We start from the raw sequence: 144,179 nt of genomic DNA on the forward strand, positions 1-144,179 counted from the left end.
AATGGAAGATTAATGGATAAGAGAGCAAGGAATTATCATGGCAATAAAAATGGATTGTTATTCTTCTTTTTCCAATAATCTGATTGTTTTATGACGCTACACTATTACTATGGTAACAGTGATGGATCTCATTGGCCTCGGATGTCAGGTCCAGTGGTGTACTCACATCATTGAAAAATTGGCCCCGAGATGTTTTGAATGAGTGTCTAGCTATTACTCAGGGTGCTGGTCAGTTAGATCTAAGACATCTTAAAGTGTTTCAGGGCTTGCAGGAACCTGGAACAGGTGAGGGGAAAGAAATATAAGTGGGCAAAAAATTATTTTTATTTGTGGGGAGTCCAGAGCCAGGGGCTATAAATATAAGATCCAAAAGTAAATCCAACTAATAAAGCCAATGAAATAAATCAGGAAAAACTTCTTTACCCAGAGAATGGCTAGAATGTGGAACTTGCTACCATGCGATTGTTGAGGTGAATAGTATATTATGCCTTTAAGGGGAAAGAAAGAAAAAGAAAGACTTGCAATTATATACCGCCTTTCTTGACCACCGGATGACCCAAAGTGCTTTACAGTCAATCATGTACTTTTTGTTTTGAAGTGTAGTCACTGCTGTAATGTTATGGGGAAGCTAGATAAGTATATAAGGGAGAAATAGAAACATATGCTGACAGGGTGGGAGGAGAGTCATGTGAAGCATAAACACTGGCTTAGACCAGTTGAGCCAAATAGCCTGTTTCTGTGCTGTAAATGCTATGTAAATAAATATAGTACATTGCAAGTCTAGTCTTCACACAGATGATTATAAACATTCCAGGCACCGCCGCAAAAAAGGAACCGAGGATCGCGAGGCCAAGCTTAGCGACCGGGTTTTCGCTGCGGAGGGTCAAAGCGCGGCGAAAAACCGGTCGCAAACCACCGATAGATGTTTGTCTGTTGAACTCTTCCAACAATTTCTTACTTGCAAGTTTTTCAAAAATGACAGAAAGAATGTATGCTGCTGAGGATCACAGGGAATTGTGTCCAAATACTGTTGGATTCCTGGGACTGACAATAAATGTGGGCATCAGGAGAGCCTCTTCTATATTTTGGCATGTACAGAATCTGCAAAGCTGGCAGAATAATGTTCAAGCGGCTTGGTTCAAGTGGCTAGTTTTTCTAAACTTGCTCCGCCTTTAAAATGGACAGGGGAAACCAGAAATAACTAGAAGCAAAAATAGTTAAAGGTTTAAAATTAATTATTTAGGATAAAAGTAAAGATGTTGGACACTCCGGGAATCAAGGGATAGTGCAGGAAGGTGGAGTAGAGGTCGATGATCAGCCGTGATCTTATTGAAAGGCAGAGCAGGCGCGAGGGGCCATATGGCCTACACCTGTTCCTAATTCTTAAGTTCTTATAGGATAGATTGCATTAGTTGAAAAAAAGTTAAATTAAAGTTATGAAAAGAACTGACAGTGAGGGAATACAAAAGAGAGAATGGGGGCAAAGAGAGGGATGGCAGAGTGAACAGAATTAAGATTATACTCAAAGTATTTTTGTTAATTCACAAGGTTAATATTACATCAAGCAAATTATTCCTGACATCTAAGTACTTTCATGATTCTAATACTGGTGTATGTTTCAGCATCACAGTGAATGAGCTGAAACATTGCAAACTATCTGGTCCAGAGAGACAGGGGTTTCCTGGAGTCTAAAGATTAAGATGCTTTATAACACAGATCTCATTCCTACGAATTATAACTCCTTTAAAAAGCCGGAGCAGAGTCAGTGGCTGCTTGTATTCCCATTTATCATAGAGGGTACATCCCTAATAGTAAAAGGGCAAAGTGTTTGGATGACATCTTCCAAAATCCCTGAAAACCAGACCAATATTTAAAGTTGTGTTATGCAACAATAGCATTTGTTGAACACGAGTCAATCTCCTGTAGCATTGCATTAGACCAAGTGTAGTCTTAAGGTGAAGCAGCGTTCGAGGATGGGAGTTTAATTAGACCTGGGCATATAGTAATAGATAGATATCACATATAATATAAAATACAGACATAGGATCATAGGAACAGGAGTAAGTATTTCAACCCCTCGAGCCTGCTCTGCCATTCAATGAGATCATGGCTGAACTGTGACCCAACTCCAGATACCCACCGTTGGCCCATATCCCTTAATACCTTGGGTTAACAGAAAGCTGTCAATCTCCGATTAAAAATTAACAATTCATGTTGCATTAATTGCCATTTAGGGAAGGGAGTTCCAAACTTCTGCCACCCTTTGTGTGTGTAGAAGTGTTTCCTAATTTCACTCCTGAAAGGTCTGGCTCTAATTTTTAGCCCCCTAGTGCTAGAATCCTCAACCAGCGGAAATACTTTCTCCCCATGTTCAATCCCCATTTTAAAGTCCTTATTTTTACATACAATACTTTGACTTATCTTACTTTGTATAGTTCCATAAGCAAAACCTTGAGCAATTTGGGAAGCAGAGAAGTAGTTTAGACTAGAGGTACTCTGCAGTACAGGCTGAGGAGATGGAAAACGAAGGAACTGCAGCACCACCACTGGCAGGTTCGTGCAATTACATGGCCAAGTTACACCATCAATTTCTATGATAAATTTAAACATTTATAACGGGAAAAATTGACACAAAGCTGTGGCAACAGGTTTTTTAAACATAAAGTGGATGGTACTGCAAGATGTTTAATAATATTTAGATTTTCACAAGAATTCTTAAGCCATTTTAAAGAAAAAAAAAGACGTACATTAATATATCGCCTTTCACGGCCAGCCGACGTCCCAAAGCTGTTGTAATATAGAAAATGCGGCAGCCAATTTGTGCACAGCAAGCTCCCACAAACAGCAATGTGATAATGAACAGATTATCTGTTTTAGTGATGCTGATTGAGGGATAAATATTGGCCAAGGCACCAGGGATAACTCCACTGCTCCTCTTTGAAATGGCACCATGGGATCTTTTACACCCACCTGAGAAAGTAGCCGGGGCCTTGGTTTAACGTCTCATCTGAAAGACAGCACCTCCGACAGTGCATCACTCCCTCACTGGAGGGTCAGCCTCGATTTTTGTCTCTAGAGTGGGAAGTGTGCACCAATTTAAAATGTACAGTTTGACACCTACATTAAAATAGTGGGCAAAAATCATTTCACATGAACGTGTTAAGCATTTCATATACAAAGACAAACAGCTTAATTTCAAAGCTTGTATTCCTGCCGTGTACTCAGCTTGAAGTACAGCACAGGCAGGAGCCGCTGTGTTATCGCTTTTCCCTAGTTTAGTGCCTCAATGCAAATAAAACAAAAAATTGGCAGAGCTTTCCAAATAGCTGCAAGGTGATGGGAGGCTGAGAGACCACTTCACACGTCTCCCAGAGCCAGGGAGGCTATCTCATGTGAAAAGAGTCAGCATACTCATTAATGTGATTTTTCCGCAATGTCTAAGGTATTTTTTCTCTCGTCTGGTCACATGCAATCACCTCCCAACTAAACTACTGGCCAAGTGACCTGAACCCAAACCTCCGCTGGGAGTGCTGGGAGAGGGGCAGCACTTTGATTTTTTCCCCCCTCTCACTACCTGAGAAAGAGGCCTCGTCTCTATCCAACGCAACACCGAGCAGCCCTGCTGAGGTTGGGAGCTCACTAATCGAACAGGGGGTTCTACGATTTTGTGACATTATGGGGTAGATTCTGGTCTTTACTGCCTGGGCATTAAACATCACCCTGGCAGAGCACAGGTAGGGAAATCTAGCAGTGAAGATTGCAGAATCCAATGGATTTTCCTTTCAGTCATTCCAATGAAAGGAAGATCAGGCAAGTTTTGCTACTGGCATGCAAGCTTCTCTGCCAGAGTTCTCTCTCTGTACTCCATCAGGCGATGCTTAATGCCAAGTGGTAAAAGCAAATATGTACTCCATGATGAAAGTACAGTACTTGCATTTATATAGCACCTTTTATGACCACAGGAAGTCCCAAAGTGCTTTCCAGCCAATGAAGTACTTTTTTGAAGTATCATCATCATAGGCAGTCCCTCGAAATGAGGATGACTTGCTTCCACGCTGAAAAGGGATTTCACAGGTGTTTCAATGAAGGACCTAATATTCTGGATCCCGAACTACATCCTGAAGGGTGGAAGATGCCTGTTGTGGATTTTTTTAAGGTGTGGTGGCCGTTGCACACCAGCCACCACACGGGCTTGACAGAGCTAGGTCTTGGTCCAGTGGCAAGGATTCACCAAAATGACTGGAGACCAGCTCTGCTGCACGGACCTAATGTGCACACATATCGCAGGTGGGCTGGCCCATGCTGCCCCTGGGCCCTTGCCTCTTCTGGGCCCCGAACTCTCGCCTCTCCTGGGCCCCGATCACATCCCTCTATGAACTCTTGCCGCTCCTTCGCCCTGACCTCGCCGCTCATTCTGTATCTGCCGGAAATCGGTGCGATCCCAGACTGCAAGACCACCAGCAGGCCGGGGCCATTAGAGGGAGCAGCGTGCGGCGGCATGCCACTGCAGGGAGCAGCGCGTGCTGCTGCAGGAAGGCGACGGATGATTGAAGTATAGTCACTGTTACAATGTAGGAAACGGGCAGCTAATTTGCGCATGGCGAGCTCCAACCACAAGTAATGTGATAAATGATGGATAATCTGTTTTGGTGATGTTGATTGAGGGATAAATAATGGCCAGGACACCGGGGAGAACTCCCTTGCTCTTCTTCGAAACAGTGACATGAGATCTTTTATATCCACCTGAGAGGGCAGACGGGGCCTCAGTTTAACATCTCATCTGAAAGATGGCATCTCCGACAGCGCAGTGCTCCCTCAGCACTGCACTGGAGGCTCAGCCTAGATTTTGTGCTCAAGTCTCTGGCTCAGTCCACCAATGCACAGTGCCATCAGGCTGCCCTGATAGCTTATTTTAATTAGAGTGACCCTATTGAAGGACAATTCCTGCTTTGCCATTTATGGAAATTACTAGTATAGTGACGACTACTATCATCATCGAACAACAAAATGAGCCAGCACCTCAGACCATCAATGGGCTATGCTGGCAAAATGACTTTAGAGACTATTTTCAAATCTTCCTCAATAAGTTTTCCATATAGCTATAGAGTTACCTCATAGACTACCAGCAGATCCAGGAAAATGAGTAACGCCTTGGATTTCTCAATTCCGTAAGTTTTCAGAAACAGCCATTCAAATGTCAGGAGCATCTTATTGCTTCAGCCCTCACAACACCTAAACTCTGCAGTTCTCCAGATATCGTCCCATAGCAGACCAATTTCTTCTATGAATCCCAATATGTTTCAGTAACCGCCTTCCAACCCAAGCCTGACTACTCAATTATCCTTTTGCAGACTTATACTCATGAATATTGTCAACCTCTGTCATTCCCTCCCTAAACATCTCATCTTCAGCCCTTGTATTTTTGCAAACTATTGCCCTATCTTTAAACTGTCCTTTCTCTCCAAACCCCTTCAACCCAATGATGTGTCTACCTCTCTCACCAGAACCTCCTAACCAATCCCCTCCCCCTCCCTCAATTCAAAGAGATGTCCTGGCGTTTCTGTTGAAGGTACAGGCAACTCTCGATTATCCGCACACGGATCCAACGGGAAACTGTTATAACGGATTTAAAATTTTGGCCCGGGAAGGCAACGGGCCACTGACATCAGAGTCCTTTCAGCCCAGGAAGGCTCCAGAACCCCAGAGCTCGACAATCTCCTCCTCCAGGCCACCTCCAGCATACATGCTGGTAATGTCCATACTTAACTGCCTTGTTACTGTTTGTAGCAGGTTATAAAGTTAAAACTTTAATGAATAAATACTGTACAATGTGGAGTGGAGGGATTGGTGGCCTCGTGAAGGGTTTCCGATCGCGGGGGTGGGTTAGGCAGAGAACTTGGATTCAGGAGATAGATGGACACCTGGATGCAGCAGATCTCGACTTGCTGTAACTGCCAAGTTTTATGAAGTGTGCAAAACCCAAACAGCTACAGTTAAACACAAAATAAAGGTTAAAGAAGAGGCTTCCAGCCTTATTATAATATTTAAATAGACCGCCAGCCTCCAGGATTGGCTGTCCGACCCATCCCTCTTCCCATACCGCCTGTGTTAAAACCAGAAGTGGGCGGGTTGGAGGCGGGTTCAGGTCGGGATTACAATTTTTAACACTTAACTATCCCCATGCCCCAACCCACCCATTGTTTTAGGTTAAAATTCCCCCCCTACAGATTCAGTTTCCAAATGTATGCCAATCACACACAATATCATTCTATCATTACTGTTGACTTTAGAAATGTTGCTATATTATCCCACTTACTAAGTTTGGATGAGGTGTAATGCCAATAGCTGAATATTAGTGAAACTGAAACAATCAGAATTGACATATGAAGAAAGTCTGGATCGACTAGGCTTATATTCACTGGAATTTAGAAGAATGAGAGGGGATCTCATCGAACCATATAAAATTCTGACGGGATTGGACAGGTTAGATGCAAGACGAATGTTCCCGATGTTGGGGAAGTCCGGAACCAGAGGTCACAGTCTAAGGATAAGGGGTAAACCATATAGGACAAAGATGAGGAGAAACATTTTCACCCAGAGAATTGTGAATCTGTGGAATTCTCTACCACAGAAAGTTGTTGAGTCCAGTTCGTTGGATATATTCAAAAGGGAGTTAGATGTGGCCCTTACAGCTAAAGGGATCAAGGGGTATGGAGAGAAGGCAGGAGTGGGGTACTGAAGTTTCATGATCAGCTATGATCTTATTGAATGGTGGTGCAGACTCGAAGGGCCAAATGGCCTGCTCCTGCACCTATTTTCTATATTTCTATGTTTCTAATCTTTTTCATCATTCCGTTAGCTCCAGTTGTGTTTATATTTCAATTTTACATAATCACTTTTAGTCCACTGATATATTGCTGAATGTCAATATTAATGCATCAGAAACTTTAACATGTTTAACATTTGCCAATTTACTTGTTGAAATTTATCAATATTTGGTAGCTTTAAACTAAATATTCAATGTCAGGTATGGTTATCTTGTAGCTCAGTTCAAACTATTCCTCATATCATTGCACTTGTTGAAGTATCAGTGGAGTATCACTAATACTGCAACAAACTGGCCTCTTGCACATTCCTGATTTTAATCGTTCCACCATTGACGGCCGTGCATTCAGCTGCCAAGGCCCTAAACTCTGGTTCCCTCCCTAATCCTCTCCACCTCTCTACCTCTTTTTCCTCCTTTAAGATGCTCCTTAAACTCTCTCTCTTTGACTGAGCTTTTGCTCATCTACCCTAATATCTCATGTGGCTTGGTGTCAATCTTTGTCTGATAACACTCCTGCGAAGTGCCTTGGGACGTTTTACTTCATTAAAGGCACTATATAAATGCAAGTTGTTGTTGTTGTTGGAGAAGACGGTGATAACACAGACCCAGGGCTTCTTTTGCTTGACTTTCAAAAAGCCTTTGACAAAACTCCACCCAAAAGGCTCTTACATAAACTTAAAATGGTGGGAATGGAAACTAAAACCTGCAGATAGATAGAACGCTAGGAAGCAGGGGGCATTTGTTAGGGGAGCAATGTCTGGGTGGAGGAAAGAATAATAATAATGAGTAGATGAGTTTTGGGAAGTGTTTCTATTATGTGTCCATTCACTGTGGAACGGTAACCAACAGAGCAAATAGAATTAGAATTGAGTGGTGAGGAAAGAATGGTCAAACGTGTACTTTTCAGCCTTGAAAACAATTAAATGAGAGGAGATCTCACAGAGGTTTATAAGATGGTAAAATAGTACAGGAAAAGTATATTAGGAGCAGGGGGATGTTAAAGATCCCATTGCGCTACTTGGAAGAGAGTCCGGGAGTTCTCCTTGCCAATATTTATTCCTCAACCAAAGCCTAAAACAGGTTATCTGATCATTTATTTTATTGCTGCCTGTGGGACTTTGCTGTGCACAATTGGTCAGCAAGTTTTTTTTTATTCATTCACGGATGTGAGCATTGCTGGCAAGGCCAGCATTTATTGCCCATCCCTAATTGCCCTTGAGAAGGTGGTGGTGAGCCGCCTTCTTGAACCGCTGCAGTCCATGCGGTGAAGGTACTCCCACAGTGCTGGTAGTTTCCTACATTACAACATGAGTTTGGTGGTAGATTTGAGGGCTTGGTCTTCGAACACTCTTTTCCTCAGGCGGCCGAAGGCTGCACTGGCGCACTGGAGGCAGTGTTGAATCTCCTCATCAGTGTCTGCTTTTGTTGATAAGAGGCTCCCGAGGTATGGGGAATGGTTCACGTTGTCGAGAGCCACGCCGTGGATCTTGATGACTGGGGGGGGGGCAGTGCTGTGCAGCGAGGACAGGCTGGTGGAGGTCCTTTGTCTTACGGATGTTTAGCGTAAGACCCATGCTTTCATATGCCTCAGTAAATACGTTGACTATATCCTGGAGTTCAACCTCAGAATGTGTGTAGACACAGGCGTCATCCGCGTACTGTAGCTCAACGACAGAGGTTGGGGTGATCTTGGACCTGGCCTAGAGGCAGCGAAGGTTAAACAGCTTCCCACTGGTTCTGTAGTTTAGTTCCACTCCAGCGGGGAGCTTGTTGACTGTGAGGTCATGGTCTACAGGGCTGTAGTAATACCCGCCCTCCTATATGGCTCAGAGGCATGGACCATGTACAGTAAACACCTCAAGTCACTGGAGATATATCACCAACGATGTCTCCGCAAGATCCTACAAATCCCCTGGGAGGACAGGCACACCAACATCAGCGGCCTCGTCCAGGCTAACATCCCCAGCATTGAAGCACTGACCACACTTGATCAGCTCCGCTGGGCAGGTCACATAGTTCACATGCCAGACAGGAGACTCCCAAAGCAAGTGCTCTATGCGGAGTTCCTTCATGGCAAACGATCCAAAGGTGGGCAGTGGAAACATTATAAGGACACCCTCAAAGCCTCCCTGATAAAGTGCAACATCCCTACTGAAACCTGGGAGTTTCTGGCCAAAAACCGCCGTAAGTGGAGAAAGTGCATCTGGGAGGGCGCTGAGCACCTCGAGTCTCAACGGCGAGAGCATTCAGAAATCAAGCGCAGGCAGCGGAAAGAGCGTGCGGCAAACCAATCCCACCCACCCCTTCCCCCGACGAATGTCTGTCCCACCAGTGACCGAGTCTGTGGCTCTCGTATTGGACTGTTCAGCCACCAAAGAACTCACTTCAGGAGTGGAAGCAAGTCTTCCACAATTCCGAGGGACTGCCTATGATGATGATTACAACAGTGACTGCACTTCAATACTTCATTGGCTGTAAAGCACTTTGGGACTTCCTGAGAGTCATGAAAGGTGCTGTCGAAATGCAAATTCTTCCTTTCTTTCTTTTATTACTTCAAGGTAGATTATGACAATGGACACTGATTCATACTTGGACGTTCTTTGTGCAAAGAGTGACAACATTTCAAAATAATAAACATGCGGCGAGAACAATGGCACATTAAATTTGATGCTGACAAGTGTCAAGTGCTGCATAATGGAAAGACAAATGGGTGACATACAATGTTTCCTCTAATTTCTTTTGTGCGTGGTCCCTTTAAATTTGCTGTGGTATCTTCCAGCGGCAACAGCTTGAGAGCGGCCTGTGTGTATCCTCCGGATTGAAACGGAGCCACGCCCCCGCACACCTGAGGGGGAACATTGGTGACACACATAGTCCATGAATGGCCTTGAGGTAGCTAAGGAGAAAGTTGAAAGAGACCTAGGAGTTTGAGAAAACACAATGCTCAACATGTCTACCCAATGCAGAGCAGCAATCAACAAGACCTGTAGAATGTTGAACTGTGTAACCAAAGCAGTAGAACACAGGCCAGGGGAAGCCGTGGTCAAACTCCACAATGTTCTGGGGAGACCACAGCTTGAGTACTGCATCCAGTTCTGGAAGCCAAGAGAAAAGCAGACATTAAGGCACATGGAGGCGGTGCAGAGAATCATCATCATCATCATAGGCAGTCCCGCGAAATCGAGGAAGACTTGCTTCCACTCTAAAAATCCACTCAGGTGGCTGTATAGTCCAATGCGGGAATTACAATCTCTGTCGCAGGTGGGACAGACAGTGGTTGAAGGAAAGGGTGGGTGGGGAAGCCTGGTTTGCCGCGTGCTCCTTCCGCTGCCTGCACTTGTTTTCTGCATGCTCTCGCCGACGAGATTCGAGGTGCTCAGCGCCCTCCCGGATGCTCTTCCTCCACTTTGGGCGGTCTATGGCCAGGGACTCCCAGGTGCCGGTGGGGATGTTGTACTTTATCAAGGAGGCTTTGAGGGTGTCCTTGAAACGTTTCCTCTGCCCACCTGGGGCTCGCTTGCCGTGTAGGAGTTCCGAGTAGAGCGCTTGCTTAGGGAGTCTCGTGGGCCACCCAATGGAGCTGGTGGAGTGTGGTCAGTGCTTCGATGCTGGGGAAGAGAGTGTTTGCAGAGAATAGCCACAAGGCTGATCACTAGTGTTGTACTACTTTAAGAGAACAGACGGCAGGAACTTGGACTTTTCCGCCAGGAAAGGGGGTGTCTGAGAGATGACCTTATGAACTCGTATCAGATAATTAAGGGAATGGAAAGGGTAAATCCAGAGTATTACTTTAAATTGAATTCGAGAGTAAGGTAGGGGGACAGATGTTTAAACTAGTAAAAGGCAAATTTGAGACGAATATCCGGAAGTTATTCTTCACACAAAAAGTGATCAACTCATGGAATGGACTTCCAGATAGAGAAGTGGGGGCAAAAACCTTGGAATCGTTCAAAGAATAGTTGGATCCTGTAATAGGGAGACTGTGGGCTCTTTCTGTGTGCATAAGCTAAGATGATCCAAATAGCTATCCTGATCGATATGATCCTGTGAAACAAATCAACATCAAATGAATGGGTGTCTGGGGCGTTGTGTAAAATGATTGGCATTTAACAGTATTTCTTTTTCTTATGGTGGACATCAAATAACTTTTGTTAAAATCTGTCTTTTTCTTACTAGACTGATTACCAATTTTCATGGAGCAGGACGTCGAGAGCCCTGTGGCCACTCGGCAGCCAAAGCTACCGAAACAAGTGCGAGAGGATGTCCCGAAACAGTTCGCCACAGGCAACCATCAAGTCAAGAAGAATGTCCAGAGGTACGTGCGAAAGGACGGCAAGTGTAACGTCCACCATGGCAATGTGAGGGAGCGGTACCGTTATCTGACTGATATTTTCACTACGTTAGTGGACTTAAAATGGAGACTTAACCTACTCATTTTTGTCATGGTCTACACCACCACTTGGCTTTTCTTCGGGATGATCTGGTGGCTTATTGCCTACATCCGAGGGGACCTGAACCACATAAGTGACTCTTCGTGGGTGCCCTGTGTTAAAAACCTCAATGGCTTCGTCTCGGCCTTTCTCTTCTCCATCGAGACGGAAACCACCATTGGATACGGGTACAGGTTCATCACAGACAAGTGTCCGGAAGGCATCATCTTACTCCTCTTCCAGTCCGTCCTGGGTTCAATCGTCAATGCTTTCATGGTGGGCTGCATGTTTGTCAAGATATCGCAGCCCAACAAGCGGGCGGAGACGCTAGTCTTCTCCACCCACGCGGTGATCTCCGTGCGCGACAGCAAGCTGTGCCTGATGTTCCGGGTAGGGGACCTGAGGAGCTCGCACATTGTCGAGGCTTCGATTCGCGCTAAACTCATCAAGTCGCAGCAGACCAAGGAAGGCGAATTCATCCCGCTCAACCAGACCGACATCAGCGTTGGCTATGACACGGGGGACGACCGCCTCTTCTTAGTGTCGCCGCTCATCATCTCACACGAGATCAACCAGCAGAGTCCCTTCTGGGGAATGCCCAAAGCCCAGCTGGCCAAGGAAGAAATGGAAATTGTCGTGATCCTGGAAGGGATGGTGGAGGCCACAGGTAAGAAGTTTACCTCCAGTAACATCATTCTGCCCTCTTTGACAGGAACCACCAGGGGGTTGTGCCAGTAATCTCACTCTCAAAATGGCAACAGCCAGGGAAAGATGGTGGCTATGTCACTGGACGAGTAATCCAGAGGCCTGGACTAATGATCCAAAGACATGGTGCGGCCACACCTGGAGTACTACGAACAGTTTTGGTCTCCGTATTTAAGGAAGGATATATTTGCATTGGAGGCAGCTCAGACAAGGTTCACTAGGTTGATTCTGGAGATGAGGGGATTGACTTATGAGGAAGGTTGAGTCGGTTGGGTCTCTACTCATTGGAATTCAGAAGAATGAGAGGTAATCTTATCGAAACTTATAAGATAATGAGGGGGCTCGACAAGCTGGATGCAGAGAAGATGTTTCCACTGATAGGGAAAACTAAAACTAGGGGGCATAGTCTTGGAATAAGGGGCCGCCCATTTAAAACTGAGTTGAGGAGAAATTTCTTCTTTGAGGGTTGTAAATTTACGGAATTCTCTGCCCCAGGGAGCTATAGAAGCTGGGTCATTGAATATATTTAAGGCTGAGATAGATTTTTGAGCGATAAGGGAGTAAAGGGTTATGGGGAGCGGGCAGGGAAGTGGAGCTGAGTCCATGATAAGATCAGCCATGATCTTATTGAATGGCGGAGCAGGCTCGAGGGGCCAAATGGCCTACTCCTGCTCCTATTTCTTATATTCTTATAACATGAGTTCAAATCCCACCAAGCTAACTGGGGAATTTAAATTTAGTTAATTAAATAAAATCTGGAATAAAAAGCTAGCATCAGTAATGGTGACCATGAAACCATCGGCTTGTCGTAAAACCCCATCTGGTTCACTAATGTCCTTTCGGGAAGGAAATCTGCCGTCCTTACCCGGTCTGGCCTATATGTGACTCCAGTCCCACAGCAATGTGGTTGATTCTTAACTGCCCTCTGAAATGGCCTGGTACAGGTTGGCTCATCACTTCTCAAGGGCAATTAGAGATACCCACATCCCGTGAGTGAATACATAAAAAAAAAGATGGCCCATGGGAGGGAGATAGGGCTTATGATGACACATGCGCATTTAAAGGCTTTGGATATCTCCAATTACCAGCTCAATTGGTACTTGAAATAAAATGCCATTGGTGCAGGAATTAACACCTTCAGCTACAACAACAACTTGCATTTATACAGTACCTTTAATGTAGAAAAATGTCCCAAGATCACAGAATGCAATTGGTCGTCAGAGATTGACCTTCGACATATAATCAAACGGAGTAACTATTTGTACTAAGTCTCCTGACATATGCGCAGAAGCGAGAGTTAGGACAAATATCACCGACTCCGCCCCTTCAACACAATTCCTACTAACCCAATTCTGTGAATGCACCCTCCTCTTCCCCCATCCCCCTCCCCCTCACCACTGCTCCTCACCCCCGCCCATCACGCCACGCCATATCTGAAAGCAGCCCCGTGCGTTGCCTCCACTGCCTCCGATCCAACAGCAGCCCCGAGGTTCTGATCAGGCAGCCGGCGACCAGGACCAGTTCAAGCGGCAGTTTGAGTGAAGAGTGCAGGTGGCGGGGAAAGCGAGAGGATGGGGAGAGCGGGGCGGGGAGAGCGAGAGGGCGGGGAGAGCGAGAGGGCGGGGAGAGCGAGAGGGCGGGGAAAGCGAGAGGCGGGGAGAGCGAGAGGGCGGGGAGAGCGAGAGGGCGGGGAGAGCGAGAGGGCGGGGAAAGCGAGAGGCGGGGAGAGCGAGAGGGCGGGGAGAGCGAGAGGGTGGGGAGAGCAAGAAGCGGGGAGAGCGAGAGGTGGGGAGAGCAAGAGGCGGGGAGAGCGAGAGGCGGGGAGAGCGAGAGGAGGGAAGAGCAAGAGGTGGGGAGAGCGGGGAGAGCGAGAGGCGGGGAGAGCGAGAGGGTGGGGAGAGCGGGAGGCGGGGAGAGCGAGAGGTGGGGAGAGCGGGGAGAGCGAGAGGCGGGGAGAGCGAGAGGGCGGGGAGAGCGAGAGGTGGGGAGAGCGAGAGGCGGGGAGAGCGGGGAGAGCGAGAGGCGGGGAGAGCGAGAGGGCAGGGAGAGCGGGAGGCGGGGAGAGCGGGGAGAGCGAGAGGCGGGGAGAGCGAGAGGCGGGGAGAGCGAGAGGCGGGGAGAGGGCGGGGAGAGCGAGAGGCGGGGAGAGCGAGAGGCGGGGAGAGCGAGAGGCGGGGAGAGCGAGAGGCGGGGAGAGGGCGGGGAGAGCGAGAGGCGGGGAGAGCGAGAGGCGGGGAGAGCGGGGAGAGCGAGAGGCGGGGAGAGCGAGAGGCGGGGAGAGGGCGGGGAGAGCGAGAGGCGGGGAGAGCGAGAGGCGGGGAGAGGGCGGGGAGAGCGAGAGGCGGGGAGAGCGGGGAGAGCGAGAGGCGGGGAGAGCGAGAGGGCAGGGAGAGCGGGAGGCGGGGAGAGCGAGAGGCGGGGAGAGCGGAGGGCGGGGAGAGCGAGAGGGCAGGGAGAGCGGGAGGCGGGGAGAGCGAGAGGCGGGGAGAGCGAGAGGGCAGGGAGAGCGAGAGGCGGGGAGAGCGAGAGGCGGGGAGAGCGAGAGGGCAGGGAGAGCGAGAGGCGGGGAGAGCGAGAGGCGGGGAGAGCGAGAGGGCAGGGAGAGCGAGAGGGCAGGGAGAGCGGGAGGTGGGGAGAGCGAGAGGCGGGGAGAGCGAGAGGCGGGGAGAGCGAGAGGCGGGGAGAGCGAGAGGGCGGGGAGAGCGGGAGGGCGGGGAGAGCGAGAGGCGGGGAGAGCGAGAGGGCGGGGAGAGCGAGAGGCGGGGAGAGCGGGGCGGGGAGAGCGAGAGGGCGGGGAGAGCGAGAGGGCGGGGGGAGCGAGAGACGGGGGGAGCGAGGAGCGGAGGGAGCGAGGGGCGGAGAGAGCGGGGAGAGCGAGAGAGCGGGGAGAGCGAGAGGGCGGGGAGAGCGAGAGGCGGGGAGAGCGAGAGGTGGGGAGAGCGGGGAGAGCGAGAGGCGGGGAGAGCGAGGATAGCGGGGGGAGCGAGAGGCGGGGAGAGCGAGGGGGCGGGGGGAGCGAGAGGGCAGGGAGAGCGAGAGGGCAGGGAGAGCGAGAGGCGGGGAGAGCGAGAGGCGGGGAGAGCGAGAGGCGAGGAGAGCGAGAGGGTGAGGGAGGCGGGGAGAGCGAGGGGGCGGGGAGAGCGAGAGGCGGGGAGAGCGAGAGGCGGGGAGAGCGAGAGGCGGGGAGAGCGAGAGGCGAGGAGAGCGAGAGGCGGGGGGAGCGAGAGGCGGGGAGAGCGAGAGGGCGGGGGCAGCGAGAGGGCGGGAAGAGCGAGAGGTGGGGAGAGCGAGAGGCCGGGGAGAGCGAGAGGGCGGGGGGAGCGAGAGGCGGGGGGAGCGAGAGGGTGGGGAGAGCGAGAGGGTGGGGAGAGCAAGAGGGTGGGGAGAGCGAGAGGCGGCGAGAGCGGGGAGAGCGAGAGGCGAGGGGAGCGAGAGGCGGGGAGAGCGGGGAGAGCGAGAGGCGAGGGGAGCGAGAGGCGGGGAGAGCGAGGGGAGCGAGAGGCGGGGGGAGCGAGAGGCGGGGAGAGCGAGGGGAGCGAGAGGCGGGGGGAGCGAGAGGCGGGGAGAGCGGGGAGAGCGAGAGGCGAGGGGAGCGAGAGGCGGGGAGAGCGAGAGGCGGGGAGAGCGAGGAGCGGGGAGAGCAAGGAGCGGGGGAGCGAGAGGCGGGGAGAGCGGGGAGAGCGAGAGGGCGGGGAGAGCGAGAGGGCGGGGAGAGCGTGAGGTGGGGAGAGCGAGAGGTGGGGAGAGCGAGAGGGTGGGGAGAGCGAGAGGGCGGGGGCAGCGAGAGGGTGGGGAGAGCGAGAGGGCAGGGGGAGCGAGAGGGCGGGGGGAGCGAGAGGGCGGGGGGAGCGAGAGGGCGGGGGGAGCAGGGGGAGCGAGAGGCGGGGAGAGCGAGAGGCGGGGAGAGCGAGAGGCGGGGAGAGCGAGAGGCGGGGGGAGCGAGAGGCGGGGAGAGCGAGAGGGCGGGGGCAGCGAGAGGGCGGGAAGAGCGAGAGGTGGGGAGAGCGAGAGGCCGGGGAGAGCGAGAGGCGGGGGCAGCGAGAGGGCGGGAAGAGCGAGAGGTGGGGAGAGCGAGAGGCGGGGGGAGCGAGAGGGTGGGGAGAGCGAGAGTGTGGGGAGAGCGAGAGGCGGCGAGAGCGGGGAGAGCGAGAGGTGGGGAGAGCGAGAGGCGGGGAGAGCGAGAGGTGGGGAGAGCGAGAGGCGGGGAGAGCGAGAGGCGGCGAGAGCGAGAGGCGAGGGGAGCGAGAGGCGAGGGGAGCGAGAGGCGGGGGGAGCGAGAGGCGGGGAGAGCGAGGGGAGCGAGAGGCGGGGGGAGCGAGAGGCGGGGAGAGCGGGGAGAGCGAGAGGCGAGGGGAGCGAGAGGCGGGGAGAGCGGGGAGAGCAGGGAGAGCGAGAGGCGGGGAGAGCGAGGAGCGGGGAGAGCAAGGAGTGGGGGAGCGAGAGGCGGGGAGAGCGGGGAGAGCGAGAGGGCGGGGAGAGCGAGAGGTGGGGAGAGCGAGAGGTGGGGAGAGCGAGAGGGCAGGGGGAGCGAGAGGGCGGGGGGAGCGGGGGGAGCGAGAGGCGGGGAGAGCGAGAGGGTGGGGAGAGCGAGAGGCGGGGAGAGCGAGAGGGCGGGGGGAGTGAGAGGGTGGGGAGAGCGAGAGGCGGGGAGAGCGAGAGGCGAGGAGAGCAAGAGGCGGGGAGAGCGGGGAGAGCGAGAGGCGGGGGGAGCGAGAGACGGGGAGAGCGAGAGACGGGGAGAGCGAGAGGGCGGGGAGAGGGGGAGGCGGGGAGAGCGAGAGGTGGGGAGAGCGGGGAGAGCGAGAGGTGGGGAGAGCGAGAGGATGGGGAGAGCGGGAGGCGGGGAGAGCGAGAGGCGGGGGGAGCGAGAGGCGGGGAGAGCGGGGAGAGCGAGAGGGCGGGGGCAGCGAGAGGGTAGGGAGAGCGAGAGGTGGAGAGAGCAAGAGGATGGGGAGAGCGGGAGGCGGGGAGAGCGAGAGGCGGGGGGAGCGAGAGGGCGGGGAGAGCGAGAGGCGGGGAGAATGGGGAGAGCGAGAGGCGGGGAGAGCGAGAGGTGGGGAGAATGGGGAGAGCGAGAGGCGGGGAGAGCGAGAGGTGGGGATAACGGGGAGAGCGAGAGGCGGGGGGAGCGAGAGGTGGGGAGAACGGGGAGAGCGAGAGGTGGGGAGAGCGAGAGGTGGGGAGAATGGGGAGAGCGAGAGGCGGGGAGAGCGAGAGGTGGGGAGAACGGGGAGAGCGAGAGGCGGGGAGAGCGAGAGGTGGGGAGAGCGAGAGGCGGGGAGAGCGAGAGGCGGGGAGAGCGAGAGGCGAGGAGAGCGAGAGGCGGGGGGAGCGAGAGGGCGGGGGCAGCGAGAGGGCGGGAAGAGCGAGAGGTGGGGAGAGCGAGAGGCCGGGGAGAGCGAGAGGGCGGGGGGAGCGAGAGGCGGGGGGAGCGAGAGGCGGGGGGAGCGAGAGGGTGGGGAGAGCGAGAGGGTGGGGAGAGCAAGAGGGTGGGGAGAGCGAGAGGCGGCGAGAGCGGGGAGAGCGAGAGGCGAGGGGAGCGAGAGGCGGGGAGAGCGGGGAGAGCGAGAGGCGAGGGGAGCGAGAGGCGGGGAGAGCGAGGGGAGCGAGAGGCGGGGGGAGCGAGGGGAGCGAGAGGCGGGGGGAGCGAGAGGCGGGGAGAGCGGGGAGAGCGAGAGGCGAGGGGAGCGAGAGGCGGGGAGAGCGAGAGGCGGGGGGAGCGAGGAGCGGGGAGAGCAAGGAGCGGGGGAGCGAGAGGCGGGGAGAGCGAGAGGTGGGGAGAGCGAAAGGTGGGGAGAGCGAGAGGGTGGGGAGAGCGAGAGGGCGGGGGCAGCGAGAGGGTGGGGAGAGCGAGAGGTGGGGAGAGCGAGAGGGCGGGGGGAGCGAGAGGGCGGGGGGAGCGAGAGGGCGGGGGGAGCGGGGGGAGCGAGAGGCGGGGAGAGCGAGAGGCGAGGAGAGCGAGAGGCGGGGAGAGCGAGAGGGCGGGGGCAGCGAGAGGGCGGGAAGAGCGAGAGGGCGGGGGCAGCGAGAGGGCGGGAAGAGCGAGAGGTGGGGAGAGCGAGAGGGCGGGGGGAGCGAGAGGCGGGGGGAGCGAGAGGGTGGGGAGAGCGAGAGGGTGGGGAGAGCGAGAGGCGGCGAGAGCGGGGAGAGCGAGAGGCGGGGAGAGCGAGAGGTGGGGAGAGCGAGAGGCGGGGAGAGCGAGAGGCGGCGAGAGCGGGGAGAGCGAGAGGCGAGGGGAGCGAGAGGCGAGGGGAGCGAGAGGCGGGGGGAGCGAGAGGCGGGGAGAGCGAGGGGAGCGAGAGGCGGGGGGAGCGAGAGGCGGGGAGAGCGGGGAGAGCGAGAGGCGAGGGGAGCGAGAGGCGGGGAGAGCGGGGAGAGCAGGGAGAGCGAGAGGCGGGGGGAGCGAGGAGCGGGGAGAGCAAGGAGCGGGGAGAGCGAGAGGGCGGGGGCAGCGAGAGGGTGGGGAGAGCGAGAGGTGGGGAGAGCGAGAGGTGGGGAGAGCGAGAGGGCAGGGGGAGCGAGAGGGCGGGGGGAGCGAGAGGGCGGGGGGAGCGGGGGGAGCAAGAGGGTGGGGAGAGTGAGAGGCGGGGAGAGCGAGAGGGCGGGGGGAGCGAGAGGGCGGGGGGAGCGAGAGGGTGGGGAGAGCGAGAGGCGGGGAGAGCGAGAGGCGAGGAGAGCAAGAGGCGGGGAGAGCGGGGAGAGCGAGAGGCGGGGGGAGCGAGAGGCGGGGAGAGCGAGAGACGGGGGGAGCGAGAGGCGGGGGGAGCGAGAGGCGGGGAGAGCGGGGAGAGCGAGAGGGCGGGGGCAGCGAGAGGGTAGGGAGAGCGAGAGGTGGGGAGAGCGAGAGGGCGGGGGGAGTGAGAGGCGGGGGGAGCGAGAGGGCGGGGAGAGCGAGAGGCGGGGAGAATGGGGAGAGCGAGAGGCGGGGAGAGCGAGAGGCGGGGAGAACGGGGAGAGCGAGAGGCGGGGGGAGCGAGAGGTGGGGAGAACGGGGAGAGCGAGAGGTGGGGAGAGCGAGAGGTGGGGAGAACGGGGAGAGCGAGAGGCGGGGAGAGCGAGAGGGCGGGGGGAGTGGGGAGAGCGAGAGGCGGGGAGAGCGAGAGGCGGGGAGAGCGAGAGGCGGGGAGAGCGGGGAGAGCGAGAGGTGGGGAGAACGGGGAGAGCGAGAGGTGGGGAGAGCGAGAGGTGGGGAGAGCGAGAGGTGGGGAGAGCGAGAGGTGGGGAGAGCGAGAGGTGGGGAGAACGGGGAGAGCGAGAGGCGGGGAGAGCGGGAGGTGGGGAGAGCGAGAGGCGGGGAGAGCGAGAGGCGAGGAGAGCGGGGGAGAGCGAGAGGGCGGGGAGAGCGAGAGGTGGGGAGAACGGGGAGAGCGAGAGGCGGGGAGAGCGAGAGGCGGGGAGAACGGGGAGAGCGAGAGGCGGGGAGAGCGAGAGGTGGGGAGAACGGGGAAAGCGAGAGGCGGGGAGAGCGAGAGGCGGGGAGAGCGAGAGGTGGGGAGAACGGGGAGAGCGAGAGGCGGGGAGAGCGAGAGGCGGGGAGAACGGGGAGAGCGAGAGGCGGGGAGAGCGAGAGGTGGGGAGAACGGGGAAAGCGAGAGGCGGGGAGAGCGAGAGGCGGGGAGAACGAGAGGTGGGGAGAACGGGGAGAACGAGAGGTGGGGAGAGCGAGAGGCGGGGAGAGCGGGGAGAGCGAGAGGCGGGGAGAGCGGGGGAGAGCGAGAGGCGGGGAGAGCGAGAGGCGGGGAGAGCGGGGAGAGCGAGAGGCGGGGAGAGCAGGGGAGAGCGAGAGGGCGGGGGGAGCGGGGAGAGCGAGAGGCGGGGAGAGCAGGGGAGAGCGAGAGGCGCGGGGAGCGGGGAGAGCGAGAGGCGGGGAGAGCAGGGGAGAGCGAGAGGCGGGGAGAGTGAGAGGGCGGGGGGAGCGGGGAGAGCGAGAGGTGGGGAGAGCGGGGAGAGCGAGAGGTGGGGAGAGCGGGGGAGAGCGAGAGGCGGGGAGAGCGGGGGAGAGCGAGAGGCGGGGAGAGCGGGGAGAGCGAGAGGTGGGGAGAGCGGGGAGAGTGAGAGGCGGGGAGAGCGAGAGGTGGGGAGAGCGGGGAGAGTGAGAGGCGGGGAGAGCGAGAGGTGGGGAGAGCGGTGAGAGCAAGAGGGCCGGGGGGGCGGGGAGAGCGGTGAGAGCGAGAGGCGGGGGGAGCGAGAAGGCGGGGCGAGCAGGGAGAGCGAGAGGTGGGGAGAGCGGGGGAGAGCGAGAGGCGGGGAGAGCGGGGGAGAGTGAGAGGCGGGGAGAGCGAGAGGGCCGGGGGGGCGGGGAGAGCGGTGAGAGCGAGAGGCGGGGGGAGCGAGAGGGCGGGGGGAGCGGGAGGCGGGGATAGAGAGGTGGGTTGAAAGGAGCAGTTCGTTTCTCATTCAGCGCCAGTTTGATTGAAGAGTCAAGCGGCATCGTAAAGTGCTCCATGAGGAGAGAGACATGGGGTGGGGGCGTGGGGGGGGGGCGGTGGTGGCAGAAGAGAGAGCTGGGGGTGGAGAGAGAGCTTGGGGGTGGGGGAGAGTGCTTGGGGGTGGGGGAGAGAGCTAGGTGGGGGAGAGAGCTTGTTGGGGTGGGAGAGAGAGAGAGAGAGAGAGACCCTGGGTGGGGGGGGTTGGGGGGGAAGAGAGAGACACAGGTGGCGGGGTGGGGGGGGGGGCTCGGAGGGGAGAGAGGGAACTCAGAGAAGACAGATCACGTTCTTCCAACTCCCTGATGCATGTAAGCTTGGTGCGTGTGTTACAAGAGACATCATTGGGGTTGATGATATCCAGAAGTCACGACACTGTCACTATTCACTTCATACCCAATAAACATGTTAACAATCCGCACACAATGCCCCATCTATGGGGGGGCATAAGGTCTTGTGCTTTGATGAGGGACTGCGGCTGGCAGAGGGATGCACTTGCGCTGGGATAAGGGACTTCGGCCTGGAACTTGGTGGCTTTTGGGCAGATCTATCCTCTGTGGCTTCTGAAGTCAAAATGGATCGAATTACAAATTGGAAAGTCAGTCAGAACTTGGGCTGGGCGGTTCCAGTTACACATTCCAGAGGATGTGGCTGATCCTCCAAGGGGACCAATCAGCAATAGGTCATGTGAAAATGGAGAGCCAATCAGAGAAACGGCTGCCTTTCAGTTAATACAAATAAACGCAGCCATAGTTAAACCCATTCACAGATCCGTACTCCTGCAATTAACAATTATATGCCTGAGGTCAAAGGGCTAAAGGTCTCTGATGCGTAAATGCCAGCATCCGCTGTTAGCAATGTTTCCCGATGGATACGGAGTTTAACAGCTGAAGAAATGTATCGTTTGAAATCCACAGAAAGAGGACGATTTTCAATGCTTTGTATCACAATCCTGTTTACAGCTAACAAATATGTCAGAAATCAACTGGGAACACGTTATCCCCTCAGACTTGTTTTCAGCAGTGATGGATCGTGTTATATGGCGACTTGGGCACTTTAGGGGTAAAGAAAGAAAGACTTGCATTTATATAGCACCTTTCACAACCTCAGGACATCCCAAAACATTTTACAGCCACAAATAAGTACATTTCAAAGTGTCGTCGCTGTTGTAATGTAGAAAATGCAGCAGTCAATTTGCACACAGCAAACTCCCACAAACAACGATAACGACCAGATAATCTGTTTTTTTAGTGATGTTGATTGAGGGATAAATATTGGCCAGGACACCAGAGGATAACTTCCCTGCTCTTCTTCAGAATAGGGCCATGGGATCTTTTACATCCACCTGGGAGGGCAGACGGTTTAACGTCTCGTCCGAAAGATGGCACCTCTGACAGTGCAGCACTCCATTGGAGTGTTAGCTTAGACTTTTGTGCTCGAGTGGGACTTGAACCCACAACCTACTGACTCCGAGGCGAAGGTGCTACCCACTGAACCATAACTGACAAGTGGTAAAGATGGCTTTGTTTCAATGATTTTTGAACCTCCTTAATTCCTGGACAATTCTTTATAACAGGCTAACCTATCATAAGAGATTGTTGCACATGAATAAATCTGATCATTGGTGAAATACTACCCTTCTTCTTGCCCAAGTAAACCAATCAACTTCAAGAAATCACTGGCATCTTGGAACATTCCTTTCTATTGCAATATATTTGTGGTCAGTCAGTTCAGTTGCAAATTCTGTAACTTGCATTTGTTATTTCAAACCGCCCCCCCCACCCACTCCCGCCAGCCCCCCGCCTTGTGTCTTTCGTTTCTGACTTCAATGGCACAATGCCAGATGGGTTGCAGGCAAAGGAAGAATATATCGTGCAGCGTGATGAGGGGATGCCGCAGAAAAGAAAAAGAAACAAGCCACAGGCAGCAGCAGGGAGAACCAACACGGTTAGGGAGTTTCATAAAGACGGGGTCAATGGTTGTCCATGGACAGAAGCAAGGTGGGACAGGATAGACAAGCTACACGGTCCAACTGAGAAGCCTCTCGGCCTACAGAGAAAATGAATACTGTTGTTTCAATTCAGTAGCCATCACATGAATCTGATGGTTTGGAAATTATTGCAATGCATTTTCTTATTGAGAAACTTGGTGAAAGGCCAATTGGTGTTCAGGATACCCTCTGTATAATACTCAGTTGTCTTCAATAGCAAGAACACCATTAGTAGCAAATCTGAGGTAGAAGTGGCCTTAAGATTGGATGCATTCTAAAAAGTGTTTCTACCTTTTACCACATGCATTACCTTTATTCCAGTCTTAAGATGTCTCTCTGAACTCCCTGAACATTTCCCCTCTACCTCATCTCCACTGTTCGGTGTCCTGTAATACACATCGAGAATTGTACTATTTCTGTTCCTATTTTATTAACTATCTTCAGATGGATTCTTTCTTAAAACAATCTGCTAGGACATCCTTACATTCTAGTGCTGTGATAGGATCTTGTACTAATGCTGCCTTTCCCTCCACCCTTCTGAAAATATTATAACCAGGAATTGTAATGTCCCAAACATAAGCCATGTCTTTGTTGTAGCCAACAAAACATATCCCACCATTGTTATTAATGCATTTAATATGTCCTTACTATACAGTATAAATGCACACGAGACCCATACTTGAGAAAAGATCACTCTGTGACCAGTTACCTTTATTACCAAGACCACACAAGGCAGACCGGAAAGTCCAGGTTAGGCGTGTCTCCCACAAGTTCACCCCTTGTGGTCAGTGTTCTCAAGGTATACAACTTAGGTCAGCTTATACATGGGTTACAATGACAGTTGCATACATGACATCACCTTCCCCCCCGCCTCAAAGTCTTATTGGGATCACAGGTTAAGTCTCTCTGGTGGTTTACGCTCGCTTGTAGAGTGCCTGAGTTGGGGCTCCGGTTGTTGGGTGCTGGCCTGAGTGTCTGCTGTTTGCGGTGCCTCAGGCCTCTCCAGACTGACCACAGTGACTGGGCTCTCCTCCACTTGGTTCCGGTGTTCGGTCACCTGTGGTGGAGTAAACTCTATGTCGTGTTCTTCCTCTGCTTCTTCTATGGGGTTGCTGAACCTCCTTTTAGTTTGATCCACATATTTGCGGCAGATTTGTCCATTGGTAAGTTTAACTACCAAAAACCTATTCCCCTCTTTGGCAATCACAGTGCCTGCAAGCTATTTGGGCCCTGCAGCGTAATTAAAGACAAAAACAGAGTCATTGACATCAATACATCGCACACTCGCATTCCTGTCATGGTAGTCACATTGTGACTGATGCCTGCTCTCAACAATTTCTTTCATAGTAGGGTGTATAAGGGATAACCTGGTTTTGAGCGTCCTTTTCATTAGCAGCTCTGCTGCTGTAACCCCTGTGAGCGAGTGTGGTCGTGATCTATTGGTCAACAGGAGGCGTGATAAGCGGCTTTGTAGGGAACCCCCTTGGATTCTGAGCATTCCCTGTTTGATTATCTGCACTGCTCGTTCCACCTGGCCGTTTGAGGCCGGCTTGAATGGTGCCGTTCTGACATGGTTGATTCCATTGCCTGCTATGAAGTCCTGGAATTCAGTGCTTGTGAAGCACAGGCCACTGTCACTGACCAAGACGTCCGGTAGACCATGGGTGGCGAACATTGCCCGTAGACTTTCTACCGTGGCAGAGGATGTGCTTGAATTTAAAATGGCAGACTCAATCCATTTGGAGTAGGCATCTACTACAACCAAAAACATTTTTCCCATGGAAGGACCTGTGTAGTCCACATGGATGTGTGACCATGGCTTGGCGGGCCAGGACCAGGGGCTAAGGGGGGCTTCCCTGGGTGCGTTTCCCAGCTGAGCACACGTGTTGCACCTGCGAACACAAAGTTCCAGGTCTGCATCTATCCCTGGCCACCAAACATGTGACCTGGCAATTGCCTTCATCATGACAATGTCCGCGCGCTCATTGTGAAGTTCTCTGATAAACACCTCTCTGCCCTTCTGGGGCATGACTACTTGGTTTCCCCACAGTAGGCAATCGGCCTAATTCAAGAGTTCATCCTTGCGCCTATGAAACGGTTTCAACTCCTCAGGGCATGCCGCATACATGGCTGCCCAGTCCCCATTCAGGACACATTTCTTAACTAAAGACAGTAGTGGATCTTTATTTGTCCAGACTTTAATCTGATGGGCTGTCACAGGTGAGCCTTCGCTTTCGAAAGCTTCAATAGCTATGGCCATCTCAGCATCATGCTCAGCTGCCCCCTCAGTGGTGGCTAGTGGTAGCCTGCTGAGTGCATCAGTGCAGTTTTCAGTGCCCAGTCTGTGCCGAATTGTGTAATCATAGGCGGCTAACGTAAGTGCCCACCTCTGTATGCGGGCCGATGCATTCATATTTATGGCCTTGTTGTCGGCGAAAAGGGACGGTAGGGGTTTGTGATCTGTCTCCAGTTCAAATTTCCTGCCAATCAGGTGCTAGTACATTTTTTTTTGTTGCATATACACATGCTAGCGCTTCCTTTTTTACCATCCCGTAGCCCCTTTCTGCCCGGGACAGACTTCTGGAGGCATAAGCTACCGGCTGTAACTGACCATTGGCATTCACATGCTGCAACACACACCCGACCCCATAGGACGAAGGATCACATGTTAAAACTAGTTTCTTACACGGGTCATATAACGTTAACAGTTTGTTGGAGCATAACAAATTGCGTGCTCTATCAAAAGCCCTTTCCTAGCTGTCCCCCCCAGACCCAATCACGACCTTTGCGTCAGAGCACGTGTAGCGGCTCTAACAGCGTGCTCAATTTGGGAAGAAAGTTGCCAAAATAGTTCAGGAGCCCCAGGAACGAACGCTGCTCCATCGTGTTATGGGGTCTGGGTACTCTCTGGATCGCTTCCCTTTTGGACACAGTAGGTCTGATCCCGTCTGCTGCTACTCTCATCCCCAGGAATTCTACCTCTGGAGCTAAGAAGACGCATTTCGCCTTTTTCAGTCGCAGCCCGGTCCAGTCTGTATAGCACCTCCTCCAGGTTGTGGAAGTGTTCTTCAGTATCATGACCCATGATGAGGATGTCGTCCTGAAAAACCACCGTCCTTGAAATCGACTTGAGGAGGCTTTCCATATTTCGCTGAAAGATCGCGGGGGCCGAACGAATCACGAACGGACATCTGTTATACTCAAACAACTCCTTGTGTGTCGTGATGGTGGTCAGCTTCTTCGACTCACTCGCCAGCTCCTGGGTCATGTAAGCTGAGGTCAGGTCCAATTTTGAAAAAAGTTTGCCACCGGATAGCGTCGCAAAGAGGTCCTCCACTCTCGGTAGCGGGTACTGGTCTTGGAGTGACACCCGATTGATGGTGGCCTTGTAATCACCACATATCCTGACCGACCCATCCGCCTTGAGCACCGGCACAATCGGGCTCGCCCAGTTACTGAATTCAACTGGCGAGATGATGCCTACCCTCAGCAGGCGGTCCAATTCGCCTTCTATCTTTTCCCGCATCACGTACGGCACCGCTCTGGCCTTGTGGTGTACTGGCCTGGCGTCCGGGTTTATGTAAATCACTACCTTGGTCTCCATGAAAGTGCCAATGCCGAGTTAAAATAGTGAGTCAAATTTGTCCAGGACCTGTGAGCATGATATTCACTCCACAGAAGAAATTGCATTGACATCGCCCCACTTCCAGTTCATGACAGCAAGCCAACTCTTCCCCAGCAGTGCGGGATCGTCCCCCGGGACAATCCAGAGTGGCATCCTGTTCTCAGAATCTTTGTGGGTCACAACTACCGTGGCGCTGCCGAGCACCGGAACAATCTCCTTTGTATATGTCCATAGCTGTGCGTCAATCCGCAATAATTTTGGCCTCCTGGTCTTGGATGCCCACAACTTACAGCATATACACATGCAAGCGCTTCCTTTTCTACGATCCCGTAGCTCCTTTCTGCCTAGGACAGACTTCTGGAGGCATAAGCTACCAACTGTAACTGACCCTTGGCATTAACATGCTGCAACACACACCCGACCACATAGGACGACGCATCGCACGCTAAAACAAGTTTCTTACATGGGTTATATAGCACTAACAGATTGTTGGAGCATAACAAATTGCGTGCTCTATCAAAAGCCCTTCCCTGGCTGTCCCCCCAGACCCATTTGCGGCCTTTGCGTAGGAGCACGTGTTGCAGCTTTAACAGCGTGCTCAATTTGGGAAGAAAGTTACCAAAATAGTTCAGGATCCCCAGGAACGAACACAGCTCCGTTGTGTTACAGGGCCTGGGTGCTCTCTGGATCGCTTCCGTTTTGGACGCAGTAGGTCTGATCCCATCTGCTGCTACCCTCATCCCCAGGAATTCTACCTCTGAAGCTAAGAAGACGCACTTTGCCTTTTTCAGTCGCAGACCTACCTGGTCCAGTCTGCGAAGCACCTCCTCCAGGTTGTGGAGGTGTTCTTCAGTATCGCAACCCGTGATGAGGATGTCGTCTTGAAAAACCACCTCCTTGGAATCGACTTGAGGAGACTTTCCATGTTTCGTTGAAAGATTGCGGCGGCCAAGCGAATCACGAACGGACATCTGTTGTACTCAAACAACAAATTGTGTGTCGTGATGGTGGTCAGCTTCTTCGACTCACTCGCCAGCTCCTGGGTCATGTAAGCTGAGGTCAGGTCCAATTTTGAAAAAAGTTTGCCACCAGATAGCGTCGCAAAGAGGTCCTCCACTCTCGGTAGCGGGTGCTGGTCTTGGAGTGACATCCGATTGATGGTGGCCTTGTAATCACCACATATCCTGACCGACCCATCCGCCTTGAGCACCGGCACAATCGGGCTCGCCCAGTCACTGAATTCGACTGGTGAGATGATGCCTTCCCTCAGCAGGCGATCCAATTCGCATTCTATCTTTTCCGGCATCACGTACGGCACCGCTCTGGCCTTGTGGTGTACTGGCCTGCGTCCGGGTTTTTGTGAATCACTACCTTGTTCCCCATGAAAGTGCCGATGCCGGGTTGAAATAGTGACTCAAATTTGTCCAGGACCTGTGAGCATGATATTCGCTCCACAGAAGAAATTGCATTGACATCGCCCCATTTCCAGTTCATGACAGCAAGCCAACTCCTCCCCAGTCGTGCAGGACCATCCCCTGGGCCAATCCAGAGTGGCAACCTGTTCTCCGAATCTTTGTGGGTCATGACTACCGTGGTGCTGCCTAGCACCGGAATGATTTCCTTTGTATATGTTGTAGCTGTGCGTCAATCCGCAATAATTTTGGCCTCCTGGCCTTGGACACCCACAACCTTTCGAACTGTTTGATACTCATCAGGGACTGGCTGTCCCCCATGTCTAGCTCCATTAATACTGGGATGCCATTGAGGAGCACTTTCATCATTATCGGTGGCGTCCTGGTGTATGAACTGTATATGTGCTCCACATGAACTCGCTGAACTTCAGCTTCCAGCGATTTCCCCCTGCATTGATTTCTGCAATTTCTGCAAGTATTTTGCTCATCTTTGCAAACTCCGGCTGAGTGTGTGCCTCCACGCCTCCAACATGAGCTGTTGTTGGAAACAAAAGGTCCCTTGCCAGTTGATCATCCCTGACTGCCCCTGTGACTGTCCTTGAGTGCGCCATTAACAGGTGTTGATGGCCCCATTACTGGCCGCATTGTCCCTTGCAATGGTGTGAATCACCGTTCAGCTTGCCATTGCCTCTGTCGAACTCCCCCTCTGGATTCGACTACATGATGGGGCATGCCCGATTGCCCTTGGCTGCCTGGAGAACTGTGTGCTGCTTTAACAATGTTGAATCTCTGTCCCAACCATTCCTTAACACAGTACCTCTCATCTGTTCTGCTAGTGGCCATGCTCGCGTGGTTTAAATTCCAGTTTCCTGTCGCCATTGATACGTCCTTACTACACAGTATAAATGCACACGAGGCCCATGCTTGAGAGAAGGTCAGTCTGTGACCTGTCCTTTATTCCTTAGCATTCAAGTGATGGAAGTGGGTGGAGCTTCCCCTTTTATACCTGAAGGTCCAGGTTAGGAGTGTCTCCCACAAGTTCACCACCTAGTGGTCATTGTTCTCACAGTGTACAACTTAGGCAAGATCATACATGGGTTACAATGCTGGTTGACTACATGACACCGCCCATTTAAAATAGAGATGAGGAGAAATTTATTCTCGCAGAGGGTTGTAAATCTGTGGAATTCACTGCCTCAGAGAGCTGTGGAAGCTGGGACATTGAATAAATTTAAGACAGAAATAGACAGTTTCTCAAACAATAAGGGGATAAGGGGTTATGGGGAGCGGATGGGGAAGTGGAGCTGAGTCCATGATCAGATCAGCCATGGTCTTATTGAATGGCGGAGCAGGCTCAATGGGCCAAATGGCCTACTCCTGCTCCTATTTCTTATGTTTTTTCTTATATTCTTATGGTACAACATTTGCAATCCTCCAGTCTTCTGGCACCATACCTATAGCCAGAGAGGATTGGAAAATGATGGTCAGAGCCTCTGCTATTTCCACTCTTGCTTCTCTTAACAGCCTTAACAGTAAATGAAGCAGTGGTGCATTGTGATCTTCATGCTGTATGTCTGTGACTTGCATTTATACAGTGCCTTTAACGTAGTAAAATGTCCCAAGGTGCTTCATAGCAGTGTTATTAGATAGAATTTGACACCAAGCCACAATTCGAGATATTAGAACAAATGACCAAGAGTTTGGTCAAAGAAGTAGGTTTTAAGGAACATCTTAAAGGAAGAGACAGAGGTTTGGGGAGACAATTCCGGAGCTTAGGGCTTAGATGTCTGAAGACATGGCCACCAATGTTGGAGTGAAAGAAATGGGAGATGCACAAGAGGCCAGAGTTGGAGGAATGCAGAGCTCCCAGAAAGTTGTAGGGCTGGAGGGAGTTACAGAGATCGAGAGGGGCGAGACCAACATTCTCACAGCCTGGGACTTAGACTTGAATGTAGGAGGTATTATTAAGAAGTTTGTATTTGGGGAGGTCTAGTAAGGCAAGGGAATACACATTAAATGGTACAACAAAGCAAATGGCATGTTGGCCTTCATAGCGAGGGGATTTGAGTACAGGGGCAGGGAGGTGTTGCTACAATTGTACAGGGCCTTGGTGAGGCCACACCTGGAATATTGTGTACAGTTTTGGTCTCCTAACCTGAGGAAGGACATTCTTGCTATTGAAGGAGTGCAGCGAAGGTTCACCAGACTGATTCCCGGGATGGCGGGACTGACCTATCAAGAAAGACTGGATCAACTGAGCTTGTATTCACTGGAGTTCAGAAGAATGAGAGGGGACCTCATAGAAACGTTTAAAATTCTGACGGGGTTAGACAGGTTAGATGCAGGAAGAATGTTCCCAATGTTGGGGAAGTCCAGAACCAGGGGACACAGTCTAAGGATAAGGGGGAAGCCATTTAGGACCGAGATGAGGAGGAATTTCTTCACCCAGAGAGTGGTGAACCTGTGGAATTCTCTACCACAGAAAGTTGTTGAGGCCAATTCACTAAATATATTCAAAAAGGAGTTAGATGAAGTCCTTACTACTAGGGGAATCAAGGGGTATGGTGAGAAAGCAGGAATGGGGTACTGAAGTTGCATGTTCAGCCATGAACTCATTGAATGGCGGTGCAGGCTAGAAGGGCCGAATGGCCTACTCCTGCACCTATTTTCTATGTTTCTATGTTTCTATGTAACACTGAAAAGTGCAGAGGAACAAAGGGATCTTGGAGTGCAGGTCCACAGATCCCTGAAGGTAGCGGGCCAGGTACATAAGGTGGTTAAGAAGGCATACGGAACACTTGCCTTTATTAGTCAAGACATGGAATACAAGAGCAAGGAGGTTATACATGAACTGTATAAAACACTGGTTAGGCCGCAGCTGGAGTACTGTGTGCAGTTCTGGTCACCACATTACAGGAAAGATGTGATTGCACTGGAAAAGGTGCAGAGGAGATTTACAAGAATGTTGCCTGGAATGGAGAATTTTGGCTGGAAGAAAAATTGGAGATGCTGGGTCTCTTTTCTTTGGAATAGAGGATGTTGAGGGGAGACCTGATTGAGTTGTATTAAATTATGAGGGGCCTGCATAGAGTGCATCGGAAGGACCTGTTTCCCTTGGCAGAGGGGTCAATAACAAATAGTTAGATGAAGAGGGGTGAGAGGAGGCTCGTGCAGAGCATAAACACCAGCATAGAACAGTTGGATGAATGGCCTATTTCTGTGCAGCAGACTCGATGTAACGTGAGATGGGTATTAATGTCTAGGTAACACTGTGTTCCTGCAAACATCTTACTTTAATGGTTCAGTGACCAGAGTCATTGAAGTTATCTATTCCATTGCCTGTTAATATGCATACATCAACATCTCAAAAATGATCAGGAGCTAAGAGTCACAAGCACAGGAGCTGATTCAAAACTAATGAAGGTGGCCAACTATAAAGCTTAGTAGTGTAAGACACAGCAGGGGTTGAATATACTTGGGAATTGGTCAGACAGGTGTCAGAGGTAATTCAAAGTAAAGATATGTCATGTGCTTCACATGAGGACAAATAAATCCAGGAAGGGACTAGTACTTAAATGGAAAGAATATAATGTGTATAGAAAATGAAAATCTGGGGGTCCTGAGTGACTATAAATTGAAGCTATCACAACAATGCACAGTAACAGTGAGTAAAGCAAGTCATATGTTGGGATGTATTAATAGGTGAATATTAATCCAAAATAGTGAGGTAATCCTTCTACTTTACAAATCATTGGTGCAACCACACTTTGAATACAGTGTATAGTTCTGGTCACCATGGTACAAAAGGAATATTGCAGCTATTGAAAGAATACAGAAGAGGACAACCAGAATGATTGAGGGGATGGAGGGATTGGATTATGATGAGCGATTATTTAAAAGTGGGAAAAGGGAAGGTTTGAGAGGTAATATCATTGCTGTCTTTAGGATTCTAAAGGGATTAGATACTGTAGACCATGACAAGCTGTTCAACCTTGTCCAGGACAGTAGAACGAGAGCAGATGGCCCGAGGGGCAGAAATCATTGAGCAAATGGTAAATCTATGGCACATTCTCTCTAGGGAGATGTTAGCATTGATTCACTCAAGTGCAAATTAGATAGATTTATTTGAGAAAATCCCATTTTGAATACAGTATGTGAGTAATTTGAGACATGACACGTGGTAAGCAATGTTCCCTCTAAATAATTTCTGGGTGTGTGGCCCATTCAAATGCTCGCGCTTGTGTGGCTACTCCAACTAAAAAGCCAGCGCGCGGCTTGCGTGGGAGCTCCAGACCTTTGCACGGCCACGCAGCATAAAGGGAACACTGGTGGGAAGTGTTATATATGTCAACCTGTAAATACCTTGTTTAACCACCAGAGGGCACATACCCTGGAGTCCCAAGGGATCCAACAATCCCTTGGGAGCATCTGTACTTAAGGAGGCCTCACAGGCTGGAGAGGCACTCTGGAAACTTGCAATAAAAGACTGTCACACTTTACTTTGAGCTCACAGTATCTGGTCAGACTCTTCATTCATACACTACAACTGGTGACGAGATACAGATGACCAACCCCACCGCAACGATGCAGAGAACAGTGGGCATCCTGGAGAAATTTTCAGAGGGAGATGATTGGGAAACCTTCTTGGAGCAACTCGACCAAAACTTTGTGACTAACGAGTTGGAAGGAGAAGCGAACGCTGCCAAATGAAGGGCGATTCTCCTCACCATTTGCAAGGCACCAACGTATGGCCTCACGAAAAATCTGCTTGCTCCAGCGAAACCCACAGAGAAATCGTATGATGATTTCGGCACACTGATCCAGGAGAATTTTAACCCGAAGGAAAGCGTTCTCATGACGAGGTGTCGGTTCTACACGTGCAAGAGGTCTGAAGGCCAGCAAGTGGCGAGCTATGTCGCCAAGCTAAGACACCTTGCAGGACATTGCGAATTTGAAGGACATTTGCAGCATATGCTCAGGGAGTTCTTTGTACTTGGCATTGGCCATGAAGTAATATTTCACAAACATTTGACTGTAGAGGCCCCAACTTTGAGTAAAGTCATAGCGATAGCCCAGGCATTCATCGCCACGAGTGACACTACCAAGCAAATCTCTCAGCACAGGAGTGCTGCTACAAGTACTGTGAACAAAGTAATGTTGTTTTTGAATCATAACGTACAGGGCAGGTCACACATGCCTGCAGCTGCACATCCGCAGATGTCTCAGAGTCCACCATCAAGGCCATTAACACCTTGTTGGCGCTGCGGGAGTAATCATCGTTTCCATTCATGCCGCTTCAAAGGATACATTTGCAAGGACTGTGGATCAATGGGACATCGCCAATGTATGTGCAGGCGAGCTGCAAACCCTGCTAATCCTGCAAACAACCAGGTTGCAGAGGAGGACAAATCCACAGTGGATCACGGCGAACCAGAGCCTCAGACCGAGGAGGCAGAGATATATGGGGTACACACATTTACCACAAAGTGTCACCCAATAATGCTGAAGGTTGAATTAAATGATCTCCCGGTGTCAATGGAGGTGGACACGGGCGCAAGCCAGTCCATTATCAGCAAAAAGGCTTTCGATAAATTGTGGTGCAGCAAGGCCTCAAGGCCAGTCCTGACTATCATTCGCACTAAACTGAGAACATACACAAAGGAACTGATTTCTGTAATCAGCAGTGCTACCGTAAAGGACTCCTACGATGGAGTTACCACTCTGGGTGGTACTAGGAGATGGTCCCACGCTGCTCGGCAGGATTTGGCTGGGGAAGATACGCTGGAACTGGGATGACGTCCGAGCGCTCGCGCCCGTCGACGACACTTCATGTGCCCAGGTCTTAAACAAGTTCCCCTCGCTGTTCGACCCAGGCATCGGGAAGTTCCAAGGAGCAAAAGTGCAGATCCGCCTGATTCCAGGGGCGCGACCCATCCATCACAAGGTGAGAGCGGTACCATACATGATGAGAGAGAGGGTGGAGATCGAGCTGGACCGGCTGCAACGAGAGGGCATCATGTCGCCGATCGAATTCAACGATTGGCCAGTCCAGTTGTTCCAGTCCTCGAGGAAGACAGCACCGTCAGAATCTGTGGTGATTACAAAGTAACTATCAATCGTTTCTCCCTGCAGGATCAATACCCACTACCAAACACAGACGCCTTTTTTGCGATGCTGACAGGAGGAAAGACGTTCACGAAGCTGGACTTGACCTCGGCCTACATGATGCAGGAGCTGGAGGAATCATCGAAGAGCCTCACCTGCATCACCACGCACAAAGGTCTCTTCATTTACAACAGATGCCCGTTTGGGATTCGATCAGCCGTGACGACATTCCAGATAACTATGGAAAGCTTAATGAAGTTGGTCCCTCGCACCGTGGTCTTCCAAGACAACATCTTGGTTGCAGGTCGGGACACAGTCGAACATCTGCAGAATCTAGAGGAGGTTCTTAGTCGTCTCAATCGCGTGGGGCTCAAGTTAAAACACTCGAAGTGCGTTTTCATGGTGCCTGAAGTGGAGTTCCTGGGGAGAAGAATCATGGCGGACGGCATCAGGCCCACCGATTCAAAGACGGAGGCAATCGAGAACGCACCGAGGCCACAGAACGTGACGGAGCTGCGGTTGTTTCTAGGACTCCTGAACTACTTTGGTAACTTATTACCGGGTTTTAGCACACTGTTAAAACCACTGCACGCTATACTGCATAAAGGAGATGAATGAGTATGGGGTAAAAGCCAAGAAAATGCCTTTGTAAAAGCTAGAAAACTGTTATGTTCAAACAAATTGCTTGCTCCTCCTGTACTATGTGGGAAGTCAGGGGCGCTTCCGATGTCCCTGACGACTACATATGCGGGAAGTGCATCCGCCTGCAGCTCCTGACGGACCACATTGCGGCACTGGAGCTGCGGGTGGATTCACTCTGTAGCATCCACGATGCTGAGAATGACGTGAATAGCACGTTAGCGAGTTGGTCACACCACAGGTAAAGGGTACTCAGCCAGATAGTAAATGGGTGACCAGCAGGAAGAGAAGTGTAAGGAAGGTAGTGCAGGGGTCCTCTGCGGTCATCCCCCTGCAAAACCGCTTTGGATACTGTTGAGGGGGCTGACACATCAGTGGAGGGCAGCAGCAGCCAAGTTCATGGCACCATGGGTGGTTCTGCTGCACAGGAGGGCAGGAAAAAGAGTGGGAGAGCTATAGTGATAGGGGAATCGATTGTAAGGGGAATAGATAGGCATTTCTGCGGCCGCAACCGAGACTCCAGGATGGTATGTTGCCTCCCTGGTGCAAGGGTCAAGGATGTCTCGGAGCGGGTGCAGGACATTCTGAAAAGGGAGGGTGAACAGCCAGTTGTCGTTGTACACATAGGTACCAACGATAGAGGTAAAAAACGGGATGAGGTCAAACAAGGTGAATTTAGGGAGCTAGGAGCTAAATTAAAAAGTAGGACCTCAAAAGTAGTAATCTCACGATTGCTACCAGTGCCACGTGCTAGTCAGAGTAGGAATCACAGGAAAGCTCAGATGAATACGTGGCTTGAGGAGTGGTGCAGAAGGGAGCGATTCAAATTCCTGGGGCATTGGAACTGGTTCTGGGGTAGGTGGGACCAGTACAAACCGGACGGTCTACACCTGGGCAGGACCGAAACCAATGTCCTAGGGGGAGTGTTTGCAAGTGCTGTTGGGGAGGAGTTAAACGAATATGGCAGGGGGATGGAAACCTATGCAGGGAGGCAGAGGGAAATAAATGGGAGACAGAGGCAAAAGATAGAAAGGAGAATAGTAAAAGTGGAGGGCAGAGAATCTCAAGGCAAAAAACAAAAAGGGCCACATTACAGCAAAATTCTAAAGGGACAAGGTGTGTTAAAAAGACAAGCCTGAAGGCTCTGTGTCTTAATGCAAGGAGTATCCGTAATAAGGTGGATGAATTAACTGTGCAAATAGATGTTAACACATACGATGTGATTGGGATTACAGACATGTGGCTCCAGGATGATCAGGGCTGGGAACTCAACATTCAAGGGTATTCAACATTCAGGAAGGATAGAATAAAATGAAAAGGAGGTGGAGTAGCATTGCTGGTTAAAGAGGAGATTAATGCAATAGTTAGGAAGGACATTAGCTTGGATGATGTGGAATCTATATGGGTAGAGCTGCAGAACACCAAAGGGCAAAAAACATTAGTGGGAGTTGTGTACAGACCTCCAAACAGTAGTAGTGATGTTAGGGAGGGCGTCAAACAGGAAATTAGGGGTGCATGCAATAAAGGTGCAGCAGTTAACATGGGTGACTTTAATATGCATATAGATTGGGCTAACCAAACTGGAAGCAATACGGTGGAGGAGGATTTCCTGGAGTGCATAAGGGATGGTTTTCTCGACCAATATGTCGAGGAACCAACTAGGGGGGAGGCCATCTTAGACTGGGTGTTGTGTAATGAGAGAGGATTAATTAGCAATCTCGTTGTGCGAGGCCCCTTTGGAAGAGCGACCATAATATGTTGGAATTCTACATTAGGATGGAGAATGAAACAGTTAATTCAGAGACCATGGTCCAGAACTTAAAGAAGGGTAACTTTGAAGGTATGAGGCATGAATTGGCTAGGATAGATTGGCGAATGATACTTAAGGGGTTAACTGTGGATGGGCAATGGCAGACATTTAGAGACCGCATGGATGAACTACAACAATTGTACATCCCTGTCTGGCATAAAAATAAAAAAGGGAAGGTGGCTCAACCGTGGCTATCAAGGGAAATCAGGGATAGTATTAAAGCCAAGGAAGTGGCATACAAATTGGCCAGAAATAGCAACGAACCCGGGGACTGGGAGAAATTTAGAACCCAGCAGAGGAGGAAAAAGGGTTTGATTAGGGCAGGGAAAATAGCGTACGAGAGGAAGCTTGCATGGAACATTAAAACGGACTGCAAAAGCTGCTATAGATATGTAAAGAGAAAAAGGTTGGTAAAGACAAACGTAGGTCCCCTGCAGTCAGAATCAGGGGAAGTCATAATGGGGAATAAAGAAATGGCAGTCCAATTGAACAAGTACTTTGGTTCGGTATTCACTAAGGAGGACACAAACAACCTTCCGGATATAAAAGGGGTCAGAGGGTCTAGTAAGAAGGAGGAACTGAGGGAAATCCTTATTAGTCGGGAAATTGTGTTGGGGAAATTGATGGGATTGAAGGCCGATAAATCCCCAGGGCCTAATGGTCTGCATCGTAGAGTACTTAAGGAGGTGGCCTTGGAAATAGCGGATGCATTGACAGTCATTTTCCAACATTCCATAGACTCTGGATCAGTTCCTATGGAGTGGAGGGTAGCCAATGTAACCCCACTTTTTAAAAAAGGAGGGAGAGAGAAAACAGGGAATTATAGACCGGTCAGCCTGACATCGGTAGTGGGTAAAATGATGGAATCAATTATCAAGGATGTCACAGCAGCGCATTTGGAAAGAGGTGACATGATAGGTCCAAGTCAGCATGGATTTGTGAAAGGGAAATCATGCTTGACAAATCTTCTGGAATTTTGTGAGGATGTTTCCAGTGGAGTGGACAAGGGAGAACCAGTTGATGTGGTGTATTTGGACTTTCAGAAGGCTTTCGACAAGGTCCCACACAAGAGATTAATGTGCAAAGTTAAAGCACGTGGGATTGGGGGTAGTGTGCTGACGTGGATTGACAACTGGTTGGCAGACAGGAAGCAAAGAGTAGGAGTAAATGGTTACTTTTCAGAATGGCAGGCAGTGACTAGTGGGGTACCACAAGGTTCTGTGCTGGGGCCCCAGCTGTTTACTTTGTACATTAATGATTTAGACGAGGGGATTAAATGTAGTATCTCCAAATTTGCGGATGACACTAAGTTGGGTGGCAGTGTGAGCTGCGAGGAGGATGCTATGTGGCTGCAGAGTGACTTGGATAGGTTAGGTGAGTGGGCAAATGCATGGCAGATGAAGTATAATGTGGATAAATGTGAGGTTATCCACTTTGGTGGTAAAAACAGTGAGACAGACTATTATCTGAATGGTGACAGATTAAGAAAAGGGGAGGTGCAACGAGACCTGGGTGTCATGGTACATCAGTCATTGAAGGTTGGCATGCAGGTACAGCAGGCGGTTAAGAAAGCAAATGGCATGTTGACCTTCATAGCGAGGGGATTTGAGTACAGGGGCAGGGAAGTGTTACTACAGTTGTACAGGGCCTTGGTGAGGCCACACCTGGAGTATTGTGTACAGTTTTGGTCTCCTAACTTGAGGAAGGACAGTCTTGCTATTGAGGGAGTGCAGCGAAGGTTCACCAGACTGATTCCTGGGATGGCGGGACTGGCATATCAAGAAAGACTGGATCAACTGGGCTTGTATTCACTGGAGTTCAGAAGAATGAGAGGGGATCTCATAGAAACGTTAAAAATTCTGACGGGTTTCGACAGGTTGGATGCAAGAAGAATGTTCCCAATGTTGGGGAAGTCCAGAACCAGGGGTCACTGTCTAAGGATAAGGGGTAAGCCATTTAGGACCGAGATGAGGAGAAACTTCTTCACCCAGAGAGTGGTGCACCTGTGGAATTCTCTACCACAGAAAGTTGTTGAGGCCAATTCACTAAATATATTCAAAAAGGAGTTAGATGTTGTCCTTACGACTCGGGTTCTTCAAAGGGTATGGCGAGAAAGCAGGAATGGGGTACTGAAGTTGCATGTTCAGCCATGAACTCATTGAATGGCGGTGCAGGCTCAAAGGGTCGAATGGCCGACTCCTGCACCTATTTTTTTGTTTCTATGTTGTGTTGTATGATCCATATAAGCGTTTGGTACTAGCATGTGATGCGTCGTCATACAGTGTCGGGTGTGTATTGCAACAAGCTAATGAATCTGGGAAATTGCAACCGGTTGCTTATGCATCCAGAAGTTTGTCTTAGGCTGAGAGGGCGTACAGCATGATTGAAAAATAAGCGTTAGCGTGTGTTTATGGGGTAAAGAAAATGCATCAATATCTGTTTGGGCTCAAATTTCAATTGGAAACTGACCATAAGCCATTAATATCCCTCTTTTCTGAAACTAAGGGGATAACTACAAATGCATCGGCCCGCAACCAGAGATGGGGCCGCTCACTTTGTCCGCATACAACCACGCCATCCGCCACAGGCCAGGCACAGAAAACTGTGCCGATGCTCTCAGTAGGCATGCATTGCCCACCAGGGGGGTGGAAATGGCACAGCCCGCAGATTTAGTCATGGGTAATGGAAGTATTCGAGAGTGAGCAATCACCCGTTACCGCCCGACAGATTAGAACCTGGACGAGCCAGGACCCCTTACTGTCCTTAGTTAAAAAAAACTGTGTGTTTCACGGGAGCTGGTCCAGTGTACCATTAGAAATGCAGGAAGAAATAAAGCCGTACCAGCGGCGCAAAGATGAAATATCTACACAGGCAGACTGCCTTCTGTGAGGTAATTGGGTAGTGGTGCCTAAAAAGGATAGGGACACTTTCATTAGTGACCTCCACAGTACCCACACAGGCATTGTAATGATGAAAGCGATAGCCAGATCCCATGTGTGGTGGCCCGGTATCGATGCGGAATTAGGGACCTGCATGTACAAATATAACACATGTTCACAGTTAAGCAATGCACCCAGGAAGGTGCCGCTAAGTTTATGATCTTGGCCCTCCAAACCATGGTCCAGGGTCCATGTCAACTATTCAGGCCAATTCTTGGGAAAAATGTTCCTAGTGGTTGTAGATGCGTGCTCCAAATGGATTGAATGTGAGATAATGTCAGCAAGCACGTCCGCTGCCACCACTGAAAGCCTGCGGGCCATGTTTGCCATGCACAGCCTGCCTGATGTCCTTGTGAGTGACAATGGGCTGTGCTTCACCAGTGCCGCGTTCAAAGAATTCATGACCCGCAATGGAATCAAAAATGTCACATCTGCACCGTTCAAATCAGCATCCAATGGTCAGGCAGAGAGAGTAGTGCAAACAATCAAGCAGAGCTTGACGAGGGTAACTGAAGGCTCACTGCAGACTCGCCTATACCAAGTCCTGCTTAGTTACCGCACGAGACCCCTCTCGCTCACTGGGATTCCACCCGCTGAAATGCTCATGAAAAGGGCACTTAAGACAAGGCTCTCATTAGTCCACCCTGATCTACACGAACAGGGGTAGAGAGCAGGCGGCTTCAACAAAGTACATATCATGATAGCGCAAATATGTCACGCGAAATTGAGATTAATGATCCTGTATTTGTGTTGAACTAAGGACAAGGTCCAAAGTGGCTTCCCGGCACTGTCATGGCCAAAGAGAGTAGGGTGTTTCAGGTCAAACTTTCAAATGGACTCATCTACAGGAAACACTTGGACCAAACCAAACTCAGATTCACGGACTATCCAGAGCAACCCACATTAGACCCGACCTTTTTTGACCCCCCAACAGACACACCAGTGGCAACCGACACAGCGGTTGACCACAAAGTTGAACCCATCACCCGCAGCAGCCCAGCAGGACTCACTACACCAGGCAGCCCAGCAAGGCCAGCTGCACAGCAGCCCAGCAAGGGCCCAACAAATGAATCACCAAAACCAGCATTTGCACCGAGACGATCAACCAGGGAAAGAAGGGCCCCAGATCGAGTCATCTTGTAAATAGTTAAACTATTGACTTTGGGGGTGGGGGGGGGGTGGGGGTGGGGCTGGGGGAGTGTTGTTTTATATGTAAACCTGTAAATACCTTGTTTAACCACCAGAGGGCTCATCCCCAAGAGTCCCAAGCGATCCCACAATTCCTTGGGAGCACCTATACTTAAGGAGGCCTCACAGGCTGGAGAGGCACTCTGGAGACCTGCAATAAAAGACTACGGTCATACTTTACTTTGAGCTCACAGTATCTGGTCAGACACTTTATTCATACACGACAGTAAGTGTAGGGTGCTTGGGAGGAATACGGGACTTTTGGTCCTGCGGTTCCCAAAGCTCTCCACCACCAGGGTTTTCCTCACGTCGTGTCTTGGCCTGCTGCAGACTAATTGATAAGAGATTGATGTTGGGCCTCTACTCATTGGAATTCAGAAGAATGAGAGGTGATCTTATCGAAACATTTAAGATTATGAGGGGACTTGACAAGGTGGATGCAGAGAGGATGATTCTACTGATGGGGGAGACGAGAACTAGAGGGCAAGATCTTAGAATAAGGGGCCGCCCATTTAAAATAGAGATGAGGAGAAATTTATTCTCGCAGAGGGTTGTAAATCTGTGGAATTCACTGCCTCAGAGAGCTGTGGAAGCTGGGACATTGAATAAATTTAAGACAGAAAAAGACAGTTTCTCAAACAATAAAGGGATAACGGGTTATGGGGAGCGGATGTGGAAGTGGAGCTGAGTCCATGATCAGATCAGCCATGGTCTTATTGAATGGCGGAGCAGGCTTGATGGGCCAAATGGCCTGCTCCTGCTCCTATTTCTTATGTTTTTTCTTATATTCTTATGGTACAACATTTGCAATCCTCCAATCTTCTGGCACCACACCTGTAGCCAGAGAGGATTTGAAAATGATGGTCAGAGCCTCTGCTATTTCCACTCTTGCTTCTCTTAACAGCCTTAACAGCAAATGAAGCAGTGGTATATTATGATCTTCATGCTGTATGTCTGTGACTTGTATTTATACAGTGCCTTTAACGTAGTAAAATGTCCTAAGGTGCATCATAGCAGTGTTATCAGATAAAATTTGATACCAAGCCACAATTTGAGATATTAGAACAAATGACCAAGAGTTTGGTCAAAGAAGTAGGTTTTAAGGAGCACCTTAAAGGAAGAGACAGAGGTTTGGGGAGAGAATCCCAGAGCTTAGGGCTTAGATGTCTGAAGACATGGCCACCAATGGTGGAGTGAAAGAAATGGGAGATGCACAAGAGGCCAGAGTTGGAAGAATGCAGAGCTCTCAAAAGGTTGTAGGGCTGGAGGGAGTTACAGAGATAGGGAGGGGCGAGGCCAACATTCTCACAGCCGGGACTTAGACTTGAATGTAGGGGGTATTATTAAGAAGTTTGCATTTGGGGAGGTCTAGTAAGGCAAGGGAATACACACTAAATGGTACAACACTGAAAAGTGTAGAGGAACAAAGGGATCTTGGCGTGCAGGTCCACAGATCCCTGAAGGTAGCAGGCCAGGTACATAAGGTGGGTTAAGAAGGCATACGGAACACTTGCCTTTATTAGTCGAGACATGGAATACAAGAGCAAGGTGGTTATGCTTGAACTGTATAAAACACTGGTTAGGCCGCAGCTGGAGTACTGTGTGCAGTTCTGGTCACCACATTACAGGAAAGGTGTGATTGCACTGGAAAAGGTGCAGAGGAGATTTACAAGAATGTTGCCTGGAATGGAGAATTTTGGCTAGAGGAAAAATTGGAGATGCTGGGTCTCTTTTCTTTGGTATAGAGGAGGCTGAGGGGAGACCTGATTGAGTTGTATTAAATTATGAGGGGCCTGCATAGAGTGGATACGAAGGACCTGTTTCCCTTGGCAGAGGAGCCAATAACAAATAGTTAGATGAAGAGGGGTGAGAGGAGGCTCGTGCAGAGCATAAACACCAGCATAGAACAGTTGGATGAATGGCCTATTTCTGTGCAGCAGACTCGATGTAACGTGAGATGGGTATTAATGTCTAGGTAATACTGTGTTCCTGCAAACATCTTACTTTAATGGTTCAGTGACCAGAGTCATTGAAGTTATCTATTCCATTGCCTGTTAATATGCATACATCAACATCTCAAAAATGATCAGGAGCTAAGAGTCACAAGCACAGGAGCTGATTCAAAACTAATGAAGGTGGCCAACTATAAAGCTTAGTAGTGTAAGACACAGCAGGGGTTGAATATACTTGGGAATTGGTCAGACAGGTGTCAGAGGTAATTCAAAGTAAAGATATGTCATGTGCTTCACATGAGGACAAATAAATCCAGGAAGGGACTAGTACTTAAATGGAAAGAAAATAATGTGTATAGAAAATGAAAATCTGGGGGTCCTGAGTGACTATAAATTGAAGCTATCACAACAATGCACAGTAACAGTGAGTAAAGCAAGTCATATGTTGGGATGTATTAATAGGTGAATATTAATCCAAAATAGTGAGGTAATCCTTCTACTTTACAAATCATTGGTGCAACCACACTTTGAATACAGTGTATAGTTCTGGTCACCATGGTACAAAAGGAATATTGCAGCTATTGAAAGAATACAGAAGAGGACAACCAGAATGATTGAGGGGATGGAGGGATTGGATTATGATGAGCGATTATTTAAAAGTGGGAAAAGGGAAGGTTTGAGAGGTAATATCATTGCTGTCTTTAGGATTCTAAAGGGATTAGATACTGTAGACCATGACAAGCTGTTCAACCTTGTCCAGGACAGTAGAACGAGAGCAGATGGCCCGAGGGGCAGAAATCATTGAGCAAATGGTAAATCTATGGCACATTCTCTCTAGGGAGATGTTAGCATTGATTCACTCAAGTGCAAATTAGATAGATTTATTTGAGAAAATCCCATTTTGAATACAGTATGTGAGTAATTTGAGACATGACACGTGGTAAGCAATGTTCCCTCTAAATAATTTCTGGGTGTGTGGCCCATTCAAATGCTCGCGCTTGTGTGGCTACTCCAACTAAAAAGCCAGCGCGCGGCTTGCGTGGGAGCTCCAGACCTTTGCACGGCCACGCAGCATAAAGGGAACACTGGTGGGAAGTGTTATATATGTCAACCTGTAAATACCTTGTTTAACCACCAGAGGGCACATACCCTGGAGTCCCAAGGGATCCAACAATCCCTTGGGAGCATCTGTACTTAAGGAGGCCTCACAGGCTGGAGAGGCACTCTGGAAACTTGCAATAAAAGACTGTCACACTTTACTTTGAGCTCACAGTATCTGGTCAGACTCTTCATTCATACACTACAACTGGTGACGAGATACAGATGACCAACCCCACCGCAACGATGCAGAGAACAGTGGGCATCCTGGAGAAATTTTCAGAGGGAGATGATTGGGAAACCTTCTTGGAGCAACTCGACCAAAACTTTGTGACTAACGAGTTGGAAGGAGAAGCGAACGCTGCCAAATGAAGGGCGATTCTCCTCACCATTTGCAAGGCACCAACGTATGGCCTCACGAAAAATCTGCTTGCTCCAGCGAAACCCACAGAGAAATCGTATGATGATTTCGGCACACTGATCCAGGAGAATTTTAACCCGAAGGAAAGCGTTCTCATGACGAGGTGTCGGTTCTACACGTGCAAGAGGTCTGAAGGCCAGCAAGTGGCGAGCTATGTCGCCAAGCTAAGACACCTTGCAGGACATTGCGAATTTGAAGGACATTTGCAGCATATGCTCAGGGAGTTCTTTGTACTTGGCATTGGCCATGAAGTAATATTTCACAAACATTTGACTGTAGAGGCCCCAACTTTGAGTAAAGTCATAGCGATAGCCCAGGCATTCATCGCCACGAGTGACACTACCAAGCAAATCTCTCAGCACAGGAGTGCTGCTACAAGTACTGTGAACAAAGTAATGTTGTTTTTGAATCATAACGTACAGGGCAGGTCACACATGCCTGCAGCTGCACATCCGCAGATGTCTCAGAGTCCACCATCAAGGCCATTAACACCTTGTTGGCGCTGCGGGAGTAATCATCGTTTCCATTCATGCCGCTTCAAAGGATACATTTGCAAGGACTGTGGATCAATGGGACATCGCCAATGTATGTGCAGGCGAGCTGCAAACCCTGCTAATCCTGCAAACAACCAGGTTGCAGAGGAGGACAAATCCACAGTGGATCACGGCGAACCAGAGCCTCAGACCGAGGAGGCAGAGATATATGGGGTACACACATTTACCACAAAGTGTCACCCAATAATGCTGAAGGTTGAATTAAATGATCTCCCGGTGTCAATGGAGGTGGACACGGGCGCAAGCCAGTCCATTATCAGCAAAAAGGCTTTCGATAAATTGTGGTGCAGCAAGGCCTCAAGGCCAGTCCTGACTATCATTCGCACTAAACTGAGAACATACACAAAGGAACTGATTTCTGTAATCAGCAGTGCTACCGTAAAGGACTCCTACGATGGAGTTACCACTCTGGGTGGTACTAGGAGATGGTCCCACGCTGCTCGGCAGGATTTGGCTGGGGAAGATACGCTGGAACTGGGATGACGTCCGAGCGCTCGCGCCCGTCGACGACACTTCATGTGCCCAGGTCTTAAACAAGTTCCCCTCGCTGTTCGACCCAGGCATCGGGAAGTTCCAAGGAGCAAAAGTGCAGATCCGCCTGATTCCAGGGGCGCGACCCATCCATCACAAGGTGAGAGCGGTACCATACATGATGAGAGAGAGGGTGGAGATCGAGCTGGACCGGCTGCAACGAGAGGGCATCATGTCGCCGATCGAATTCAACGATTGGCCAGTCCAGTTGTTCCAGTCCTCGAGGAAGACAGCACCGTCAGAATCTGTGGTGATTACAAAGTAACTATCAATCGTTTCTCCCTGCAGGATCAATACCCACTACCAAACACAGACGCCTTTTTTGCGATGCTGACAGGAGGAAAGACGTTCACGAAGCTGGACTTGACCTCGGCCTACATGATGCAGGAGCTGGAGGAATCATCGAAGAGCCTCACCTGCATCACCACGCACAAAGGTCTCTTCATTTACAACAGATGCCCGTTTGGGATTCGATCAGCCGTGACGACATTCCAGATAACTATGGAAAGCTTAATGAAGTTGGTCCCTCGCACCGTGGTCTTCCAAGACAACATCTTGGTTGCAGGTCGGGACACAGTCGAACATCTGCAGAATCTAGAGGAGGTTCTTAGTCGTCTCAATCGCGTGGGGCTCAAGTTAAAACACTCGAAGTGCGTTTTCATGGTGCCTGAAGTGGAGTTCCTGGGGAGAAGAATCATGGCGGACGGCATCAGGCCCACCGATTCAAAGACGGAGGCAATCGAGAACGCACCGAGGCCACAGAACGTGACGGAGCTGCGGTTGTTTCTAGGACTCCTGAACTACTTTGGTAACTTATTACCGGGTTTTAGCACACTGTTAAAACCACTGCACGCTATACTGCATAAAGGAGATGAATGAGTATGGGGTAAAAGCCAAGAAAATGCCTTTGTAAAAGCTAGAAAACTGTTATGTTCAAACAAATTGCTTGCTCCTCCTGTACTATGTGGGAAGTCAGGGGCGCTTCCGATGTCCCTGACGACTACATATGCGGGAAGTGCATCCGCCTGCAGCTCCTGACGGACCACATTGCGGCACTGGAGCTGCGGGTGGATTCACTCTGTAGCATCCACGATGCTGAGAATGACGTGAATAGCACGTTAGCGAGTTGGTCACACCACAGGTAAAGGGTACTCAGCCAGATAGTAAATGGGTGACCAGCAGGAAGAGAAGTGTAAGGAAGGTAGTGCAGGGGTCCTCTGCGGTCATCCCCCTGCAAAACCGCTTTGGATACTGTTGAGGGGGCTGACACATCAGTGGAGGGCAGCAGCAGCCAAGTTCATGGCACCATGGGTGGTTCTGCTGCACAGGAGGGCAGGAAAAAGAGTGGGAGAGCTATAGTGATAGGGGAATCGATTGTAAGGGGAATAGATAGGCATTTCTGCGGCCGCAACCGAGACTCCAGGATGGTATGTTGCCTCCCTGGTGCAAGGGTCAAGGATGTCTCGGAGCGGGTGCAGGACATTCTGAAAAGGGAGGGTGAACAGCCAGTTGTCGTTGTACACATAGGTACCAACGATAGAGGTAAAAAACGGGATGAGGTCAAACAAGGTGAATTTAGGGAGCTAGGAGCTAAATTAAAAAGTAGGACCTCAAAAGTAGTAATCTCACGATTGCTACCAGTGCCACGTGCTAGTCAGAGTAGGAATCACAGGAAAGCTCAGATGAATACGTGGCTTGAGGAGTGGTGCAGAAGGGAGCGATTCAAATTCCTGGGGCATTGGAACTGGTTCTGGGGTAGGTGGGACCAGTACAAACCGGACGGTCTACACCTGGGCAGGACCGAAACCAATGTCCTAGGGGGAGTGTTTGCAAGTGCTGTTGGGGAGGAGTTAAACGAATATGGCAGGGGGATGGAAACCTATGCAGGGAGGCAGAGGGAAATAAATGGGAGACAGAGGCAAAAGATAGAAAGGAGAATAGTAAAAGTGGAGGGCAGAGAATCTCAAGGCAAAAAACAAAAAGGGCCACATTACAGCAAAATTCTAAAGGGACAAGGTGTGTTAAAAAGACAAGCCTGAAGGCTCTGTGTCTTAATGCAAGGAGTATCCGTAATAAGGTGGATGAATTAACTGTGCAAATAGATGTTAACACATACGATGTGATTGGGATTACAGACATGTGGCTCCAGGATGATCAGGGCTGGGAACTCAACATTCAAGGGTATTCAACATTCAGGAAGGATAGAATAAAATGAAAAGGAGGTGGAGTAGCATTGCTGGTTAAAGAGGAGATTAATGCAATAGTTAGGAAGGACATTAGCTTGGATGATGTGGAATCTATATGGGTAGAGCTGCAGAACACCAAAGGGCAAAAAACATTAGTGGGAGTTGTGTACAGACCTCCAAACAGTAGTAGTGATGTTAGGGAGGGCGTCAAACAGGAAATTAGGGGTGCATGCAATAAAGGTGCAGCAGTTAACATGGGTGACTTTAATATGCATATAGATTGGGCTAACCAAACTGGAAGCAATACGGTGGAGGAGGATTTCCTGGAGTGCATAAGGGATGGTTTTCTCGACCAATATGTCGAGGAACCAACTAGGGGGGAGGCCATCTTAGACTGGGTGTTGTGTAATGAGAGAGGATTAATTAGCAATCTCGTTGTGCGAGGCCCCTTTGGAAGAGCGACCATAATATGTTGGAATTCTACATTAGGATGGAGAATGAAACAGTTAATTCAGAGACCATGGTCCAGAACTTAAAGAAGGGTAACTTTGAAGGTATGAGGCATGAATTGGCTAGGATAGATTGGCGAATGATACTTAAGGGGTTAACTGTGGATGGGCAATGGCAGACATTTAGAGACCGCATGGATGAACTACAACAATTGTACATCCCTGTCTGGCATAAAAATAAAAAAGGGAAGGTGGCTCAACCGTGGCTATCAAGGGAAATCAGGGATAGTATTAAAGCCAAGGAAGTGGCATACAAATTGGCCAGAAATAGCAACGAACCCGGGGACTGGGAGAAATTTAGAACCCAGCAGAGGAGGAAAAAGGGTTTGATTAGGGCAGGGAAAATAGCGTACGAGAGGAAGCTTGCATGGAACATTAAAACGGACTGCAAAAGCTGCTATAGATATGTAAAGAGAAAAAGGTTGGTAAAGACAAACGTAGGTCCCCTGCAGTCAGAATCAGGGGAAGTCATAATGGGGAATAAAGAAATGGCAGTCCAATTGAACAAGTACTTTGGTTCGGTATTCACTAAGGAGGACACAAACAACCTTCCGGATATAAAAGGGGTCAGAGGGTCTAGTAAGAAGGAGGAACTGAGGGAAATCCTTATTAGTCGGGAAATTGTGTTGGGGAAATTGATGGGATTGAAGGCCGATAAATCCCCAGGGCCTAATGGTCTGCATCGTAGAGTACTTAAGGAGGTGGCCTTGGAAATAGCGGATGCATTGACAGTCATTTTCCAACATTCCATAGACTCTGGATCAGTTCCTATGGAGTGGAGGGTAGCCAATGTAACCCCACTTTTTAAAAAAGGAGGGAGAGAGAAAACAGGGAATTATAGACCGGTCAGCCTGACATCGGTAGTGGGTAAAATGATGGAATCAATTATCAAGGATGTCACAGCAGCGCATTTGGAAAGAGGTGACATGATAGGTCCAAGTCAGCATGGATTTGTGAAAGGGAAATCATGCTTGACAAATCTTCTGGAATTTTGTGAGGATGTTTCCAGTGGAGTGGACAAGGGAGAACCAGTTGATGTGGTGTATTTGGACTTTCAGAAGGCTTTCGACAAGGTCCCACACAAGAGATTAATGTGCAAAGTTAAAGCACGTGGGATTGGGGGTAGTGTGCTGACGTGGATTGACAACTGGTTGGCAGACAGGAAGCAAAGAGTAGGAGTAAATGGTTACTTTTCAGAATGGCAGGCAGTGACTAGTGGGGTACCACAAGGTTCTGTGCTGGGGCCCCAGCTGTTTACTTTGTACATTAATGATTTAGACGAGGGGATTAAATGTAGTATCTCCAAATTTGCGGATGACACTAAGTTGGGTGGCAGTGTGAGCTGCGAGGAGGATGCTATGTGGCTGCAGAGTGACTTGGATAGGTTAGGTGAGTGGGCAAATGCATGGCAGATGAAGTATAATGTGGATAAATGTGAGGTTATCCACTTTGGTGGTAAAAACAGTGAGACAGACTATTATCTGAATGGTGACAGATTAAGAAAAGGGGAGGTGCAACGAGACCTGGGTGTCATGGTACATCAGTCATTGAAGGTTGGCATGCAGGTACAGCAGGCGGTTAAGAAAGCAAATGGCATGTTGACCTTCATAGCGAGGGGATTTGAGTACAGGGGCAGGGAAGTGTTACTACAGTTGTACAGGGCCTTGGTGAGGCCACACCTGGAGTATTGTGTACAGTTTTGGTCTCCTAACTTGAGGAAGGACAGTCTTGCTATTGAGGGAGTGCAGCGAAGGTTCACCAGACTGATTCCTGGGATGGCGGGACTGGCATATCAAGAAAGACTGGATCAACTGGGCTTGTATTCACTGGAGTTCAGAAGAATGAGAGGGGATCTCATAGAAACGTTAAAAATTCTGACGGGTTTCGACAGGTTGGATGCAAGAAGAATGTTCCCAATGTTGGGGAAGTCCAGAACCAGGGGTCACTGTCTAAGGATAAGGGGTAAGCCATTTAGGACCGAGATGAGGAGAAACTTCTTCACCCAGAGAGTGGTGCACCTGTGGAATTCTCTACCACAGAAAGTTGTTGAGGCCAATTCACTAAATATATTCAAAAAGGAGTTAGATGTTGTCCTTACGACTCGGGTTCTTCAAAGGGTATGGCGAGAAAGCAGGAATGGGGTACTGAAGTTGCATGTTCAGCCATGAACTCATTGAATGGCGGTGCAGGCTCAAAGGGTCGAATGGCCGACTCCTGCACCTATTTTTTTGTTTCTATGTTGTGTTGTATGATCCATATAAGCGTTTGGTACTAGCATGTGATGCGTCGTCATACAGTGTCGGGTGTGTATTGCAACAAGCTAATGAATCTGGGAAATTGCAACCGGTTGCTTATGCATCCAGAAGTTTGTCTTAGGCTGAGAGGGCCTACAGCATGATTGAAAAATAAGCGTTAGCGTGTGTTTATGGGGTAAAGAAAATGCATCAATATCTGTTTGGGCTCAAATTTCAATTGGAAACTGACCATAAGCCATTAATATCCCTCTTTTCTGAAACTAAGGGGATAACTACAAATGCATCGGCCCGCAACCAGAGATGGGGCCGCTCACTTTGTCCGCATACAACCACGCCATCCGCCACAGGCCAGGCACAGAAAACTGTGCCGATGCTCTCAGTAGGCATGCATTGCCCACCAGGGGGGTGGAAATGGCACAGCCCGCAGATTTAGTCATGGGTAATGGAAGTATTCGAGAGTGAGCAATCACCCGTTACCGCCCGACAGATTAGAACCTGGACGAGCCAGGACCCCTTACTGTCCTTAGTTAAAAAAAACTGTGTGTTTCACGGGAGCTGGTCCAGTGTACCATTAGAAATGCAGGAAGAAATAAAGCCGTACCAGCGGCGCAAAGATGAAATATCTACACAGGCAGACTGCCTTCTGTGAGGTAATTGGGTAGTGGTGCCTAAAAAGGATAGGGACACTTTCATTAGTGACCTCCACAGTACCCACACAGGCATTGTAATGATGAAAGCGATAGCCAGATCCCATGTGTGGTGGCCCGGTATCGATGCGGAATTAGGGACCTGCATGTACAAATATAACACATGTTCACAGTTAAGCAATGCACCCAGGAAGGTGCCGCTAAGTTTATGATCTTGGCCCTCCAAACCATGGTCCAGGGTCCATGTCAACTATTCAGGCCAATTCTTGGGAAAAATGTTCCTAGTGGTTGTAGATGCGTGCTCCAAATGGATTGAATGTGAGATAATGTCAGCAAGCACGTCCGCTGCCACCACTGAAAGCCTGCGGGCCATGTTTGCCATGCACAGCCTGCCTGATGTCCTTGTGAGTGACAATGGGCTGTGCTTCACCAGTGCCGCGTTCAAAGAATTCATGACCCGCAATGGAATCAAAAATGTCACATCTGCACCGTTCAAATCAGCATCCAATGGTCAGGCAGAGAGAGTAGTGCAAACAATCAAGCAGAGCTTGACGAGGGTAACTGAAGGCTCACTGCAGACTCGCCTATACCAAGTCCTGCTTAGTTACCGCACGAGACCCCTCTCGCTCACTGGGATTCCACCCGCTGAAATGCTCATGAAAAGGGCACTTAAGACAAGGCTCTCATTAGTCCACCCTGATCTACACGAACAGGGGTAGAGAGCAGGCGGCTTCAACAAAGTACATATCATGATAGCGCAAATATGTCACGCGAAATTGAGATTAATGATCCTGTATTTGTGTTGAACTAAGGACAAGGTCCAAAGTGGCTTCCCGGCACTGTCATGGCCAAAGAGAGTAGGGTGTTTCAGGTCAAACTTTCAAATGGACTCATCTACAGGAAACACTTGGACCAAACCAAACTCAGATTCACGGACTATCCAGAGCAACCCACATTAGACCCGACCTTTTTTGACCCCCCAACAGACACACCAGTGGCAACCGACACAGCGGTTGACCACAAAGTTGAACCCATCACCCGCAGCAGCCCAGCAGGACTCACTACACCAGGCAGCCCAGCAAGGCCAGCTGCACAGCAGCCCAGCAAGGGCCCAACAAATGAATCACCAAAACCAGCATTTGCACCGAGACGATCAACCAGGGAAAGAAGGGCCCCAGATCGAGTCATCTTGTAAATAGTTAAACTATTGACTTTGGGGGTGGGGGGGGGGTGGGGGTGGGGCTGGGGGAGTGTTGTTTTATATGTAAACCTGTAAATACCTTGTTTAACCACCAGAGGGCTCATCCCCAAGAGTCCCAAGCGATCCCACAATTCCTTGGGAGCACCTATACTTAAGGAGGCCTCACAGGCTGGAGAGGCACTCTGGAGACCTGCAATAAAAGACTACGGTCATACTTTACTTTGAGCTCACAGTATCTGGTCAGACACTTTATTCATACACGACAGTAAGTGTAGGGTGCTTGGGAGGAATACGGGACTTTTGGTCCTGCGGTTCCCAAAGCTCTCCACCACCAGGGTTTTCCTCACGTCGTGTCTTGGCCTGCTGCAGACTAATTGATAAGAGATTGATGTTGGGCCTCTACTCATTGGAATTCAGAAGAATGAGAGGTGATCTTATCGAAACATTTAAGATTATGAGGGGACTTGACAAGGTGGATGCAGAGAGGATGATTCTACTGATGGGGGAGACGAGAACTAGAGGGCAAGATCTTAGAATAAGGGGCCGCCCATTTAAAATAGAGATGAGGAGAAATTTATTCTCGCAGAGGGTTGTAAATCTGTGGAATTCACTGCCTCAGAGAGCTGTGGAAGCTGGGACATTGAATAAATTTAAGACAGAAAAAGACAGTTTCTCAAACAATAAAGGGATAACGGGTTATGGGGAGCGGATGTGGAAGTGGAGCTGAGTCCATGATCAGATCAGCCATGGTCTTATTGAATGGCGGAGCAGGCTTGATGGGCCAAATGGCCTGCTCCTGCTCCTATTTCTTATGTTTTTTCTTATATTCTTATGGTACAACATTTGCAATCCTCCAATCTTCTGGCACCACACCTGTAGCCAGAGAGGATTTGAAAATGATGGTCAGAGCCTCTGCTATTTCCACTCTTGCTTCTCTTAACAGCCTTAACAGCAAATGAAGCAGTGGTATATTATGATCTTCATGCTGTATGTCTGTGACTTGTATTTATACAGTGCCTTTAACGTAGTAAAATGTCCTAAGGTGCATCATAGCAGTGTTATCAGATAAAATTTGATACCAAGCCACAATTTGAGATATTAGAACAAATGACCAAGAGTTTGGTCAAAGAAGTAGGTTTTAAGGAGCACCTTAAAGGAAGAGACAGAGGTTTGGGGAGAGAATCCCAGAGCTTAGGGCTTAGATGTCTGAAGACATGGCCACCAATGGTGGAGTGAAAGAAATGGGAGATGCACAAGAGGCCAGAGTTGGAAGAATGCAGAGCTCTCAAAAGGTTGTAGGGCTGGAGGGAGTTACAGAGATAGGGAGGGGCGAGGCCAACATTCTCACAGCCGGGACTTAGACTTGAATGTAGGGGGTATTATTAAGAAGTTTGCATTTGGGGAGGTCTAGTAAGGCAAGGGAATACACACTAAATGGTACAACACTGAAAAGTGTAGAGGAACAAAGGGATCTTGGCGTGCAGGTCCACAGATCCCTGAAGGTAGCAGGCCAGGTACATAAGGTGGGTTAAGAAGGCATACGGAACACTTGCCTTTATTAGTCGAGACATGGAATACAAGAGCAAGGTGGTTATGCTTGAACTGTATAAAACACTGGTTAGGCCGCAGCTGGAGTACTGTGTGCAGTTCTGGTCACCACATTACAGGAAAGGTGTGATTGCACTGGAAAAGGTGCAGAGGAGATTTACAAGAATGTTGCCTGGAATGGAGAATTTTGGCTAGAGGAAAAATTGGAGATGCTGGGTCTCTTTTCTTTGGTATAGAGGAGGCTGAGGGGAGACCTGATTGAGTTGTATTAAATTATGAGGGGCCTGCATAGAGTGGATACGAAGGACCTGTTTCCCTTGGCAGAGGAGCCAATAACAAATAGTTAGATGAAGAGGGGTGAGAGGAGGCTCGTGCAGAGCATAAACACCAGCATAGAACAGTTGGATGAATGGCCTATTTCTGTGCAGCAGACTCGATGTAACGTGAGATGGGTATTAATGTCTAGGTAATACTGTGTTCCTGCAAACATCTTACTTTAATGGTTCAGTGACCAGAGTCATTGAAGTTATCTATTCCATTGCCTGTTAATATGCATACATCAACATCTCAAAAATGATCAGGAGCTAAGAGTCACAAGCACAGGAGCTGATTCAAAACTAATGAAGGTGGCCAACTATAAAGCTTAGTAGTGTAAGACACAGCAGGGGTTGAATATACTTGGGAATTGGTCAGACAGGTGTCAGAGGTAATTCAAAGTAAAGATATGTCATGTGCTTCACATGAGGACAAATAAATCCAGGAAGGGACTAGTACTTAAATGGAAAGAAAATAATGTGTATAGAAAATGAAAATCTGGGGGTCCTGAGTGACTATAAATTGAAGCTATCACAACAATGCACAGTAACAGTGAGTAAAGCAAGTCATATGTTGGGATGTATTAATAGGTGAATATTAATCCAAAATAGTGAGGTAATCCTTCTACTTTACAAATCATTGGTGCAACCACACTTTGAATACAGTGTATAGTTCTGGTCACCATGGTACAAAAGGAATATTGCAGCTATTGAAAGAATACAGAAGAGGACAACCAGAATGATTGAGGGGATGGAGGGATTGGATTATGATGAGCGATTATTTAAAAGTGGGAAAAGGGAAGGTTTGAGAGGTAATATCATTGCTGTCTTTAGGATTCTAAAGGGATTAGATACTGTAGACCATGACAAGCTGTTCAACCTTGTCCAGGACAGTAGAACGAGAGCAGATGGCCCGAGGGGCAGAAATCATTGAGCAAATGGTAAATCTATGGCACATTCTCTCTAGGGAGATGTTAGCATTGATTCACTCAAGTGCAAATTAGATAGATTTATTTGAGAAAATCCCATTTTGAATACAGTATGTGAGTAATTTGAGACATGACACGTGGTAAGCAATGTTCCCTCTAAATAATTTCTGGGTGTGTGGCCCATTCAAATGCTCGCGCTTGTGTGGCTACTCCAACTAAAAAGCCAGCGCGCGGCTTGCGTGGGAGCTCCAGACCTTTGCACGGCCACGCAGCATAAAGGGAACACTGGTGGGAAGTGTTATATATGTCAACCTGTAAATACCTTGTTTAACCACCAGAGGGCACATACCCTGGAGTCCCAAGGGATCCAACAATCCCTTGGGAGCATCTGTACTTAAGGAGGCCTCACAGGCTGGAGAGGCACTCTGGAAACTTGCAATAAAAGACTGTCACACTTTACTTTGAGCTCACAGTATCTGGTCAGACTCTTCATTCATACACTACAACTGGTGACGAGATACAGATGACCAACCCCACCGCAACGATGCAGAGAACAGTGGGCATCCTGGAGAAATTTTCAGAGGGAGATGATTGGGAAACCTTCTTGGAGCAACTCGACCAAAACTTTGTGACTAACGAGTTGGAAGGAGAAGCGAACGCTGCCAAATGAAGGGCGATTCTCCTCACCATTTGCAAGGCACCAACGTATGGCCTCACGAAAAATCTGCTTGCTCCAGCGAAACCCACAGAGAAATCGTATGATGATTTCGGCACACTGATCCAGGAGAATTTTAACCCGAAGGAAAGCGTTCTCATGACGAGGTGTCGGTTCTACACGTGCAAGAGGTCTGAAGGCCAGCAAGTGGCGAGCTATGTCGCCAAGCTAAGACACCTTGCAGGACATTGCGAATTTGAAGGACATTTGCAGCATATGCTCAGGGAGTTCTTTGTACTTGGCATTGGCCATGAAGTAATATTTCACAAACATTTGACTGTAGAGGCCCCAACTTTGAGTAAAGTCATAGCGATAGCCCAGGCATTCATCGCCACGAGTGACACTACCAAGCAAATCTCTCAGCACAGGAGTGCTGCTACAAGTACTGTGAACAAAGTAATGTTGTTTTTGAATCATAACGTACAGGGCAGGTCACACATGCCTGCAGCTGCACATCCGCAGATGTCTCAGAGTCCACCATCAAGGCCATTAACACCTTGTTGGCGCTGCGGGAGTAATCATCGTTTCCATTCATGCCGCTTCAAAGGATACATTTGCAAGGACTGTGGATCAATGGGACATCGCCAATGTATGTGCAGGCGAGCTGCAAACCCTGCTAATCCTGCAAACAACCAGGTTGCAGAGGAGGACAAATCCACAGTGGATCACGGCGAACCAGAGCCTCAGACCGAGGAGGCAGAGATATATGGGGTACACACATTTACCACAAAGTGTCACCCAATAATGCTGAAGGTTGAATTAAATGATCTCCCGGTGTCAATGGAGGTGGACACGGGCGCAAGCCAGTCCATTATCAGCAAAAAGGCTTTCGATAAATTGTGGTGCAGCAAGGCCTCAAGGCCAGTCCTGACTATCATTCGCACTAAACTGAGAACATACACAAAGGAACTGATTTCTGTAATCAGCAGTGCTACCGTAAAGGACTCCTACGATGGAGTTACCACTCTGGGTGGTACTAGGAGATGGTCCCACGCTGCTCGGCAGGATTTGGCTGGGGAAGATACGCTGGAACTGGGATGACGTCCGAGCGCTCGCGCCCGTCGACGACACTTCATGTGCCCAGGTCTTAAACAAGTTCCCCTCGCTGTTCGACCCAGGCATCGGGAAGTTCCAAGGAGCAAAAGTGCAGATCCGCCTGATTCCAGGGGCGCGACCCATCCATCACAAGGTGAGAGCGGTACCATACATGATGAGAGAGAGGGTGGAGATCGAGCTGGACCGGCTGCAACGAGAGGGCATCATGTCGCCGATCGAATTCAACGATTGGCCAGTCCAGTTGTTCCAGTCCTCGAGGAAGACAGCACCGTCAGAATCTGTGGTGATTACAAAGTAACTATCAATCGTTTCTCCCTGCAGGATCAATACCCACTACCAAACACAGACGCCTTTTTTGCGATGCTGACAGGAGGAAAGACGTTCACGAAGCTGGACTTGACCTCGGCCTACATGATGCAGGAGCTGGAGGAATCATCGAAGAGCCTCACCTGCATCACCACGCACAAAGGTCTCTTCATTTACAACAGATGCCCGTTTGGGATTCGATCAGCCGTGACGACATTCCAGATAACTATGGAAAGCTTAATGAAGTTGGTCCCTCGCACCGTGGTCTTCCAAGACAACATCTTGGTTGCAGGTCGGGACACAGTCGAACATCTGCAGAATCTAGAGGAGGTTCTTAGTCGTCTCAATCGCGTGGGGCTCAAGTTAAAACACTCGAAGTGCGTTTTCATGGTGCCTGAAGTGGAGTTCCTGGGGAGAAGAATCATGGCGGACGGCATCAGGCCCACCGATTCAAAGACGGAGGCAATCGAGAACGCACCGAGGCCACAGAACGTGACGGAGCTGCGGTTGTTTCTAGGACTCCTGAACTACTTTGGTAACTTATTACCGGGTTTTAGCACACTGTTAAAACCACTGCACGCTATACTGCATAAAGGAGATGAATGAGTATGGGGTAAAAGCCAAGAAAATGCCTTTGTAAAAGCTAGAAAACTGTTATGTTCAAACAAATTGCTTGCTCCTCCTGTACTATGTGGGAAGTCAGGGGCGCTTCCGATGTCCCTGACGACTACATATGCGGGAAGTGCATCCGCCTGCAGCTCCTGACGGACCACATTGCGGCACTGGAGCTGCGGGTGGATTCACTCTGTAGCATCCACGATGCTGAGAATGACGTGAATAGCACGTTAGCGAGTTGGTCACACCACAGGTAAAGGGTACTCAGCCAGATAGTAAATGGGTGACCAGCAGGAAGAGAAGTGTAAGGAAGGTAGTGCAGGGGTCCTCTGCGGTCATCCCCCTGCAAAACCGCTTTGGATACTGTTGAGGGGGCTGACACATCAGTGGAGGGCAGCAGCAGCCAAGTTCATGGCACCATGGGTGGTTCTGCTGCACAGGAGGGCAGGAAAAAGAGTGGGAGAGCTATAGTGATAGGGGAATCGATTGTAAGGGGAATAGATAGGCATTTCTGCGGCCGCAACCGAGACTCCAGGATGGTATGTTGCCTCCCTGGTGCAAGGGTCAAGGATGTCTCGGAGCGGGTGCAGGACATTCTGAAAAGGGAGGGTGAACAGCCAGTTGTCGTTGTACACATAGGTACCAACGATAGAGGTAAAAAACGGGATGAGGTCAAACAAGGTGAATTTAGGGAGCTAGGAGCTAAATTAAAAAGTAGGACCTCAAAAGTAGTAATCTCACGATTGCTACCAGTGCCACGTGCTAGTCAGAGTAGGAATCACAGGAAAGCTCAGATGAATACGTGGCTTGAGGAGTGGTGCAGAAGGGAGCGATTCAAATTCCTGGGGCATTGGAACTGGTTCTGGGGTAGGTGGGACCAGTACAAACCGGACGGTCTACACCTGGGCAGGACCGAAACCAATGTCCTAGGGGGAGTGTTTGCAAGTGCTGTTGGGGAGGAGTTAAACGAATATGGCAGGGGGATGGAAACCTATGCAGGGAGGCAGAGGGAAATAAATGGGAGACAGAGGCAAAAGATAGAAAGGAGAATAGTAAAAGTGGAGGGCAGAGAATCTCAAGGCAAAAAACAAAAAGGGCCACATTACAGCAAAATTCTAAAGGGACAAGGTGTGTTAAAAAGACAAGCCTGAAGGCTCTGTGTCTTAATGCAAGGAGTATCCGTAATAAGGTGGATGAATTAACTGTGCAAATAGATGTTAACACATACGATGTGATTGGGATTACAGACATGTGGCTCCAGGATGATCAGGGCTGGGAACTCAACATTCAAGGGTATTCAACATTCAGGAAGGATAGAATAAAATGAAAAGGAGGTGGAGTAGCATTGCTGGTTAAAGAGGAGATTAATGCAATAGTTAGGAAGGACATTAGCTTGGATGATGTGGAATCTATATGGGTAGAGCTGCAGAACACCAAAGGGCAAAAAACATTAGTGGGAGTTGTGTACAGACCTCCAAACAGTAGTAGTGATGTTAGGGAGGGCGTCAAACAGGAAATTAGGGGTGCATGCAATAAAGGTGCAGCAGTTAACATGGGTGACTTTAATATGCATATAGATTGGGCTAACCAAACTGGAAGCAATACGGTGGAGGAGGATTTCCTGGAGTGCATAAGGGATGGTTTTCTCGACCAATATGTCGAGGAACCAACTAGGGGGGAGGCCATCTTAGACTGGGTGTTGTGTAATGAGAGAGGATTAATTAGCAATCTCGTTGTGCGAGGCCCCTTTGGAAGAGCGACCATAATATGTTGGAATTCTACATTAGGATGGAGAATGAAACAGTTAATTCAGAGACCATGGTCCAGAACTTAAAGAAGGGTAACTTTGAAGGTATGAGGCATGAATTGGCTAGGATAGATTGGCGAATGATACTTAAGGGGTTAACTGTGGATGGGCAATGGCAGACATTTAGAGACCGCATGGATGAACTACAACAATTGTACATCCCTGTCTGGCATAAAAATAAAAAAGGGAAGGTGGCTCAACCGTGGCTATCAAGGGAAATCAGGGATAGTATTAAAGCCAAGGAAGTGGCATACAAATTGGCCAGAAATAGCAACGAACCCGGGGACTGGGAGAAATTTAGAACCCAGCAGAGGAGGAAAAAGGGTTTGATTAGGGCAGGGAAAATAGCGTACGAGAGGAAGCTTGCATGGAACATTAAAACGGACTGCAAAAGCTGCTATAGATATGTAAAGAGAAAAAGGTTGGTAAAGACAAACGTAGGTCCCCTGCAGTCAGAATCAGGGGAAGTCATAATGGGGAATAAAGAAATGGCAGTCCAATTGAACAAGTACTTTGGTTCGGTATTCACTAAGGAGGACACAAACAACCTTCCGGATATAAAAGGGGTCAGAGGGTCTAGTAAGAAGGAGGAACTGAGGGAAATCCTTATTAGTCGGGAAATTGTGTTGGGGAAATTGATGGGATTGAAGGCCGATAAATCCCCAGGGCCTAATGGTCTGCATCGTAGAGTACTTAAGGAGGTGGCCTTGGAAATAGCGGATGCATTGACAGTCATTTTCCAACATTCCATAGACTCTGGATCAGTTCCTATGGAGTGGAGGGTAGCCAATGTAACCCCACTTTTTAAAAAAGGAGGGAGAGAGAAAACAGGGAATTATAGACCGGTCAGCCTGACATCGGTAGTGGGTAAAATGATGGAATCAATTATCAAGGATGTCACAGCAGCGCATTTGGAAAGAGGTGACATGATAGGTCCAAGTCAGCATGGATTTGTGAAAGGGAAATCATGCTTGACAAATCTTCTGGAATTTTGTGAGGATGTTTCCAGTGGAGTGGACAAGGGAGAACCAGTTGATGTGGTGTATTTGGACTTTCAGAAGGCTTTCGACAAGGTCCCACACAAGAGATTAATGTGCAAAGTTAAAGCACGTGGGATTGGGGGTAGTGTGCTGACGTGGATTGACAACTGGTTGGCAGACAGGAAGCAAAGAGTAGGAGTAAATGGTTACTTTTCAGAATGGCAGGCAGTGACTAGTGGGGTACCACAAGGTTCTGTGCTGGGGCCCCAGCTGTTTACTTTGTACATTAATGATTTAGACGAGGGGATTAAATGTAGTATCTCCAAATTTGCGGATGACACTAAGTTGGGTGGCAGTGTGAGCTGCGAGGAGGATGCTATGTGGCTGCAGAGTGACTTGGATAGGTTAGGTGAGTGGGCAAATGCATGGCAGATGAAGTATAATGTGGATAAATGTGAGGTTATCCACTTTGGTGGTAAAAACAGTGAGACAGACTATTATCTGAATGGTGACAGATTAAGAAAAGGGGAGGTGCAACGAGACCTGGGTGTCATGGTACATCAGTCATTGAAGGTTGGCATGCAGGTACAGCAGGCGGTTAAGAAAGCAAATGGCATGTTGACCTTCATAGCGAGGGGATTTGAGTACAGGGGCAGGGAAGTGTTACTACAGTTGTACAGGGCCTTGGTGAGGCCACACCTGGAGTATTGTGTACAGTTTTGGTCTCCTAACTTGAGGAAGGACAGTCTTGCTATTGAGGGAGTGCAGCGAAGGTTCACCAGACTGATTCCTGGGATGGCGGGACTGGCATATCAAGAAAGACTGGATCAACTGGGCTTGTATTCACTGGAGTTCAGAAGAATGAGAGGGGATCTCATAGAAACGTTAAAAATTCTGACGGGTTTCGACAGGTTGGATGCAAGAAGAATGTTCCCAATGTTGGGGAAGTCCAGAACCAGGGGTCACTGTCTAAGGATAAGGGGTAAGCCATTTAGGACCGAGATGAGGAGAAACTTCTTCACCCAGAGAGTGGTGCACCTGTGGAATTCTCTACCACAGAAAGTTGTTGAGGCCAATTCACTAAATATATTCAAAAAGGAGTTAGATGTTGTCCTTACGACTCGGGTTCTTCAAAGGGTATGGCGAGAAAGCAGGAATGGGGTACTGAAGTTGCATGTTCAGCCATGAACTCATTGAATGGCGGTGCAGGCTCAAAGGGTCGAATGGCCGACTCCTGCACCTATTTTTTTGTTTCTATGTTGTGTTGTATGATCCATATAAGCGTTTGGTACTAGCATGTGATGCGTCGTCATACAGTGTCGGGTGTGTATTGCAACAAGCTAATGAATCTGGGAAATTGCAACCGGTTGCTTATGCATCCAGAAGTTTGTCTTAGGCTGAGAGGGCCTACAGCATGATTGAAAAATAAGCGTTAGCGTGTGTTTATGGGGTAAAGAAAATGCATCAATATCTGTTTGGGCTCAAATTTCAATTGGAAACTGACCATAAGCCATTAATATCCCTCTTTTCTGAAACTAAGGGGATAACTACAAATGCATCGGCCCGCAACCAGAGATGGGGCCGCTCACTTTGTCCGCATACAACCACGCCATCCGCCACAGGCCAGGCACAGAAAACTGTGCCGATGCTCTCAGTAGGCATGCATTGCCCACCAGGGGGGTGGAAATGGCACAGCCCGCAGATTTAGTCATGGGTAATGGAAGTATTCGAGAGTGAGCAATCACCCGTTACCGCCCGACAGATTAGAACCTGGACGAGCCAGGACCCCTTACTGTCCTTAGTTAAAAAAAACTGTGTGTTTCACGGGAGCTGGTCCAGTGTACCATTAGAAATGCAGGAAGAAATAAAGCCGTACCAGCGGCGCAAAGATGAAATATCTACACAGGCAGACTGCCTTCTGTGAGGTAATTGGGTAGTGGTGCCTAAAAAGGATAGGGACACTTTCATTAGTGACCTCCACAGTACCCACACAGGCATTGTAATGATGAAAGCGATAGCCAGATCCCATGTGTGGTGGCCCGGTATCGATGCGGAATTAGGGACCTGCATGTACAAATATAACACATGTTCACAGTTAAGCAATGCACCCAGGAAGGTGCCGCTAAGTTTATGATCTTGGCCCTCCAAACCATGGTCCAGGGTCCATGTCAACTATTCAGGCCAATTCTTGGGAAAAATGTTCCTAGTGGTTGTAGATGCGTGCTCCAAATGGATTGAATGTGAGATAATGTCAGCAAGCACGTCCGCTGCCACCACTGAAAGCCTGCGGGCCATGTTTGCCATGCACAGCCTGCCTGATGTCCTTGTGAGTGACAATGGGCTGTGCTTCACCAGTGCCGCGTTCAAAGAATTCATGACCCGCAATGGAATCAAAAATGTCACATCTGCACCGTTCAAATCAGCATCCAATGGTCAGGCAGAGAGAGTAGTGCAAACAATCAAGCAGAGCTTGACGAGGGTAACTGAAGGCTCACTGCAGACTCGCCTATACCAAGTCCTGCTTAGTTACCGCACGAGACCCCTCTCGCTCACTGGGATTCCACCCGCTGAAATGCTCATGAAAAGGGCACTTAAGACAAGGCTCTCATTAGTCCACCCTGATCTACACGAACAGGGGTAGAGAGCAGGCGGCTTCAACAAAGTACATATCATGATAGCGCAAATATGTCACGCGAAATTGAGATTAATGATCCTGTATTTGTGTTGAACTAAGGACAAGGTCCAAAGTGGCTTCCCGGCACTGTCATGGCCAAAGAGAGTAGGGTGTTTCAGGTCAAACTTTCAAATGGACTCATCTACAGGAAACACTTGGACCAAACCAAACTCAGATTCACGGACTATCCAGAGCAACCCACATTAGACCCGACCTTTTTTGACCCCCCAACAGACACACCAGTGGCAACCGACACAGCGGTTGACCACAAAGTTGAACCCATCACCCGCAGCAGCCCAGCAGGACTCACTACACCAGGCAGCCCAGCAAGGCCAGCTGCACAGCAGCCCAGCAAGGGCCCAACAAATGAATCACCAAAACCAGCATTTGCACCGAGACGATCAACCAGGGAAAGAAGGGCCCCAGATCGAGTCATCTTGTAAATAGTTAAACTATTGACTTTGGGGGTGGGGGGGGGGTGGGGGTGGGGCTGGGGGAGTGTTGTTTTATATGTAAACCTGTAAATACCTTGTTTAACCACCAGAGGGCTCATCCCCAAGAGTCCCAAGCGATCCCACAATTCCTTGGGAGCACCTATACTTAAGGAGGCCTCACAGGCTGGAGAGGCACTCTGGAGACCTGCAATAAAAGACTACGGTCATACTTTACTTTGAGCTCACAGTATCTGGTCAGACACTTTATTCATACACGACAGTAAGTGTAGGGTGCTTGGGAGGAATACGGGACTTTTGGTCCTGCGGTTCCCAAAGCTCTCCACCACCAGGGTTTTCCTCACGTCGTGTCTTGGCCTGCTGCAGACTAATTGATAAGAGATTGATGTTGGGCCTCTACTCATTGGAATTCAGAAGAATGAGAGGTGATCTTATCGAAACATTTAAGATTATGAGGGGACTTGACAAGGTGGATGCAGAGAGGATGATTCTACTGATGGGGGAGACGAGAACTAGAGGGCAAGATCTTAGAATAAGGGGCCGCCCATTTAAAATAGAGATGAGGAGAAATTTATTCTCGCAGAGGGTTGTAAATCTGTGGAATTCACTGCCTCAGAGAGCTGTGGAAGCTGGGACATTGAATAAATTTAAGACAGAAAAAGACAGTTTCTCAAACAATAAAGGGATAACGGGTTATGGGGAGCGGATGTGGAAGTGGAGCTGAGTCCATGATCAGATCAGCCATGGTCTTATTGAATGGCGGAGCAGGCTTGATGGGCCAAATGGCCTGCTCCTGCTCCTATTTCTTATGTTTTTTCTTATATTCTTATGGTACAACATTTGCAATCCTCCAATCTTCTGGCACCACACCTGTAGCCAGAGAGGATTTGAAAATGATGGTCAGAGCCTCTGCTATTTCCACTCTTGCTTCTCTTAACAGCCTTAACAGCAAATGAAGCAGTGGTATATTATGATCTTCATGCTGTATGTCTGTGACTTGTATTTATACAGTGCCTTTAACGTAGTAAAATGTCCTAAGGTGCATCATAGCAGTGTTATCAGATAAAATTTGATACCAAGCCACAATTTGAGATATTAGAACAAATGACCAAGAGTTTGGTCAAAGAAGTAGGTTTTAAGGAGCACCTTAAAGGAAGAGACAGAGGTTTGGGGAGAGAATCCCAGAGCTTAGGGCTTAGATGTCTGAAGACATGGCCACCAATGGTGGAGTGAAAGAAATGGGAGATGCACAAGAGGCCAGAGTTGGAAGAATGCAGAGCTCTCAAAAGGTTGTAGGGCTGGAGGGAGTTACAGAGATAGGGAGGGGCGAGGCCAACATTCTCACAGCCGGGACTTAGACTTGAATGTAGGGGGTATTATTAAGAAGTTTGCATTTGGGGAGGTCTAGTAAGGCAAGGGAATACACACTAAATGGTACAACACTGAAAAGTGTAGAGGAACAAAGGGATCTTGGCGTGCAGGTCCACAGATCCCTGAAGGTAGCAGGCCAGGTACATAAGGTGGGTTAAGAAGGCATACGGAACACTTGCCTTTATTAGTCGAGACATGGAATACAAGAGCAAGGTGGTTATGCTTGAACTGTATAAAACACTGGTTAGGCCGCAGCTGGAGTACTGTGTGCAGTTCTGGTCACCACATTACAGGAAAGGTGTGATTGCACTGGAAAAGGTGCAGAGGAGATTTACAAGAATGTTGCCTGGAATGGAGAATTTTGGCTAGAGGAAAAATTGGAGATGCTGGGTCTCTTTTCTTTGGTATAGAGGAGGCTGAGGGGAGACCTGATTGAGTTGTATTAAATTATGAGGGGCCTGCATAGAGTGGATACGAAGGACCTGTTTCCCTTGGCAGAGGAGCCAATAACAAATAGTTAGATGAAGAGGGGTGAGAGGAGGCTCGTGCAGAGCATAAACACCAGCATAGAACAGTTGGATGAATGGCCTATTTCTGTGCAGCAGACTCGATGTAACGTGAGATGGGTATTAATGTCTAGGTAATACTGTGTTCCTGCAAACATCTTACTTTAATGGTTCAGTGACCAGAGTCATTGAAGTTATCTATTCCATTGCCTGTTAATATGCATACATCAACATCTCAAAAATGATCAGGAGCTAAGAGTCACAAGCACAGGAGCTGATTCAAAACTAATGAAGGTGGCCAACTATAAAGCTTAGTAGTGTAAGACACAGCAGGGGTTGAATATACTTGGGAATTGGTCAGACAGGTGTCAGAGGTAATTCAAAGTAAAGATATGTCATGTGCTTCACATGAGGACAAATAAATCCAGGAAGGGACTAGTACTTAAATGGAAAGAAAATAATGTGTATAGAAAATGAAAATCTGGGGGTCCTGAGTGACTATAAATTGAAGCTATCACAACAATGCACAGTAACAGTGAGTAAAGCAAGTCATATGTTGGGATGTATTAATAGGTGAATATTAATCCAAAATAGTGAGGTAATCCTTCTACTTTACAAATCATTGGTGCAACCACACTTTGAATACAGTGTATAGTTCTGGTCACCATGGTACAAAAGGAATATTGCAGCTATTGAAAGAATACAGAAGAGGACAACCAGAATGATTGAGGGGATGGAGGGATTGGATTATGATGAGCGATTATTTAAAAGTGGGAAAAGGGAAGGTTTGAGAGGTAATATAATTGTTGTCTTTAGGATTCTAAAGGGATTAGATACTGTAGACCATGACAAGCTGTTCAACCTTGTCCAGGACAGTAGAACGAGAGCAAATGGCCCGAGGGGCAGAAATCATTGAGCAAATGGTAAATCTATGGAACATTCTCTCCAGGCAGATGTTAGCATTGATTCACTCAAGTGCAAATTAGATAGATTTATTTGAGAAAATCCCATTTTGAATACAGTATGTGAGTAATTTGAGACATGACACGTGGTAAGCAATGTTCCCTCTAAATAATTTCTGGGTGTGTGGCCCATTCAAATGCTCGCGCTTGTGTGGCTACTCCAACTAAAAAGCCAGCGAGCGGCTTGCGCGGGAGCTCCAGACCTTTGCACGGCCACGCAGCATAAAGGGAACACTGGTGGGAAGTGTTATATATGTCAACCTGTAAATACCTTGTTTAACCACCAGAGGGCACATACCCTGGAGTCCCAAGGGATCCAACAATCCTTTGGGAGCATCTGTACTTAAGGAGGCCTCACAGGCTAGAGAGGCACTCTGGAAACTTGCAATAAAAGACTAAGGTCACACTTTACTTTGAGCTCACAGTATCTGGTCAGACTCTTCATTCATACACTACAACTGGTGACGAGATACAGATGACCAACCCCACCGCAATGATGCAGAGAACAGTGGGTATCCTGGAGAAATTTTCAGAGGGAGATGATTGGGAAACCTTCTTGGAGCAACTCGACCAATACTTTGTGGCTAACGAGCTGGAAGGAGAAGTGAACACTGCCAAACGAAGGGCGATTCTCCTCACCATTTGCAAGGCACCAACGTATGGCTTCATGAAAAATCTGCTTGCTCCAGCAAAACCCACAGAGAAATCGTATGATGATTTGTGCACACTGGTCCGGGAGCATCTTAACCTGAAGGAAAGTGTTCTGATGGCGAGGTACCGGTTCTACACGTGCAAGAGGTCTGAAGGCCAGCAAGTGGCGAGCTATGTCGCCGAGCTAAGACACCTTGCAGGACATTGCGAATTTGAAGGACATTTGCAGCATATGCTCAGAGACTTCTTTGTACTTGGCATTGGCCATGAAGTAATACTTCGCAAACTTTTGACTGTAGAGACCCCAACCTTGAGTAAAGCCATAGCGGTAGCCCAGGCATTCATCGCCACCAGTGACAATACCAAGCAAATCTCTCAGCACAGGAGTGCTGCTACAAGTACTGAGAACAAAGTAATGTTGTTTTTGAATCGTAACGTACAGGGCAGGTCACACATACCTGCAGCTGCACATCCGCAGATGTCTCAGAGTCCACCATCAAGGGTGATGAATGCTAGGCCATTAACACCTTGTTGGTGCTGCGGGGTTGATCATCGTTTCCATTCATGCCGCTTCAAAGGATACATTTGCAAGGACTATGGAACAATGGGACATCTCCAGTGTATGTGCAGGCGAGCTGCAAATCCTGCTAATCCTGCAAACAACCAGGTTGCAGAGGAGGACAGATCCACGGAGGATCATGACGAACTAGAGCCTCAGACCAAGGAGGCAGAGGTACACACATTTACCACAAAGTGTCCCCCGATAATGCTGAAGGTTGAATTTAATGGACTCCCGGTTTCAATGGAGCTGGACATGGGCACAAGCCAGTCCATTATGAGCAAAAAGACTTTCGATAAATTGTGGTGCAGCAAGGCCTCAAGGCCAGTCCTGACGCCCATTCGCAATAAACTGAGAATTTACACAAAGGAACTAATTCCCGTAATCGGCAGTGTTACTGTAAAGGACTCCTACGATGGAGCGGTGCACAAGTTACCACTCTGGGTGGTACTAGGCGATGGTCTCACGCTGCTCAGCAGGAGTTGGCTGGGGAAGATACGTTGGAACTGGGATGACGTCTGAGCGCTCTCGCCCTTCGACGACACTTCGTGTGCTCAGGTTCTAAACAAGTTCCCCTCGCTGTTCGAACCAGGCATCGGGAAGTTCCAAGGAGCAAAAGTGCAGATCCACCTAATTCCGGGGGCGCGACCCATCCATCACAAGGCGAGAGCAGTTTCGTACATGATGAGAGAGAGGGCGGAGATAGAGCTGGACCGGCTGCAACGTGAGGGCATCATTTCGCCAATTGAATTGAACGAGTAGGCCAGTCCAATTATTCCAGTCCTCAAGGAAGACAGCACCGTCAGAATCTGTGGTGATTACAAAGTAACAATCAATCGTTTCTCCCTGCAGGATCAATACCCACTACCAAAGGCAGACGACCTTTTTGCGATGCTGACAGGAGGAAAGACGTTCACGAAGCTGGACTTGACCTCGGCCTACATGACGCAGGAGCTGGAGGGATCATCGAAGGGCCTCACCTGCATCAACACGCACAAAGGTCTCTTTATTTACAACAGATGCCCGTTTGGGATTCGATCAGCCGCGGCGATATTCCAGAGAAATATGGAAAGCTTACTGAAGTTGGTCCCGCGCACCGTGGTCTTCCAGGACGATATCTTGGTTACAGGTGTGTACACAGTCGAGCATCTGCAGAACATGGAGGAGGTTATTAGTCGGCTTAATCGCGCAGGACTCAAGTTAAAATGCTCAATGTGCGTTTTCCTGGCACCTGAAGTGGAGTTCCTGGGGAGAAGAATCACTGCGGATAGCATCAGGCCCACCGATTCAAAGACGGAGGCAATCGAGAACGCACCGAGGCCACAGAACGTGACGGAGCTGCGGTCGTTTCTAGGACTCCTGAACTACTTTGGTAACTTATTAACGGGTCTCAGCACACTGTTAGAACCACTGCACTCTTTACTGCATAAAGGAGATGAATGAGTATGGGGTAAAAGCCAAGAAAATGCCTTTGTAAAAGCTAGAAAACTGTTCTGCTCAAACAAATTGCTTGTGTTGTATGATCCATGTAAGCGTTTGGTACTAGCATGTGATGCGTCGTCATACGGTGTCGGGTGTGTATTGCAACAAGCTAATGAATCTGGGAAATTGCAACTGGTTACTTATGCATCCAGGAGTCTATCTAAGGCTGAGAGGGCGTACAGCATGATTAAAAAATAAGTGTTAGCGTGTGTTCATGGGGTAAAGAAAATGAATCAATATCTGTTTGGGCTCAAATTTGAATTGGAAACTGACCACAAGGCATCTATATCCCTCTTTTCTGAAAGTAAGGGGATAACTACGAATGCATCGGCCCACATCCAGAGATGGGCGCTCACTTTGTCCGCATACAACTACTCCATCCGCCACAGGCCAGGCACAGAAAACTGTGCCAATGCTCTCAGTAGGCTGCCGTTCCCCACCACGGGGATGAAAATGGCACAGCCCGCAGATTTAGTCATGGTAATGGAAGTATTCGAGCGTGAGCAATCACCCATTACCGCCCGACAGATTAGAACCTGGACGAGCCAGGACCCCTTACTATCCTTTGTAAAAAACTGTGTGTTTCACGGGAGCTGGTCCAGTGTCCCATTAGAAATGCAGGAAGAAATAAAGCCGTACCAGCGGCGCAAAGTTGAAATGTCTATACAGGCAGACTGCCTTCTGTGGGGTAATCGGGTAGTGGTACCTAAAAAGGGCAGGGACACTTTCATTAGTGACCTCCACAGTACCCACACAGGCATTGTAATGATGAAAGCGATAGCCAGATCCCATGTGTGGTGGCCTGGTATCGATGCAGACTTAGAGACCTACATGCACAAATATAACACATGTTCACAGTTAAGCAATGCACCCAGGGAGGCGCCACTAAGTTTATGGTCTTGGCCTCCAAACCATGGCCCAGGGTTCATGTCGACTATGCAGGCCCGTTCTTGGGAAAAATGTTCCTAGTGGTTGTAGACGCATACTCCAAATGGATTGAATGTGAGATAATGTCGGCAAGCACGTCCGCTGCCACCACTGAAAGCCTTCAGGCCATGTTTGCCACGCACAGCCTGCCTGATGTCCTTGTGAGTGACAATGGGCTGTACTTCGCCAGTGCCGTGTTCAAAGAGTTCATGACCCGCAATGGGATCAAAAATGTCACATCTGCCCCGTTCAAACCAGCATCCAATGGTCAGGCAGAGAGAGCAGTGCAAACAATCAAGCAGAGCTTGAAGAGGGCAACTGAAGGCTCACTGCAGACTCGTCTATCCCAAGTCCTGCTTAGTTACCGCACGAGACCCCCACTCACTCACTGGGATTCTACCCGCTGAACTGCTCATGAAAAGGGCACTTAAGACAAGGCTCTCATTAGTCCACCCTGATCTACACGAACAGGTCGAGAGCAGGCGGCTTCAACAAAGTACACATCATGATAGCGCAAATGTGTCACATGAAATTGAGATTAATGATCCTGTATTTGTGTTGAACTAAGGACAAGGTCCTAAGTGGCTTCCCGGCACTGTTGTGGCCAAAGAGTGTTTCGGGTCAAACTTTCAAATGGACTCATCTACAGGAAACACTTGGACCAAACCAAACTCAGATTCACGGACTATCCAGAGCAACCCACATTAGACCCGACCTTTTTTGACCCCCCAACACACAAACCAGTGGTAACTGACACCGCAGTTGACCACAAAGCAGAACACATCACCGGCAGAAGCCCAGCAGGACTCACCACATCAGGCAGCCCAGCAAGGCCAGCTGCACAGCAGCCCAGCGAGGGCCCAACAAATGTCTCACCAAAACCAGCATTTGCACCGAGACGATCAACCAGGGAAAGAAAGACCCCAGATCGACTCACATTGTAAATAGTTAAACTATTGACTTTGGGGGGGGGGGGCGGAAGAGATGGGAGTGTTGTTATATATGTAAACCTGTAAATACCTTGTTTAACCACCAGAGGGCTCATCCCCTGGAGTCCCAAGCCATCCCACAATCCCTTGGGAGCACCTGTACTTAAGGAGGCCTCACAGGCTGGAGAGGCACTTTGGAGACCTGCAATAAAAGACTACGGTCATACTTTACTTTGAGCTCACAGTATCTGGTCAGACTCTTTATTCATACACTACAGTAAGTGTAGGGTGCTTGGGAGAAACACGGGACTTTTGGTCCTGCGGTTCCCAAAGCTCTCCACCACCAGGGTTTTCCTCACGTCGTGTCTTGGCCTGCTGCAGACTAATTGATAAGAGATTGATGTCATGATTAGTCAACAGCTCCTTTATTGGTGTATTATCATCATCATCATAGGCAGTCCCTCGGAATTGAGGAGGACTTGCTTCCACTCTTAACATGAATTCTAAGGTCGCTAAATAGTCCAATACGAAACCTGTCGCTATTGGAGTTGTCCTGACGTTCCAGGTCCCGAACTTCATGTTAGAGGAGTGGAAGATGCCTGTGCGTAAGTTCTTTTAATGTGGGGTGGTCATTGCACACCGGCTACCACACATGCTAAACTGAACAAGGTCTTGATCCAGTGGCAAGGGGGTCCAAAACCAGGCTCTGTTGTATGGGCCTAGTTGCCTACGGCAAGGTGTTAGCCGCAGACTCGCCGCTGAGTAGTGCCCTTGGTGGTATATGGTTACAAAGATAGCAGGAGGTGATCTAGATGGACCTTGGGAGTTTATGTCTAGCAATTCCTAGGTTACTTTTCCAACCTCGAACAACTGTTGACTTAATTCATTCCTGAACCGAGATTGTGTCACAAATAAGGACAATCTATCACCCGTTGCCACCGTTTGGTTCTACAACCAATTACTATTGGTTACCATTACAATGGAAACATTGGACTTTGCCCAAATAGCTAGCTGACTTCCATTATTAAATCACATTTCCATGCCTTTCTAAAATCATATAGGATATAATACAAAATCCCCCTAAGACACTGAGGGGGCTTGACAGGGTAGATGTAGAGAGGATGTTTCCCCTCATGAGGGAATCTAGAACTAGAGGGCATAGCTTCAGAATAAGGGGTCATCCATTTAAGACAGAGATGAGGAGGAATTTATTCTCTCAGAGGTCATGAATCTTTGGAATTCTCTACCCCAGGGAGCTGTGGAAGCTGAGCCATTGAATATATTCAAGGCTGAGATAGATAGATTCTTGAACTATAGGGGAGTCAAAGGTTCTGGATAACAGGCAGGAAAGTGGAATTGAGGCCAAGATCAGATCAGCCATGATCTTATAGAATGGTGGAAAAGGCTCGAGGGGTCGTATGGCCTACTCCTGCTCCTATTTCTTATGTTCTCATGTCCCGCAAACCTACTGGAATTATTGGAGAACATAACTGTGTTAGTGGATAAGGTATCCATCATGATATTATTAAATTTGCTAATGGCATGAAGTTATGTGGGCAGGTAATAAGTAGGAGATGTATAATCTTCAGAGAGTCTTTGAGCACATATGTAGGTGGACTGAGATAGAAGAGCACTTTGAAGATCTCCTCAATCGAGACTCTGCCTTTGACTCGAGTGTCCTCGACTCCATCCCGCAGCATGCGACCCGCCACCAACTCAGTGAAACTCCAATGTTGCACGAGGTAGGCAAAGCCATAAAACAGTTCAAGATTAACAAGGCTATGAGTGGAATCCCTGCTGAGGCACTAAAGTATGGCGGAGAGGCGCTGTTGGTGCGGATACATGACCGCATCTCTCTCATCTGTAGGGAGGAGAGCATGCTGGGAGATCCAAGAGATGCAGTGATTGTGACCATTTTTAAAGAAGGGGACTAGTCCGACTGCGGCAACTACAGGGGAATCTCCCTACTATCAGCCACTGGGAAGGTTGTCGCTAGAGTTCTCCTCAACCGTCTTCTCCCTGTGGCCAAGGAGCTCCTCCTGGAATCACAGTGCGGATTTCGTCCCCTACGGGGCACAACGGACATGATCTTTGCAGCGTGACAGCTGCAGGAAAAATGCAGGGAGCAGTGCCAGCCCTTATATATGGCCTTCTTCGATCTTACAAAGGCCTTTAACACTGTCAATCGTGAGGGTCTATGGAGAGTCGTCCTCCGTTTCGGATGCCCCCAAAAGTTTGTCAACAACCTTCGCCTGCTCCACGACGATATGCAGGCCGTGATCCTTACCAATGGATCCATTACAGACCCAATCCACGTCCGGACCGGGGTCAAACAGGGCTGCATCATCGCTCCAACACTCGTCTCAATCTTCCTCGCCGCCAAGCTCCACCTCACAATCAACAAGCTCCCCGCTGGAGTGGAACTAAACTACAGAACCAGTGGGAAGCTGTTTAACCTACGCCACCTCCAGTCAGGTCCAAGATCACCCCAACCTCTGTCGTTGAGCTGTAGTTCGCGGACGATGCCTGTGTCTGCGCACATTCTGAGGCTGAACTCCAGGATATAGTCAATGTATTCACCGAGGCATATGAAAGCATGGTCCTTACGCTTAACATCCGTAAGAGAAAGGTCCTCCACCAGCCTGTCCCCGCCGCACAGCACTGCCCTCCAATCATCAAGATTCACGGCGCGGCCCTCGACAATGTGGACCATATCCCATATCTCGGGAGCCTTTTATCAACAAAGGCAGACATTGATGCAGAGATTCAACATTGGCTCCAGTGCGCTAGTGAAGCCTTCGACCGTCTGAGGAAAAGAGTGTTTGAAGACCTGGTCCTCAAATCTACCACCAAGCTCATGGTCTACAGGGCTATCGTAATACCCGCCCTCCTGTGTGGATCTGAGGCATGGATGATGTATAGAAGGCACCTTAAGTCGCTGGAGATATATCACCAACAATGTCTCCGCAAGATCTTGCAAATGCCCTGGGAGGAGAGGCGCACCAACATCAGTGTCCTCGTCCAGGCTAACATCCCCAGTATTGAAGCACTGACCACACTTGATCAGCTTCGCTGGGCAGGCCACATAGTTCGCATGCCAGATACGAGACTCCCTAAGCAAATGCTTTATGCGGAGCTCCTTCATGGTAAACGAGCCAAAGGTGGGCAGCGGAAGCATTACAAGGACATCCTCATAGCCTCCCTGGTAAAGTGCGACATCACCACTGACACCTGGGAGACCCTGGCCGAAGACCACCCGAGGTGGAGAAAGTGCATCCGGGAGTTCTTCGAGTCTCAACGCAAAGCGTGTGAAAAGGTCAAGCGCAGACAGCAGAAGGAGCGCGCAGCAAACCAGCCCCACCCACCTCTTCCCTCGACGAATGTCTGTCCCACCTGTGGCAGGGTCTGTGGCTCTCGTATTGGACTGTTCAGCCACCAGAGACTTCACTTTGGGAGTGGAAGCAAGTCTTCCTCAATTTCGAGGGACTGCATATGATGAGATGAAGAGATGTGCTTTAATATAGACAAATGTAAGGCAATACATATAGAAACGGGAAACAATAAAAATGTATCACGCTGGCAGAAGCTGAAAATGAAGAGAGTGATCATTGATCATACCCTAAATCATTTGGTCAGTGTCAAGCAGTTACCAATAAAGGTACAGTCCTCCCTGCCGTATATAGTGGGTGCGTTGATACTAATGTGATTCGCCCACTATCCGCATTGGACAGTTTAAAGGGGTAGCACAATTACTGTCAAACAAGACTGTAACAAATCACTATTGAAGCAGTAACCCCACATCACTTAGAGGGGATTAAGTGCAGAAGGTAATTGGGACCTTAACGAGGTACTATTTACTTATTGAGCATGGTTGTTATTGCAGTCCGGGCTGCAGCAGTGCAAACTGCAACTTGACACCAGCAAGAGGGGGTTTTAATGAGGTGCGAACTACTGTTTCTGCCCAAAATTCACCGACCGTTTAACACGCTGCAGGTGGCAGCTTTGCAATTGACTATAACAAAAAAAAATAACGGAATGATTAGTGCTTTTTGGCCGATTTAAACGATTGCCTGATTTAAACGTGGGCACTTTGCGTATTGGGATAGTTCTGGTGGGCATTGAACTACAAATCAGAGGAACTTTCGCTGCCAATTTACAGATTAATTGTGAGGACAGTTCTGGCATATAGTATGCACTTTTGGCCACCAGCAATGTTTTGGTTTAGCGACTGCACAGCTGTTTGAAGCTCCTGCACAGGCCACTTGCAGGTTTCCCAATGGAAAAACCGCGCATGCGTGGAAGTTGGAATGGGCAGCACAGTCCCTTAAAGGGGCCACACCCAAAAACTGATTAGAGGGAACATTGGTCACCGTACCTCAAAGCATACAGGTGCATCAAAAATGGTCCAGACCAAGAGTGAGCAGTGCAATTTCAGGCCCAGGGGCACTAATTCATGAAAATATACAAAGCGACAACATTGATTTCTGCTGCGGAAATGAGGATTGAATGGAAACATGATGCAAGGCTTGAAAATAGTCAAAGATAAAGAAAAGGCTGAAATAAGTGAATTAACTTGGACTTTGCAATTGGATTCAAATACAAGATACACAAGCCTTGGTCAAGGTTAGAGGTTAGAAAAAATATTTTTCTCAAAAGGACAGCAGACATGTGGAACAGATTCCCAGAGAAGGTGGCTGATTCAGGGTTACTGACACCTTTAAAGGGGACCGAGATTGATCGCTAATCAAAAAGAAAGACTTGCATTTATACAGCAGCTGATGGAGACTTTGGGCAGCTTCAATCAATTGATACGTTTAACGTGAGATCAGGTCAACCTCTGCTACAATGTCTTGGTTCTATTTATGTCTCTTTTTATAAAGAAAGACTTGCCTTTCACGACCACCGGACGTCTCAAAGTACTTTACAGCCAGTGAAGTATTTTTGAAGTGTAGTCACTGTTTTAATGTAGGAAACGCATCAGCCAACTTGCACGTAGCAAGCTCCCACAAACAGCCATGTAATAATTACCAAATTGTCTGTTTTTGTTATGTTTATTGAGGGATAAATATTGGTCAGGACACTAGGGATAACTCCCCTGCTCATCTTCGAAATAGTGGCCGTGGGATCTTTTACGTCCACCTGAGAGGGCAAACGGGGTCTCAGTTTAACGTCTCATCTGAAAGACAGCACCTCTGACAGTGCAGCACTCCCTCAGCACTGCGCTGGAATGTCAGCCTAGATTTAAGTACTCAAGTCTCTGGAGAGGGACTTGAACCCACAACCTTCTGACTCAGAGGCGAGGGTACTACCCACTGAGCCACAGCTGACAGAGAGGGCTTGAATGTGAGAGAGATATTAATTGCACTGCTTGATTCTTTTTTCAAAGCAGGTAGAGGAAAGATCCTAGTGCAAATCTGCCTTGCACCTTTTGTCGTTTAATACCTGCTGCCCTCCACCCAATCATAGCAGTCAACATTTTATATCTTATAATACTCCTGTGAAGCACTTTGCTACGTTTTACTACGTTAAAGGCGCTATATAAATACAAGTTGTTGTTGTTTTCTCCCCCTCCACCCCGCCCCCCGCACCCTTTTCCATGGCTCCATGCTTGCTTCAAAACAGTTAAATCTCTAAACTGTTCCAGTTCTGATGAAAGGCCATCGACTTAAAACGTTAACTCTGTTTCTCTCTCCACAGATGCTGCCTGACCTGCTGCGTGTTTCCAGCATCCGCAGTATATTTGCTTTTATCAATTTAATGTCAATTTGTGCTGAATTCTAGGCAGGTTTGTGATGTGGCCCATGCCCACTGGGAACTGGGTTGAGGCCAACCAATCTTTTTTTTACATAAGCCCCTCAAGAGTCAACAGTGAAAGGAGACATTCATCTCATCTCCATGGACTGAGCTTGAACACAGGGTCCAGGGATGAAGGGGGACAATGGGGGACAGAGATAGACAGTTTCTTAACCCATAAGGGAATAAGGGGTTATCGGGAGCGGCCAGGGAAGTGGAGCTGAGTCCATGATCGGATCAGCCATGATCGTATTAAATAGCGGAGCAGGCTCAAGGGGCCATATGGCCTACTCCTGCTCCTATTCCTTATGTTCTTATGTTCTTATCTCACTATGTCATCTAGTCACTTTTACTGAGACTCTCACCGCTATTTTTGCATGTACAATATCAGAATGAGCACAAGTCACAATAGTGCAAATGAAAGTTTGTCACCAAAGCTTTTTATAGTTATAACAAACTGTCAGAGAGACAGCAGCAGTGAAAAATATGACCAAAAACGCAGAGCAAATAGTCTGAAGTTTATCATAGATGCCAATAAATCACTCATTGATAGCAGGCCTGTTTCAGCACTAAGTGAGCGGATGTAAACCACTTAAACACTGATAAGGTCGAGAGCAGATTGATGAGTGCCAATTGTCAGCAATAAGCCAGAAAAAAACCCACTGGCAACGTTTAATGAACCATCACTCTTGTCTCTAGAACTGTAGCACAGTTTTGGGTCCAACCACTCAGTAACACTGATGACTGAAAATCAGACAGAAAAAGTCTGGTTATCCGAGATCTGCTTCAAAGAATGCTTTGTAGGTTCCGCGGAAGGCCTTGAATGCTCTGCATCACTATGGTGACTCGACAAAAGTGTTGGGAGAACCTCCAAACCATAGTTCAACTGTTTGCTTCCTGGTCATTTCCTGGTCATCTATTCTTGTTCATGCTACACTCCCCACCGCTTATACTGAGTGCATTCGTGCTAACGAGCTTTTCACGCTATACACAGTGGCCAATAAATCCATCTGAATGCACCAAGACAATGTAGCAGAGGTTACATAAATTTGCCAGCACAGAAACAGGCCATTCGATGATGTTTATGCTCAACACGAGCCAAATGGCCGACTCCTGCACCGAATTCTTATGTTCTCTCGCCCTACTTCATCTAAGCTGATATGTCCTTACTATACAGTACAAATGCACACGAGGCCCATACTTGAGAGAAGGTCACTCTGTGACCAGTAACCTTTATCCCAGCACTGAAGTGATGAAGGTGGGTGGAGCTTCCCTTTTTATACCTGAAAGTCCAGGTTAGGAGTGTCTCCCACAAATTCACCACCTAGTGGTCAATGTTCTCAAGGTGTACAACTTAGGTCAGTTTATACATGTATTACAATGACAGTTGAATACATGACATCACATCCCCCCCAAAGTCTTATTGGGATCACAGGTTAAGTCTCTCTGGTGGTTTATGCTCCCTTGTAGAGCGCCTGAGTTGGGGCACCGATTGTTGGGCGCTGTCCTGAGTGTCTGCTGTTTGCGGTGCCTCAGGCCTATCCAGACTGCCCATAGTGACTGGGCTCTCCTCCCTTTGGTTCCGGTGTTCGGTCACCTGTGGTGGAGTGAACTCTATAACGTGTTCTTCCTCTGCTTCTTCTATGGGATTGCTGAACCTCCTTTTTGTTTGATCCACGTGTTTGCGGCAGATTTGTTCATTGGTAAGTTTAACTACCAGAATCCTATTCCCCTCTTTGGCAGTCACAGTGCCTGCGAGCCATTTGGGCCCTGCAGTGTAGTTGAGGACAAAGACAGGGTCATTGACATCAAGACATCGCACCCTCGCATTCCCATCGTGGTAGTCACATTGTGACCGGCGCCAGCTCTCAACAATTTCTTTCATGGTGGGGTGTATGAGGGATAACCTGGTTTTGAGCATCCTTTTCATTAGCAGCTCTGCGGGTGGAACCCCTGTGAGCAAGTGTGGTCGTGATCTATTGGTCAACAGGAGGCATGATAAGCGGCTTTGTAGGGAACCCCCTTGGATTTTGAGCATTCCCCCATTTGATTATCTGCACTGCTCGTTCTGCCTGGCCGTTTGAGGCCGGCTTGAACAGTGCTGTTCTAACATGGTTGATACCATTTCCTGCCATGAAGTCCTGGAATTCAGTGCTTGTAAAGCACAGGCCATTGTCGCTGACCAAGACGTCCGGTAGACCATGGGCGGCGAACATTGCCCGTAGACTTTCTACCGTGGCAGAGGATGTGCTTGAATTGAGAACATCACACTCGATCCATTTGGAGTAGGCATCTACTACAACCAAAAACATATTTCCCGTGAAAGGACCTGTGTAGTCCACATGGATGTGTGACCATGGCTTGGCGGGCCAGGACCAGGGGGGCTTCCCTGGGCGCATTACCCAGTTGGGCACACGTGTTGCACCTGCGAACACAAAGTTCCAGGTCTGCATCTATCCCTGGCCACAAAACGTGTGACCTGGCAATTGCCTTCATCATGACAATGCCCGGGTGCTCATTGAGGATGAACACCTCTCTGCCCATCTGGGGCATGACTACTCGGTTTCCCCATAGAAGGCAATCGGCCTGAATCGAGAGTTCATCCTTGCGCCTGTGAAATGGTTTAAATTCCTCAGCACATGCCCCGTACGTGGCTGCCCAGTCCCCATCCAGGACACATTTCTTGACTAAAGACAGTAGTGGGTCTCTATTAGTCTAGACTTTGATCTGACGGGCTGTCACGGGTGAGCCTTCGCTTTCGAAAGCTTCAACAGCCATGACCATCTCAGCAGCATGCTCGGTTGCCCCCTCGGTGGTGGCTAGTGGGAGCCTGCTGAGTGCATCGGCGCAGTTTTCAGTGCCCGGTCTGTGCCGAATTGTATAGTCATAGACGGCTAACATGAGTGCCCACCTCTGTATGCGGGCCAACGTATTTGCATTTATGGCCTTGTCATCGGCCAAAAGGGACGTAAGGAGTTTGTGATCTGTCTCCAGCTCAAATTTCCTGCCAAACAGGTACTGGTGCATTTTGTTTTACAGCATATACACATGCAAGCGCTTCCTTTTCTACCATCCCGTAGCCCCTTTCTGCCTGGGACAGACTTCTGGAGGCATAAGCTACCGGCTGTAACTGACCCTTGGCATTAACATGCTGCAACACACACCCGACCACATAGGACGACGCATCACATGTTAACACAAGTATCTTACATGGATCATATAGCATTAACAGATTGTTGGAGCATAACAAATTGCATGCTCTATCAAAAGCCCTTTCCTGGCTGTCCCTCCAGACCCATTTGCGGCATTTGCGTAGGAGCATGTGTTGCGGCTTTAACAGCGTGTTCAATTTGGGCAGAAAGTTACCAAAATAGTTCAGGAGCCCCAGGAACGAACGCAGCTCCGTCGTGTTACGGGGCCTGGGTGCTCTCTGGATCGCTTCCGTTTTCGACACAGTAGGTCTGATCCCGTCTGCTGCTACCCTCATCCCCAGGAATTCTACCTCTGGAGCTAAGAAGACGCACTTTGCCTTTTTCAGTCGCAGACCTACCTGGTCCAGTCTGCGAAGCACCTCCTCCTGGTTATGGAGGTGTTCTTCAGTATCGCAACTCGTGATGAGGATGTCGTCTTGAAAAACCACCCTCCTTGGAATCGACTTGAGGAGACTTTCCATGTTTCGTTGAAAGATTGCAGCAGCCGAGCGAATCACGAACGGACATCTGTTGTACTCAAACAACACCTTGTGTGTCGTGATGGTAGTCAGCTTCTTTGACTCACTCGCCAGCTCCTGGGTCATGTAAGCTGAGGTCAGGTCCAATTTTGAAAAAAGTTTGCCACCGGATAGCGTCACAAAGAGGTCCTCCACTCTCGGTAGCGGGTACTGGTCTTGGAGTGACACCCGATTGATGGTGGCCTTGTAATCACCACATATCCTGACCGACCCATCCGCCTTGAGCACCGGCACAATCGGGCTCGGCCAGTCACTGAATTCGACTGGCGAGATGATGCCTTCCCTCAACAGGCGGTCCAGTTCGCCTTCTATCTTTTCCCACATCACGTACGGTACCGCTCTGGCCTTGTGGTGTACTGGCCTGGCGTCCGGGTTTATGTGAATCACTACCTTGGTCCCCATGAAAGTGCCAATACCGGGTTAAAATAGTGAGTCAAATTTGTCCAGGACCTGTGAGCATGATATTCGCTCCACAGAAGAAATTGCATTGACATCGCCCCACTTCCAGTTCATGACAGCAAGCCAACTCCTCCCCAGCAGTGCGGGATCGTCCCCCGGGACAATCCAGAGTGGCAACCTGTTCTACGAATCTTTTTGGGTCACGACTACCGTGGCGCTGCCTAGCACCGGAACAATCTCCTTTGTATATGTCCATAGCTGTGCGTCAATCCGCAATAATTTTGGCCTCCTGGCCTTGGATGCCCACAACTTGTCGAATTGTTTGATACTCATCTGGGATTGGCTGGCCCCCGTGTTTAGCTCCATTGATACTGGGATGCCATTAAGGAGCACTTTCATCATTATCGGTGGCGTCCTGGTGTATGAACTGTATATGTGCTCCACATGAACTCGCTGAACTTCAGCTTCCAGCGATTTCCCCCAGTGTCCATTTGGCCTCATTGGGCTTGCATCGGGCCCGCATCGGGCCCGTCCTCCTTGTACATCAACCTGGCTGCAGGCTTCGTGCACATACACGCCAAGTGACCGCTATCGTTGCAATTTCTGCAGGTATGTTGCTGATACTTGCAAGCTCTGGCTGTGTGTTTGACTCCACACCTCCAACATGAGCCATTGTTGGAAACAAGAGGTCCATTACCAGTCGATCGTCTCTGACTGTCTCTGTAACTGTCCTTAAACGCACCATTGACAGGTGTTGATGGCCCCCTTACTGGCTGCATTGTCACTTGCGATGGCATGAATCGCTGTTCAGCTAGCCATTGTCTCTGTTGAATTCCCCCTTTGGGTTCGACTACATGCTTGGGCATGTCCGATTGCCCTTGTCTTCCTGGAGAACTGTGTGCCGCGTTAACAATGTTGACACCCTGTCCATTTGCTGCATTTAAACCAAGATTTTTGTCAAACATCATTCTGGTCTCTTCCTCCCCTGAGATGAATGTCTGGGCCATTAAAGCCACCGTTTCCAGGGTCAAGTCTTTGGTCTCAATCAGTTTCCTGAAAGCCCCAGCGTGCCCGATGCCCTCAATAAAAAAGTCTCGCAGCATCTCCACTCTGCATGCATCTGGGAACTTACATAGGCTCGCCAGTCGCCGGAGGTCTGCCACGAAGTCTAGAACGCATTGCCCTTCTCGCCACCGGTGCGTGTAAAACTGGTGTCTCGCCATGTGCATGCTGCTCGCCGGTTTAAAGTGTTCCCGATCAACTTACTGAACTCTTCAAAAGTCTTGTCCGCCGGCTTCTCTGGCGTGAGAAGGTCCTTCATCAGGGAGTACGTCCTGGATCCACAAACCGTCAGGAGATGAGCCCTGCGTTTGTCGGCCGAATCCTGTCCCAGCCATTTCTTAGTGACGAAACTTTGCTGTAGTCTCTCAATAAAATCGTCCCAATCATCACCAACACAGTACCTCTCTTCTGTGCTGCTAGTGGCCATGCTCGCGGTTTAAATCCCAGTTTCTCGTCACGAATGATATTTCACATTCTCACCACTCTTTGACTAAAGAAGTTTCTCCTGAATTCCCTATTGGATTTAATAGTGACTGTCTTATATTTATGGCTCCTAGTTTTGGTCTCGCCCACAAGTGGAAACATTTTCTCCACGTCTACGCAATCGAACCCTTTCAGTATCTTAAAGACTTCCATCACGAAGTCCCTCCGCCTTCTCTTTCCTAGAGAACAGAGCCCCAGCCTGTTCAGTATTTCTTGATAGCTATAACCTCTCAGTTCTAGTTTCCTGATAGGTTTAACATGAGATCAGATCAATCAGCTGATGGAGACTTCGGGCAGTTCAACTATCTCACGTGGTTGTTAATAGTGCGACCAGCTAATGGAGACTTTTGGCAGCTTCAATCAGCTGATACGTTTAACGTGAGATCAGGTCAACCTCTTCTACAATGTCTTGGTTCTATTTAAGTCTCTTTTTATAAAGAAAGAAGAAAGACTTGCATTTCTATAGCGTCTTTCACGACCACCGGATGTCTCAAAGCGCTTTACAGCCAATGACATATTTTTGAAGTGTAGTCACTGTAATGTAGGAAACGCAGCAGCCAACTTGCGCACAGCAAACTCGCATAAACAGCCATGTGATAATGATCAGATCGTCTGTTTTTGTTATATTGATTGAGGGATATATATTGGCCAGGACACCGGGGATAACTTCCCTTCGAAATAGTGGCTGTGGGATCTTTTACTTCCACCCGAGAGAGCAGACGGGGCCTCGGTTTAACGTCTCATCCGAAAGACGGCACCTCAGCACTGCACTGGAGTGTCAGCCTAGATTTATGTGCCCAAGTACCTGAAGTGGGACTTGAACCCACAACCTTCTGACTCAGAGGCGAGTGTGCTACCCACTGAGCCAAAAGCTGACATGTTGCAAAGTGGGATGTTAATTGGATGCGGCCATAAAAAATACACAAAATAACCGACACACTTAATACGTTATAAGCAGCAGCTATGTAATTGACGTCTATGGTGATGATTAGCGCCATTTGCCCGATATAGATGGCTGCCCAGTTCAAGTGAGGGCGGTGTAAGTGGTGGGACTATATAAACTTTGCATCCCAAAGCTTGTGGTGTAAATGATTTGTTATGTGGTTTCTCTCGACTGGTATAGTTACTAGAGAAGGTTAAGGGGTATGGTGGATATGTTGGAAGAAAGAAAACTGGATTAATAATTGGTTAGAAGGGAGAAAATGGAGAGTAGGGGTTAAGGACAGATTTTCAGAGTGGTTGGAAGTGGGTGATGGTATCCCACAATGTTCAGTTCTGGGGCCCCTTCTGTCACTGTATATATCAACGATTTGGATGAAGGCCTAGAGGGAGTGGTGCCAAAACTAGCAGATACCAAAATCGGAAGAATAGTCAATTTATAAGACCGAAGGAAGCTGCAAAGAGATTAGATTGTGGAATGGGTTAAAAAAAGTCAGATGGATTTAGTGTCAGTGAGTGTGAGGTGATACATTTTGGTTAGAAAATAATAGCCGTAATTATACAATATAGGGCCCGAAATTGGTGAAAGCTAAGTCCTGCCCAAAGGACCGCTGAGATCCTGACGGTACTTTGGGCGGAAGTTCCATGGAAAAATCTAGGAAAGACTACCCAGCGGCAAAAATGGGACTTAGCACGACAATTCTAGGTGGCAGCGGGCAGTAGCTCCCATTCTCGGCAGCAAATGCAATCTTCGACAAAGTACTGCCGAGGATTGAGTCGGGCCCAGGGAGAGAGGGGAACTGATGAAATAAAACATTTTCACAAAATAAAAAAACCCCACTAGAAATCCTTCAGGGGACCCCATCCACCTGAATCCCTGCAAAAAAAATGAAGTGAACTAACCTTTTTTTTTGCAGGTCTTCATACTTACCGTTGAGGTTAGACCTGCCTCCACGTGGAGGTCTCTACTCCTGCTGGAGCGGAGGACCGCCCGGACCAAACTGGCAGCTCGGTGGGTGGGAGAACGCTTCTGGGCATTGCACGTCGGCGTACACTGGCGGACGGTACCCAGCGGTCTTCTCTCCCCACCGGCGGGAGGCCTCCACCAAACTTGCTTGGAGGGGAGAGCGCCCAGAAACTGGGGAGACCGCTGAGAAAACTCGGCAGCAGCGGACGGCAATTCCACCAATTTCGGGCCCAAAGAATGGAAGTAGGCGCTTCAAAACAGCCCCTCGGGTTGATCAGGCTTCAAAAAAAGTTAATGTATGTTTTAGTTTTATCACGAGGTGTAGAATATAAAAACCAAGAACGAATGATGAGCCTATGTAAAACCTTACTAAGACCTCAATGGAGAACTGTGTGTAGGATTGGGCTTCACACTAGGTTTTAGAGAGGCTACAATGCAGATTAACTAGGATGCTGCCAGTTATGAGGAAATAAAATTTGAAGAAACACTTGAAAAATGGGGTCTTTTTTCACTAGAAAAATATAGATTATGGGGAAATGTGATAGAATTGTTTAAATTATGAAATAAATGGACAGGGTAGATAGAAATAGATTGTTTCTAGTAGTTTAGGGGTCTAGAATGAGGGGCATTAGATACAAGATTAAATAGAAGAGAATTGGAACAAGATGGCGGGAGACATTTATTTACACAGCGAGTTGAGAGGATGTAGAATTCACTTCCAGGGTAAGTGGTTGAGGCAGAAACTATGTTGACATTCAAGCTTGGATAGGTGTAGAAGGAAGTGGGGTTGAATGTATATGTGAACGGGGAGGGTAAATGCGATTAGGAATATTTGCTCCTGTGGAGGGTAAATGCCAAGACAGACTGGTTGGGCCGAATGGCCTGTTTCCAGGTTGTGTCAGGCTTTAAATTTTATTTTATTTTTTTAATTCATTCACGGGATGTGGGCATCGCTGGCAAGGCCAGCATTTATTGCCCATCCCTGATTGCCCTTGAGAAAGTGGTGGTGAGCCACCTTCTTGAACCGCTGCTGCCCGTGTACTGATAGTATTCCTACAGTGCTTTTAGAGAAGGAGTTCCAGGATATTGACCCAGCGACGATGAAGGAATGGCGATATTCTTCTAAATCAGAATGGTGTGTGATTTGGAGGGGAACGTGGAGGTGGTGGTGTTCCCATGTGCTTGTTGCCCTTGTCCTTTTAGGTGACAAGAGGTCGCGGGTTTGGGAGGTGCTGTCGAAGAAGCCTTGGTGAGTTCCTGCAGTGCATCTTGTAGATGGTACACACTGCAGCCACGGTGCGCCTGGTGAAGGAGGGAGTGGATGTTTAAGGTGGTGGATGTGGTGCCAACCAAGCGGGCTGCTTTGTCCTGGATGGCGTCGAGCATCTTTAGTGTTGTTGGAGCTGCACTCATCCAGGCAAGTGGAGAGTATTCCCTCACACTCCGGACTTGTGCCTTGTAGGTGGTGGAAAAGCTTTGGGGCATTAGGAGGTGAGACACTCGCCACAGAATACCCAGCCTCTGACCCGTTCTTGTTGCCACAGTATTTATTTGGCTGCCCACAAGTGTACTATATACCTTGTGATCAGATATACAATTACCCATGTAGCACTCCCTGGAGTTTGCATATTATTTCGAAAATATTCACTTTATACAGGCTAAAATAGCCAATCAAATTTATTACATTTAAAACATTTACAGAAGTAAACACACCAGGCACTAGTAGGTATTATTCAATGCAATCTTTTACATATAAAAAAGGTCTTTCGACTAGCATTTATCCATCAGGCTCTAAATATCACAGGTACAGATATACACAATCTTTTTGTTTAATCATTTAATGTTTAGTTCTCCTGACCTTAGGGAGGATCCAAAATTTACAACCAGTTGCTAATCTGATATGAACATAAGAATTAGAAACATAGAAACATAGAAAATAGATGCAGGAGCAGGCCATTTGGCCCTTTAAGCCTGCACCACCATTCAATATGATCATGGCTGATCATGCAACTTCAGTACCCCACTCCTGCCTTCTCTCAATACCCACTGATCCCTTTAGCTGTAAGGGCCACATCTAACTCCCTTTTGAATATATCCAACAAACTGGACTCAACAACTTTCTGTGGTAGAGAATTCCACAGGTTCACAATTCTCTGAGTGAATAAGTTTCTCCTCATCTTTGTCCTATATGGTTTATCCCTTATCCTTAGACTCTGACCCCCGGTTCTGGACTTCCCCAACATCAGGAATATTCTTCCTGAATCTAACCAGTCCAATCCCGTCAGAATTTTATATGCTTCTATCAGATCCCCTCTCATTCTTCTAAATTCGGAGCAGGAGTAGGCGATTTGGCACTTCGAGCCTGTGTCGAGCCATTCATCAAGATCATGGCTGATCTTCTACCTCAACACCACCTTCTCGCACTATCTCCATATCCCTTAGTTCCTAAAAATGTATCGACCTCTGACTTGAATATACTCAATGACTGAGCATCCACAGCCCTCTGGGGTTGAGAATTCCAAAGATTCACCACCCCGAGTGAAGAAATTTCTCCATCTCAGTACTAAATGGACGACTCCTTATTCTGAGACTGTGATCCCGTGTTCTAGATTCCCCAGCCAGGGGAAACACTTTCAAACATTAACACTGTCAAGCCTCTTAAGAATTGTATGTTTCAATTAGATCACCTCTCATTCTTCTAAACTCTAGGGAATGGAGGCTTAGTCTACTCAAACTCTCTTCATAGGACAATCCCCTCATCCCAGGAACCAGTCCAGTGAACCTTCGTTGCACTCCCTCTATTGGGTTCCTAACACAGATGAGGCTGCACACAGGGAGGTTAAAGTAACAGTGACCTCAGTCTTTAATAAGACACTCCAGAGTGAGGAACAGGCCTTAGGGGCCGGCTTATATACAGTGCTCCCAAAGGATGCTGGGATCTCTTGGAGCTTCAGGGGATGAGCTCCCTGGTGGCGGAACATGGGAGTGCATGCTTTACAGATACACAACTAAGGCAACTATGTCTTTCCTGAGGTAAGGAGACCAGAACTGTGCACAGTACTCCAGGTGTTGCCTCACCAATGCCCTGTATGATTGTAGTAGAATCTCATGAGAAAAAAAAAACAATCACACAGTTTACTCGACCTCGGACCTATTTACTGCAATTAGACATTATGGCCTTAAAGTGATACAAATACAGAGCAGAACAATACATCCCTTTATATAATGCTTCTGCCCTTACAAAACAGCATAACCCGCTGCTTACCACGAGAAATGCCTGGGGAAATCCGCTAGAGCTTTGTAGTTCTAGAAACAGTCCACAAAGGGCTAACTAATCCTTTCTGCTGTTAAAGAAAACAGTGTAAAAAACTTTACTCTAGCATCACTTAATTAATATTTCCCTTTGCGAGTCTGGCTTCATGCATAGCATTTCCTTCTAAGCCCCTCAGACTGTGAATGTCAGTGCTGCCACATTTTAAGGATATTTTGAAAATGGGCTGTCCGTCAAGCTGTATTGAAATCATTAGCAAAGTGACAGTACCGTTACCCTGAGACAAAAGCACAGAATCTCATGGTATTTCCCCGAGATTACAACGGACTATTGCAGAGAGTAGTTGCTGGAACAGGATAGTTTGTTAAACACATGGGGGTAGAAATTGGTATGCGTTGTGCTTAAATTGGGCACAATGTATACCAGTTCAGCAGTGGCACAGCCATTGCCCAATCCACACTACCCTGCAGCTGAAATTATGGGTCCCATTTCTCAGGCATTCCAGACAGGTTTCAGGGCATTGACTGTATAAATTAGAGCCTGAAGCCTATTAAAAAGCTCCTTTTCAATTTCTCTCAGCGATGAGCACCATTCCCAGTATCAGCTGAGCCCAATGGTGATTTTTTAAAAATTTATTTCTGTAGGGCCAACAGATGGAGTGCTCCTCCTCCCCCTTCCTCCCACCCCTCACCTTCCCCTTTCTCCTCTTTTCCCTTTCCTTCCTCCAAACCCTCCTTCTTTACCCCTCCCTCCTCTAAACCCCTCCTCCAACCCCAACCCGCCATTTTCCAGGCCCGGAGGTGAGCAGTGGCACAGAACTCTCAGGTAGACCTGGGGCCCTTGTAACTACGCCAATGAAGTGGCATTGGGGCCCTTGCCTGAAGTGGGGCACACCACCTGCTTCCTCGCAAACTCGTTGGCGGTTCGGCTCAGCTGGAAAACGCTCTCGTCCATCCTCTTGGTGAAAGTTTTGAACCCGTCGACACTGCTCTCCACCGCCTGCAGGTCGAGGGGGCTCTGCGGGGTGCTGAGCGTCAGGAAGAAGTTCCCCCCCACCACCACCATGTTGTCCTTCTCGGCTTTCCTCTTGCTCTGCTTCCAAGTCTTCTCGTCGTTGCAGGTGAGGACGTGCTTAAAGGCATTGCAGCAGGCCAGCACCGGGTGGCTCATCATGTGGTTCATCCACGGGGTCAGCCCTTTCTTCCGCTTGGAGATGAAGTCCTCCACGTAGCGGCCGGTGGCTTGCTTCTCGGGGATGATGGGGAACTTCGCTCCCGTGCTCACTCGATAACCAACTCGTCCCGTCGCAATCCAAGAACCCACCGCCGCCGCCGCCTCCCCCGTTCCCGGACAGCGGCTCGTCCGCCACCATCGAGTTATTGTCCCAGTCGTCGTCGTCGCCGCTGTGCGATGCTCTGGGGACTGGTCCTGTGCAGCCCCGCCAGGACCAGTCCCCAGAGGCCGCCGCCACCTGTTTGGGCGAGGGGCGGGGGACAGAAGGTGCTGGCAACGGGGCAGGCCGGTAGGGGGAAGCTGCTGGGGGGCTGAGGTCGTTCTCTGATTTAAAAAAAAATCTATGTTTGCATTGGGGCCCACATTCTCTAGTTACGCCACTGTCCTGACGATTTCACCACGTACCCTCTCACCACCGCGCTCAGCCAAACAGCCTTATTCCCCATCTCCAATATTTTTATAACTAATAAATTAAAAGTATTCAAGGGAAGTGAAAAGAAACATTTCCTTTAATGCCCCAATAGTTTTTCTCCAGGGTTGCCCACAGCAGTGTCCGGGAGATTAAACTTTAATTCCTGGAGACTCCAGGACAATCATCATCATTGGCAGTCCCTCGAACGAGGATGACTTACTTCCACATGAGTTCACAGATGTTTCAATGAAGGACCCGATATTCCAGTCCTGAACTCCAATTGAAGGGTGGAAGATGCCTGTGCGTGGATTTTTTTAATGTGTGGTGACCGTTGCACACCAGGCACCACACGGGCTCGACAGAGCTAGGCCTTTATCCAGTGGCAAGGATTAACCAGGATGACTGGAGACCAGCTCTGCTGCATGCTCCTAGCGCACACACACATCACAGTGTGGGCTGGCCCGTGCTGCCCCTGGGCCCTTGGCTCTTCTGGGCCTCGTACCCTCATTTGCCGCACCTCCGCCACGATCTCTCGCCGCTCCTCCGTCACAAACATTCGCCAGGACAATGCTGGAGGGTAGGCCGGTAGCTCACTGTGCTAATGAGGCCCAGCTCTCAAAATGGCTTCCCCTCGACGCTATCTTCCTCCAGCCGACCGCCTGAAAATTGCACGGAATGAAATCTATCCCCACATCTAAGAACATAAGAATTAGGAACAGGAATGGGCCATCTAGCCCCTCGAGCCTGCTCCGCCATTCAACAAGATCATGGCTGATCTGGCTGTGGACTCAGCTCCACTTACCCGCCCACTCCCCATAACCCTTAATTCCCTTATTGGTTAAAAATCTATCTATCTGTGATTTGAATACATTCAATGAGCTAGCCTCAACTGCTTCCTTGGGCAGAGAATTCCACAGATTCACAACCCTCTGGGAGAAGAAATTCCTTCTCAACTCGGTTTTAAATTGGCTCCCCCGTATTTTGAGGCTGTGCCCCCGAGTTCTAGTCTCCCCGACCAGTGGAAACAACCTCTCTGCTCTATCTTGTCTATCCCTTTCATTATTTTAAATGTTTCTATAAGATCACTCCTCATCCTTCTGAACTCCAACGAGTAAAGACCCAGTCTACTCAATCTATCATCATAAGGTAACCCCCTCATCTCCGGAATCAGCCAAGTGAATCGTCTCTGTATCCCCTCCAAAGCCAGTATATCCTTCCTTAAATAAGGTAACCAAAACTGCACGCAGTACTCCAGGTGCGGCTTCACCAATACCCTATACAGGTGCAGAAGGACCTCCCTGCTTTTGTACTCTATCCCTCTCGCAATGAAGGCCAACATTCCATTCGCCTTCCTGATTACCTGTTGCACCTGTTGGGATTCATGCACAAGGACCCCCAGGTCCCTCTGCACCGCAGCATGTTGTAATTTCTCCCCATTCAAATAATATTCCCTTTTACTGTTTTTTTTCCCAAGGTGGATGACCTCACACTTTCCAACATTGTACTTTCCAACATTGTATTCCATCTGCCAAACCTTAGCCCATTCGCTTAACCTATCTAAATCTCTTTGCAGCCTCTACACAACCCTCTTTCCCACTAATCTTTGTGTCATCTGCAAATTTTGTTACACTACACTCTGTCCCCTCTTCCAGGTCATCTATGTATATTGTAAACAGTTGTGGTCCCAGCACCGATCCCTGTGGCACAACACTAACCACCGATTTCCAACCCAAAAAGGACCCATTTATCCCGACTCTGCTTTCTGTTAGCCAGCCAATTCTCTATCCATGCTGATACATTTCCACTGATTCCGCGTACCTTTATCTTCTGCAGTAACCTTTTGTATGGTACCTTATCGAATGCCTTTTGGAAATCTAAATACACCACATCCATTGGTACACCTCTATCCACCATGCTCGTTATATCCTCAAAGAATTCCAGTAAATTAGTTAAACATGATTTCCCCTTCATGAATCCATGCTGCTTCTGCTTGATTGCACTATTCCTATCCAGATGTCCCGCTATTTCTTCCTTAATGATAGTTTCAAGCATTTTCCCCACTACAGATGTTAAACTAACCGGCCTATAGTTACCTGCCTTTTGTCTGCCCCCTTTTTTAAACAGAGGCTTAACATTAGCTGCTTTCCAATCCGCTGGTACCTCCCCAGAGTCCAGAGAACTTTGGTAGATTAACTTCCGCCAACTCTTTTAATACTCTGGGATGCATTTCATCAGGACCAGGGGACTTGTCTACCTTCAGTCCCATTAGCCTGTCCAGCAGTACCCCCTTAGTGATAGTGATTGTCTCAAGGTCCTCCCTTCCCACAGTCCTGTGACCAGCAATTTCTGGCATGGTTTCTGTGTCTTCCACTGTGAAGACCGAAGCAAAATAATTGTTTAAGGTCTCAGCCATTTCCACATTTCCCATTATTAAAGCCCCCTTCTCATCTTCTAAGGGACCAACATTTACTTTAGTCACTCTTTTCCATTTTATATATCTGTAAAAGCTTTTATTATCCGTTTTTATGTTTTGCGCAAGTTTACCTTCGTAATCTATCTTTCCTTTCCTTTCTTTTCTTTCTCTGGCTGTATAGCTAATGTGATTGTGGAAAACTAATGTGAATTCTGTCAAAATACACGGAATCAAAGTCCTGAGCTCTCTGATTGTGAACGAATGTACATTTCACACAAACCAGAATTTACCAGATACCACACAAACCGCAGACTGCACATATGGTTTTGCTGAATATAGATCCTGCGACTTCTCTTTACTGTTGCAACCTCTGACATTTAAGTGCCAATTTTCAGAATAATGGCAAAATGACTTGCACTTATATAGCGAATTTCATGGCCTGAGGACGTCCCACAGCCAATGAAGTACTTTTGAAGTGTAATCATTGTGGTAATGTTGGAAATGCAGCAGCCTATTTACACACAGCAAGCTCCCACTAACAGCAATGTGATAATGGCCAGATAATCTGTCTTAGTGATGTTGGTTGAGGGATAAATATTTGCCGGGACACCGGGGATAACTCCCCGGCTCTTTTTCGAAATAGTGACTTGGGATCTTTTACATCCACCTGAGAGAGCAGGCGGGGCCTTGGTTAACATCTCATCCGAAAGACGGCACCTCTGACAGTGCAGCACTCCCTCAGCACTGCGCTGGAGTGTCTCCGGAGTAAAGATTTGAACCCACGATATTATGACTCATCGGGTTAGAATGCCACATTCTGGCTCAAAGTACATGAAAAGCTTGCACAAAGAGCTTGCCTGTGGCAAACTTTGTGGTCGGGCATAATATTCTGGTGAGGCTGTAGCTCTTAAAGGGGAAGTTGTGGCGGTGGCAGAAAAGTGGACTCATTGCATGCAATGGCACAGCAGAGACATGTGGGCACGACTGCTCCCTTTTGATGTGGAGGCTCCATTGCAGAGCGTGTAGAGAATGAGTGTTACCCTACTTCAAGGCTGAATCCCGCCCTCCAGTAAATGTACAGCTGCAAGCTACATATAGAGGTCTCTTCTTCTTAGGCAGTCCCTCGGAGTCGAGGATGACTTGCTTCCACACTGATATGAGTTTGCAGGTGACTGAAGAGTCCAATACGGGACCTACAGTCTCTGTCACAGGTGGGGCAGACGGTGGTTGGCGGGACAGGTGGGTGGGGTGACTGGGTTGTTGGGAGCTCCTTCCGCTCTTGCGCTTGGCTTCCGCGTGCTCCCAATGAAGAGACTCGAGGTGTTCGGCGCCTTCCCGGATGCTTCTCCTCCACTTTGAGCGGCCTTAGGCCAGGGATTCCCTGGTGTCAGTGGGGATGTTGCACTTTTTCAAGGAGGCTTTGAGGGTGTCCTTGAAACGTTTCCTCTGGCCATCTGGAGATTAAGCAGATTTTAATCCTGGAGATGGACACAGGGGCAGGAGGAGGCCATTCAGCCCCTCGAGCCTGTTCCTTCAGTCAATGAGATCTTGGCTGATCTGTATATAGAGGTAGGTCCCTACTGGCTGCACATAAAGAAGCAGCTCGCTGATTTCAAGAGGAAATGAAGATAAGCGTACTCCTCACTTTTGCACTCATTCTGTCTGGGACCCATTAAACGTGCTGAAAACCTCAGACGGGATTTTCTCACCATTTGGAAGATACCATTTAATGCATTGTATTCAACTGTCGCCCTTTTGCACGCACTGTTTCATTTTGCCAAAGTTGGATGGCACACCTTTGTATCAGGTGCAGGTTGGAGGCGAGGAACAGCACATGGATGGGGAGGATTCCAGCCAGAGGCGCTCCACTGCTCTCAGAGTGGGGTCAGTGGGCCTGTATTCGGGGATGCAGATAATAGCTTGGTCTCCCAACAGCCGTCGCCCCCTCCCCGGGCCAGGCTAGTCCTGCTCCAGTCCCTGCAAAAAGTGCAAAGCGCAGAGATAGCCATTATCTGCTCAACCATGGTTACTGTAGCATGGTGCCTCTTGGTACCCTAGTGTCATTCCTCCAAGTCTTTTTGTGTGCTCAGCTAACATCAGAGTCAGTTTCATATAAATTTACCTTAGTTATAGTTGCTTTTTGCTATTGTTTCACCACCTACTGTAAAATCCAGACTGTAAGTCACTTCCGTGTATAAACTGCACCCTCTGTTTTAATAGTTTCTCTATTAATAAACAAAATGAAGTAATCTTCCCTCTATTTGGAGTATGATGGTATGATTGGAGCTAGTTTCCTGAGTGTGAATAAATGAACTTCAAGGGAACACAAGAAGTAAGAAATAAAAAAGGTCAATGAGGAAGGTGGCTCGTTAGAATCTTTTTTATTTGTTTACAGGATGTGGGTGTTGCAGGTAAGGCCAGCATTTATTGCTCATTCCTATTTGCCCTTGAGACAACGGAGTGGCTTGCTAGGCCATTTCAGAGAGCAGTTAAGAGTCAACCACATTGCTGTGGGTCTGGAATCACATGTAGGCTGGACACAGCAGGTTTCCTTCCCTAAAGGACATCAGTGAACCAGATAGAGTTTTTATGACAATCCAATAGTTGCATGGTCACCATTACTGATTCTAGCTTTTTATTCCAGATTTTATTTAATTAACTGAATTTGAATTCCCCAGCTGCCGTGGTGGGATTTGAACTCGTGTCTCCAAATCATTAGTCCAGGCCTCTGGATTACTGGACCAGTAACATAACCACTGTGCTACTGTTCCCGAATGCTACTCCTTTCACCCGAGGCTGGCAACTGAAATCAGCTCCAACTGATGGGATGAAAGCCTGTGCTGTCTGATGGTTGTAAGAATCTAATGAAACTTAGTTCGTAGACTAGACGGTCACAGTACAAACATTTAATACAAATTATCATTAACTTGGCAATCGGATTCAAATAAACCACAATGATGACTTGTGTTAGAAATGGAAATGTCACATTGGGCACTTCTCCTTTGAGGTTAGGGTTAAGACACATGGTTGGGCCAGGGTACAGAGAACTTTACTTTGTATCAGGGTTGTGGCATACCTAACTAGGCAACACTCAATGCTGGAACTGGATGCCAGAACTGTGAAAATATGTGATTCCCCAGAACTGACATCCATTACCTAGATGGGCACACAAAATCTCCCAAAACAAATGCTCAAAAATAAAATCCATTCATCGCATCTAGCTCAACGCATCATTGAAATTTATATAGAAATTGTTTCCTTCCAGACTTTGTTCCAAGAACATATCCTTCTTCTCCCTGTTCAATAAAGGTCCATTTTAGTCTGATCTATAAGTTAACATCGCCAAGTCTAAAGCTGTTGCTACTTAAATGGTATTAGGTTTCCTCATCTTGTATTCATGTGCTCTAGCTCGCATCTCCTTCTCCTCCACATTCACTCCACTGGTTAGAGTCAAAGGCCAGAATTTTCCTTACTTGGGCAGGTCGGGTGTGGGCGGTCAGTGTGGCAGGTCGCGACCTCGTTGCTGCTTCAATCCTGCTGCAGAAAATGACTTTCCGATAATGGGTCCCTATTAAGCCCGCCCTGAGCGTTATGCGACCCAATTAAATGGTGCGGGTCTGATGAAGTCATCCATGACGCATTTTCAGCTGGTGTATTTAAAAGGGCCATGACCACATTGCATTTGAAGATTCATCTGGGAGTTTGCAGGCAGCACACTGGAAGTTTCCATTGCTCCAAACAGTTGGAGAGATGGCTGCACAGAGACACAGGGCTGCATCCAGGTTCTCCGGGAGTGGCCAAGCAGATGGAGGTGAGCAACAGAGAGGGCGACATCTCAACAACCTGGTGACAGAATTACATCTTATACAGCTACACGGCATACATGTAATACAAATTATCATTAACTTGGCAATATGATTTAAATGAAGCACACGGAAAAGAAAGATGACATACAAGTAGATTAACAAGGGCAGCCACTTGGATGTTTTAGACAATGTTAATGGCAAAATTCCACTAACTTATTGTCAACCATTAAAATCTTTATTTTCACCACTTTCCCGTCTTGGACACATTTGTGTGCATCTTTGGAAGTGGCTTAGTGAGTTGCAGTGACTAGTGAGACATGACAGAATCTCCATTAATGGTGGTGAGTGTGAAAAGAATGGCTTGGTCATTATAGGGATCTTTTATGGTGTTGGTGTGGGGTGGTGCCAACCTGACACAGCATGTAGCAGCCATATCGGTGTACAGCATAAAGTTAAGTAAATCTGGCAATGGTGAGGCCTCCCAGGCAGCAATATGCGTGGGTGCTGATGCCCTCTGTCCTGTGCAGCATCAGGTGGTTGCGAAGAAGGTTGGCGGTGTTGTTGGTGCTGCTGGAGCTGGTGGCGTTGGGGCTGATCATGGTCCAACTCTGAGGACCAAGGTGAGACAGCATAGATGGCACTCATGCTGATGGAACAGATGGCAGGTCAAGTAGAGTGGACAGAAACAATCTGTCAATGGTGAGAGAGGTTCTTCCAATGAGGTGATACTGGATGGAGACTTTGCTGGAAACACTCGCAGCCTGCAGAAAGTTAAATCTGTGCTGGCAATGTAGTCAGCAACAGCTTCTGCCTGAGGAAAGTGATCAGCTGTGAGGTTGGAACTTTTATAGTACATTTGATGCTGTCAAGAAATCAGCAATGGCCACTCAAATTCCACCTCAAGTTGACAGAAGTGGTTCCCACGCTGCATGAATCCTTTGACCGTGAGGGAAATTTGAAATATAAGGAGGGGGAAATGGTTCGTAAGTGTCTAAGAAGTTTATAATGATTTCAATTAGGTCGCCCGCTTCTGGCAATCAGGTCGCTACTGCACCAGCAAACGCAACCGAGGGAAATAACTTACTTCACATGATAGCTTCTCAGTCACTTTCTTTGAACCCTTTCCGACATCTCTCTATGTAATGTTTCTGAAGATACAGTAGCTATCAAAACTAATGCAATAAGTCTGAGTTAGTCAATGTTTTACAGAGTGTGAGTATTAAATGCTTGAACTTATGTTATGGATCTATACACTCTGCCAATTTCTCCAATAACAACACTTTCAATATTTTGTTAACTAGCACACCCACATTGTTGGACTGTATTGGTGAGCTTTAATTACTCGATCCTTCATTTTGAACTAGATTTACAATTTTACCTTTTAGTAGTCAATATTAAATGTCACTTATCTAGTTCGCTGCTAGAACAATATTGCACTCCCTGGAGCACCCAACTTTTCTACACAACTCAATGTCATCTGCAAATTCAATATTTTACTTGCAGTACCTTAAATGAGGTCATGATGGGGAAAATGATACTCTGGAAAAGTTTTGAGAATTTTTATAAATTTATTCATCCATGTCGCTGGCAAGGCCAGCATTTATTGCCCATTCCTAATTGCCCTTTAGAAACTGGTGGTAAGCCATCTTCTTGAACTGCTGCAGTCCGTATGGTGAAGGTACTCCCACACAGTGCTGTTAGTGAGGGAGTTCCAGGATCTTGACCCAGCGATGATGAAGGAACGACGATATATTTCCAAGTTAGGATGGTGTGTGACTTCGAGGGGAACTTGCAGGTGATGGTGTTTACATGCATCTGCTGCCCTCGTCATTCTAGATGGTAGAGGTCGCGGGTTTGGGAGATGCTGCCGAAGGAGCCTTGGCGAGTTGCTGCAGTGCATCTTGTAGATGGTACACAATGCAGCCACGGTGCTCTGGTAGTGGAGGGAGTGAATGTTGAAGGTGGTGGATGGGTTGCCGATCAAGCGGGCTGCTTTGTCCTGGATGGTGTCGAGCTACTTGAGTGTTGTTGGAGCTGCACTCATCCAGGCAAGTGGAGAGTATTCCATCACACTCCTGCCTTGTAGATGGTGGAAAGGCTTTGGGGAGTCAGGAGGTGAGATACACACGCCACAGAATCTTCCGTTCTTCTTCTTAGGCAGTCCCCCGGAATCCAAGATGACTTACGTCCACACTAAAATTAGTTCTAAGGTGACTGATACGGGACCTACAGTCTCTGTCACAAGTGGGACAGATGGTGGTTGGAGGGACGGGTGGGTAATGTGTTTGATTTATCGTACACTCCTTCCACTATTTGTACTTGGCTTCCATGTGCTCCTGGCGAAGAGACTTGAGGTATTCAGTGCCTTCTCGGATGCTTCTCCTCCACTTTAAGCAGTCATAGGCCAGGGATTCCAAAGAGTCAGTAAGGATGTTACATTTTTTCAAGAAAGCTTTGAGGGTGCCTTTGAAGCTTTTTCTCTGCCCTCCTGGGACTCGCCTGCCATGACATAGCTCGGAGTAGAGTGTTTGTTTCAGGAGTCTAGTATCAGGCATGCAGACAACGTGGCCCATCCATCGGAGCTGATCGAGTGTGGTCAATGCCTCGATGCTGGGGATGTTGGCCTGAGAGAGAATACTGACATTGGAGCACCTATTCTACCAATGAATTTGCAGGATTTTGCGGAGGCAGCGTTGGTGGTAGTTCTCCAGTGCTTTGAGGTGCCTGCTGTACATCGTCCATGTCTCTGAAGCATATAGGAGGGCGCTCTTGTTGATACGGTATTCATGTGGCTGGTCCAGATAGGTTTCTGGTCCCCCAGGGTGTTGATGGTGGGGGAGTTGGCGATGGTAATGCCATTGATTATCAAGGAGAGGAAGTTAGATTCTCACTTGTTGGTGATGGTCATTGCCTTGCACTTGTGTGGTGCGAATGTTACTTGCCACTTATCAGCCCAAGCCTGAATGTCATCCAGGTCTTGCTGCATGCAGGCATGGGCTGCTTCATTATCTGAGGAGTTGTGAATGGAACTAAATACTGTACAATCATCAGCGAACATCCCCACTTCTGATCTCATGATGGAGGGAAGGTCATTGATGAAGCAGCTGAAGATGGTTGGGCCGAGGACATTGCCTGAGGAACTCCTGCAGTGATGTCCTGGAGCTGTGATGATTGACCTCCAACAACCACAACCATCCTACTTTGTGCTAGGTATGACTCCAGCCAGTGGAGAGTTTTCCCCGATTCAATTTTACTAGTTTCTCCTTGATGCTACACTCGGTCAAATGTTGCCTTGATGTTAAGGACAGTCACTCTCACCTCACCGCTGGAATTCAGCTCTTTTGTCCATGTTTGGACCAAGGCTGTAATGACGTCTGGAGCCGAGCGAATCTGGCAGAACCCAATCTGAGCATTGGTGGACAGGTTATTGGTAAGTGCCGCTTGATAGCACTGTCGACGAAACCTTTCATCACTTTGTCGAAATGGCCTCCTTCCATGATATTTCTATGATGGGGCAGATTGGATTTGTCCTGCTTTTTGTGGACAGGACATGCCTGGGCAGTTTTCCACATTGGCGGGTAGTTGTCAGTGTTGTAGCTGTACTGGAACAGCTTGGCTAGAGGTGTGGCTATTTCTAGAGCATACGTCTTCAGCATGACAGCCAGGGCCCATAGCCTTTGCTGTATCCAGTGCACTCAGCCATTTCTTAATATCACGTGCAATGAATTGAATTGGCTGAAAACTAGTTTCTGTGATGGTGGGAACCTCAGGAGAAGGCCGAGTCTGATATGGATCATTCACTCGGTACTTCTGGCTGAAGACAACTGCTTCAGCCTTGTCTTTTGCACTTGTATGCTGGGCTCCGCCATCATTGAGGCTGGGGATATTCATGGCGCCTCCTCCTTCTATTAGTTGTTTAATTATCCACCACCATTCACGACTGGATGTGGCAGGACTGCAGAGCTTTGATCCATTGATTGTGGGATTGCTTAGCTCTGTTTATAGCATGCTGTCTGCTGCTGCATGTAGCTTCTCCAGGTTGGCACCTCATTTTCAGGTGCGCCTGGTGCTGCTCCTGGCATGCTCTTCTGCATTCCTCATTAAACCAGAGCTGATCCCCTGGCTTGATGGTAATGGTAGAGTGAGGGATATGCCGGGGCTTGAGGTTACAGATTGTGGTGGAATACAATTAACAATTTAAATTCCTCAGCTGCCGTAGTGGGATTTGAACTCAAATCTCTGGATCATTAGTCTAGACCTCTGGATTACTAGTCCAGTAACATAATCATTATGCTACCATACATTCTGTGTGAAGTGCTTCCCTAGTTTAGTGGCATATTTGATTTAAATGCCGTCTTCTCCCTGGTTTGCACAGTGGGTAAATGTTCTTCCTGCTACAGTAAGGTAGGATGTCCTTGTTATGCACCAACTCCTAGTGCAGTGAGTTCCAAATTTCGGTTATTGAGTCAGGGTGAAATGCTTCCCCGTGTAGAGGGACGGAGACAGGCATCAACTGATTATCAGATGGTTCCCATCCCACATGACACATATGTATTGGCAAAAGTATGAGAACTGATCAACAGTTCATCCCACGAGGCAGAGAATGAATTGAAGGTAGCACAACGTGGTCACATAGCTTGATCACATTCACTGTCTAGCCTCAAACCTGAAAGCTACCACTTCAGTGAAGCCCATAGCACTATACTACATTACAAACCAGTACCTTTAAGATAGAGGTGGAGAAAATTGGAGGGAAAAAATATATCTGCCTGAACCTACTCCCTTCTGCCCACTGCAGACTAGGTCTGCCAACAAACAATCAAGCATCATATAAAACAATTGTTGATTCCATTTTACAGATATCAATGGTTGTTTCATTAAAGTGTCAGCTAAAGGCTCAGTGGGCAGCACTCTCACCAGTGAGTCACAAGGTTCTGGGTTTAAGACCCATTCCAGAGACTTGAGCACATAATCTAGGCTGACATTCCAGTGCAGTACTGAGGGAGTGCTGCACTGTCAAAGGTGACGTCTTTCGGATGAGACGGTAAACCGAGGCCCCGTCTGTTCTCTCAGGTAGGCGTAAAAGATCCCATGGCACTATTTCGAAGAAGAGCAGGTGTCCTGACCAATATTTATCCCTCAATCAACATCACTAAAACAGATTATCTGGCCATTATCACATTGCTGTTTGTGGGAACTTGCAGTTTGCAAATTGGCTGCCGCGTTTCCTACATTACAACAGTGACTACAATTCAAAAAGTACTTCATTGGCTGTAAAGCACTTTGGGACATCCAGTGGTCATGAAAGGCACTACATAAATGCAAGTTTCTTTTTCATTCTTTTAGAGAATGTGTTATGTTCAGAATAACTCCACAAGACTGTATACTGTAAGCTCAAACTGTTATGACCTTGCTCTCTTTACTGTAACTCCAGAATGAAGAAGCAGCATGGTAGACTGCCTTTTATATCTACTTGCCCGGATTGTGCAGGTGACCCTTGGGTCTCCAACAGGTGCGCCCCTGGTAGCAAGTCTTTCACACTAGTAAAGTTTACATACATAACATCACTCCCCTCCCAAAGTCTTAGATACAAGTTATTTACAAAGTTGAGGTGATCCGGGGCTCTACGTTCCCGGGTTGATCACCTGAGTTGAAGTCCTGGCATGGTTAAGTTGGTCGGATCATTGCTGCACTGCAGCATGGCTGATCTGATCGGACTGTCGGGCATGGTGGCTTCATCCTCGTGGTTGACCGCGAGGTCGATTGCTGGTTGGGTGTGTGTTGGTGGATCAATGATGGTAATGTCCTCTTCAAACTGTTCTTGGTTGTCAGTGAATTGTAGTTTGGTTTGATCCAAATGCTTTCTGCACGTTTGTCCATTCAAAAGTTTGACAACACTCAATTCCCCTCCTTGGCTAAAACAGTGGCAGCAACCTATTTGGGACTATGACCATAATTAAGAACAAACACAGGGTCATTAACCTCAATGTCACGCGGTACAGCCGCGCGATCGTAGTACACGTTATGCCGGTGACGCTGGGTTTCTACGTGATCATTGAGATCCGGGTGGACTAAGGAGAGCCTGGTTTTGAATGCTCTCTTCATTAATAATTCTGTAGGGGGAACACCAGTAAGCGAGTGGGGGCGAGTCCGGTAGCTGAGCAGAACCCGGGATAACCGGGTCTGCAGGGAACCATCCGTCACGCGTTTCAAGCTCTGCTTGATAGTTTAGACTGCCCGTTTCACTTGATCATTGGATGCGGGCTTAAATGGGGCAGACCTGACATGCTTGATGCTATTGTGGGTCATGAACTCGTTGAATTCCGAGCTGGTGAAAAATGGTCCATTGTCACTAATAAGGACGTCGTGCAAACCATGGATGGCGAACCATGGCCCAGAGGCTTTCAATGGTGGCAGTGGACATACATGATGACATTATTATACATTCAATCCATTTAGAGTAAGCGTCCATTGCTACTAGAAACATCTTTCCTAGAAAGAGGCCAGCGAAATCTACGTGGACCCTGGACCATGGTTTAGAGGACCATGACCACAGACTCAGCGGGGCCTCCCTTGGTGCATTGCTCAACTGTGAGCAAGTGTTACATTGGTGTACGCATGACTCCAATTCCGAGTCAATGCCGGGCCACCAAACGTGCAACGTGGTGATAGCCTTCATCATGACTATGCCTGGGTGGGTACTGTGTAGGTCGCATATAAACGTTTCCCTGCCTTTTTTTGGCAAAACCACGCGATTCCCCCATAGGAGACAATCCAAATGGATGGACATTTCATCCTTGCGTCGGTAAAACGGCTTAATTTCGTCTTGCATTTCCCCGGGAATAGCCGACAAGCTTCCATTAAGGATGCAGCTTTTTACTAGTGATAGCACAGGATCCTGGCTAGTCCAGGTCCTGATCTGGCGAGCTGTGACGGGTGACCCCTCGCTCTCAAAAACATCCATTACAAGAAGCAAATCTGGGGGTTGTGCCATTTCCACCCCGGTGGTGGGCAATGGTAGCCAACTGAGGACATCAGCACAGTTCTCAGTGCCTGGTCTGTGGCGGATTACAGTCATATGCAGATAATGTTATTGCGCATCTTTGGATGCGGGACGAAGCATTGGTGTTACCTTTGCTTTCTGAGGACAGCGAAATGAGCGGTTTGTGGTCAGTTTTGAGCTCGAACCGGAGTCCAAATAGGTATTGGTGCATTTTCCTAACCCCGTATACGCATGCTAATGCTTCTTTCTCAACTATACTGTAGGCTCTTTCAGCCTTAGATAAACTTCTGGACGCATATGCAACCGGTTGCAGTTTGCCTGATACATTGGCTTGCTGTTACACACAACCGACCTCGTACGAAGATGCATCACAAGCTATTACACGGTCATACAATACAAGTAACTTTTTAGAACATAGCAGGTTTCTGGCCTTATTAAAGGCGGTCTCTTGCGATTTACCCCAAACCCAGTCGTCACCCTTGTGTAGCAATAAATGCAAAGGTTCCAGCAAAGTGCTCAACCCCGGTAGAAAGTTACCAAAATAGTTGAGGAGTCCCAAGAACGAACGTTCTGTGGTCTTGGTGCATTCTTAATGGCCTCCGTCTTAGAGCCCGTAGGTCTGATGCCATCTGCCGCAATCTTTCTCCCCAAAATTTCGATCTCTGGCACCAGGAAAACATACTAGGAGCATTTCAGCCTGAGTTCCACTCTGTCCAGTCGCTTTAGAACCTCTTTCAGGTTGTGCAAGTGTTCGGTGGTGTTGCGACCAGTGATCAGGATGTCGTCTTGAAACACAATGGTGCGCGGAACCGATTTCAGCAGATTCTCCATGTTCCTCTGGAAGATGGCTGCAGCCGAGCGAAGGTTCAGCCAGCTCCTGCGTCATGTAAGCAGAGGTTAGATCCAGCTTGGTGAATGACTTCCCCCCTGCTAGCGTTGCGAACAGGTCATCCACTTTGGGTACTGGTCCTGTAACGAGACTCGGTTGATCGTTACCTTGTAGTCTCCGCAGATTCTGACCATCCCATCGCTTTTCAACACTGGAATGATTGGACTGGCCCACTCGTTGAACTCGACTGCAATATGATTCCCTCTCGTTGAAGTCTGTCCAGCTCGATCTCGACTTTCTCTCGCATCATATATGGAACCGCTCGGGCCTTGTGATGAACAGGCCGTGCATCAGGGACAAGATGGATCTGCACTTTGGCGCCTGTGAAGTTGCCGATGCCTGGCTCAAATAACGATGGGAATTTGTTTAGCACTTGGACGCATGAGGCATCATCCACCGAAGACAATGCTTTGATGTCGTCCCAGTTCCATCGGATCTTTCCTAGCCAGCTTCTACTGAACAGCGTTGGGCCATCGCATGGTACAATCCATAGTGGTAAATCATGCACAGTTCCATCATACGATACCTTCACTGCCACACTGCCAATGACTGGTATGAGCTCTTTGGTGTAAGTGCGCAGCTTTGTGTGAATCGGGCTTAGTTTTGGCCTTTGTGCCTTGTTGCCCCACAGTTTCTCAAAAGCCTTCTGGCTCATAATTGAATGACTCGCCCCCATGTCCAATTCCATGGAAACTGAAATGCCGTTTAATTTGACTTTCAACATTATCGGGGGGCTTTTGCTGGTGAAGGTGTGTACCCTCATATACTTCCTCTTCAGCCTCAGGTTGAGTTGTCTCTCTTATTCGTTCAGCGTGATCCGCGCCGGATCGGTCATCTTCTGCCGACTCTGCCACTTGGTGAGTCGCAGTACGTTTGCATATTCACTGGAGGTGCCCCATTGTTCCATAGCCCTTGCACACGTAATGCTTGAATCGACATTGATGGGCTCTATGATTGCCCCTGCAGCGCCTAGATAGTGTTAATGGATTCGTATTCACGCCCCACAACGGACTCCGACTCATCCTCGGTCTGGCCTCTGCAGGCGTGTAGGACCTGCCCTGTACAGTTCTGCCTGCTGAAGGTGATATTTTATGCACAGTACTTACCGACGAGCTTCAATGCTGCAAAGATATCTGTTTAGTGTTATCGTTCATGGACATGAAAGCCTGGGCTATCGTGATGGCCTTGCTCAGATCTAGGGATTCGGCAGACAGCAGTTTGCGAAGAATGACCTCGTGGCCGATTCCACGCACAAAAAAGTCCCGCAACATTTCTCCCAAAAATCCAGCAAATTCGCACGATCCCGCAAGGCATCTTAGGTCGGCGACATAGCTCGCGACGTTCTGGCCCTCAGAGTGATGGTGCATGTAAAAGCGATACCTGGCCATTAAGATGCTCTCCTTCGGCTTGAGGTGTTCCCAAACCAGCGTGCACAACTCTGCATATGTCTTGTCCATTGATTTCATCGATGCTAGCAGATTTTTGACGAGGCCATATATCGTGGACCCACAAATGGTGAGGAGAATCACCCTGCGTTTGACCGCAATATTTTCCATATCCAGCTCGTTGGCCACGAAGTACTGGTCAAGACGCTCAATGAAGGCTTCCCAATCATCACCCTCAACAAATCTCTCAAGAATTCCAACTGCAGCCATAACCGCATGAAAGTTCATGATCTGTTACTCGTCGCCAATTGTTATGTTCAGAATAACTCCACAAGACTGTGCAATGTAAGCTCAAACTGTTGTGACCTTGGTCTCTTTAATGTAACTCCAGAGTGAGGAAGCAGCATGGTAGATTGCCTTTTATACCTGCTTGACCTTGGGTCACCAACAGGTGTGCCCCCTGCTGGCAAATCTTACACACTAGTAAAGTTTACATACATAACATCATGCATGTCATAGTACAGCAGTGATGCAGTATTATGACACGTAGATTCTAGATTTAGGCAAGGCCGACTTCAATGGAATGAGGCAGAGACTGTCCAAAGTAAATTGGGCAAATCTGTTAATGGGCAAATCTGTTAATGGGTAAATCTGTTAATGGGCAAATCTGTTAATGGGTAAAACAACAGATCAGTGGGAGATGTTTAAAATGAATTTAACGTGATATAGAACCAGTTTATACTCCTGAGGGGCAAGAGCTCTACTTGCCAAAAGAAACAGCCATGGACAACTAAAGAGGTAGGCAACAGCATAAAACTAAAGGAAAAGGCATACAAAATGCAAAAAATAGCGCACATCCTGGCAAATGGGAAAGATACAAAGAACAGCAAAGGGTCACAAAACAGTTAGCAAGAGTTACAAAAAGGGAGTATGAAAAGAAACTTGCAAGGGATATCAAAATCAATATAAAGAACTTTTATAGTTACATTAGGAAGAAGAGGATGGTCAGGAGCAATGTTTGTCCCTGAAGAACTGAAAGTGGCGATACAGGTATTGTCAATGGCAATGGGAATTGCAGACATGTTCAATAATTACTTTGCCTCAGTATTTACAGTAGAAGAGGATTGCATGCCGGAAATCCCAAAGAAACTAATATTGAATCGGGGACAGGGACTCAATAAAATTAACGCAAGTAATCTAGAGTCATGAAGAAAATAATGGCAATAAAGAGTGGCAAATCCCCAAGCCCAGATAGTTTCCATCCCAGGGTTTTAAAGGAATTAGTTGAGCACAATGCAGATGCCCAAGCTCTATTCTTTAGTTCTCAAGTTTCAGGAACCGTCCCTTTAGATTGGAAAATTGCGCATGTTACTCTGCTTTTTAAGAATGACGAGGGGGGGAAACTAGGGAATTGTAGACCAGTTAGCCTACCATCTGTTGTGGGGAAATTTCTATTCTATAATTAAGGATAGGGTGACTGAACACCTTGAAAATTTTCAGTTGAACAGAGAGAGTAAGCATGGATGTGTGAAAGGTAGGTCCTGCCTGACAAACTGACTGAATTTTTTTGAAGAGATGATTAAAATAATGGTCAGGGGAATGTCTATGGATGTTATTTATATGGACTTCCAGAAGGCATTTGATAAGAGACTGTTATCTAAGGTAGAAGCCCACGGAATTAAGGGAAAATTATGGACCTGGTTAGGAAATTGGCTGAACGGCAGGTGGCAGAGAGTAAGGATAATGGGTAGGTACTCAAATTAGCAGGATGTGACTAGTGGAGTCCTGCAGGGATTTGTGTTGGGGCCTCAACTATTTACAATATTTATTAATGACTTAGATGATGGCATCGAAAGTCATATATCCAAATTTGCCGATGACACAAAGATAGGTGGCATTTTAGGCAGTGTAGATGAAAGCATAAAATTAAAGATATATTGATAAATTAAATGAATGGGCAAAACTGTGGCAAATGGATTTCAATGTAAGCAAATACGTGGACCTAAAAAGAATAGAAAAGGGTACTTTCTAAGTGGTAAAAAGCTAAAAACAGTGGATGTTCAAAGTGACTTGAGGATCCATGTACATAGATCATTAAAATATCATGAACAGGTACAGAAAATAATCTAAAAGGCCAATGGAATGCTGGCCTTTATATCTAGAGGAACACAAGGGGGTAGAAGTTATGCTACAGCTATACAAAGCCCTGGTTAGACCACACCTGGAGTACTGTGAGCAGTTCTGGGCACCACAGCTTAGGAAGAATCGATTGGCCTTGGAGGGAGTGTAGCGTAGGTTTACCAGAATGATACCCAGATTTCAAGGGTTAAGTTACGAGGGGTGATTAAACAAACTAGGGTTGTATTCCCTGGAATTTAGAAGGTTAAGAGGTGATTTGATCGAAGTTTTCAGGATATTAAGGGGAACAGATAGGGTAGATAGAGGGAAACTATTTCTGCTGGTTGGGGAAGTCTAGGACTAGGGAGCATAGTCTAAAAATTAGAGCCAGACCTTTCAGGAGTGAAATTAGGAAACGCTTCTACACACAAAGGGTGGTAGAAGTTTGGAACCCTCTTCCTCAAATGGCAATTGATGCTAGATCAATTGTTAATTTTAAATCGGAGATTGATAGCTTTTTTTTTTAAAACCAAAGGTATTAAGGAAACGACAGGTATGTGGAGTTAGATCGCAGATCAGCCATGATTTCATTGAATGGCAGAACAGACTTGAGGGGCTGAATGGCCCACTCCTGTTCCTATGTTCATATGAAAAAGAAGGGCGGTAAGAGAAGAGATAACCAGCTGTGGATAACCAAGGAAATAAAGAAGAGTATCAAATTAAAAACCAATGCGTATAAGGTGGCCAAGGTTAGTGGGAAACTAGAAGATTGGGAAAATTTTAAACGACAGCAAAGAATGACTAAGAAAGCAATAAAGAAAGGAAAGATAGATTACGAAAGTGAACTTGCGCAAAACATAAAAACAGATAGTAAAAGCTTTTACAGATATATAAAATGGAAAAGAGTGACAAAGTAAATGTTGGTCCCTTAGAAGATGAGAAGGGGGATTTAATAATGGGAAATGTGGAAATGGCTGAGATCTTGAACAATTATTTTGCTTCGGTCTTCACAGTGGAAGACACAAAAACCATGCCAAAAATTGCTGGTCACGGGAATGTGGGAAGGGAGGATCTTGAGATAATCACTATCACTAGGGGGGTAGTGCTGGACAGACTAATGGGACTCAAGGTAGACAAGTCCCCTGATCCTGATGAAATGCATCCCAGGGTATTGAAAGAGATGGCAGAAGTTATAGCAGATGCATTCGTTATAATCTACCAAAATTCTCTGGACTCTGGGGAGGTACCAGCGGATTGGAAAGCAGCTAATGTAACGCCTCTGTTTAAAAAAGGGGGCAGACAAAAGGCAGGTAACTATAGGCCAGTTAGTTTAACATCTGAGGTGGGGAAAATGCTTAAAGCTATCATTAAGGAAGAAATAGCGGGACATCTAGATAGGAATAGTGCAATCAAGCAGACGCAACATGGATTCATGAAGGGGAAATCATGTTAAACTAATTTACTGAAATTCTTTGAGGATATAACGAGCATGGTGGATAGAGGTGTACCGATGGATGTGGTGTATTTAGATTTCCAAAAGGCATTCGATAAGGTGCCACACAAAAGGTTACTGCAGAAGATAAAGGTACGCGGAGTCAGAGGAAATGTATTAGCATGGATCGAGAATTGGCTGGCTAACAGAAAGCAGAGAGTCGGGATAAATGGGTCCTTTTCGGGTTGGAAATCGGTGGTTAGTGGTGTGCCACAGGGATCGGTGCTGGGACCACAACTGTTTACAATATACAAAGATGACCTGGAAGAGGGGACAGAGTGTAGTGTGGATGACACAAAGATTAGTGGGAAAGTGGGTTGTGTAGAGGACACAGAGAGGCTGCAAAGAGATTTAGATAGGTTCAGCGAATGGGCTAAGGTTTGGCAGATGGAATACAATGTCGGAAAATGTGAGGTCATCCACCTTGGAAAAAAAACAGTAAAAGGGAATATTATTTGAATGGGGAGAAATTACAACATGCTGCAGTGCAGACGGACCTGGGGGTCCTTGTGCATGAATCCCAAAAAGTTAGTTTGCAGGTGCAGCAGGTAATCAGGAAGGTGAATGGAATGTTGGCCTTCATTGCGAGAGGGATGGAGTACAAAAGCAGGGAGGTCCTGCTGCAACTGTACAGGGTATTGGTGAGGCCGCACTTGGAGTACTGCGTGCAGTTTTGGTCACCTTACTTAAGGAAAGATATACTAGCTTTGGAGGGGGTACAGAGACGATTCACTCGGCTGATTCCGGAGATAAGGGGGTTACCTTATGATGATATATTGATTAGACTGGGTCTTTACTCGTTGGAGTTCAGAAGGATGAGGGGTGATCTTATAGAAACATTTAAAATAATGAAAGGGATAGACAAGATAGAGACAGAGAGGTTGTTTCCACTGGTCGGGGAGACTAGAACTAGGGGGCACAGCCTCAAAATACGGGGGAGCCAATTTAAAACCGAGTTGAGAAGGAATTTCTTCTCCCAGAGGGTTGTGAATCTGTGGAATTCTCTGCCCAAGGAAGCAGTTGAGGCTAGCTCATTGAATGTATTCAAATCACAGATAGATAGATTTTTAACCAATAAGGGAATTAAGGGTTACGGGGAGCGGGCGGGTAAGTGGAGCTGAGTCCACGGCCAGATCAGCTATGATCTTGTTGAATGGCGGAGCAGGCTCGAGGGGCTAGATGGCCCACTCCTGTTCCTAATTCTTATGTTCTTATGTGTCGGGACATTGCAGTGCAAAGCGTAGGTTGCTGAGTTCCTGATCCGAATTGCGATGCTCCAGGGAGATGCAGAGACAAGTGTCACTGCAAGTCCCAGTTGAGGAAATATCAGAAATGCAATCATCCTCCGGCCAGAGTCTCTTAGCCTCCAGCTCAGAATAGCACTGACAGAAGCTTGGGAGCAAATCAGGCGCTCACTCTCTCCACTGGAGGACGTGTAGATCAGGGAAAAAAAGAACATGCTTAAAAATGCAACATCATCATCATCATAGGCAGTCCCTCAGAATTGAGGAAGACTTGTTTCCACTCCTGAAGTGAGTTCTTTGGTGGCTGAACAGTCCAATACGAGAGCCACAGACTCTCACAGATGGGACAGATAGTCATTGAGGGAAGAGGTGGGTGGGATTGGTTTGCCGCATGCTCTTTCCACTGCCTGCGCTTGATTTCTGCATGCTCTCGGCGTTGAGACTCGAGGTGCTCAGCGCCCTCCCGGATGCTCTTCCTCCACTTAGGGCAGTCTTGAGCCAGGGACTCCAAAAGGGTGTCGGTGGGGATGTCGTATTTTATCAGGGAGGCTTTGAGGGTGTCCTTGTAATGTTTCCACTGCCCACCTTTGGCTCATTTGCAACACACATCAAAGGAATAGCTGTACTGTTTACAGTAGTATTTTCTCTCATGGGAATGACCACACTTGCATCACTTATGTAACACATTAAATACAAAGCTGTCTTTGCAGCTGTTGAATACACTATCTCTGTTATGTAACATCTGCCAGATTAATTCCTGTGCGGTTTGATGCTGAATATTATAATATATAACAAATCACTAAACATTATTAAAATCATATTGTCCTCTAAATGAATCCTTTAAAAGTTATTCCTTGCTCTAATAAATAATAATGTATCCTGGAAGGCATTCATGGGGTTGGTTGGAGGGAGGAGAGAAGGAAAGAGTCTTGTATCTATTTCCTTATACAATGGGGTGATTCTGCAATTGGACATCCCAGGTGGGTAGTGGTGCTCATAGTGAGGGTACCGCAGGCACGCATTCCAATGGGCAGAAAATCATGGGCTGTGTGCATGCAATTTCCTGTTAATACCACCAACAGCAATTTCTAGGCTACAAGGCAGTATTGGATAAGTCTGGGGAAACATTCACGGTTTGACACTCGCCAGCCAGTGAGACTGTCAAGTCATGGAATCGCCCCAATATGTTTTCTCAGACTTATCCAATACTGCCTTGTAGCCTAGAAATCGCTGTTGGTAGTATTAACAAGTGAGCATTTAAAGCATTTCGATGACATTTCTCTGTCCATTATAATATTGGAAGCCTGAAGTACATTACTGAGAGATGTTCAGTAAGAGATCTCTTTGGCTTTCCCCCTCCCTCATTGTGGGGAAGTAGTTGACCTGCCCGCATCAGCCAGCGAAGCTCATCACATTGGGGAAGTACCTGGTGTGAGCCCAGATGTTCATATATTTAGACAAGCATATCAACCAGAACAGAATTCATTTGCTTTGCGTAGTGTTGTATAAAGGTTTGAGAATGATAAATTTGTAAGAACTTACGGATGTCTAAAGCAATCCATCTAAAAATGGTATTCACAGGGCAATGCAGGAAGCTGTGCATTTATGAACTGCAGATGTTTGCTTGGGCAGTTCCCCACTGAGGATGTTCCTAATCTCAACTGCAGGAAGCATCTTTTGAGGGTTAGAAACATAGAAATTCACAGCGCAGAAGGAGGCCACTCCAGCCCATGGTGTCCGCACGGCCCTTGGTCAGCAGCCCTAAAGGTTGCATATAAACCTATGAACAATGACGGAAAGGCAAAGAGTGTAGTGTATGTAGGCACCTTTAGTAATGACTCCACGAGGCAGGGTATGGTACTTAAACTGTGCAGACTTGCAGTCCTTTATTAGCAGCTCCTGAGTGCAGACAACAAGCTGTGTGTTCCCTTTTATACTGGGTTACCTGCCATGTGCAGGCAACCCCTGGGTCTCCAGCAACAGCACCCTCTGGTGTACCGGTAAGGTGTGTACAGTACAAGGGTACATTCAATGTGGCATATCAGTGTTACAGACATCACACAGTGAACAGGCATGCCTACACAACAATACACCCCGAGCATTTTTCATATCCTTGTTGTCATGACTGGGGGAGGTGATCAATGGTGGGTTTTGGGAGGTTGTGGTGAGGGTTGTGTGGTTGCCAGGTGTGACCCCTATGCTTGAGGCTGGCCTCGTATGTTTCCCCTCCCTCACACACAAACCAAGTGTGTGTCACTGTTGTGGGATCCCTCGGGGAGGTAGCCACGGCAGCAGTGGGTGGTGTGTATACTCTGTGATGTGGGTAGTTGTGAGTTGGTGGGCAGGGCCACAAGACTGGGTGGGCTCCTTGTCCACCAATGGGGATGAGGGTCAGGTCATCCCAGGGTTTGCCAGGGAAGCTGGAGGGTATTGGCCTCATGCTCCTGGTATTGGCCAGGGGTTGCAGGGCTGGTCTGGTGCAGGTTGCCATTGGTGGTGGCTGGGCTGCCCATTGACCACCCACTGTCTCTGTAGTGGGTCTGCTCGCACTGCCTGTGTGTGTGTCCTGCAAGGGGCATCACATTCGTTCCAAAGGTCCAGGCTACATGGTCAGGTAGCCTGCTGGACCTGGGGGTCTCCCACAGTGGGATTCCATTGGCATCAGCATGGTTCCTGTAGGACCCAATGTCCTTTGGCAGTGTCCTACTGGTATACATGACACCTTGGCTCTGCTCACACATAGTCGAGCCTGCATTATACATTCTAGCATTTGCATCGCTTTTGGGTGTCCTGGTTTCAACAGACATGGTTACATTAGGCATTTCACAATCTCTATCATTACTGTTACGGATAATAAACTTGTTCATAACCTTACTGACACCTGCATTCATCTCATTAGTCACATTAGTTAAACCAGCATCACAATTCATGGTTACATTGCACACATTTTCATACTTGCACCCTTTAATTGCATCTTTAGCTTTAAAGTTCGTGTACTCAAATAGTTGGAACTTCCCCTTTAAATTTTTTTGATTACCGGTCTCCTTTAAGGGAGCCTTCAAATCTGATTGGCCGCTCGATATCACATGATGCTCCTCCATGTTGACTCGTGGCATGGAGGAGGCCATTTTGATTACAGGTCTGCTGCTTGTGGTGCTGCAGTCATTTTGTGGTCTTGCTGCAGGTAGGCTGTGGTGCTCTTTTCTTCCACATGCTTGTGGTGCTGCAGCCATTTTGTGGTCTTGCTGCAGCTAGGCTGTGGTGCTCTTTTCTTCCACAGCGCCACTTCGCCTGATGTGGACCCGGTTCATCCAATTCCTGCCCAGCAGCGTGGGACCGTCACCGGCTACAATCCACAGGGGGAGTTTGTGCAACACGCCGCTCTGGGAGACCTGGACGTCTACACTGCCAACAATTTGGATTTTATCTTTGGTATAGGTGAGCAGCTTTGCCTAGACAGGAGACAGTTTTGGTCGAGTGGCAGGATTCCTCCAAATTTTTTCAAAGGTCTTTTGGCTCATCACAGACTGGCTCGCACCTGTGTTGATCTCCATGGAGACTGGGACCCCATCAATGTCCACTTCCATCATCCATGGAGAACTTCTGGTGGAGCAGGTAAAGATTCTATACTCCTCTCCCAGGGTTAGAGCAGCTACATCTTCATCTGTGTCAGAGCCCCGATGATTAGCCAACTCATCCGAGACACAGTGAGTATAGCCTTTTCTGCACATTCTCTGAAGGGGCCCTTTTTCTTTGCAGCCCTTGCATGCATAGTCTTTGTAGCGGCACTGGTGGGCCCTGTGGTTTCCTCCACAGCGCCAGCACGGGGCCATCCGGTTTGCCCCTTGTGGCGGACTCAGGGTTGCGGGACTCGGGGCAGCATTTCTGCCTTTAGAAGTGTCCATACGGTGCACTGCACTCGCCGGTTTATAGTCCTGGGTCAGTATTCGCCTGGAATCGCTGGCCGAAACCATGTAGGCCTGGCTCACTTGAATTGCTTTCTGCAGGGTGGCCGTGATGTCAGCCAAGAGCAATTTGTGTAGGAGGCCTTCATGGCCGATTCCGATGACAAATATGTCCCTTAGTGCTTCATTAAGGTGGTCGCCAAACTCACATGGTGCAGCTAGTCTTCTTAAGTGTGCAGCATACTTGGCAATTTCTTGGCCCTCAGGTCGCCGGTTAGTGTAGAACCGATGCCTGGCTGTGAGGATGCTTTCTTTCAGTTTTAGTTGTTCCTGTATGATTGTTACAAGTTCCTCATAGCTCTTGGTGGTTGTCTTCTCTGGGGCTAGTAAGTCCTTGATGAGACTGTAGATGGTGGGCCCACAACTGCTAAGCAGGATGGCCCTGCGTTTGTTCGGTGTGTCCCCATCCAGGTCGTTGGCTATAAAGAAGTGTTCCAATCGTTCCACAAAAGCGTCCCAATCTTCCCCCTCTGTAAATTGCTGAAAGTTGCTGAGGTTAGACATGTTGAGCGTGAAATTCGTCATCTCGAATTCCCGTCGTGTTGTAGTGTATGTAGGCACCTTTAGTAATGACTCCACGAGGCAGGGTATGGTACTTAAACTGTGCAGACCTGCAGTCCTTTATTAGCAGTTCCTGAGTGCAGACAGCAAGCTGTGTGTTCCCTTTTATACTGGGTTACCTGCCGTGTGCAGGTAACCCCTGGGTCTCCAGCAACAGCACCCTCTGGTGTACCAGTAAGGTGTGTACAGTACAAGGGTACATTCAATGTGGCATAACAGTGTTACAGACATCACACAGTGAACAGGCATGCATACACAACAAAGAGCACCCAGCCCTACCAGTCCGCCTCACACAACTGCGACACCCCTTATACTGAAAACATCTACACTCCACCCCAACCGGAGCCATGTGATTTCCTGGGAGAGGCAAAAAACAGATAAAAACCCAGGCCAATTTTGGGAGAAAAAATCTGGGAAAATTCCTCTTCGACCCATCCAGGCGATCGAAACTAGTCCAGAAGATCACCCTGTCCGTATTCTATTCCCTGAAGTACTTACCATTATATCTGCACCGTCCAACAAAAGGTCATCCAGTCTAATCCCAATTACCAGCTCTAGTTCTGTAACCCTGCAGGTTACTGCACTTTAAGTGCCCATCCAACCATCTCTTAAAAGTGGTGAGGGTTTCTACATCCACCACTCTTCCAGGCAGCGAGTTCTAGATCCACACAACCCTCTGCATAAAGAAGCCCCCCCCCTCAAATCCCCTCTAAACCTTCCACCAACCACCTTAAAACTATGCCCCCTCATAATAGACCCCTCCACCAATGGAAATACACCCTTACTATCCACTATGTCCAGGCCCCTCAATATTTTGTACACCTCAATGAGGTCTCCTCTCAACCTCCTTTGTTCCATGAGAACAAACCCAGCCTATCCAATCTGTCCTCATAACTAAGATTCTCATTCCAGGCAGCATCCTAGTAAATCTCCTCTACACCCTCTCTAGTGCAATCACGTCCTTCCTATAATACGGCGACCAGAACTGCTTGTAAGGACATAGTTTCTCTTTCATTTAAAAAAAACTCATTCACGGAATGTGGGCATCACTGGCATTCATTGCCGATCCCTAGTTGCCCTTGAGAAGGTGGTGGTGAGCCGCTGCAGTCCATGTCGTGAAGGTACTCCCACAGTGCTGTTAGCTTGGAAGTTCTAGATTCTGCAAGATCATGTCCTTTCCACTTTGATGTTGAATAAAATATTGGAGGTGCCAAATTATAGAATATTGCCACATTTATCTTATCTCTTTTAAAAAAAATTATTGCTAAAATATATAATTGTACGCTTAGAACTGGTGGAGACCAGGGATAGAATATTCATGGGGGTCCTCCGATCTTCCAGTGTAATAAGGCAGAAAACATAGGAAAAGGGTGGAAACAGCAACTTATACTGTTACTCCAGGGTTTCCACTGAAGTTACAGTGAGAGATCAGAAGAATTCCACAGAAACAGTACCCCCAGAGGTTTCCTCATGGAGACAGAGAGTGGGGAGAGAATTAGCAAACCAACTACTCTCTCCATACTCTTAGTCATAAATTCAAAATTAGTGTTGGTAAAGGCTTGAGCGAAGGCCTCCTACCTGAACCACTCTTGGTTTGATATATTCCATGCCACATTGCGAAGGGGAGTTGGGAGGTATATTTAAAATGGGGCAAAATAACCCTCTGCTTATGCTTGACTGCTTCCTATACTTACAAAACATAATGTGGCTTTAAAACTACACTGTTCAAATGTTGTTCTATGAAGAGAGATTGAGTAGATTGGGCCGATACTCCCTGGAGTTTCGAGGAATGAGAGGTGATCTAATTGAAACGTACAAGATTCTGAGAGGGTTTGACAGGGTAGATGCTGAGAGGCTATTCCCTCTGGCTGGAGAGTCTAGAACTAGGGGGTACAGTCTCAGGATAAGGGTTCGGCCATTTAAGACAGAGATGAGGAAGAATTTCTTCACTCAGAGGAATCTTTGGAATTCTCTGCCCCAAAAGGCTGTGGCTGCCGAGTCTCTGAGTATATTCAAGGCTGAGATAGATTTTTGAACTCTCGAGGAATCGAGGAATTATGCAGATCGGGCGGGAAAGTGGAGTTAAAGTCGAAGATCAGCTATGATCTTATTCACTGGTAGAGCAGGCTCAAGGGACCATATGAACTACTCCTGCTCCTAATTCTTGTTAGTATACGCATGCTTAACTGGTGTATGAAGTTTGCTTGTCTGTTACTTTAACTTTAACACAACTTGCATTTATAGAACACTTTTAACATAGTAAAATGTCCCAAGGTACTTCACAGGAACGTAGACAGACAAAAATTGTCAGCGAGTAGATTGGGCCTATACTCCCTGGAGTTTAGAGGAATGAGAGGTGATCTAATTGAAATGTACAAGATTCTGAGAGGGTTTGACAGGGTAGATGCTGAGAGGCTGCTCACAGAGAGCAAAATAAATATTGGGACATCCACACAGGATTAAGGTAGAAGCTGAAATATCAAACAAACTTTAAGAATTTTGGTCTTTGGCCAAGGACGCCCAGGTGTTGGTGGGGATGTTGCACTTTATCAGGGAGACTTTGAGGGTGTCCTTGTAACATTTCCTCTGCCCACCTTTGGCTCGCTTGCCGTGAAGGAGTTCCGAGTAGAGCGCTTGCTTTGGAAGCCTCGTGTTTGGCATGCAAACGATGTGACCTGCCCAGCGGAGCTGATCCAAGTGTGGTCAGTGCTTCAATGCTGGGGATGTTGGCCCAGAATTTACGGTCAGCAGTGAAGCAACAGGCTCGCCGCTGACCTGAAAGAAAGTTGCCCACAAAGATATGGTGATCTCTGTGGCATGAATTTCAGCTCTCCCGACCTTAGTTTTAATCTGAAGCCAAATCAAGTGAATCTCCAGTAACAGTGCTGTCATCAAGCGGGCTGAGCAGCCAATCATATTGAAGAATTCTCACTGACAGAAAACCAGGAAGTAAAATGTACAGATTCTAATTGATTTTTTATAATTTTTACAGAGAGTAAAATAAATATTGGGACATCCACACAGGATTAAGGTAGAAGCTGAAATATCAAACAAACTTTAAGAATTTTTTTTAAACCATGCAATTCTTAATCATATTAATGGAAAAATTTGACATTCCACAAATATAAAATGAGTTTTTCAGGGCCAGAACAGTTATTCAGCAGTCAATACAGAATTAAAAATCCAGTTACACCTCGTTTAACAAAGCTTAAGGTTTTTTTTGGGGTGGGGGGGGCGCGGGGAAGAAATGAGTGAACAGCGATATCCCAGCGTAATAGGGGAAGTTTTCGTTCTTCAGTGTGATTTGAATTGATTGCCGGCTCTGGACTGTCCCAAGGTGCAAACTGTGGAGGAGCAGGGAATGACTGATTTCTGCGTTTATCTGTGCATGCGCTATATCCTGAATTTGCAGTCAGTTTCAGCGAGGTGGTGACGGCGAACGCTGACATTACCGCCGCAAAATCAAGGCCAATAGGACAGGTGACCAAAAACTTGGTCGAAAAGGTAGCAGAAGGAGATGGGGAGCTGATGGTTTATTCAAACTATTGTAACGATCAAATAGGCAAACCTATAGAAGCAACCTAAGGTCTTTATAAAGTATGGACCCACAAAAGAAAAATAGTACTTATTCATCATGGGTGCCTTTCTTTTTACATAGGTATGACGTGTCAAGCCCGGAGTTCATATGTTACCAGCGAGATTCTGTGGGGTTACCGCTTCACGCCTGTCCTGTCGTTGGAGGAGGGATTTTACGAGGTTGATTACAACAACTTTCATGAAACCTACGAGACAAAGACCCCGTCTTGTAGCGCCAAAGAACTAGCGGAGATGATCAGCAAGGTGGAACTGCCCCTCACTTGGTCGGTGTCCACCAAGCTGAATGAGGAGGAGGAGGAGGAGGAGGAGGAGGAGGAACAGGTGCAAGCTGAGGACAAGAGTCACGAGGAGCAAACTGAGCAGAACGGGGAGGTTACAAATTTGGAGAGCGAATCCAAAGTGTGAGGTGGAAGGCATGTCTATTTGCCTCAAGCGAGAGACAAGAATATCACGTGTGCGTGTGAGAGAGAGAGTGAGAGAGAGAGAGTGAGAGAGAGAGAGAGACAGAGAGAGAGAGTGAGTGTGAGTGTGAGTGTGTGTAATGAACAGAATCAAGTTGTGAAGTATCCACCTGCCCGACACTCTGAAGAAATTGGATGTTTGAACAAAACAAACATTGATTAAGGAGATGTGGGGAGGAGATGTGGGGAGGAGGGGTGGGGCAGGGGGGGGCGCTGAATTAACAGGACAGGGTTTGGGTTTACAAAGGGATTTTTACTTTCTTAAGATAGACACAAAATCTGTGTTCAATATAGAGCGCGGTTAAAAAGCATATCAGCCACATTATAGAGTATACATTTGTTCAGAAGCTATTTAGAATTCACAGTTTCAAGGGCTGGAACTGCAAACTGTCAGCTTTTTAAAAGCATCCCAGCCTCCCAAATAGAGAGAAATCATAAACACATATTTGTAATGTTCTGCTGTAGAGGTGAATGCCGCTAAATGATCCCTTTCTACGTTTTAAATAAATAAACATATATATAGATATATATGTGTGTGAATAAACAGACTGTTCAGGCAGTTACATTATTGGATTCAAACAGGATCTCAGGAAGGATGCTGGGCAAGTGGAAGATGCACATGTAAAGAGGCTTTGCTATATTTTCACTGGAGCTGCCGCGAGAACTATTTTTGGATGTTGTTTACAAGTGGCTTGCTTTTTTAAACACGTCGCCCTTTGTAATTCCAGTGTTACTTTCTCCAAGATCCCAGCGCCCATCCAAAGACGACCACCTTAATCAGCAGCTTTTAACATTCCCTCCCCTCCCAAACCACAGCTTGCCCCGAGACGCTCCTTATTAGGGACAAATCGTCAAATCCTGAAGCCCATGTTGCAATGTTTAGGAATAAGTCAGCAATGTGGAGGCCACAAAAAACAGCCAGGAATGTGACAAAATGCAAACCGAACACCCGAAATCGGGAAAGAAGAGCAGAATAAACCAGACTCGTGCTTCAAAGCCAGGAGACCCTTTATCAGAACTGGTGAACTGACCAAGGGGCTTCCAGCTTAACCGGTCTCTCCCTTTTCAGATGGAGATGAACCCGGTGTATTTCCAGCATTTATTTGTTTTTTGTTTAATTTATGATTGAAACCTGTCATGACAAAACGAGTACATGAATATCGCTGTATATATATATACACACACACACACAAACATATATTTGTATGGAATTTTTGAATGTTTATGAGAATGTAGATAATTTGTACTGAAATTGAGCACTTTAGAATAAGGGATCGCCCATTTAAAACAGAAATGAGGAGGAATTTTTTCTCTCAGAGAGTCGTGAATCTTTGGAATTCTATACCCCAGAGAGTTGTGGGGGCTGGGTCATTGAATATATATTTAAGGTGGAGATAGACAGATTTTTGAACGTTAAGGGAATCCAGGGTTATGGGGAGTGGGCAGGGAAGTGGAGTTGAGGCCAAGATCAGGTCAGCCATGATCTTATTGAATGGCGGAGCAGACTCAAGGGGCCTGCTCCTATTTCTTATGTTCTTATGTAAACTGGAGGATCAGTTTATTCGATAGGTGTAAAATACTCGAGTTAAAGGAAGGGAAGATGGTGGGGAGAGTGGGAGGGGAGGGGGGAGAAAAGAGATGAAGAAGAGCATTCTGTAATGTGCTCTATTCATTTTACATTGAAAAATGGCATTGTTGCCACGTTTTCTTTTGCCCTGTACATAACATTGAGTTAGGCCTAAGTTTTGGACCAGACAGTCCGGTTTTTGAGTGAACTCGCCAGACCTTTTGTAAAATATACATTAGACAAAAACATGTTTCCTTAAAGTAGAAATTCACGTTCTCGCACTTACTTCTATGTCGATGTGATGGCACCTTATTATTGTGGTCCATCAAAGTTTTCAACAACTCTTCATCAGCGGCAGCAAAGCAAATCTTAAGCCGTGATCTCAGCCCCATCATGTCCGTATCCAACGCCCCCTTCCCATCCCTTCACCTGCCCCGCTGTAAGCTTGGCCAAGTGGTGGTAACCCTACAGGGAATTAAGGGAATCGAGGGATATGGGGCTAAGTCAGGAAAGTGCAGTTGAGGTCGAAGATCAGCCATGATTTTATTGAATGGCGGAGCAGGCTCAAGTGGCCAAATGGCCTGCTCCTGCTTCTTATGTTCTTATGTTGACATGCAGAGAGAACCTGCATGCTGCATGTGACTTTACAACATTGAAATGAAACTGCAAGAGGTTTGAGATTTTTTAAAAGAGTTAGCAGAATACTGTTTTAATAGTTACTGCCAAATCACAGCTTTCTAGAAAATGTTTAAGCTCCATTCTAATATTTTCATCAGTAATAGCAGCAGTTTGGAGATAACAGAGATATTTTATACTTTCATTAGTTCTTTTAAATTCTTGTTATCCAGTGAGGCTCAGGCCATCCCAAAGCGCTTTACAGCCAATTAAGTACTTTGTAGTCACTGTTGTAATGTAGGAAACACGACAGCCAATCGGCGCACAGCAAGGTCGCACAAACAGCAATGAGATAATAACCAGATAAAGTGTTCCTTCAGTGATGTTGGTGAGGGATAAATATTGGCCAGGACACCGGGGATAACTCCCCTGCTCTTCATCACAATAGTGCCATGGGATCTTTTACATCCACCCGAGAGCAGACGGGGTCTCGGCTTAACATCTCGTCCAAAAGACAGCGCAGCACTGGAAATTCAGCCCGGAATTTGTGCTCAAGTTCCTGTAGTGGCACACAGAATCACCCTGTTTATTTGATCTCTTTATAAACATGAACGAACAGCTCCCATCACTGCTAGGATTGTCAACTCTGGTTGGGCATCACGTGACCTCCAGTCTACCACTGCCTCGACTCCACCAACATGTCCATCCTGTGGCACACCAGCTTCCCACCAAATTGATAAGCGAACAGACCTTCTACTGCCCATTTGGACGATTCAGTCAAACCAATTTCCAATGTTTTTTAGAACTAATAAATGAAAATGTTCAAAAGGATTTTTTTGTAAAAACACAATTTTGTCACTGTCCCACTAATTCCCCTCTTCCCCCCAGGATTGCCCTGGATATCAACCTTCAATTCCTGAAGGCTCCAGGACAATCCTGGAGGGTTGGAAACCCCAGTCACAGCCCAGCCATTATTTTCACCCAATTGCTGTCAATTTGTTTTGGAAAGTGATTCTCATTTGCAGGAGATGTTTTGATGTGATTCAGGTAACAGTACCTGTAGAAGGACCCTGCCTCTGAGTGAATATTCTCACTCCTGTCTGGATGGCTTTCCAGAAGCCACTCCACTCCAGACATTTTGCACACTTTGTCCACTTTATAGGCCTCACAGGGACCCTTTTCAATTGGACTTTGTAGCGCAGATGTGAAAGTATATGGAGCCGGAAGCAGCCGCCAATTTGAAGTTGAATGGTGGAGGTGACAGGGAATTACTTTGAAAATTGTGCCATATAGTTTATACTGAACATACACCATCATCATCATGGGTCTTCTATTAACCCTTCGAGTACTGAACTTCTTTAGTGCTTTTTTGATTCTGTATAACATCTAGAAATATGATTTTCTGTACATTTTTTATGCTGAATGTTTTAAAGTGAAATTAAAGAAATGCACGGCAGCACATCCGATTGGTCTTTCTCTCTTTTGTAATTTTTCAATAAAATGACAACTTTTTAAACACTGATGTAGGGGGGAAAAAAGATTGCAGTCCTCAAAGGATTCAAATTGCACAACCAATGGGAATCATTGAAAAGAAAAGTTACCCATGGATAATTAGGGGCGAAAACATTTTCCGTCAACGATTCGCTCCATTTGTCTTTGATGTCTGTTTTTGATATTGAAACGGGGAAGTAAAAGTTTTGCAGAAGTTCTGTCTTAACTTTGATGGGAAATTGACTGAATCCTCGGAGAAATGGCGTAAACAGCCATTTACTGTGTTTCTCCGGCGATCTACCACTGAAGTTATGGCGGGAGATTGGGAGAAACCCCTGTGGAACTTTTACGTCATGCTAACTAAAAAAAAGCCTGTGTATTAAATACAGTGGAATCCTGTTAGTGATCGATTAGAGCAGTAGCCAGAAATAATCACTTCAACAATTGATCAGAAAGTAGCCATCACTGCTATGTACTGCTTAGGTCATGATGCACTGCCAAACAGCATTGACTGGACTTTAGACAGTTGATTATATAACTAGCCGCCCAGCTAAAACCCACAACCTCTACCACCTAGAAGGGCAAGGGCATCAGGCACATGGGAACACCACCACCTCCCCATTCCCCTCCAAGTCACATATCACCCGGACTTGGAAATATATCACTGTTGCTTTATCGCTGGATCAAAATCCTCGAACTCCCTAACAGCACTGTGGGAGCACCATCACCACACGGACTGCAACGGTTCAAGGCGGCGGCTCACCACCACCTACTCAAGGGCAGTTAGGGATAGGCAATAAATGCTGGCCTTGCCTGCAGCGTCCACATCCCGTGAACGAATAAAGAAAAAAGCATCTCCTCCCCAATGTGCTGCTTCACACTTTTATTTTGTGCCATTCATTGGGTCTTTATCTCAAACTTAGTAGAGCACTACTAATCTATTTAAAGTGCTGGTGAGCACCCTTGGGATCCTTCATAGTTAACAGCTAAGGACCATTGACAGGCCCTCAGTAGTGTCATGATTTATCCATGATTAACAACCTTGTAACAATGTCAAACTGCTGCTAAAGTGATCACTACAACAGCACTGATCACTATGAATGAGTGAGTGCAATAACATAGGGGGTGAATTTCCACCTTAACTTTAATGGAAGAAACATGAAAATTAGGACAGGACGAGAGGGTAAACAAAAAACACAAAAGGCATGAAACTCAAAAGTTTAGTATGCAGGTACAGCAAGTGATCAGAAAAGCCAATGGCATCTTGGCCTTTATTGCAAAGGGGATGGAGTATAAAAGCAGGGAAGTCTTGTTACAGTTGTACAGGGTATTGGTGAGGCCACACATGGAATACTGCGTACAATTTTGGTTTCCATATTTAAGAAAGGATATACTTGCTTTGGAGGCAGTTCAGAGAAGGTTCACTAGATTGATTCCGGGGATGAGGGGGTTGACTTATGAGGAAAGGTTGAGTAGGTTGGGCCTCTACTCATTGGAATTCAGAAGAATGAGAGGTGATCTTATCAAACTGTATAAGATTATGAGGGGGCTTGACAAGGTGGATGCAGAGAGGATGTTTCCACTGATAGGGGAGAATAAGGGGCTGGCCACTTAAAACTGAGATGAGGAGAAATTTCTTCTCTCAGAGGGTTGTAAATCTGTGGAATTCACTGCCTCAGCTGTGGAAGCTGGGTCAGTGAATAAATTTGAGAGAGAGATAGACAGTTTCTTAACCAGTAAGGGAATAAGGGATTATGGAGAGCGAGCAGGGAAGTGGACCTGAGTCCATGATCGGATCAGCCATGATCGTATTAAATGGAGGAGCAGGCTCAAGGGGCCAAAATGGCCTACTTCTGCTCCTATTTCTTATGTTATGTTCTTATTAAGCTCCTGCTGAAATTCACCCCCATTGTATCCCCTAATTATAATACACATATAGTAACAAATGGCCAGCCAATTAACACTGCTGTTATGAGAACACTGTAGTTCAATTACTGTTTCAGTAGCACTGCCGCCAACTCCCATTAATATTCTGGAGTCTGCTACTAATACAGTCAAGCAACCCATAAGCAGTGCAGTGCATTTTGATTCCCCCTCCCCCAAGCACATGAATTTTTACAGCACAGCACTACACGAACAGTGGGGCTGGAGACAAATACATTGACTAAAAGTGATGCTAAGCTCATTGCGCTCAAGTGGTGGCTGCTCATCATCCTCATTCCGGCGCCGCACATGTTGACGTGTGTCTCAGTGGCAGTGCAGTGACCCCTATTCAGAAAGCAGGTTCGATCCTTTATGGAATATTCGACATTTGAATTCAAGGAGGAGGTAAAATGGAAGAGTGATTTCTGTACGAGGCTCTCCCCAATCTCTTTCTGAAAATGTAAAGACGAGCGCCTGGAATTTTCAGAGGTTGTCTGGTGGGACATCAGCGGAACCCCCGGTGAAATGGCTAAAAATGGCCATTTGCGCTGATCCTCAAAGTTTGCGCCAATCTTCTGTTGAAATTGCGTCAAAACCCCATGAAAATTCTCCCCCAACTGACGTCCATCCAATACCAATGACAGGAGCAAAAATTCGAAACACAGGTCTGCATCAGATCAGTAGCCAGAAGGCTCCCCCGGTTAGACCCAAACATCCTGGAGGAGGGCAAGTTTAAACATTTTTTTTACATTCTTAACTTTGGCCGGCCACAAGAACCTGAGTTAGTGGCAATCTGGGGCTGGCCATAACATTGTTTGTTGCTCTGCTTCAGCAAATTATGGCCCAGAGTCCACCGTTAGTTAGACTTGCCGTTGCCCGTTCAATCTTGATGATATTTTGTGCCTGAAAGTGTAAGTTGATCACATCACATTGATGGGAAACAGGGCATTTAGGACTTGGGTGAACAGGGAAAGCAACTGTATATCTGCTTAATCAATCAAATTGTGAAATTAACAGCGCCAGGGCTGAGAAGGAAATGTAAATTAGAGGGGGTGAATTCAATGCCAAAGCAGGTACAGAAAGAAAAAGAGAGAAAAGATTGGATTGAGAGAGAGAAAAATGACACAGGGAAAATTTAAAAAATGTAAAATCTAAAAGTTTGCATTTTTTAAATCTCCAACAACAATTAAAACCTGAAGGAATGAGACAGCACACTTGTAATAGTTAGCTTTCAGTGCCAGAGAGGTTGACTGGAGTAATTAACACTCATCACATCGTTAAAAGAGTACTTAGACTGAAATGGACAAGATTTAACTCTCTGCAGAGAGTTTCCTTCGTATCTACCATACAAATAGAGCAACTTCATGCCAGTCAATGCAATTCACTAGTGAGCCAGATAGTGAGTTGCTGCTTTGAAGAAGCTAACAGTGGAGCAGCACAACACAGACAGCAACTTCTGGTTTTCCACGTATGATCATCATAGGCAGTCCCTCAAAGCGAGGATGACTCGCTTCCACGCCAAAAAGGGATGAGTTCACAGGTGTTTCAATGAAGAACCTAATATTCCAGATCCCGAACTACATCTTTGAGGGTGGAAGATGCCTGTGCTTGGATTTTTTTAACGTACGGTGGCCGTTGCGCACTGGCCACCACACGGGCTTGACAGAGCTAGGTCTTGGTTCAGTGGCAAGGATTGCCCAAGATGACTGGAGACTAGCTCTGTTGCACGGACCTAGTGCGCACACATATCGCAGTGTGGGCTGGCCCGTGCTACCCCTTGCCTCTTCTCGCTTCCGCGTATAACCACGCATAAATAAAGGTGAGCGTCATTACCCTCACTGTTATTTTGACAACAAACTATGGCCTCTGGGTGTCCCTGCCCTGGAGCATACAGCCCATCGTCCCTCTGGAAATTGGGGTTGGAGGTCAGGAATTAACACGTTTCCAACTGCCCAAGTCTACTACAGGCGTTAGCCCAGCTCCACCTCACCCCCAGGGAAAATACCAGGAACAACATCAAAGGCCACAGAGCTGTCAATGAGGATTAAGAGGGATAATGCATTATAGTCACAGTTATTTAGCATGTTTTTGGTGACTTGGAATAATGTGGTCTTAGTGTTGTGAAAGATAGGGAAGTCAGGTTAAAGGCAAAGGTGCACATGGAGCTTGGTGATGATACATTCCAGAATCAGAGAGAGGAAGAGAATGGGGTAGTAGTTAGAGAGAAAGGGGATGGGGTAGTTAGAGAAGAAGGGGATGGGGTAGTTAGAGAAGAAGGGGATGGGGTAGTAGTTAGAGGGGACAGAAGAGTGGAAAGTAAGCTCTTTCAGGAGTGGGGTGATTATGGCCATTTTGAAAGTGAAGAGAACAATGCTTCCAATTTAAACAGCAAATTACTAGCAAATGCACCCTTCCAAAACTCGGCTTCCCCTGTCCCAACTCGCACCAATTCCCACTCACTCATCACCTTGTGCTCGCTGACCTACATTGGCTCCCGGTTAAGCAACACCTTGAATACTTGTTTTCAAATCCTTCCATGGCCTCACCCCACCCTATCTCTGTAATCTCCTCCAGCCCCACAACCCCCTGAGATGTCTGAGCTCCTCTAATTCTACCCCCTTGAGCATTTATGATTATAATCGCTCAACCATTGGTGGTCGTGCCTTCTGTTGCCTAGGCCCCAAGCTCTCTGCTTAAACATCTCCACCTCTCTACCTCTCCTTCCTCCTTCAAGACGCTCCTTAAAACCTATCTCTTTGACCAAGCTTTAGGTCACCTGGCCTAATTTCTTCTTACGCGGCTCTGTCAAATTTTTAATCTCATACATCTGTGAAGCGCCTCTGTACGTTTCACTACATTAAAGGCGTTATATAGATACAAGTTGTTGTTTACACCTGGGAAAATGGCCATTTCCTAGGATAAAGATCAGGAAATTCCATCCTTATATCACTTTCAGATTAGCACCATTGAATTTGATATCACAACTTAATCACAATGAGGTAAGACAATTGTCCCATCTTAGTTCTGTTGACCAGAAACACTCTAAAGTCCCTTCTTTGTAAAATCTAATTGTTTCTTAAATTTACATTGGATAGGATATACGGCACAGAAACAGTCCATTAAGCCCAAACAGTCCATGCAAGCATTTATGCCCCACTCGAGCCACCTCCCGTCTTTCCTCATCTAAATCTATCGGCGTAATCTTCTATTCCCATCTCCCTCATATGCTTATCTAACCACCCTTTAAATGCATCTATACCATTCACTTCAACCACTCCCTGTGGTAGCGAGTTCCACATTCTCACCACTCTCTGGGTAAAGAAGTTTCTTCTGAATTCCCGATTTGATTTCTTGGTGACTATCTTATATTGATAACCTTTATTTTTGCACTTCCCCACAAATGGAAACACTCTGGGGGACAAATTCGGTCACGCCTCTGTTGCGGCATTAATCCAGGTGGAGCTGGACTTTTAGCGCCTTGAAAAAGTTTGCATCTCCCACCCTGAAATTCACCAAAATCGGTCGAGGAGCTGACAGGGGCGATAAATCAACTGTTGCACACCAGAGCTGGGGGGGGTCAATAACGAAAGTTTGGTCGGTGCATTTTGTAGACCCATTGCGCATGCATGGAACTCCAAACCAGATCCCGGGAAAAGCCGAGTCTTAAAGGCGCAGCCTAGTACTGCACCCATTAAAGTTTTCAAAATCACTTGTTGTCAACCTGTACTGTTATGTCTGTCTGCCACTGCAAACTCGGAGGCTCACGCACCATGCTCTGTGTAAATGTTGCACTGACTGTGACCTCCAACGGAGGTGTTTCCTCATCCCTTTAAGTAACCACCAGTTATCGACTCTGCAAACCTGTACCGACTGTTTCTCCAGATGTTGCACCAAATTTACCGACCGGGGCGCAAACATGCGTGTTGCACCAGGAATACATCATGATCGGAGAGATCGTCAGCAGCCCGGCGCTAATGGTTTGCGCCCCCAGTGAGCCTCTAATGAATTTTCTGTCGGGGCGTTAAAAGCTGCGCGCCCGGTCGCTAAGCTCTAACGCTCGCATTAACGCCCTCTCTGGTCGCGAAATGAGGCTATAGACAACCGAAAATCCAGCCCTCTATCTGTGTCTACTCTAGCAAAACCTTTCACAATTTTAAAGACCTCTATTAGCTCATTCCTCAGTCTCAAAGGATAGAGAAGATGAATATGTGGCTGGAGAATGGTGCAGGCGGGAGGGCTTTAGGTTCCTGAGGCATTGGGACCGCTTCAGGGGGAGGTGGGACCTGTACAAGCTGGACGGGTTGCACCTCAACAGAGCCGGGACCAATATCCTCGCGGGGGTTGGGGTTGCCAGTGCTGTTGGGGAGGGTTTAAACTAGCTTGGCAGGGGGATAGGAACCGGAGAATAGATTCAGTGGGGAGAGAAGCAAAGCTGGAATTGGGCAGCAGAGAAGTAGAAGTAGAAAGGGAAGTTGGAAGACAGAGGAAACAAGGGCTGGGAATAGACAACAGAGGAGTTTGGCAATACTAAATGGTATTGTTCAATGCAAGGAGTATAGGAAATAAGGCAGATGAGCTGAGAGCACAGATTGACACTTGGGAGTACGATATTGTAGCTTTTACTAAGACATGGCTGAAAGAAGGGCAGGTATGGCAGCTCAACATTTCTGGTTACAGGGTTTTCAGACGGGATAGAAAGGGGGGTAAAAAAGGAGGGGGGGGGGCCGCAGTATTGATTAAAGAAACAATTACAGCTGTGAGAAGGGATGATGTATTAGAGGGGTCATCAAATGTGGCCATATCGGTTGAATTAAAGAACAAAAAATGGGCGATCACACTGCTGGGAGTGTATTGTAGACCCCCAAGCAGTCAGAGGGAGATAGAAGAACAAATATGTGGGCAAATTGCTGCAAAAACTATAGAGCTGTAATAGTGGAGGATTTCAACTACCCTAATATTAACTGGGAAAAAGATAGCGTGAATGGTACAGAGGGTGCAGAATTCCTAAAATAAATTCAGGAGAACTTCTTTAGCCAGTATGTAACAAGCCCAACAAGGGAGGGGACGGTTCTGGACTTGGTTTGGGGGGATGAAGAGGGGCAGGTGGAAGGGCTATCAGTGGGAGAGCAATTTGGTGCTAATGATCATAATTCAGTAAGATTTAGGGTAGTTATGGAAAAGGACAAAGGGGGACCAGGAATAAAAGTTCTCAATTGGGGTAAAGCCAATTTTGCTGAGCTGAGATGGGATTTGGCCAAAGTGGACCAGAAATGGCTACTTGATGGTAAGTCAGTGTCAGAGTTCTGGGAGGCAATCAAGGAGGAGATCCTGAGGGTAAAGAGCAATTATGTTCCCTTAAAAAAAAAGGTGGGCTAACAAATCTAAAGCCCCCTGGATGTCAAGGGACATACAGGGCAAGATAAAGAAAAAAAGGGAAGCTTATGACAGATACTGGGAACTCAACACTGCAGAAACTCTAGGAGAGTATAAGAAGTGCAGGGGTGCAATTAAAAACGATATCAGGAAAGCAAAAAGAGAATATGAAAAAATGTTGGCAAGTAAAATCAGGGAAAACCCAAAGATGTTTTATAAATACATTAAGAGCAAGAGGATAACTAGAAAAAGAATGGAGCCTATTAGAGACCATAAAGGAAATGTGTGTGTAGAGGCGGACGACGTGGGTATGATTCTTAATAAATATTTTGCATCCATTTTCACAAAAGAGAGGGGCAATGCAGACTTTGCAATTAGGGAGGAGGAATGTGAAATATTAGACAAGATCAATAAAGTGAGAGAGGAAATATTAAGGAACTTAGCAGCTTTGAAAGTGGATAAATCCCCAGGCCTGGTGAAATATATCACAGGCTGTTAAGAGAAGCAAAGGAAGAAATAGCAGAGGCTCTGACCATCATTTTCCAATCCTCTCTAGCTACAAGTGTGGTGCCAGAAGACTGGATGACTGCTAATGTTGTACTGTTGTTTAAAAAAAGGAAAAAGGGATAGACCGAATAATTAGAAGCCAGTCAGCCTAACTTCGGTGGTGGGAAAATTATTGGAAAAAATCCTGAGTGACAGGATAAATCTTAATTTGGAAAGACATGGATCAATCAAGGACAGTCAGCATGGATTTGTCAAAGGAAGGTCATGTCTGACTAACTTGATAAATATTTCGAGGAGGTAATCAGGTGTGTCGATGATGGCAGTGCGTATGATGTAGTATATATGGATTTTAGCAAAGCTTTTGATAAGGTCTCACATGGTAGACTGGTCATGAAAGTAATTAGCACATGGGATCCAGGGCAAAGTGGCAAGTTGGATCCAAAATTGGCTCAGAGGCAGGAAGCAAAAGGTAATGGTTGATGGGTGTTTTTGTGACTGGAAGACTGTATCCAGTGTGCTTCCGCAGGGCTCGGTGCTGGGTCCCTTGCTTTATGTGGTATATATCGATAACTTGAACTTAAATGTTGGGGGTATGATTAAGAAGTTTGCAGATGACACTAAAATAGGATGTGTGGTTGATAATGAAGAAGAAGCTGCGGACTGCAGGAAGACATCAATGTACTGGTCAAGTGGGCAGAACAGTGGCAAGTGGAATTCAATCCGGATAAGTGTGAGGTAATGCATTTGGGGAGATCTAACAAGGCAAGGGAATACACATTAAATGATACGACACTGAAAAGTGTAGAGGAACAAAGGGACCTTGGAGTGCAGGTCCACAGATCCCTGAAGGTAGCAGGCCAGGTAGATAAGGTGGTTAAGAAGGTGTTATGTATTTAACCTCTTGTAACCTGCATCATACCTGTCCACCAGAGGGCCTACACCTGTTGGAATCCCAAGGGATCTCAGCATTCCTTGGGAGCACAGTATATAAGCAGGCCACCCACAAGGTACCTACACTCTGGAACCTTAATAAAGGAGCTATGGTCACACATTCTCATTACACACAGTACTCAGTCTGACCATTTATTATGAGTGTAACAGAAGGCATATGGAATACTTGCCGTTATTAGTCGAGGCATGGAATACAAGAGCAAGGAGGTTATGCTTGAACTGTATAAAACACTGGTTAGGCCGCAGCTGGAGTGCTATGTGCAGTTCTGGTCACCACATTACAGGAAAGATGTGATAGCACTGGAAAGGGTGCAGAGGAGATTTACAAGAATGTTGTCTGGACTGGAGATTTTTGGCGATGCTGGGTCTGTTTACTTTGGAACAAATGAAGCTGAGGGGAGACCTGATTGAGATGTATAAAATTATGAGGGGCCTGGATAGGGTGGATAGGAAGGACCTGTTTCCCTTGGCAGAGGGGTCAACAACCGGGGGGGCATAGATTTAAAGGAATTGTGGGGAGGTTTAGAGGAGATATGAGGGGAAATGTCTTCCCCCAGAGGGTGGTGGGGGTCCGGAACTCACTGCCTGAAAGGGTGGTAGAGGCAGAAACCCTCATCACATTTAAAAGATACTTGAATGTGCACTTAAAGTGCCGTAACCTATAGGCTACAGACCAAGAGCTGGAAAGTGGGATTAGGCTGGATAGCTCTTGGTCGGCCGGTGCGGACACGATGGGCCAAAATGGCCTCCTTCTGTGCTGCAAATTTCTATGATTCTATGATTATCTTTGCCAAAGAAGAGAGATCCAGCCTGTTCATCCTTTCCTATAGGTATACCCTATGATTCCAGGGATTTTGGAATGCTCTCGCCTGGTTCCATTCTTATCTATCTAATCGTAGCCAGAAAATCTCCTGCAATGGCTTCTCTTCCCGCCCCCGCATCATTACCTCTGGTGTCCCCCAAGGATCTGTCCATGGTCCCCTCTTATTTCTCATCTATATGCTGCCCCTTGGCGATAACATCCGAAAACACGGAGTCAATTTCCACATGTATGCAGACAATACCCAGCTCTACCTCTCCACCACTTCTCTCGACCCCTGCTTGGTATCTAAATTGTCAGATTGCTTGTCCAACATCCAGTAGTGGATGAACAGAAATTTTTTCCAATTAAATATTGGGAAGATCGAAGCCATTATCTTTGGTCCCCACCACAAACTGCATTCCGTAACCACTGACTCCATCCTTCTCCCGAGCATCAACGTAGGTGTCACATTTGACCCCGAAATGAGTTTCCAGCCTCATATCGGCGGCATAACTAAAACCGCCTTTTTCCACCTCTGTAACATTGCCTGCCTCAGCTCTTCTGCTGCTGAAACCCTTATTCATGCCTTTGTTACCTCTAGACTTGACTACTCCAACTCACTCCTGGCTGGCCTCCCACATTTCACACTACGTAAACTTGAGGTCATCCAAAACTCAGCAGCCCGTGTCCTAACTCGCACCAAGTCACGATCACCAAAACCCCTGTGCTTTCTGACCTACATTGGCTCCAGGTTAAACAACGCCTCGATTTCAAAATTTTCATCCTTGTTTACAAATCACTCCATGGCCTTGCCCCCTTCCTATCTCTAATCTTTTTCTCCTCAAATTCTGCCCTCTTGAACATCCCTCATTATAACTGCTCAACCTGGGCCCTAAGCTCTGGAACTCCCTCCCTAAACCTCTCCGCCTCTCTATCTCTCTTTCCTCCTTTAAGACGCTCCTTAAAACCTACCTCTTTAACCAAGCTTTTGGACATCTGCCTTAATTTCCTTTTTGTGGCTCGGTGTCAAATTTATCTGTTTTGTCTTGTAACACTGCTGTGAAGCGCCTTGGGATGTTTTATGACGTTAAAGGCGCTATATAAATAAAAGTGATTATTATTATTTTGCCTGCACTACTCTATCTGGATGTCAATTCCAAATGTTGGTCACTCTGTGTGAAGAATTTCCTCATTTCAGCCATAAATTGATATGAGATGGCACGTTCCCCTGGTGGGCCAGGGCTGCGTAGGATGTTATTTTGGATTACTACAAGCTGAGTACAAAGTAGTACACACCTGCTGGCAATTTTTTTGTGGCTTGATTGATTTCAAATTGGACCATGGCCAGTTTTCTAGGAAAATTGCTAGTAATTTGCTGTTTGAATTGTAGCCACTGTTCTCTCCACTTTCAAAATCGCCAGAACCACCCTGCCTTTTAAAAAGCCTACTGTTGATCTTCTGTCCTCTCTAACTGCTGCCCCATCTCCATCCTCCCCTTCCTTCTGGAACATATCACGACCACCAAGCTCCATGCCCACCTCTCCCTTTTATCCAACTTCCGTCTCATTCACAACACTATTCCAAGTCACCAACATGCTGAATGGTTGTGATTAAAGTGCATTATCCCTCTTCATTCTCCTTGACCTCTCTGCGGCCCTTGACATTGTCTATTATACCATCATTCTCCATAGTCCACCTCCATGGCAGTGCCTCGCACAGCTCCATCCCTGCCTGTCCCAACATTACTAGCACATCTGCTGAAATAGTTTCTCTTCTCGTGCCTGCATATTCACCTCCAGTGTCCATCCCTCACACCACCCCCCACTCCTACCCCACCCGAGGTTCCATCCTTGACCCCCTTAGATTCCTTAATGCATGTGTTGTCCGTAATCTTCTGGGTAAGCATAGGCTTGGGTTTCATATGTAAGCTGATGATATCTACCCTCAGCTGTCCATTACCACCCTGAGCCAGGTTGTGAAGAAGCCAGTATTTTTGTTGTTGAAACACCAGAGGCCTTGCCTCTTCATAAACAGCCGAGGGCATTTGGATACTCCTTTTCAATGAATGGTACACACAGTAAGACAGAAATAAAACTTGTTAATCCAATTCCCAGTGGCCATGAATCCATTATACACTAAATTAGATTTAATTTGCATAGACTATTTGATAAAAACATTTTTTTCTTCAACTCAAAAAAAATCAAACACCAAACCATTCCTTATGAAACTCAGGACATGTATTTAACATATTACAATGGATTCATATTAGCTAGATTTAATTTACATATAAATAGGCTTTTCCCAAGAACTCAAACTGCAGGTTTTATTTATGAAGCTATTAAGGGCATAATAATGATTTGTTTGACCAATTTACATAATCGTGTTTAACTGCCTAGTATACAGGCAAAGTCCCAGGGTAGAACAATGTCTTAGTGAATTTGCTGTAAGGATGCTTACTAATAGTTTCGACATGCCGTCTGTTAGAAAAATCTGTTACTAGCTCAATAAACGGTAAATGTTATGAATGTCTGCTCCTGCTGCAGACCCTCACTTGCCTGAACCATATAATGGGGAATGATGGCACCACTACCCATCCCATCAATGAGTGGCCATTACTCAATATGTACATACCAGGAGCATGCATTCAGGCGATTTATTCTTATTCCAAAGATTTCTTAAAGTTCATACTTGGAATCTTTAAAAAATATATATATTTTTTTTTAATATTTGAAGTGAACCTTTGCATGCGTAACCAAGGAATAACATTAATTGTGCAGCTATTGTCGACACTGGAGCCTAACCCCAGATGTCCAGAGTTTCCACTAGCCTTGCCTCGAGTTACAATTGGATCAGCGGGCTGCCTTTCCATTGGTTTCACTGGGCTGTTCGTGGCACCATGTCTCAACCTGCAGGATTCATGCAGTCGGTGACAGTCCAGAAGTACATTGGCTGGCTCTGCTGGGGCTGGTGACTGGGAAAAACTGACAACAGAAAGTGGGTCTTCCCTGACACCAAAGTTTGCGAATGTGGCAAATTTACCGTGGACTTGCTGCCATCTGCCCAAGTGTCGATTCAGTAACACTGGCATTGACATGAAACTATCGGATTGTCGTAAAAACCCATGAATGTTGTTCAGGGAAGGAAATCTGGTCTGGCCTATATGTGACTCCAGACCCACAGCAATATGGTTGAATCTTAACTGCCCTAGCAAGGCACTCAGTTGTAACAAACCGATTTGAGAAACATTAAGAATAAAACTGGACGGACCACCCGGAATCGACTTCGGCACCGGCTACAGACATGACAATAGCACACCCAGCCCAGTCGACCCTGCAAAGTCCTCCTCACTAACACCTGGGGACGTGCCAAAATTGGGAGAGCTGTCCCACAGACTAGTCAAGCAACAGCCTGAAATAGTTATACTCACATAATCATACCTTTCAGCCAATGTCCCAGACTCCTCCATCACCATCCCTGGGTATGTCCTGTCCCACCGACAGGACAGGCCCACCAGGGGTGGCAGTACAGTGGTATACAGTCTGGAGGGAATGGCCTTGGTAGTCCTCAACATTGACTCTGGACCCCATGACGTCTCAAGGCTTGAGGTAAACCATGGGCAAGGAAACCTCCTGATTACCACCTACCTGGCCATCACCAAGAGTGGCTCAGTAGCACCACTACTGACCGAAGGACATAGCTGCCAGACTTGGCCTACAACACCTGGCAAGAGAACCAACATGAGGGAAATACATACTTGACCTCGTCCTCACCAATCTACCTGTCGCAGATGTATCTGTCCATGACAGCATTGGTAGCAGTGACCACCACACAGTCATTGTGGAGATGAAGTCCCATCTTCACACTGAGCCCAAGTAAAACTGAAGTCAATGGGAATCTGGGGGAAACTCTACACTGACTGGAGTCATACCTAGCACAAAGGAAGATGGTTGTGGTGGTTGGAGGTTAATCATCACAGCTCCAGGACATCGCTGCAGGAGTTCCTCAGGACTGTGTCCTAGGCCCAACCATATTTCTAAGTCAGGATGGTGTGTAACTTGGAGGGGAATTTGGAGGTGGTGGTGTTTCCATGTGCCTGCTGTCCTTGTCCTTCTAGGTAGTAGAGGTCGCGGGTTTGGGAGGTGCTGCCGAAGAAGCCTTGGCGAGTTGCTACAGTGCATGCACCTTTGATCTTTGCAGAATTCATTTGTTACGCCAGTTATGTGGATCTCAGCTGACCAGAACAAAATGTCCACTAGTTCATCCAGCACTACTGCAAGTGGCCATTAACATTTGTAACCGACATCGCTTTGTTTCCACAGACTAGGTTATAGTGCAGTGCCAAAAGCAGGGCTGTAATATAAATGGGGAAGGAAAAGGACAGCTAACAGGAAAACTCTGTGTTCGATTTATATTTTAACAATAAATACTAATCCTAATATGATGACCATCGGTAATAATGTGGCTACAGCACTGCATGATTGCACTAGATAGACATTTATATAAAATTTACAGCACAGAAACAGCCCATTTGACCCAACTGAGCTTATGCTCCACATGAGCCTCGCCTCATTCAACTTCATCTAATCCTATCAGCATAATCTTCTATTCCTTTCCTCCTCATGTACTTATCTATGCGACATCACCACTGACACCTGGGAGTCCCTGGCCAAAGACCGCCCTTGGTGGAGAAAGTGCATCCGGGAGGGCGCGAGCTCTTTGAATCTCAACACCGCGAGCGTGAAGAGGTCAGGCGCAGGCAGCGGAAGGAGCGTGTGATAAATCAGTGCCACCCCCCCCTTCCCCTGATGAATGTCTGTCCCACCTGAGACAGGGTCTGTGGCTCTTGTGTTGGACTGTTCAGCCACCTAAGGACTCACTTTAGGAGTGGAAGCAAGTCTTCCTCGATTCGGAGGGACTGCCTATGATGATAACTTATCTAGCTTCTAAATGCATCTAAGCTATTCGCCTGAATTACTCCATCTGGTAGCAAGTTCCAAACTCCAATCACTCTCTGGCTAAAGAAATTTCCCCTGAATTCCTTATTGGATTTATTAGTGACTGCCTTATATTTATAACCACTCATTTAGGATCCCTCCACAAGCGGAAACATTATCTCTACGACTACCATATCAAACCCCTTCATAATTTCAAAGTCCTCTATTAGGCCACCCATCTAGCCTTCTCTAGCAAAACTATCTGAAATTATACCATTTTTTGCTGTAGGTACCTAAAGGGTAATTTTGCAAGGCAAAGGTCCAACCAGGCAGAAAAAAAATCACACAATTAGCCGCATTTATTACACAAACAAACGACTGTGAAAAGATAGGGTATTGATTCCCCCCCAAAAACTATGATAACAAAGGCTCCGAAAGTGCAAGTTAACCAAAGAACGTTTGCTAAACGAAGATTCCAGCAGAGTGTTAATTTATGCATCTGCTGGATGAAACATAGTTAATGACTTAACCATCGGAAGTAAGTCTAAGAGAGTGTGGTAGTTTGTTTGACAATGAGGAGCAGGCAGGATTATATCATGACCCTAATTGTATGTGAAAATATTGCATTTATAATCTCTGGGGAAAAAAATGTAGGCATTGTTGTGTTGAATGAAAATATTAAGGATGGCATATATATTATGAATGCCATTTTTTGAAAATGTTAGCAGGCAGTTGTTCATTATGCATTTATTCTTAAAGCAAAGTAGCAGCTAGTCACTCAGTCCACAGCAACTAACTTCCTAATAGTGTAATTTCACACTACAGGTTGAACCTCCTTTATCAGGAACTCCCTTATCCGGCACCAGCCCTCGTCTGGCAACCTGCCCAGCCGTCGGGTGACACATGTGCAGAACGCGGCCGGTCAAAATCCTACTCACCAATATAATCTTTCTCCTCGATCGTCTGCCTCCTCCTCGTCACCCTGCTGGAACACCTGCAGCCACAGTCCTCGGACCAGCCACTCCTCCCCACAGTGCTCCCTCTGGGGGGGGTCGGGCCAACTCTTCTGGGCCCGCCGATTCTTCGGAGCCCACTCGGGCCACCGACCTCCTCACCCCACCCCCCGACCTCAGGCGACCTCCTCCCCATCCCCCGACCTCGGGCAACCTTCCCTCCCCTCCCTTCCGTTCCCCTCACCGCCAATGACATCCCCTCATCCGACAAAGGCCAGGTCCCGAGGGTGCCAGATAAGGGAGATTCAACCTGTAATACTAATTTAGTACTTGCCAATCAGCTTACCAAATAAATATCACTACATGTTCCAAATAAAAATTATTTGCTATCTATTTTTTTTTTTAAAACCTGTTTAATTCATACATACCAACCTAGAAAATTAGCAAAACATGACCAACAGCTTCAACAAAAAAACCCATAAAAGCGGACAACTCAAAAATGTCCTCATGCAATCGAAAACAAGTAGCCACACGGGTTTTGTATGTTAAACTGCAGATATACCCAACATTCTTTTACGTTCATTGAAGGGAGAAAAAAGTCTGAAGGGGGAAGTGCAGAGGTTGAAGGAACAACATTGGTAGTGCATTCCAGAGGACATAATCCCTGGAAAAGTTTTAATTTTTACCTTACAATGAGGCATTCTGGTACTATTTAAACACTTTTATACTTTACAATTAATAGACTTTAGAAAAGGAGGCAAAGCAACATGATGTTTAGACCAACTAGATCATCGCTTCCCCAAATATGGCCTCAACAGTCTCTTACTTACATCCAACCACCCACCCCAGTCCCTCTGGCCCCAGTTCCTATCCCACCCAACTCCCCACTCTTTCACAGAGACACTCCCTCCTCTTCCAACCCTCCCAAACATTTTTCTCCCTTCCCTGCCTCAATTCAATCAAGCAATCTTCTCCCCTTCCAACCTAGTTCAAGCTGCTACCCTTCTTTTAACTCCATTCAAGCTGGCATTTGTTCGCCCCACCCCCTTCAGTTCATGCTGCCACTCTTCCCTGCCATCAGCCCATGCTGGCACTCTACTCCTCCCCCCCCCCCCCCCCACCGAGTGAATTCTAGCACTCTTTCCTTCCTCAGCCTAAAGCGATGTTTCCCGCTTCTCCCCTCTTCTACCCAAGCATTGCCGCCCTATCTTCATTCCTTCCTTTTCCCCTCAGTGCTGATCCTGCCCAAGTCTAGCAGTTAATAGAAGGAATGTAAGCCAATGTACACTGTAGGCAGGAGCTCTTGTTCTCACAAGAGTTCCCGCTTTCAGCATGCAGTAGCCAGAATCACTTCCACTACTGGCAAGGCTCTAGTAGAGATGCCGTTGAGGGGAGAGGAACCCATTTCAAACTGATTTTTTTTGTCAACAAATTCTGACACACTGACCAGGCACACAAAGTGGTGACTGTTTGGCACATATACGGTGTATTATAAGCTATATCATTATATTTTATCAAATCAAATTGACATCAATAGGCCAATACTCTCTTCACATGTGTCAAAGCCATGAGGCAAGTAAAATGAGAATCACTCTCAACAAGATACCTCAATGCTAGTGTAAAATCCTGCTACAATGTTGGAAGGAACGATCAGCATAATTTTTGCCCGATTCAGTAAGATGGGTAGTAAATGCTTACTTAATGGTCCACACGGAACTAGTTGATAGCACAAACTCAGAGGCTCCCTCATGCCCAATTTGATAAGTACGAGGAAGGAAGACTGTGGTATATGATTAACATGGTACAGCACTTAGCCTTGGACGCTTGATGTCTGTTTAAGAGACCAGGGGTCAGTAGTATACTGCAGCAGCTAATGATAAATGAATGAGTTTGCAGATGGCGCTGCCTTATAAAACTATTATGCTTTCTGTGTAATGAGATTGACACTGCAATCAGATTTGTCAGACTCATCATCAAATGGGATCATATATTACTTCCACCATAATTCTGCACTTTTCATGATTTTCAAGCTCTTTTTAACTGATTTATTCATCTACTTTAATGAATTTTGCAAACAATATTTATACACTGACATAACTTTTACATTGATTACAAATGCTTATTATGTACCTGTCTTAAACGTGAGCTAAAAATTGGAAACACCACTGTTCTGCGCAGGACAAACCTGTATCACCACCAGGCAATTAGATTTCCCACCAAAGACTAGTGTTTGCTGTTAACTAACAAACACAGTGACAAATACTTTGATCACATGACTGCTAGTCATTCAGCAGTTCTGTGAAAGGGTTACCATGGAAACAAATGATGCCTGTTACTTTTAATTTCTTGTACCCTAATGACTTAAACAAACAAATGACTTGCATTTATTTGGCCAAGGTAGCCTTGAGGAAGAGTTCATAGAGTGTATCCGGGACGGTTTCCTTGAACAGTCTGTTGCGGAACCAACCAGGGAGCAGGTTATCTTAGATCTAGTACTGTGTAATGAGACAGGATTAATAAATTATCTCCTCGTAAAGGATCCTCTAGGAAAGAGTGATCATAGCATGGTTGAATTTCAAATTCAGTTGGAGGGTGAGAAAGTTGGATCTCAAACCAGTGTCCTAAGCTTAAATAAAGGAGACTACAAAGGTATGAGGGCAGAGTTGGCTAAAGGGGACTGGGAAAATAGATTAAAGTGTAAGATGGTTCATGAGCAGTGGCGGACATTTAAGGAGATATTTCATAACTCTCAACAAAAATATATTCCAATGAGAAGGAAAGACTAAGAGAAGGGATAACCATCCATGGCTAACGAAGGAAATAAAGATTGGTATCAAATTGAAAACAATGGCATACAAAGGGAGGCTAGAGGATTGGGAAAAAAACAGCAAAGGACGACTAAAAAAGTAATGGGAGGGGAGATAGATTATGAGAGTAAACTAGCAAGAAATAAAAAAACAGATAGTAAGAATTTCTACAGGTATATAAAAAGGAAGATAGTGGCTAAAGTAAATGTTGGTCTCTTAGAAGATGAGACTGGGGAATTAATAATGGAGAACAGGGAAACGGCAGAGAATTTGAACAAATATTTTGAATCGGTCTTCACGGTAGAAGACACTAAAAACATCCCAATAATGGATAAGCAAGGGGCTATAGGGAGGGAGGAACTTAAAACAATTAAAGAAGTACTCGATAAAATAATGGGACTAAAGGTGGAAAGACCCCTGGACCTGATGTCTTGTATCTAGGGTCTTAAAAGAAGTGGCTGCAGAGATAGTGGATGCATTGGTTGTAATCTACCAAAATTCCCTGGATTCTGGGGAGGTCCCAGCAGATTGGAAAATTGAAAAAAATGTAATGGCCCTATTAAAAAAGGAGGCAGACAAAAAGCAGGAAACTCTAGACCAGTTAGCCTAACATTTGTCAGTGGGAAAATGCTGGAGTCCACTATTAAGGAAGCAGTAGCGGGACATTTGGAAAAGCATAATACAATCAAGCAGAGTCAGCATGTTTTTATGAAAGGGAAATCATGTTTCACAAATTTGCTGGAGTTCTTTGAGGGTGTAACGAGCAGGGTGGATAAGGGGGAACCAGTGGATGTGGTGTATTTGGATTTCCAGAAGGCATTCGATAAGGTGCCACATAAAAGGTTACTGCACAAGATAAAAGCTCACGGGGTTGGAGGTAATATAGTAGCTTGGACAGAGGATTGGCTAACAGAAACCAGAGGGTCAGAATAAATGGGTAATTTTCAGGTTGGCAAACGGTAACTAATGGCATGCCACAGGGATCGGTGCTAAGGCCTCAACTATTTACAATTTATATTAATGACGGATGAAGAGAGTATAATGTAGCCAAGTTTGCTGATGATACAAAGATGGGTGGGGAAGCAGATTGTGAGGAGGACACAAAAAATCTGTAAAGGAATATACACAGGCTAAGTGAGTGGGCAAAGATTTGGCAGATGAAGTATAATGTGGGAGTGTGAAGTTAACCACTTTGGCAGGAAAAATAAAAAAGCTAATTATTATTTAAATGGAGATAAATTACAAAAGGATGCAATACAGAGGGACCTGGGGGTCCTTCTGCATGAAACATAAAGTTAGTATGCAGATACGGCAAGTAATCAGGAAGGCAAATAGAATGTTGGCTTTTATTGCAAAGGCGATGGAGTATAAAAGGAGAGAAGTCCTGCTACAACTGTACAGAGTATTGGTGAGGCCACACCTAGAGTACTATGTACAGTTTTGGTCACCTTATTTAAGGAAGGATATACTTGCATTGGAGGCAGTTCAGAGAAGGTTCACGAGGCTGATTCCTGAGATGAAGGGGTTGACTTATGAGGAAAGGTTGAGTAGGTTGGGCCTATACTCATTGGAGTTTAGAAGAATGAGAGGTGATCTTATTGAAAAATATAAGATACAGAGGGAGCTCGACAAGGTGGATGCAGAAAGGATGGTTCCCCTCATGAGGGAATCTAGAACTAGGGGGCATAGTTTCAGAATAAGGGCTCGCCCATTTAAAACTGAGATGAGGAGGAATTTCTTCTCTGAGGATTGTAAATCTGTGGAATTCTCTGCCCTAAAGAGTTGTGGAGGCTGGGTCATTGAAGGCGGAGATAGACAGATTTTTGAATGACAAAGGAGTGAAGGGTTGTGGGGAGCGGGCAGGGAAGTGGAGCTGAGTCCAAGACCAAATCAGCCATAATCTTACTGAATAGGGGAGCAGGCTCGAGGGCTGAAATGGCCTACTCCTGCTCCTATTTCTTATGTTATGTTCATGTATAGTGCCTTTCATGACACTGGACATCCGGAAGCACTTTACAGCCCTTTTTTAAGTGCACTCATTGTTGTAATGTAGGAAACGCGGCAGCCAATTTGTGCACAGCAAGCTCACACAAACAGCAATGTGACAATGACCAGCTAATCTGTTTTAGTGATGTTGGTTGTGGGATAAATATTGGCCAGGATACCAGGGAGATCCCCACTGCTCTTTTTCGAAATAGTGCCGGGGATCTTTTACGCCCTCCCGAGAAAGCAGACGGGGCCTCCGCAGTGCAGCACTCCCTCAGTACGGCACTGGAGTGTGAGCCTAGATTTTTGTATTCAAGTCTCTGGAGTGGGACTTGAACCCACAAATCTTCTGACTCAGAGACTAGAGTGCTACCAACTAACCCACTGGCTGATGGATAGAAAAAGACCAGCCAGTCCACTGAGTCTGTACCATTCAATCGTGATGCAACAAGGCAGTATGATGATTCCCAAATGTTCCCCATCCACCATCTGCCATGTAATAATTACCTGGGAAAGGAAAAAATAAAGTCCCTCAGCTAATTCCTCTCTGACCTTACAAAGCGATTAAAAATTAGTTCTAGGTGATAACAGTGACCACGAGCTACATCACCCAGCGTCCTTGCTACCTTGCCCACACAGTGACAGCAGCCTCCTCTAGGAACTCGGCAGCTCCCTTTGATGGGTGTATGAGAACCCAGGACACTAATTCGAAGAAGAGCAGGGGAGTTCTCCCCGGTGTCCTGGCCAATATTTATCCGTCAACCAACATAACTAAACATCTGGTCATTATCGCACAGCTGTTTGTGGGAGCTTGCTGTGCAAAAATTGGCTGCTGTGTTTCCAAAATTACAATAGTGAGTAGACTTCAAAAGTACTTAATGCGCTGTAAAGCTCATTGGAACATCCTCAGATCATGAAAGACGGTATATATGTGAATGTCTTTGGGGGAGAAATTTGAGAGCGCCAGACGCTAATGATTGCTCACTTTTTCTAAATTCAGTGTTAGCGTTCCAGGAAGTGAAATGCTAAATCAAGCATTCCACTTCCTTCCTGGAGCGCTAAAAGACGCAGTCGGGCGGTAGTGGTGTGGGGCTGCCCAGATCCAAGGCTCCTTCCCTCCCTTAAAGGGAAAGGCCATCGCTGCAGGCTCTGTAGTGGGACAAATGAGCTGGTCCCCGACGGCAGCCGTGATCTGATCCGATCAGCCCCATGCATTCCTGCACAACATAGAAACATAGAAAATAGATGCAGGAGTAGGACATTCGAGCCTGCACCACCATTCAATAAGATCATGGCTGATCATTCACCTCAGTACCCCTTTCCTGCTTTCTCTCCATACCCCTTGATCCCTTTAGCCGCAAGGGCCATATCCAACTCCCTCTTGAATATATCTAACGAACTGGCATCAACAACTCTCTGCGGTAGCGAATTCCACAGGTTAACAACTCTCTGAGTGAAGAAGTTTCTCCTCATCTCAGTCCTAAATGGCTTACACCTTATCCTTAGACTGTGTCCTCTGGTTCTGGACTTCCCCAACATCGGAAACATTCTTCCTACATCTAACCTGTCCTGTTCCATCATAATTTTATATGTTTCTATGAGATCCCCTCTCATCCTTCTAAACTCCAGTGAATACAGGCCCAGTCGATCCAGTCTCTCCTCATATGTCAGTTCTGCCATCCCGGGAATCAGTCTGGTGAACCTTCGCTGCACTCCCTCAATACCAAGAACGTCCTTCCTCAGATTAGGAGACCAAAACTGAACACAATATTCCAGGTGAGGCCTCATCAAGGCCATGTACAACTGCAGTAAGACCTCCCTGCTCCTATACTCAAATCCCCCAGCTATGAAGGCCAATATACATTTGCCTACTTCACCGCCTGCTGTACCTGCATGCCAATTTTCAATGACTGATGTACCATGACACCTGGTCTCATTGCACCTCCCCTTTTCCTAATCTGCCGCCATTCAGATAATATTCTACCTTCGTGTTTTTGCCACCAAAATGGATAACCTCACATTTATCCACATTATACTGCATCTGCCATGCGTTTGCCCACTCACCTAACCTGTCCAAGTCACCCTGCAGCCTCTTAGCATCCTCCTCACAGCTCACACCGCCACCCAGATTAGTGTCATCTGAAAACTTGGAGATATTACACTCAATTCCTTCATCTAAATCATTGATGTATATTGTAAATAGCTGGGGTCCCAGCACTGAGCCCTGCGGCACCTCACTAGCCACTGTCTGCCATTCTGAAAAGGACCAATTTATCCCGACTCTCTGCTTCCTGTCTGCCAACTAATTCTCTATCCACGTCAGTACATTATCCCCAATATCATATGCTTTAATTTTGCACACCAATCTCTTGTGGGACCTTGTCAAAAGCCTTTTGAAAGTCCAAATATACCACATCCACTGGTTCTCCATTGTCCACTCTACTAGTTATATCCTCAAAAAATTCTAGAAGATTTGTCAAGCTTGATTTCCCTTTCATAAATCGATGCTGACTTGGACCGATCCTGTCACTGCTTTCCAAATGCGCTGCTATTTCATCTTTAATAATTGATTCCAACATTTTCCCCACTACTGATGTCAGGCTAACCGCTCTATAATTACCCGTTTTCTCTCTCCCTCCTTTTTTAAAAAGTGGTATTACATTAGCTACCCTCCAATCCATAGGAACTGATCCAGAGTCGATAGACTGTTGGAAAATGATCACCAATGCATCCACTATTGCTAGGGCCACTTCCCTAAGTACTCTGGGATGCAAACTATCAGGCCTCGGGGATTTATCGGCCTTAAATTAATTTG

The 144,179-nt window shown here is 47.4% G+C and overlaps 1 protein-coding gene across 1 annotated transcript; it reads left to right on the top strand.

Moving 5' to 3' along the window:
* Positions 1–11,019: 11,019 nt before the first annotated feature.
* On the top strand, positions 11,020–117,682 carry kcnj6 (potassium inwardly rectifying channel subfamily J member 6). The gene is made up of 2 exons (XM_070893856.1): positions 11,020–11,923; positions 117,056–117,682. Exons 1-2 carry the CDS (start codon positions 11,020–11,022, stop codon positions 117,397–117,399), a joined length of 1,248 nt encoding a protein of 415 aa, XP_070749957.1. The 3' UTR covers positions 117,400–117,682.
* Positions 117,683–144,179: the final 26,497 nt, after the last annotated feature.

The sequence above is a fragment of the Pristiophorus japonicus genome, chromosome 11, assembly GCF_044704955.1.
Source record: "Pristiophorus japonicus isolate sPriJap1 chromosome 11, sPriJap1.hap1, whole genome shotgun sequence".
Taxonomy (NCBI): Eukaryota; Metazoa; Chordata; class Chondrichthyes; family Pristiophoridae; genus Pristiophorus; species Pristiophorus japonicus.

Coding starts and splice junctions, on each gene's coding strand:
- kcnj6 (XM_070893856.1), top strand. CDS start 11,020: ATGGAGCAGGACGTCGAGAGCCCTGTGGCCACTCGGCAGCCAAAGCTA. Junction 11,924..117,055: donor AGGGATGGTGGAGGCCACAG/GTAAGAAGTTTA, acceptor CTTTTTACATAG/GTATGACGTGTCAAGCCCGG.